The 144,179-nt window shown below is 49.0% G+C and overlaps 2 protein-coding genes and 1 long non-coding RNA gene across 9 annotated transcripts in view; 2 read left to right on the forward strand and 1 right to left on the reverse strand.

Moving 5' to 3' along the window:
* The first annotated feature begins 21,963 nt into the window (after positions 1 to 21,963).
* Positions 21,964 to 112,693, forward strand: eml3 (EMAP like 3). Of its 5 annotated transcripts, XM_059641638.1 has the most exons (26): positions 22,233 to 22,531; positions 46,029 to 46,156; positions 46,254 to 46,360; positions 58,933 to 59,112; positions 61,832 to 61,955; positions 62,686 to 63,822; positions 65,605 to 65,736; positions 74,516 to 74,544; positions 77,516 to 77,548; positions 78,307 to 78,430; positions 79,619 to 79,768; positions 80,378 to 80,447; positions 83,430 to 83,540; positions 84,536 to 84,631; positions 85,674 to 85,808; positions 92,509 to 92,647; positions 94,011 to 94,162; positions 94,388 to 94,513; positions 94,676 to 94,807; positions 97,101 to 97,168; positions 103,248 to 103,336; positions 103,763 to 103,860; positions 104,710 to 104,797; positions 105,332 to 105,430; positions 106,494 to 106,624; positions 111,230 to 112,693. In XM_059641638.1, the coding sequence occupies exons 3-26, from the start codon at positions 46,345 to 46,347 to the stop codon at positions 111,431 to 111,433; spliced, it is 3,663 nt and encodes a 1,220-aa protein (XP_059497621.1). In that variant the 5' UTR covers positions 22,233 to 22,531; positions 46,029 to 46,156; positions 46,254 to 46,344; the 3' UTR covers positions 111,434 to 112,693. The 5 variants fall into 5 exon arrangements, with proteins under 5 accessions (XP_059497622.1, XP_059497621.1, XP_059497620.1 ...); XM_059641639.1 differs by lacking the exon at positions 22,233 to 22,531 and adding an exon at positions 21,964 to 22,052 and having other exon boundaries at positions 46,029 to 46,360; XM_059641637.1 differs by having other exon boundaries at positions 46,029 to 46,360.
* Positions 112,694 to 117,526: 4,833 nt separating this feature from the next.
* LOC125449385 (uncharacterized) lies at positions 117,527 to 127,310 on the reverse strand. The gene is made up of 3 exons (XR_007246895.2): positions 127,254 to 127,310; positions 121,820 to 121,900; positions 117,527 to 118,163 (listed from the first exon to the last, which is right to left on the reverse strand). It is a non-coding gene; the product is annotated as an uncharacterized LOC125449385 (long non-coding RNA).
* Positions 127,311 to 135,131: 7,821 nt separating this feature from the next.
* mta2 (metastasis associated 1 family, member 2) overlaps positions 135,132 to 144,179 on the forward strand; it is a 69,960-nt gene continuing 60,912 nt past the window's right edge. For all 3 annotated transcript variants that reach the window (XM_059641642.1, XM_059641644.1, XM_059641643.1), the window contains exon 1: positions 135,132 to 135,243. In XM_059641642.1, coding sequence (XP_059497625.1) covers positions 135,216 to 135,243 — 28 coding nt within the window. In that variant the 5' untranslated portion in view covers positions 135,132 to 135,215. The remainder of the gene's footprint in view (positions 135,244 to 144,179) is intronic.

A 144,179-nucleotide genomic window follows, 5' to 3' on the forward strand; every position in this document is an offset into this window, starting at 1 on the left:
GACAGTGCGGCACTCCCTCAGGACTGACCCTCCGACAGTGCGGCGCTCCCTCAGCACTGACCCTCCGACAGTGCGGCGCTCCCTCAGCACTGACCCTCTGACAGTGCGGCGCTCCCTCAGCACTGACCCTCCGACAGTGCGGCACTCCCTCACCACTGACCCTCCGACAGTGCGGTGCTCCCTCAGCACTGACCCTCCGACAGTGCGGCGCTCCCTCAGCACTGACCCTCTGACAGTGCCCACTCCCTCAGCACTGACCCTCCGACAGTGTGGCACTCCCTCACCACTGACCCTCCGACAGTGCGGTGCTCCCTCACCACTGACCCTCCGACAGTGCGGTGCTCCCTCAGCACTGACCCTCTGACAGTGTGGCACTCCCTCAGCACTGACCTTGTGACAGTGCGGCGCTCCCTCAGCACTGACCCTCCGACAGTGTGGCGCTCCCTCAGCACTGACCCTCCGACAGTGTGGCGCTCCCGCAGCACTGACCCTCCGACAGTGTGGCGCTCCCTCAGCACTGACCCTCCGACAGTGTGGCGCTCCCGCAGCACTGACCCTCTGACAGTGCGGCGCTCCCTCAGCACTGAGCCTCCGACAGTGCGGCGCTCCTTCAGCACTGACCCTCCGACAGTGCCCGCTCCCTCAGCACTGACCCTCCGACAGTGCGGCTCTCCCTCAGCACTGACCCTCCGACAGTGCGGCGCTCCCTCAGCACTGAGCCTCCGACAGTGCGGCGCTCCCTCAGCACTGAGCCTCTGACAGTGCGGCGCTCCCTCAGCACTGATAGTATTGTGCCCCCTCTATATTTAGCCTTCCGAGTATGCAGGTCTTGCTGAGCTCTTCCTCGTGAGAGGCAGGCATTATGAAGTGATGACCAGTCTGGTGTGGGACCGAAGTGCATCATTTTATTTCAGTGGGAGAGTCAGAGAGAGAGAATTTCAGTCACTCCCTGATTGGTTTAAGGACAACCATTTGTTCTGTTGTCTCCCCTGATGACTAGGCACTGTGTTTTGACATGTTCTCTTTGCGTTTTGAAGCTCTTTGTGGTCCTGATTGAAGGCCGTGCTGTTTCTGATTGATTCACTCTCTGTGGTACATCACATCCGCTCATAGGGATTAGAGAACATCATCTGACTGGCACAGCTTGTCTGTGTGGCCAATCCAGTCTGCCAAGTCAGGAAAAGGCAGTCAGCAGTTTTAGCACAGGTTGACGTTATTCACTGCTGCAGGAAATCAGAGTTAATTATAGCAGGATTGGACAAACCGGATCAAAACAATCATCTTTCGTTTGGTTCCTTGGGCAGCACAGTGGCTCAGTGGTTAGCATTGCTGCCTCAGAACGTCAGGGACCAGCGTTCAATTCCAGCCTTGGGCAACTGCCTGTGTGGAGTCTGAATATTGTCCCTGTGCCTACATGGGTTTCTCTTGGGTGCTCCTGTTGTTCCCACAGTCCAGTGGTATGCAGGTTCAGTGGGTTAGCCCTGGGAAATGCAGGGATAAAGCCGGGGCTTGGGTCTGGGTGGGATGCTCATCGCTGGGTTGGTGTGGACTCAATGAGGTGAATGGCCTGTTTTCATACTGTAGGAATTCTATGATTCTGTGACCATAACCCCAGTCACTGCTCCCTTGCCGTAGCTGATGGGCTGGAAGTCTCAACTCCTCAAATCACTCAACCCCCAAGAATTCTCAGATACTGAACTAACCAGTATGAGGCATTGCTGTGACTCTGTGTCTAAGCCTGAGTTGCTGCTGTCCCTGAGAGTATCTGATGGGGGAACAGTGTAGAGGAAGCTTTACTCTGTATCTAACAATGAGCTGGCTCTACCCTGGGAATGGTTAACAGGGACAGTGTAGAGGGAGCTTTAATTTAGAGCATTTGACAGGCAGAGTGTTTTTTTTTATTTACAAAATGCGCTAGGGTGGAATATTTATTGCCCATCCCATGCTGCCCTTCTTGAACCGCTGCAGGGTGACCCACAATGCTGCTAGGAAGGGAATTCCAGGATTCTGACCCAGCAACACTGAAGAAACAGCAAAATCTTTCCAAGTCAGGATGGTGAGGGGCTCGGGGGGGAATGTGCAGGGGGTGGTGTTCCCTGTACCTGCTGCCCCTTGTCCTTCTGGATGAAAGTGGGTTGTGGGTTTGGAAGGTGCTGCCTGAGGATTTTTGGTGAGTTTCTGCAGAGCATCTTGTAGATGGTACACACTGCTGCTACTGAGCGTCGGTGAGCGAGGTAGTGGGATGTTTGTGGATGTGGTGCCAATCAAGCGGGGGCTGCTTTGTCCTGGATGGTGTTGAGCTTCTTGACTGAAGTTGGAGCTGCCCCCATCTAGGGGCAAGTGGGGGGTATTCCATCCCACTCGTGACTTGTGCCTTGTGGATGGTGGACAGGCTTTAGGGAGAGTCAGGAGGTGAGTTACTCACTGCAGGATTCCCAGCTTCTGACCTGCTCTTGTAGCCGCTGTGTTTATGTGATGAATCCAGGTGAGTTTCTGGTCAACAGTAACCTTCAGGATATTGATAGTAGGTGATTCAGTGATAGTAATGCCATTAAATGTCAAGCAGCAGTGGTTAGATTGTCTCTTGTTGGAGATGGTTATTGCTTGGCACTAGTGTGTTGCAAATGTTACCTGCCAGTTGTCAGTGAAAACCTGGATATTGCACAGGTCTTGCTGAATTTAGACACAGCCTGCTTCAGTATCCAAAGAGTTGTGAATCATAGAATCTCTACATTATGGAAGCAGGCCATTCAGCCCATCAAATCCACACGAACTCTCCGAAGGGCATCTTCACCCAGACATTCCCCCCCATGCCCTATCCCTGTAACCCTGTATTTCCCAAGGCTAACCCACCCAGCCAACACACCCCTGGACACTATGGGACAATTTCCCATGGCTAATCCACCTAACCTGCACATCTTTGGACTGTGGGAGGAAACTGGAGCACCCGGAGGAAACCCACGCAGACACAATGAAAATGTTCAAACTCCACCCAGACATCCACTTGAGGGTGGAAGTGAACCAGGGTCCCTGGTGCTGTGAAGCAGCAATGTTAACCACTGAGCCACCAAGGAGATCGATGAGGACAAGTAAACTTGGACTTTAGTAAAGCCTTTGACGAGGTTCCGCAAGGTAGACTAATTAGTGAAGTGAAATCACACGGGATTCAGGGTAAGCGTGCCACTTGGATACAAAATTGGCTTAACGCCAGAAGACATTGAGTGATGATGGAGGGTTTCTCAGACTAGAGACCTGTGACTAACGGTGTTCCACAGGGATCGGTGCTGGGCCCGCTTTTGTCATTTATATAAATGATTCAGGTGAGAATATAGAAAGCATGGTTAGTAGTTTGCGGATGACACCAAAATAGTTGACAGTGAAGAAGGTTATCTAAGATTACAAAGAGATCTTGATCAATTGGGTCAATGGGCTGAGGAGTGGCAGATGGAGTTTAATTTGGGTAAATGTGAGGTTGTATTTTGGTAAAAGAAACAAAGGCAGGACTTACATCATTATAAGTAGGGCCTTGCATAATATTGTAGAACAGAGACCTAGGGGATCAAGTATATTATCCTTTGAAGTGTGCACCACATGTAGACAGGGTAGTTAAGAAGACATTTAGCAAGCTTGCCTCCATTGCTCTGGCCTTTGAGTTTAGGAGTCGGTGGTGTCACATTGAGGTTGTCCAGGACATTAGTCAGGTCTCATCTGAAGCACTGTGTCCAGATCTGGTCGCCCTGTTATAGGAAGGATATAACTAAGCTGGAGAGGATTCAGAAAAACATTACCAGGATGTTGCTGGGAATGGAGGGCTTGAGTTATAGGGAGAGGCTGGATAGGCTGGGACTTTTTTCACTAGAGTGCGGGAGGTTGAGGGGTGACCTTACAGAGATTTATAAAATCATGAGGAGTGTAGGTAAGGTGAATGACTGATGTCTTTTCCCTCGGGTGGGGGATTTCAAGACTGCGGGGTATGTTTATAAGGTGAGAAGAAAATAATTTTAAAAAGACATGTAGGGAATTTTTTGACACAGAGAGTGGTTTGTGTGTGGAATAATCTTCCAGAGGAGGTGGTGCATGTGGGTACAGTTACAGCGCTTAAAAGACATTTAGATAAGTGTATGAATGAGAAATGTTTGGAGGGACAATAGGCCAAGCGCAGGCAGGTGGGACTGGTTTAGTTTGTGATTATGGTCGACAATGACTGGTTGAACTGAAGTGTCTGTTTCCATGCTGTATAACTCTATGATTATATCCAAAGATGGTTGGGCCTCAGGAACTCCTGCAGAGATGTCCCGGAGCTGAGATGACTGACCCCCAACAACCACAGCCATCTTCCCATGTGTCAGGTATAACTCCAACCACCAGAGCGTTTGCCCCCTGATACCCATTGATTCTAGCTTTGCTAGAGCTCCTTGGTGCCACACTGGTCGAATGCAACCCTGTTGTCAAGGGCCGTCACTCTCACCTCACCTCTGGAATTCAGCTCTTTTTTCTATGTTTGATAGCACTGTTAATGACACCTTCCATCATTACTGATGATCGAGAGTAGACTGATGGGACAGTAATTGGTCAGATTGGATTTGCCCTGCTTATGTACAGCACATACCTGGGAAATTTTCCACTTTGCCAGGTAGATGTCAGTGTTGTAATTGTACTGAAAGAGCTTAGTTAGGAGAGTGGCAAGTTCTGGAGCACAGGTCTTCATTGCCATTGCTGGGAATGTTGTCTGGGCCCACGGCATGTGAATCTACTCGGACTGGTGTGCCACAAGATTCTTCTCATGTACGTCAGTACCTTAATCAGAATCCACCCACTCCACTACCTTCCCACAACTATCACAGCATCCTCCCTTTGGGTGTGCTGGATCATCTTTCTGCCACTCCCAGTGGAGTCAGGAATCTGTGGTTGATGTGGTTCCACATCAATCAGGCAGCGAATGGCAATCTCTCTTTCGACTGCATTTTCAGTGCTAAGTTTCATCATTGTGCTGCTGTTCTGGATACAGTGTGGCTCCAGACAATACCCAAAGCACCACCAGAATGCAACATTGCCAACCAGATCACTTCCTGAAATCCAGTCACTGTCGTAGTCTAGGAAGCAGAGGAAAACAGCAAGATCCCACACATGGCTACATGAGAATGGCCATTATTTTTGAAATGACATTAAAGTTTGCTTTCTTTAAGGACCATTTCTTTTCATGTGTCTTGTTTTGCTTAAGGACTGAAATGAAAAAAGAGCTGTCTTAAAGCCAGTGGTTTAAAGTATGCTTGCATATTTGGAAAATAAATAGCCTGACACCCATTGCAGACATCATGTAAACAATTGCTTGAACAAGTGGAAATTGGTGTTTGAGTTGCAGAAGATTTGTCCTGCTTATGTACAGCACATACCTGGGAAATACATTTGGAACTGAAGGGCTGCACAGGTGCAGCTTTTGCTGGCAACAATTGGTCTATGGACTGGTGACCATTACCAAGGATAGCATCCTTTCTGCCTGTCAATAACCATGTGATTGGTTCTCAGGTAACTGAACTATTTGTAGCCAGGAAAACATTTTCTGAGAGAGAGAGAGAGGTGTGTTTGCCAGCTTGGAAGCTGTCTCTCTGTTCTCTGCAGTCAAAACTTACTGGATACCTGAAGAAAACTAGTTTGTCTTTTCTTCAACTGTTGTTGTAAACTGTGACTTTTAACTGATAAGTTAAAGTTTTTTTTTAACAAGTGAACTAGCCACCAATGGAGGAAAGGTGACTGAAGCAACATGCTGGCCAGCAAAAGAGTCTTAAAGGCCATGTAAACAACAGGACCTAGAAACAAAGACTGTATTATCTTTTCCAAAGCCTCCCCTCTGCCCTGTCCTATTTCCCCCAGTCTGTTTGTCTGGTTGTTCGTGTGAAAAAGGGCTTTACAAGGGAGTAGAGTTTTAATTAGTGGTGTTAAATGCTGATGGTTTATAACTGTATACTTGGAGCTAGAGTCTAATTACTGTATTAATAATGATTCTTATTCAGTGCAGAAACCTGCTCCATGCTTTCTGCCAATATGTGTCTGAAAAGTGAGTAAATCGAGGAACTTTGTGCACTTCATAAAATCATTAACATTGTGATGACACTGGACTCAATTTCCAGCATACTCCCCCATTGAGGTGTCACATTTCTGAAATATTTCTTCTGACTGTCGTTGACTACATGTTAAAGCTAGGCCTTGAGCTCACTGGAAAGAACATTTTGCAAATTCGATGGTCAGCAAGAAGGGAAAATGTCACCTTAGCAAAGCATCAAAGCTGCCTGATTCGAGTCACTCGGCCACAAGACACTGGAACCACTCCAATCTGTCCCACCAATCTGTAAAACCATGGGCTGATCTGCCCCAGGCCTCAACATTGCCCTCAATTCCTTGATATTTTAAAAATCTATCTGCCTCTTGTTTAAATATTTTCAGCGCTGTTGCCTCCACAGCTCTCTGGGCTAGAGAATTCTACACAGTCACTACGCTCTGTAAGACAATGTTCCCTCACATCTCCGTTTTCAATGAGTGTCCCAACATTCTGTAACTGTGTCCCCAGTTCACGATTCCTCAAGAGGAGAAGCATCTTCCCCCTCAGAATCTTACAAGTTTCCCATTACAGGCAACACACACCATCAAAAAGATGGAATTAGAGGGGGAAGCAGTACTGTATGCCCTTGGTGCTCACCTCTCCCTGAAGGCATCTCTTTTCCATTTTTAAAAACTTCCTTTTGATTGAGCACTCCCCAACACCAATTAGTTTAAAGTCCTAACTACAAGCCTAGTTATACAATTCATGAGGGCACTAGTCCCAGAATGACTCAGATGAAACTCGCCCCAATGAAACAGCTCTTTCCTTCCCCAGTATTGGTGCCTCTGCCCAATGAGTTGGAATCCATTTCTCCCATTACTAACCTTTTAGCCAGAAAATTACCTCACTAGTTTTATTTTCTGTACACCGTTTTGCATGTGGCTCATATAATCCTGAGATTATCATCTTTGTGGTTCTGCTTTTTAATTTAGCCCTGAAATGCTCATATTCCTTAGTTGAACATTTCCTAATCCTGTCTATGTTGCTGTTACCTATGTGACCCACAACTACCGGATCCTTCCCCTCCTATTCCAAGTCCTTCTCCAGCTCAGAGAGATGCCCAGAACCTTGACATAAATTAGGCGACAGAGTCCTTGGGACCCATTGCTGCAGTGAACAGCAACTGCCCGCTAACAATCTGTTTCCCATTACCAGATTATTTCTCTTTCTCCCCAACTTGAAATATGCTCTCAACTATGATGATGCGAGCAGTTTGCTGATCCTCCCTTCAGTCTGTACCCTTTCCACACCTGAAGCAGAAATATTGTACCTATTGGATACAGGCACTAGCTGAGACTCCGGCAAAGCTAAATTCTATGTCCCCATACCTGACTCACCCACCCACCCAGCCCTGCCTCTGGAACAGATTTTCTGCAATTAATCTAAGGGCTGTGACTGCCTGCTGAAACACAATGTCCACATAACTGTTCACCTGCCTCAAGTGCCTCAGTGTCTGCAGCTTGGACTCCAGCTCATCAACTGTGAGCAAAAGTTGTTTGAACAGGCGACACTAGTTGCAGATGCAGATTGTACCAGCATCCACCATCTCCAACATACTGCAGCTGCAATACGGTGCCTGCACACTCATCTCTAATCTGTGTCAGTACTTCATTTGGATTTTTTAATCTTTTAAAAGCATGTTTCTGAAATATACCCTTCAGCTGTAGTAACATCTGATTCAAATCACTTGGCCAATCAAAAGAGAGGCAGAATAAATCCTGCTTTTTAAGAAGCAACTGTCTTTATTTTCTTTTGCACTGTTTCAGGAGCACAGGGTCCTCGTCACTTTTTCTCAATTAGGTGCTGTTGATTGTCCCAGGGAGCTCCTCTCTGCCATTTGTTTAAGTGCTGGTGAATAGCTGTGGAAACTGCTCTCTCTCACACTTTTTGAGATAACTTGCCTCAGGAGCAACGCCTTTCTTGCTTTTCTCTCTTTCCCTGAAATGCCTCTCATCAAAGTTGAAAACTCACTGGAAAATCACATCTTCATAAATGGTCGGTTCCCAAAGGAGAATTCCAAATCTACACTACTGTCTGCAGAAACAGAATTCTGCCAATCCCAACTGATCCAGGAAGGCATCTCAGTACCAACAGACTGTGTGCAAAATTACTTTGGCTACAGTCCAACATTTGGGGCTTGTTTAGAATTTTATATTTTTACCCCAGGCTGGGGTCCTGTACACGTGCATGGTGGGACAAGCTCAGGAGCTGCATGGCTTACTCTCCTGTTCCTATATAAATATTGATGCAATATAAACTTTGTTAACAATCTTTACAACAAAATTGAGAAAGGTTTGCAGTTCTTTATTTGTCACTACGTATGTACATAATTGTCAACATTTCCCTTTTTAGTGTGACCAGTGGAGGCATGGGGCAAGAAAAGGTATCATTTCACCCCTCATAATCCTAACTCAGACAGTAACATTAGGTAAGGGACATCACATGGATTTTAGGTAAAAGTACTTTTCTTTTTAATCCATCAGCTGGGAACATGAATTGAACTTTTCAAAACAGACATTCAAAACAAAAATTCAAAAAGGAACATGGGTATGGCTCATTGGGGTCAGGGTAAGATTCTCACTTAAGATACTGTACAGTGGTGACATGTGAGAGGTTCTTGGTTCAACTCCAGGACCAGACCAGGTTTCTTGTTTCACTTTTGGGTCAGCACGGTGGCTCGATGGTCAGCACTGCAGCCTCACAGCACCAGGCACTAGGGTTCAATTCCAGCCTCGGGTAACTGTCTGTACGGAGTTTGCACATTCTCCCCGTGTCTGTGTGGGTTTCCTCCAGGTGCTCTGGTTTCCTTCCACAGACCAAAGATGTGCAGGTTAGGGTGGGTTAGCCATGGGGAATTACCTATAGTGCCCAGGGATTAGGTGGGTTATAGGGAGGATGTAGATTAGATGGGTTATAGGGGGATGGGTCTGGGTGGGATGTTCTGAGGGTTGGTATGGACTTGTTGGGCTGAAAGGCCTGTTTCCACACTTTAGGGACTCTTAAAAAAAATCACAGCCCAAGACATCTATCCAAATTGCATTTTGGTACATTCACTGTTTTTAATCCATTAAGCAGACAGGATTGAGCAGGACATTGAGACCCTGGGGAATGCATGGGACCCACATCTCGTGTACCATTAATAAAGCATTAAAAGAATCACCTGAGCCATTCAATTGTATGAGGTGAACCAAAAAACCTGAATCATTTGCCTGTATGGGGGCAGCTCTAACAACACTCAAGAAACTTGACACCATCCATCCCACTTGATCAGCACCACATCCACAAACTTTCACCCCCTCCACCACAGCACTCAGTGGACACTGCTGCTACAGTCCACAAGATGCACTGCCGAGATTCACCAAAGGTCCTTATTCAGCATCTTCCAAACCCATGACAACTTCTATCTAAAAGACAAGGGCAGCAGACACATGGGAACACCATCCTGTCTGAGATTCCTGCCAAGCCCCTTACCATCCTGATATAAATACATCAAGATCCTAGAATTCCCTCCCTAAGGGACATTGTGGATCAACCCACAGCACAGGGACTGCAGCGGTTCAAGAAGGCAGCTAACTCTGATTTTTCTTCACAGATGCTGCGAGACCTGCTCAGCTTTTCCAGCAATTTCTGTTTTTGTTCCTGATTTTCAGCATCTGCAGTTGTTTCAGTTTTTAATTTGGATTGCCAACTATTTTTATAATTCAAAGCAAAGATGTGCAATGATGCCACAAGAGCACATAACTTTCGCTGACACTGGATTTTGACATTGATGAGAGACTATCTGGCATCAGTTGCCTTTGGGCTGAAAATGGAAGAAACTGTACAAATGGGAATATGTCAATTGGTGCAGATTGGCAGTGGTGTCACAGAATGGAGAGAGGAGGTGGAATTTCCAGAAGCCTGCAAGCAAGTCAGATCTGCCTCTGCCTGTCTGTCCCTCAATCTCGATCTGAGATTGGAAAAGAAACAACATTCAAAGACTCTGCAAAGCCGAGCTAAGAGATAGTAAGAACCGCAGATGCTGGAGTCAGAGATAACACAGGGTGGAGCTGGAGGAACACAGCAGGCCAGGCAGCATCTGAGGGGCAGGAAAGCTGAAGAAGAGTCCCAACCCGAAATGTCAGCTTTCTTGTTGGTCTGATGCTGCCTGGCCTGCTGTGTTCCTCCAGCTCTACACTGTGTAACTCAAGCCAAGACCTAGTTGCAACTGACCAGCCCCTGAATCAAGGATCACCACGGTCAACAATGATGCAAGATCACTGTGAAAGAAAACTCAGAGGAATTTTGAGAAAGTCACCTCATTTCTCTTTGTGGTTTGGACTCTTAGTCCACAAACTTCATATTCCTGAAAAGCTATTCAACTCTTTTAGTCTAAGTGTTTATGAATGGATGTGTGCAGGTTTGGATTTTAAGGAGTATATAATCTAAGTTTGCATATGTGAGAGGATAAGGTTTACAAATAAGAAGCTGTTGACTTGTTTATTAATGAAACCTGTTGTGAGCTAATGAAATCTCACTGGGAAGTGCAGGCTAAGTCTCGTCCGACTATTCCCAGAGTCATAAGAACAGTTCAGTATCGTAAAAAAGTGAACAGAGTTACACAATTTCTGACTCTTCGGATGACAAAAAGTACATACCACGTTTCCGGAATGAACAAGAATCAATACATTCTAGTTGTCGTATAGCTCACCTAATTAAAATTCTCAAACTTTTATAAACTCATGTTACACACACAAATACACCTCCGACAGTGCGGTGCTCCCTCAGCACTGACCCTCCGACAGTGCCCGCTCCCTCAGTACTGACCCTGTAACAGTGCCCGCTCCCTCAGCACTGACCATCTAACAGTGCCCACTCCCTCAGCACTGACCCTCCGACAGTGCCCGCTCCCTCAGCACTGACCATCTAACAGTGCCCGCTCCCTCAGCACTGACTCTCTAACAGTGCCCGCTCCCTCAGCACTGACCCTCCGACAGCGCCCGCTCCCTCAGTACTGACCCTCCGACAGTGACCGCTCACTCAGCACTGACCCTCCGACAGTGCCCGCTCCCTCAGTGCTGACCCTCCGACAGTGCCCACTCCCTCAGCACTGACCATCTAACAGTGCCCGCTCCCTCAGCACTGACCCTCCAACAGTGCCCGCTCCCTCAGCACTGACCCTCCGACAGTGCCCGCTCCCTCAGTACTGATCCTCCGACAGTGACCGCTCCCTCAGTACTGACCCTCCGACAGTGCCCGCTCCCTCAGCACTGACCCTCCGACAGTGTGGTGCTTCCTCAACACTGACCCTCTGACAGAATAAAATCATAGAATCTCTGCAGTGTGGAAACAGGCTGTTCGGTCCAACAAGTCCAAACCGACCCACAGAGCATGCCATCCAGAGCCAACCCCCTATAACGTAACTAATCTATACATCGCTGAACACTACAAGCAATTTAGCATGGCCAATCCAGCTACCCAGCACATCTTTGGGGCGTGGGAGGAAACACACGCAAACACAGGGAGAACATGCAAACTTCACACAGACAGGCACACAAGGCTAGAATTGAACCCAGGTTCATGGCACTGTGAGGCAGCAGTGCAAAGCACGGAGCCACCGTGCTCGGCAATGACCACCAGACAGAACGATGCTCTATCTGTAATGACCCTCTGACAGAATGGTGCTCTATCTGTAATGACGCTCTGACAGAATGGTGGTCCATCTGCAATGTCCCTCTGGCAGAATGGTGCTCCATCTGCAATGACCCTCTGACAGGATGGTGCTCCATCGGCAATGTCCCTCTGACAGAATGGTGCTCCATCTGATATGAAACTCTGGCAGAATGGTGCTCCATCTGCAATGTCCCTCTGACAGAATGGTGCTCCATCTGCAATGACCCTCTGACAGAATGGGGCTCCATCTGCAATGACCCTCTGACAGAATGGTGCTCCTTCTGCATTGGCCCTGTGGCAGAATGGTGCTCCATCTGCAATGACACTCTGACACAATGGAGCTCCATCTGTAATGTCCCTCTGGCAGAATGGTGTTCCATCTGCAATGACGCTCTGACAGAATGCTGCTCCATCTACAATGACCCTCTGACAGAATGGTGCTCCATCTGCAATGTCCTTCTGAGAGAATGCTGCTCCATCTGCAATGCCCTTCTGAGAGAATGGTGCTCCATCTGCAATGTCGCTCTGACAGAATGGTGCTCCATCTGCAATGTCCCTCTGACAGAATGGTGCTCCATCTGCAATGACCCTCTGACAGAATGGGGCTCCATCTGCAATGACCCTCTGACAGAATGGTGCTCCTTCTGCATTGGCCCTGTGGCAGAATGGTGCTCCATCTGCAATGACACTCTGACACAATGGAGCTCCATCTGTAATGTCCCTCTGGCAGAATGGTGTTCCATCTGCAATGACGCTCTGACAGAATGCTGCTCCATCTACAATGACCCTCTGACAGAATGGTGCTCCATCTGCAATGTCCTTCTGAGAGAATGCTGCTCCATCTGCAATGCCCTTCTGAGAGAATGGTGCTCCATCTGCAATGATGGTCTGACAGAATGGTGCTCCATCTGCAATGACGGTCTGACAGAATTGTGCTCCATCTGCAATGACCCTCAGACAGAATGGTGCTCCATCTGCAATGACCCTCTGAGAGAATGGTGCTCCATCTGCAATGAGCCTCTGACAGAATGGTGCTCCATCTGCAATGTTCCTCTGACAGAATGGTGCTCCATCTGCAATGACTCTCTGGAAGAATGGTGCTTTATCTGCAATGAACGTCTTGACAGAATGGTGCTCCATCTGCAACAACGCTCTGGCAGAATGGTGCTCCATCTGCAATGAACCTCTGACAGAATGGTGCTCCCTCTGCAACGACGCTCTGGCAGAATGGTGCTCCATCTGCAATGTCCCTCTGACAGAATGGTGCTCCATCTGCAATGTCCCTCTGACAGAATTGTGCTCCATCTGCAATGACGCTCTGACAGAATGGTGCTCCATTTGCAATGTCCCTCTGGCAGAATGGTCCTCCATCTGCAATGAAGCTCCGAAAGAATGGTGCTCCATCTGCAATGTCCCGCTGGCAGAATGATGTTTCATCGGCAATGACACTCTGACAGAATGGTGCTCCATTTATAATGACCCTCTGGCAGAATGGTGCTCCATCTGCAATGACGCTCTGAGAGAATGGTGCCCCATCTGCAATGACGCTCTGACAGAATGGTGCCTCATCTGCAATGTCCCTCTGACAGAATGGTGCTCCATCTGCAATGACCATCTGGCAGAATGGTGCTCCATCTGCAATGGCCTTGTGGCAGAATCGTGCTCCATCTGCAATGACCCTCTGACAGAATGGTGCTCAATCTGCAGTGACGCTCTGACAGAATGGTGCTCCATCTGCAGTGACGCTCTGACAGAATGCTCCTCCATGTGCAATGACCCTCTGGCAGAATGGTGCTCCATCTGCTATGACCCTCTGACAGAATGGTGCTCCATTTATAATGACCCTCTGGCAGAATGGTTCTCCATCTGCAATGTCCCTCTGACAGAATGGTGCTCCATCTGCAATGACCCTCTGGCAGAATGGTGCTCCATCTGCAATGGCCCTGTGGCAGAATGGTGCTCCATGTGCAATGTCCCTCTGGCAGAATGGTGCTCCATCTGCAATGATGGTCTGACAGAATGGTGCTCCATCTGCAATGTTCCTCTGGCAGAATGGGCTCCATCTACAATGTCCCTCTGACAGAATGGTGCTCCATCTGCAATGACAACTCTGACAGAATGGTGCTCCGTCTGTAATGTTCCTCTGGCAGAATGGTGTTCCATCTGCAATGATGCTCTGACAGAATGGTGCTCCTTCTGCTATGACCCTCTGACAGAATCATGGTCCGTCTGCAATGACCCTCTGACAGAATGGTGCTCAATCTGCAGTGACGCTCTGACAGAATGGGGCTCCATCTGCAATGTCCGTCTGACAGAATGGTGCTCCATCTGCAGTGACTCTCTGACAGAATGGTGCTCCATCTGCAATGACGCTCTGACAGAATGGTGCTCCGTCTGTAATGTCGCTCTGGCAGAATTGTGTTCCATCTGCAATGACGTTCTAGCAGAATGGTGCTCCATCTGCTATGACCCTCTGACAAAATTATGCTCCATCTGCCATCACCCTCTGACAGAATCGTGCTCCATCTGCATTGGCCCTGTGCCAGTATGGTGCTCCATCTGCAATGAGACTCTGACACAATGGTGCTCCATCTGCAATGTCCCTCTGCCAGAATGGGGCTCCATCTGCAATGTCCCTCTGACAGAATGGGGCTCCATCTGCAATGTCCCTCTGACAGAATGGTGCTACATCTGCAATGAAGTTCTGACAGAATGGGGCTCCATCTGCAATGTCCCTCTGACAGAATGGTGCTGCATCGGCAATGTCTCTCTGACAGAATGGTGCTCCATCTGCAATGAAGTTCTGACAGAATGGGGCTCCATCTGCAATGCCCCTCTGACAGAATGGTGCTCCATCTGCAATGACCCTCTGGCAGAATGGTTCTCCATCTACAATGGCCCTGTGGCATAATGGTGCTCCATCTGCAATGACCCTCTGACAGAATGGTGCTCCATCTGCAATGACGCTCTGATAGAATGGTGCTCCATTGGCAATGTCCCTCTGACAGAATGGTGCTCCATCTGCTATGACCCTCTGACAGAATCGTGCTCCATCTGCAATGACCCTCTGACAGAATGCTGCTCCATCTGCAAGGACCCTCTGACAGAATGGTGCTCCATCTGCAATGACGCTCTGATAGAATGGTGCTCCGTCTGCAATGACCCTCTGACAGAATGCTGCTCCATCTGCAAGGACCCTCTGACAGAATGGTGCTACATCTGCAATGAAGTTCTGACAGAATGGTGCTCCACCTGCAATGTCCCTCTGGCAGAATGATGTTTCATCTGTAATGACACTCTGACAGAATCGTGCTCCATCTGCAATGACCCTCTGACAGAATGCTGCTCCATCTGCAAGGACCCTCTGACAGAATGGTGCTCCATCTGCTATGACCCTCTGACAGAATCGTGCTCCGTCTGCAATGACCCTCTGACAGAATGCTGCTCCATCTGCAAGGACCCTCTGACAGAATGGTGCTACATCTGCAATGAAGTTCTGACAGAATGGTGCTCCACCTGCAATGTCCCTCTGGCAGAATGATGTTTCATCTGTAATGACACTCTGACAGAATGCTGCTGCATCTGCAAGGACCCTCTCGCAGAACTGTCCTCCATCTGCAATGTCCCTCTGAGAGAATGGTGCTCCATCTGCAATGTCCCTCTGACAGAATGGTGCTCCATCTGTAATGTCCCTCTGGCAGAATGGTGCGCCATCTGCAATGTCCCTCTGACAGAATGGGGCTCCATCTGCAATGTCCCTCTGACAGAATCGGATTCCATCTGCAATGTCCCTCTGACGGAATGGGGCTACATCTGCAATGACCCTCTGACAGAATGGAGCTGCATCGGCAATGTCCATCTGACAGAATGGTGCTCCATCTGCAATGACCCTCTGACAGAATGGTGCTCCATCTGCAATGTCCCTCTGACCGAATGGTGCTCCATCTACAATGACCCTCTGACAGAATGGTGCTCCACCTGCAATGACCCTCTGGCAGAATGGTGCTCCATCTTCAATGACCCTCTGACAGAATGGTGCTCCATCTACAATGACCCTCTGACAGAATGGAGCTCCATCTGCAATGCCCCTCTGACAGAATGGTGCTCCATCTGCAATGTCCCTCTGACAGAATCGTGCTCCATCTGCAATGACCCTCTGACAGAATGGTGCTCCATCTGCAATGACGCTCTGACAGAATGGGGCTCCATCTGCAATGTCCGTCTGACAGAATGGTGCTCCATCTGCAATGACCCTCTGACAGAGTGGTGCTCCATCTGCAATGTCCCTCTGACAGAATGGTGTTTCATCTGCAATCTCCTCAGACAGAATGGGGCTCCATCTGCAATGTCCCTCTGACAGAATTGTGCTCCATCTGTAATGTCCCTCTGGCAGAATGGTGTTCCATCTGCAATGAAGCTCTGACAGAATGGGGCTCCATCTGCAATGTTCCTCTGACAGAATGGTGTTCCATCTACAATGTCCCTCTGACAGAATGGTGCTCCATCTGCAATGTCCCTCTGACAGAATGGTGCTCCATCTGCAATGACCCTCTGACAGAATGGTGCTCCAACTGCAAAGTCCCTCTGGCAGAATGGTGCTCCATCTTCAATGACCCTCTGACAGAATGGTCCTCCATCTAAAATGTCCCTCTGACAGAATCGTGCTCCATCTGCAATGACCCTCTGACAGAATGGGGCTCCATCTGCAATGTCCGTCTGACAGAATGGTGCTCCATCTGCAATGAAGTTCTGACAGAATGGGGCTCCATCTGCAATGAAGTTCTGACAGAATGGGGCTCCATCTGCAATGTCCGTCTGACAGAATGGTGCTCCATCTGCAATGAAGTTCTGACAGAATGGGGCTCCATCTGCAATGCCCCTCTGACAGAATGGTGCTCCATGTGCAATGTCCCTCTGACGGAATGGTGGTCCATCTGCAATGACCCTCTGGCAGAATGGTACTCCATCTGCAATAGCCCTGTGGCATAATGGTGCTCCATCTGCAATGACCCTCTGACAGAATGGTGCTCCATCTGCAATGTCCCTCTGACAGAATGGTGTTTCATCTGTAATGACGCTCTGGCAGAATGGTGCTCCATCTGTAATGACGCTCTGGCAGAATGGTCCTGCATCTGCAATGACCCTCTGACAGAATGGAGCTCCATCTGCTATGACCCTCTGACAGAATTATGCTCCATCTGCCATCACCCTCTGACAGAATGGTGCTCCATCTGCAATGACCCTCTGACAGAATGGTGCTCCATCTGCAATCACCCTCTGACCGAATGGTGCTCCATCTGCAATGATGCTCTGAACGAATGGTTCTCCATCGGCAATGACCCTCTGACAGAATAGTGCACCATATGCAATGTCCCTCTGAGAGAATGGTGCTCCATCTGCAATGACGCTCTGAAAGAATGGTGCTCCATCTGCAATGACCCTCTGACAGAATGGTAATCCATCTGCAATGGCCCTCTGACAGAATGGGGCTCCATCTGCAATGACTCTCTGACAGAATGGTGCTCCTTCTGCATTGGCCCTGTGGCAGAATGGTGCTCCATCTGCAATGACACTCTGACACAATGGTGCTCCATCTGTAATGTCCCTCTGGCAGAATGGTGTTCCATTTGCAATGACGGTCTGACAGAATGCTGCTCCATCTGCAATGGCGCTCTGACAGAATGGTGCTCCATCTGCAATGACCCTCTGTCTGACTGGTGCTCCATCTGCAATGACCCTCTGAGAGAATGGCGCTCCATCTACAATGACCCTCTGTCAGAATGGTGCTCCATCTGCAATGTCCTTCTGAGAGAATGGTGCTCCATCTGCAATGATGGTCTGACAGAATGGTGCTCCATCTGCAATGACGCTCTGACAGAATTGTGCTCCATCTGTAATGTCGCTCTGGCAGAATGGCGTTCCATCTGCAATGACGCTCTGACAGAATGGTGCTCCATCTGCTATGACCCTCTGACAGAATCGTGCTCCGTCTGCAATGACCCTCTGACAGAATGCTGCTCCATCTCCAAGAACCCTCTGGCAGAACTATCCTCCATCTGCAATGTCCCTCTGAGAGAATGGTGCTCCATCTGCAATGACCCTCTGGCAGAATGGTGCTCCATCTCCTATGACCCTCTGACAGAATGATGCTCCATCTGCAATGTCCATCTGAGAGAATGGTGCTCCATCTGCAATGACCTGTGACAGAATGGTGCTTCATCTGCAATGTTCCTCTGACAGAATGGTGCTCCATCTGCAATGTCCCACTGACAGAATGGTGCTCCATCTGTAATGTCCCTCCGGCAGAATGGTGTTCCATCTGCAATGAAGCTCTGACAGAATGGGGCTCCATCTGCAATGTCCCTCTGAGAGAATGGTGCTCCATCTGCAATGTCCCTCTGACAGAATGGGTCTCCATCTGCAATGTCCCTCTGGCAGAATGGTGTTCCATCTGCTATGACCCTCTGACAGAATGGTGCTCCATCTGCAATGTCCCTCTGACTGAATGGTCCTCCATCTGCAATGACCCTCTGGCAGAATGGTGCTCCATCTGCAATGTCCCTCTGGCAGAATGATGTTCCATCTGCAATGACCCTCTGACAGAATGGTGCTCCATGTGCAATGACCCTCTGACAGAATGGTGCTCCATCTGCAATGACGCTCTGACAGAATGGGGCTCCATCTGCAATGTCCGTCTGACAGAATGGTGCTCCATCTGCAATGACCCTCTGACAGAGTGGTGCTCCATCTGCAATGTCCCTCTGACAGAATGGTGTTTCATCTGCAATCTCCTCAGACAGAATGGGGCTCCATCTGCAATGTCCCTCTGACAGAATTGTGCTCCATCTGTAATGTCCCTCTGGCAGAATGGTGTTCCATCTGCAATGAAGCTCTGACAGAATGGGGCTCCATCTGCAATGTTCCTCTGACAGAATGGTGTTCCATCTACAATGTCCCTCTGACAGAATGGGGCTCCATCTGCAATGTCCCTCTGACAGAATGGTGCTCCATCTGCAATGACCCTCTGACAGAATGGTGCTCCAACTGCAAAGTCCCTCTGGCAGAATGGTGCTCCATCTTCAATGACCCTCTGACAGAATGGTGCTCCATCTGCAATGTCCGTCTGACAGAATTGTGCTCCATCTGCAATGTCCCTCTGACAGAATGGTTGTCCATCTGCAATGACGCTCTGACAGAATGGTGCTCCATCTGCAATGACCCGCTGGCAGAATGGTGCTCCATCTGCAATGTCCTTCTGAGAGAATGGTGCTCCATCTGCAATGTCGCTCTGGCAGAATGGTGCTCCATCTTCAATGACCCCCTGACAGAATGGTGCTCCATCTGCAATGACCCTCTGACAGAATGGTGCTCCATCTGCAATGTCCCTCTGTCAGAATCGTCTCTTGTTACATCTTAAAGCCACAGCTTACAACAACCGATGAGAAATAATAAACTGGCTCTCTTCAGGTTTTAAGTATTTTACTGGAGAGAACGACTCACCCACTTCCCTGCCTGATGCCCTGAAATTTCTGCTAGTATCATTCCCTCTGACAGAATTCTTCTAGTATCATACCTACAAGCTAATTCAAAGGACCACAATATATCGGAGGTCGAATTCGGTCATTCAGCCTACTGAATCTTCCATGGCATCCATTCATGGTTAATATGTTTCCCAAGCCCATTCTCCGAACTTCTCCCAATAACCCTTGATCACTTTACTAATCAAGAACCTATCTCTGCAGTAAAGACACTCAATGACTTGGCCTCCACAGCTCTCTGTGGTAGTGGGTTCCACAAATTCCCCACACTCAGGCTGAAGAAATTCCTTCTCATCTCAGTTCTAAAAGGTGGTCCGCTCACTCTGCGGCTGTGCCCCTGGGTGTCAGTCTATCCTGCTAATGGAAATATCTTCTCCATGTCCAGTCTATGCAGGCCTCTCGGTATTCTGTAAGTTTCAATTAGATCCCCCTCTCACCCTTCTAAACTCCATCAATTACGTGCTTAGAGTTGTGAACTGCTCCTTGCATGACAAACCTTTCAACCCGGGATCATTGTTGAAGCCTCCTCTTGCCACCTTCTCCAATGCCAGCACATCTTTCCTTAGATATGAGGCCCAAACTCCTCACAAGATTCCAAATGCAGTCTGACCAGAGACTTCTATGACTCAGCAGTCCATCTCTGCTCTTGTATTCTAGCCCTCTTGAAACAAATGTCAACATTGCATTTGCCTTCCCAACTGCCAACTGAACTTGTGTGTTAACCTTAACAGAATCCCAAACTAGGACTGCCGAGTCCATTTGCACTTCAGATTTCAGAGCCTTTCCCCATTTAGAAAGTAGTATACACTTGTATTCTTCCGACCAAAAGGTATAACTTCACACTTACCACATTGTATTCCATCTGCCACTTCTTTGTGCAATCTCCTAGTCTGTCCAGGTCCTTTTGCAGCCTCCCCACTTCCTCAACACTACCTGTCCCTTCACTTATCTTTGTGTCATCTAAAAATATAGCCACAATGCCATCAGTTCCTTTGATCAGATCATTAATGTATAACATGAATAGTTTTGATCCCAACACTGACCCTGCAGAATTCCAACAGTCACTGGCTGCTATCCTGAAAAAGACCCCTTTATCCCCACTCTGTTTTCTGCCAGTCAGCCAATCCTCCATACATCTCAAAACCTTGCCCCAATATCATGGGCTCTCATCTAGCAGCCTCCTGTGTAGCACCTTGTTAAAGGCCTTCTGAAATCCAAATAGATCATGGGAGGTCATGTTGCAGCTGTACAGGACATTGGTTCAGCCACTTTTGGAATATTGCATTCGGTTCTGGTCTCCCTGCTGTAGGAAAGATGTTGTGAAACTTGAAAGGGTTCAGAAAAGATTTACAAGGATGTTGCCAGGGTTGGAGTTATTTTCCCTGTGTGTTCAAGGTGGATGGTTTTTTAAAATCCATTAATGGGATGACGGCATTGCTGGCTGGGCAGCATTTATTGTCCCTCCGTAATTGCCCAGAGTCAACCACATTGTTGTGGGTCTGGAGTCACATGTAGGCCAGACAAAGTAAGAATGCCAGTTTCCTTCTCTAAAGGACATTCGTGACCCAGATCAGTTTTTCCTGACAATTGAAAATGGATTCACAGTCATCATTAGATTATTAATCTAAAAAATTTATTGAATGCAAATTCCACCATCTGCTGTGCTGCGATTTGAACCCAGGTCCCCAGAATGTTATTTGGGTCTCTGGGTTAACAATCCAACAATAATATCATGAGGCCATTGCCTTCTCCTTTAAGAAATTTAAGGTGATCTTATGGAAGTCTATAAATTCATGAGGGGCATGTATGTGGTGAATAACAAAGGTCTTTTCTGCATGGTTGGGGAGTCCAAAACTAGAGGGGCATAGGTTTAAAGTGAGAGGGAAAAGATTTAAAAGGGACCTGAGGGGCAACACTTACATGAAGACGATGCTGTGTGTGCGGAATGAGCTGCCAGAAGTGGTACAGGCTGGCACAATTACAACTTTTGAAGCGTCTGGATGGGTATATGAATAGGAAGGGTTTAGAGGGAAATGAGCTAAATGCTGTCAAACAGGACTAGATTAAATTAGGATATCTGGTCAGCATGGATGAGTTGAACCAAAGGGTCTGTTTACATACTGTACATCTGGCTCTCCCTTGGTTAACTTGCTTGTTATCTCCTCAAAGAATTCTAATAGATCTATCAGGTATGACCTCCCCTTGATGAAAGCATGCTGACTCAGTCCAATTCTAATGTGCATTTCCAAATACTCTATTATCTCACCTTTAATAATGGGCGGCACAATGGTTAGCACTGCTTTGTCACAGAGCCAATTCAACTTTCGCCTTCGGGGACTGTCTGTGTGGAGTTTGCATGTTTTCCCTGTGTCTGCGCGGGTTTCCTCCCATAGTCCACAAATGTGCAAGTTAGGATGGATTGGCCATGCTAGATTGCCTGTAGTGTTCCGGGATATGTAGATTCGGTGGGTTGTAGGGGGATGGGTCTGGGTGGGATGCTCTGAGGGCCGGTGTGGACCTTTTGGGCTAAAGGGCTGTTTCCATACTGTAGGGATTCTATGATTCTAAAATCTTATCAACAATAAGCTAACCAGCCTATCATTTCCTGTCTTCTGTGCTCCTCCCCTTAAACAGGGTGTTGTATTAACCATTTTCCAGTCATCTGATTGACTCTGAACCCTGGGGTGTAGTTCATCTGGTTTGAGTGATTTATCTGCCTTCAGACTTTTCGGGGGTGGGAAAAGAAGGAGGGTAGGGAATGTTAGGTGAGTGAAGGGGAGGACGAGTGAGGGGAGCCGAAGTGAAGGGAGGATGGGTGTGAGGGGAGCCGAAGTGAAGGGAGGATGGGTGTGAGGGGAGGAGAGGAAGGTGGGGGCGCATGAGGGAAGGGGGGCAGTGGATGAGGGATTGGGGAGTGAGGAACTGTGAGGAGGGATAAAAAGGCAATGAGTGAGGAACAGGGTGGGTGGAGAAGGAGGTTGGAGGCACGAAGAGCAGAAAGGAATGAGGGTAGGGTCGGCGCTGATCCCTTGTTGCAAAGTTTACTCTCTCTCTCCCTCACTCAGTGTTTGGGGCTGTCTCTATCACATGGGCTACGGGCCGGGCTGCTGATTGGGCGGCGGTACGGTGCTTTCGCTAAGTTTCACTGGGATCTTCCTGTTCCCCGGACTTGCCAATGAGGACGGGCAGTGAGCAGTGCCTAGCAGGGACACGGGAATCTCGGTGCTCGCCATGGACAGCCTGGGTGAGTGAGTGAGTGAGTGAGTGAGTGAGTGAGTGAGTGAGTGAGGGAGGGAGGGAGGGAGGGAGGGAGGAGAGAGAGAGAGAGAGAGAGAGAGTGAGAGGAGAGGCTCCGTGCCCCCAACTCCTGCCTACCCTGTTAGAGCCCCTGCCCCACGGCTCGGTGCTGCCCTGCCCGCCTCACGTCCCTGAGCTCGGGAACCCCTCAGCCTCAGTACTCGGTGCAGTGCCCACTCCTTCAGGTCACCGAGCCGCCGCGATTCCTATTCCCGGGCGGGTCGAAACAACTTCGACTTGAAGTCAATTACATTCTCCCCAGATCTGAATTGCTGCTGCTTCCTTCCTTTTCAGTGTGACACTCGCCCTCCTTTCTCCCCAAAACACTTCCCGGAACATTGCTGGCTCTCGGTATACCGAGCTGTCAAACCCCTATTTCAGTGCCTCTGCATGGGATCCTCACATTGGCACCATCAGCAATGCTTTAGCGCAGAGGGAGTGCCTCATTGTCGGAGGGTCAGTGCTGAGGGAGCGGGCACTGTCGGAGGGTCGGTGCTGAGGGAGCGGGCACTGTCGGAGGGTCAGTGCTGAGGGAGCGGGCACTGTCGGAGGGTCAGTGCTGAGGGAGCGGGCACTGTCGGAGGGTCAGTGCTGAGGGAGCGGGCACTGTCGGAGGGTCAGTGCTGAGGGAGCGGGCACTGTCGGAGGGTCGGTGCTGAGGGAGTGGGCACTGTCGGAGGGTCAGTGCTGAGGGAGCGGGCACTGTCTGATGGTCAGTGCTGAGGGAGCGGGCACTGTCGGAGGGTCAGGGATAGAGACGCTGTGTTATGGGTGAAGTGACTTTTTGAAGTTGTCTCTGCCCTGCCAGGTTAGAAACACATGATCCTACAGTTGGTACTCTGTGGGGCCTGGTATAGGTGTGGTAGTGTCTCTCTCAGCCCCTCTACTCCAACATGTAAACAGGAATGATAGTGGTGATTATCACTCTTTATTGGATCTTGTAGTTTCGTAACAGTGATTATTTGAGAAATAAGCTATTTGCCTACTAAGGTGCTTTGATGCTTCCTGTGGCGATGAACTTTGGCAAAGAACAAGATTTTTTTTCTCTCTGAAACTTTGCTTTATGTTGTGGAAAAACTGAATGTGAGACTTTGAAAACATCAATTTGACAGCGAGGTGGAAAGATAAAAGGGGGGGGTGGGCGCATTGGCCTGTGGAATATCCTGCGCATACAGCAGTTGATTTGGTGTTAACGGAGATGTCTATTTTTCAGTTCCATCAAGACAACTGTGCGTGTCTGGTCACTTTTGATGTACTTGTACTGACCACCCTTTCTGACCAACAGTACAAGGGCTTTATAGATAAACTTTCAGTAACTGAGATAACTTGCTGTGATAACTACAACATGTTCAAAGCCTTGCACTCACAACCTTGGCAATTTACATTCACCAAGTACACCCCTGTTCTCACAGACCCACTTTAACTCCAAACTTATAATCTTCATCATTCTGTTAAATCATTCAAGGCCCCTCCCTAATTGTCACCCCTCCTGGCCACTCCCTATCTCTGTAACCTCCTCCAACCCGTACACCCCTCCCTGTCTCTGCCACTTCCTCCAATCCCAGCCTCCCAAGCATTCCCCAATTTCCGTTGCTCCAACATTGGAGGCTTTGCCTCCCACTGACTGGGGCCCTCAGCTCAGGAATTCCCTTCCTAACACTGAGCTCTTCAACCATGCTTTCATGTCACCCATCCCTCGTGTGGCTGTGGGTCAGATCCACTCTGCTTGATGCGCCTGTGAAGTGCCTTGTAGAGTTTTATGACGTTGAAGTATTGGACAAATACAATCTGTTGTTATATAAAATAACGAATGCTGGTCAGTTCCAATTCAGTCAGACACCACTCAGCACTCTCTGGATTTGCCAGCTCTCCAGATGAAATTGGGTGCTTTACAATGTGATTCAATCAAACTATTGTGCTAGGGGCAGTGTTAACTGGCTCAGGGGTTTTAATTAATTTGGACAGCTATGGGGAGTTAGTAGTAGTGACGATTTGTGAGCTGTGGGGAATCAGACAAAATGTTGCTCCAGGTTTGCTGATTGCTGTTCGATGGAGGAATGTTACCCTCCCTCACTAACTAGGATACTCTTCTATGGCCTGAGTGAGGTACCAGACTTGCATGGGACCCCTCTGTCACAGGCTGCCCTCTTAAACCTGCCACGCAGACAACGTTTGTTCTCTAAATGCTGTTAGCCCAAGGCACTAGGTAAATGCAACTCATTGTAATCTGAAATAAGGAATGCAGATCAGTACAGTAAGTATGAGGCCACTGTGCTGGCCTGACCTCCGTTTTCCAGCTTGAAGCAGACTGGGTCAGGAATGCTGGCCAGGTTAGAGAGACAGGAGGTTTTCAAGTGGCACTGCCAACACACATTCATATTCTGACACACACACCTACACAGGCACATACTGACACAGATATACACACATGGACGCACACAGATACAGGGGCAGGAGCAGGAGGACGCCATGCGGCCCTTCAACACTGCTACGCCCTTCAGCACAATCATGGTTGATTGTCCAATTCAATAGCCTAAATGCTGTTTTCTCCCCATAACCATTGAGCCCATTCGCCCCAAGTGCTGTATCTAGCCACCTCTTGAATGCATTTAATGTTTTGACATCAACTACTTCCTGTGGTAATGAATTCCACAGGCTCACCGCTCTCTGGGTGAAGAAATGTCTCTTCATCTCTGACCTAAACTGACCCGAATCCACCTACTGTGATCAGAGATAATGGAAACTGCAGATGCTAGAGAATCCAAGTTAACAAAGTGTGAGGCTGGATGAACACAGCAGGCCAAGCATCATCTCAGGACCACAAAAGCTGACATTTCGGGCCTAGACCCTTCATCAGAGAGGGGGTGGGGCGAGGGTTCTGGAATAAATAGGGAGAGAGGGGGAGGTGGACCGAAGATGGAGAGAAAAGATGTTAGGTGGAGAGGAGTGTATAGGAGTAGAGAGGGGATAGGTCAGTCCAGGGAAGACGGACAGGTCAAGGAGGCGTGATGAGGTTAGTAGGTTGGAAATGGAGGTGCGGCTTGAGGTGGGAGGAAGGGATGGGTGAGAAGAAGAACAGGTTAGGGAGGTGGAGACAGGCTGGGCTAGTTTTGGGATGCAGTGGGGGCATCCCAAAACCAGCCCAGTTCGTCCCCTTCCCCCCCCCCCCCCCCCCCCGCTTCACACAACCAGCCCAGCTCATCCCCTCCTCCCACTGACTAAGAATGTGTGACTCGAGAGGAATCAAGTCGAGCATGTTTGGTGGGCTGGGGAGGAGCTCGATAAACATACGAGGGAGGGAGAAAGGAAGGATAGAGGGGATGGGGGGGTGATGATGAGGGAGGGTGGGAGAGGCTTGTTGCTAAATCGTGCTGTGGGAGGCCAGGCTGTGTGATACTTTGGGCAGTTTTGAGAGAACATCGGCCTTTAGCTGAGGAAGCCTCAATGTTAGGAGAATGGGTGTCCAAAGATTTTTGACCACGGGATCCATTGATGTTCTGAAGCAAAGAGAATGTGTCACAAAAACAGGAAGTTGGAAATGTTACTCACATTTCGAAACTCAATGAGAGCAGATGTTAGTCGCACACAGTATGAACAGGTGCAAACATTCAGAACAAGAGGAAAAATACACAACTCCCTCTGATTAGGTGAATCTCTCTGTGGCTCAATGGGTAGCACTGTCTCCTACTCTCTCTCTCTCACTCTCCTATCTAACTCAAAGTTTTAATTTAGAGCATACTTCAGAGATTTAATTCAGATTGACAGTCCCAGCATCACCCTGTTGAAGGGTCAGTACTGATGGAGCACCACACTGAGATTTTACACCTCACCAAGAGGCCCTTCTGCCTATTGTGTTTGTGCTGTCATTAAACATCTATCACTTCAAATCTCATTTCCCAGTACTTGGCCCATAGCTTGTAGGAAATGCCATTTCAAATGCTCATCTAAATACTTGTCATGGGGGTGTTCCTACCTCTATCACCCTTTTAGGCAGTGACTGCTGATATCAACCACCCTCTGAGCAAATAATCTACATCCAATCTCCTCTAAACCTCCTGTCTCTTAGCTTAATACTGTGCCCTGGTTACTGACCCTACTGTTAAGGGGGAAAGTTTCTCCATATTTACCCCGTCTATGCCTCTCAGAACTTTGTACATCTCAATAAGATGACCCCCCCCCCCAATGCCCCCGCCTTCTCTGTTCTAAGGAAAACAGCCTCAGCCTATCCAGTTTCTCTTCATCACCGAATCACTCCAGCTCAAGTAGCACCCTGGTGAATCTCCTTTGCACTCCCACACTGCAATCACATCCTTCCTATAATGTAGTGACCAAAACAATGGTAATGCAGTATTACCCGAGTTAACACCATAACCTCTATGCTTTTATATTCAATATCTTGATTAATAAAGTCAGAAATCACATGGCACCAGGTTATAGTCCAGCTTGTTTATTTGAAAACACAAGCTTTCAGAGTCTTAGTCCTTCAGCTGTTAATGAGAGAGGCAGTATCAGGCATAGAATTTATAAGTAAAAGAGCAAAGGGTCACACCATTGATGAGGATGTAACAAAAAAATGTAAATCTTTAATCAGTTCGAAGGTTTTAATTAACTAATATGTATATGTAAATCCCCAAATTTCTTTCAAGTCACTGTCCTGTGAGAACGAAAGGTTTGATCAATATAAAGAAGAGGTGACATTTTAGGTCAGACAATGCATGTTAGGTGTGAGGCCTTATCTAGAGTTTGTTTGAGCGTGCGCGCATGTGTGCACTTGACAGGATCTGTGTGTTTGTGTGAGCACGTATGTATGCATGTGTGTGTGAGTGTATAGTGTGGTGTATCACCTGTAGTGTGACATGAACCCAAGATCCCAGTTGAGGCTGCTCTCATTGGTGCAGAACTTGGCTATCAGCCTCTGCTTGGCAACTCTGCATTGTTGTGTATCTCAAAGTCTGCCTTAGAGGATAGTTACCCAAAGACCCAAGGCCGAATGTGTGAAGTGTTCCCCCACGGGGAGGGAGCATTCTGGTTTGACGATTGTTGTGCGATGTCCATTCACTCTCCGTTTCTCTCTTTCAATACACGCACGCGCACACACACAGCTATGGAGTGAATTTGTATTTGCAGATACGTTCTATTTTGTTCAAAATACACACAATTTATAGAGAGTCAGTCACTGACAGCCAGTCAGTGGCATTTTATGAATTCCTACTTTAGAAATTAAACCAATCTATCTTCAAACTAAAGCACAAACAGATTATAAAGAAGGTCTCACACCTAACATGCATTATCTAACCTAAAATGTCACCTCTTCTATACACCAATAAAGCCTTTAGTTTTCACAGGAAATGACTTGAAAGGAATTTGGGGATTTACATATATATTAGTCCATTAAAACCTTCTAACTGATTAAATATTTAACAGCATATTCCGTTTGTTTAGGACATCCTCATCAACGGTGTGGCCCTTTGATCTTTTACTTATAAATTCTGCAGCTGATACAAAAACAAAGTTGCAGGAAAAGCTCAGCAGGTCTGGCAGCATCCGTGGAGGAGAAAACAGAGGTAACATAGAACATAGAACATAGAACAGTACAGCACAGAACAGGCCCTTCAGCCCACGATGTTGTGCCATTAACCATTTCCCTCTCTTCCTTTCACCTCCCCAAGGTCCTTACTTTCTCCCCAAAACTGGCTTAACCCGCTTTCTCCCCAAAATTAGATTTATTTGCTCCTCTTCCAAACTCCTTTTCTTGAACTTCCACCAATGCTGATTTAACCCCATTTCCCCACAGGCTTGACCTTAACACTGTTTTCTCTACTTCCCCCTTTACTCCTTACTCAACCCAAAAAAGCCTTCATTTATCCTTCTCTCCCCGATAATCGCATTTACCCCTCCCCCTCATTTAGACACTGAGATACCTTCCTTCCCCCAATAACAATTTACCCCCTCTCTTTTGATAACCTGATTTACCCCTTCCGTCAGAACCTGATTTATTCCATTCACCCCCTCAATGATTAACCCCTCTCCCGACCCCAGAACCTGATTCGCTCTTTCTCCTCCTCCATGATTTACCACCTCTCCTTCCCTCAATAACGTGTACTCAATCTGCCCTAAAATATGAGTAACATACCCTCCATTACCCGATTTAATATCCCTTCCTCAATGACATGATTTAGCCTTTTTCCTTCAGACATACACCCCTCTCCCCTCAATTATTTACCCCCTCTCGATAACCTTATTAACTCCTCTCCTCGCCCCAGAAAGTGATTTATTTCCTCTCTGCCGGTATAACCCAATTTAATCTGTCTCCCTTTGAATCTGATTCGTGCCCCTCTCTCACTCAATAGAGACTTTGCCTCCTCAAAAACTTGACTGACCCCGTCCTTTGCCCCAGAACCTTATTTACTCCCTCCATGACCTGATTTTAGCCCCTCCATGACCTACTCTTCTCCCTCAATGATTTACCCCATTTCTTTCTCCCTCCCCTATTTATCCCTGTCCATCCCATTCTCTGATTTAACCCTCCCTCCTAACTCCACTCCCCCTCCCTCATTGACCCCTCTCCTTCCCCAATTTACCCCCACTCCCTCCCACCCACTGATTTGCCTCTCTCTTTGACCCCAAATTTACCCCACCCCCCGATTTGTCCCTCAGCGCCCCCCCAGCCCTCCCACTGGTTACCCCTCTTTTCCACTGATTTGCCCCCTCTCTCTCCTTCCTTCTCACCCCCAAACTTATCCCTCCGACCCTCATTGATGCCTCTCCCCTCACTCTCACCTTCCCCCCATCCCCCTCCCCTCACTCACCCCCCCTCTCCATCCCCCTCCCCTTACTCACCCCCTCCCCCCATCCCCCTCCCCCTCCCCCCCATCCCCCTCCCCCTCCCCTCACTCACCCCCCCTCCCCCTACTCACCCCCCCTCCCCCTCCCCATCCCCCTCCCCTCACTCACCCCCCCTCCCCCTCCCCTCACTCACCCCCCTGCCCCTCCCCCTCCCCTCACTCACCCCCCTCCCCCTCCCCATCCCCCTCCCCTCACTCACCCCCTCCCCCTCCGCATCCCCCTCCCCTCACTCACCCCCCTCCCCCTCCCCATCCCCCTCCCCTCACTCACCCCACCTCCCCCTCCCCATCCCCTCACTCACCCCCCTCCCCCTCCCCATCCCCCTCCCCTCACTCACCCCCCCTCCCCCTCCCCATCCCCCTCCCCTCACTCACCCCCCCTCCCCCTCCCCATCGCCCTCCCCTCACTCACCCCCCCTCCCCCTCCCCATCCCCCTCCCCTCACTCACCCCCCCTCCCCCTCCCCATCCCCCTCCCCTCACTCACCCCCCCTCCCCATCCCCCTCCCCTCACTCACCCCCCCTCCCCATCCCCCTCCCCTCACTCACCCCCCCCCTCCCCATCCCCCTCCCCTCACTCGCCCCCTCCTCCCCATCCCCCTCCCCTCACTCACCCCCCTCCCCATCCCCCTCCCCTCACTCACCCCCCCTCCCCATCCCCCTCCCCTCACTCACCCCCCCACCCCTCACTCACCCCCCCACCCCTCACTCACCCCCCCTCCCCATTCCCCTCCCCTCACTCACCCCCCCCTCCCCATCCCCCTCCCCTCACTCAGCCCCCTCCCCATCCCCCTCCCCTCACTCACCCCCCCCTCCCCATTCCCCTCCCCTCACTCACCCCCCCCTCCCCATCCCCCTCCCCTCACTCACCCCCCCTCCCCATCCCCCTCCCCTCACTCACCCCCCCTCCCCATCCCCTCACTCACCCCCCCTCCCCATCCCCTCACTCACCCTCCCCTCCCCATCCCCCTCCCCCTCCCCCTCCCCTCACTCACCCCACTTTACCCCTCACTCCCCCCTCCCCCCCCACTCACTCCCCCCCTTACCCCCCACTCCCCCCCCACTCACTCCCCCCCTTCCCCAAACCCTCTCCCCCCCTTCTCCCTCCCCCCTCCTCTCCCCCGCTTCCCCCCTCCTCCCCTCTCCTTCCCCCCCCACTCACTCCCCACCTTCCCACCCCCACTCACTCCCCCCACTTCCCCCCCGCTTCCCCCAACTCACTACTCCCCCCTTCCCCCGCCGCTCACTCCCCCCCTCCCCCCCGCTCACTCCCCCCCTTCCCCCTCCCCCCCGCTCACTCCCCCCCCTTCCCACTCCCCCCCTTCCCCCCCCTGCACACTCCCCCCCTTCCCCCCCCTGCACACTCCCCCCCCCTTCCCCCCCCTGCACACTCCCCCCCCTTCCCCCCCCTGCACACTCCCCCCCCTTCCCCCCCCTGCACACTCCCCCCCCTTCCCCCCCCTGCACACTCCCCCCCTTCCCCCCCCTGCACACTCCCCCCCCTTCCCCCCCCTGCACACTCCCCCCCCCTTCCCCCCCCTGCACACTCCCCCCCCTGCACACTCCCCCCCCTTCCCCCCCCGCACACTCCCCCCCCCTTCCCCCCCCTGCACACTCCCCCCCTTCCCCCCCCCCCCTGCACACTCCCCCCCTTCCCCCCCCCCTGCACACTCCCCCCCCCCTTCCCCCCCTGCACACTCCCCCCCCCTTCCCCCCCTGCACACTCCCCCCCCTTCCCCCCCCCCTGCATAACGTTTCGGGTCTGGTGACCCTTCCTCAGACCTGTGTCTGATATTACCTCTCTCGCTAATACCTGAAGAAGGAGTAAGACTCCAATAACTTCAAATAAACCTCGGACCGTAACCTGGTGTCGGGTGATTTCTGACCTTGTCCATGCTAGTCCAACAGTGGCACCTCCATATGTTGATTAATAAAGGCAAGTGTCCCAAATACCTTCCTAACTACCTTATCCACTTGTCCTGCTGCCCTCAAAGATCTGTGGGCACCAAGGGCTGTCTGATGCTTTGTACTTCCTATGGGGTCTGAAAGTTCAACATGTGCTGTCTCGTCTTCTTAATCCTTCCCAAAATGCATCACCTCACAGGTTACAGGATTAAATTCTATTTACCACTGTTCAGCCAATCTGAGCAGCCTGTCTATATCGTCTTGTAGTCTGAGGCTTTCATCGTTGCTATTTACCAGACCATTCATGTGAAAGGCACTTTTGAACATCCTAAACTCACTTTGTCTCATCGAGAACTGCATCCAAGTCTGTGAAATAGACTCTGTGTTTGCCAGGTTTCTGCAGACACTCTGGGGATTCTCTTTGTTCCCCCTTTTTCAGATTCTGGAGCAGATGAACTGAGACTGCAGCTGGCGACAGTCTGGAATCTGAAGCATTCGCAGTAATGTTCAGCCAGAATTGCCGAGTGGATGATCCATCTCGGCCTCCTCCAGTGGTCCCCTGCATTGCAGATACCACTGTTCAGCCAATTCCATTCACTCCACATGATATCAAGAAGCGGTTGGAGGCACTGGATACTGCAAAGTGTAGGCCTCCTGACATTCTGGTACTGACAAGAATATGCTGCTCCCCTTGTCAAGCTGTTCCAGTACAGCTACAATACTGGCATCTACCTGTCAACGTGGAAATTTGCCCAGGAATGTCCTGTAGACAAAAAGCAGGACAAATCTAACCCAGCCAATCGCTACCCCATCAGTCTCCTTTCGAACATCAGTGAAGTGATGGAAAGTGTCAGTAACAGGGCTATCAAGCAGCACCTGCTCAGTGACGCCCAGTTTGGGTTCCACCAGGACTGCTCAGCTACTGACCTCATTACAGCCTTGTTCAAACGCCAACCAAAGAGTTTAATTCCAGAGGTAAGTTACAGTGACAGCCCTCAACATCAAGGCTGCTTTTGACTAAGTGCAGCATCAAAGAACCTTAACAAAACTGGAATCAATGGGTATTGAGGGCAAACTCTCCGCTGGTTGAAGTTATATCTGACACATGGGAAGGTGGCTGTGGCTGTTGGAGGTCAGTCAACTCAGCTCCAGGACATCTCTGCAGGAGTCCCTCAGGGTAGTGTCCTTGGCCCAGCCACCTTCAGCTGCTTCGTCAACGATTCACCGTCTATCATAAAGTCTAACCATTTCCCTTTGATACTCAATGGCATTGCCATGACTGAGTCCCCACTACCAACATTCTGGGTGTTACCATTGATCAGAAACTCCACTGGACTCATCACATCAACACAGTGGCTAGAAGAACAAGTCAGAGGCCGGGACTGCTGCAGCGAGTAACTCACCTCCTGACTCTCCAAAGCCTGTTCCACCATCTACAAGGCACAAGTTAGGAGTGGGATGGAATACACCCGACTTGCCTGGATGGGGGCAGCTCCACCAACACTCAAGAAACGTGACACCATCCAGGAAAAAGCAGCCCCCACTTGATTGGCACCACATCCACAAACATCCCACTCCCTCCACCACCAAAGCTCAGCAACAGCAATGTGTACCATCTACATTATGCACTGCAGAAATTCACCAAAGATCCTCAGGCAGCACCTTTCAAACCCACAGCCACTATTGCTTAGAAGGATGAGTGTACAATGATGGGAGGAGGTTACAGAGATACGGAAGAGTGTAGGGGCTGGAGGAGGTTACAGGGACGGGGAAGTTACAGGGACAGGGAGAAGTGTGGGGCTTGAGAAGAGTACAGACATAAGGAGAGGTGCAGGGGCTGGATGATATTACAGAGATAGGAAGGAGTATAGGGGCTGGGGAGGTTACAAAGATAGTGAGAAATGTAGGGGCTGTATGAGGTTACAGAGATAGGGAGAGGTGTAGAGGTTAGGGGATGTTACAGAAATAGAGAGTTATGTAGGGGGGTGCTGAGGCGATTACAGAGATAGGGAATGGGTAATGAGGGGTTTGAAGACAGAATGTTAAAGTCGGGCACTCAGCCCCTTGACCTCTCTCTACAATCACCCGTCACCCTAAAACCATTGGCTCCCTTCTTAGAGAACCATTTCTGTTCCATGGCCTTAAATTACTGAATGATCCTGTCCCCACCTCTCGTTGGGGAAGTGAGTTCCACAAGTAACAACCCTCCAAGAGACTAAAACACTTCTTGGTCTCCATCTTGACTGGGAGACTACTCATTTTTAAAATCCTCGATTCTAGTCTCACCTAGAAGGGGAATATCCTCTTAGCATCCACCCTGTCATATCCGGGCAGCATCTTATACCTTTCAATAAGATCACATTTCATTATTTTTTACAAGCTCAACCTGCTCAAAAGTTCTGTCATAACACTACTGCCTATCTCTTGCTCATTCTCTACAAACTGTCTACTCTTTATCTGTCTTTAACAAATCCCTCACATAGTGCAAATCAAACTGCTAGAGGACTTTGTGATAAAACACACTCTGGAGTTCAGAGAGGCATTTGTTAAATGTTTGAACTCTGTTACAGTGAGTGGGATCCAGATGCACCAGAGTCATTCAACAGCATAGAACACTTTGTCAGGATATCTGAGAGAGTGCAAGGCCAGTCATCCCCAGAGCCAAGTTAACAGCCTCATTCAGGTCAGTGGAGGTTACTCCCCATTGTCCATTATTTAAGAAACTAAAGCCTTTAATGTGTGTCACTTTTAATGTCAGTGTCTCACTCCTTGTGCCCTCACATTCATTTCTCACTTGGACACCTTCCACAGCTGCCGCTGGATCCTCTTGTTACACAAGTGGGAGCTGGGCCAGGACCTAACAGCCGGCTGTTTGACCCTGGAAGGCATTGCTCGCCATCCAGCACCTACCCACGTTGCAGCTGGGCTTACCAGATAGCATGGAGGGGACAGGAATCCGGGCAGTGTTCCTACACATTTCATCCAGCACTGTACCCAACTAAAGGGGAACAGAAGCTCACTGAGGGTCAGCCTGACAGAGTATGAGCCAAACGCATAACATTCAGATCATTGTAACCAACGATTGACAAGTGAGAGGGGCAGGCACAGTGCCCCTGAAGAAAGAAGCTGTGTTTCTGGAGTCCTGAGACATTCCAACACTGTTTCTGGTAACTGGAGAGCTTTGCCATGAGGTCACTATTATACTGGCGGAATTGCAACTGCTTGCATGTGCACAGCAAGATCCCACAGCCAGCTCACATGCAACTTCGCAGGTCATCTATTTGCAGCCCAGGATACTGGGGAGAGCTCCCTCCTGCACTTCTTCCAGTTATTATTTTTTTTACCCACCACCAACCTCCTACCTCATTCCCCTGTCCGAGAGAGGCATTTGTCCTGCCTAGAAGAGGACCACCAAAGCAGCTGCTTCCATTCGTCTTTGCACCATTCTTTTTGGGACTGGGCTAATTTAGATCTAATCATCAATCCTGAAGCACTTCTCACAGGGTCAGTAAGAAGCTGAGTGTCAGTCATCCGAGACTTCAGCAGAATGCTTCTGAGCTGATTCTCGATGGAAGGGCAGATTGCCATGGCCTGGAGACTGCTCCACAAGCAGGCACTAAAGAAGGTGCAGCCTTCCCAGGTCAAATGGCTGGCTGGAAGAATGCTTTCTCTGTGTGTCTGGTCTGAAGCCACCGATTGAGGAGGAGAGAGGAATGAGAGATTTTCTGCTGGTTCAGGGGAAGCTGAGATGTTAGCAGGGAATTATGTGCAGTATTTCTCTGACTGGTTGCCTCTGTGTCTTTCTGCAACCTCGGGACACATCAGTTCCCTTCCTGCCTCACAACTCCTGCCCTGTCAATCTCCGCTGACCATTGGGCTATGTCTGGTCAAAAGGTTGTACAGTCAGCGATCTACAGCACTGAGAAAGGCCCTTCAGTCCATTGTGTCCATGCTGGTCAAGAACAGCCATCTAATTAGAACCAGGGCACAGCCTCAAAATAAGGAGGAGTAGATTTAGGACTGAGTTGAGGAGGAACTTCTTCACCTTAAGGGTTGTGAATCTGTGAAATTCCCTGCCCAGTGAAGCAGTTGAGACTACTTTTTAAGGCAGAGATGGATAGACTTTTGAACAGTAAATGAAATGAGAGTTAAGGTGAGTGGGCAGGTAAGTGGAGCTGAGTCCTCTAAAAGATCAGCCATGATCTTATTGAATGGCAGGGCGGGCGCTCGAGGGGCCAGATGGCCTACTCCTGCTTCTTTTTCTTATGTTCATTATTTCCAAACCCATTTGCCAGGACTTGGCCCATAGCCTTGTCTGTCTTATTATTGCAAGTGCACATCTAAATGCTTCTTTAACAGTGTGAAGGTTTCTGTGTCTACCACCCATACAGGCAGTAAGTTTAATATTCCTACCGCTCTCTGGATGAGAAGCTTTTCCTTGCATCTCCTCTAAGCCTTCTGCCCCGACCTCAAATATGTGCTACTGGTCATTGATCCCTTCTTCAAGGGGAAAAGTTTGTTCCTGTCTACTGTATCTGTGCCCCCTATAATTTTATCCATCTCAATCATGTCCCCTCCGCTGCTTTAAGGAAAACAATCCTGGTCTGCCCAATCTCTCTTCAGAACTGAAACTCTCCAGGCCAGGGGCAGCAGTCCCATGATAAATTGCCTCCTCACTCTCTCTGGGTGCTGTTCCCAACCACACAGCGTTTTCTGTCTCTCCAGCTCCCCTATGGAGTGACCTCGCTGTGATCAATCATTTTCACATTCCTCCTTTAATCATTTTAAGATGTCTTAATGTAAACTGGCTCCAGATCGTAGCAGAAGAAATGTGCCAAGTCTCAAAAAACTCTCCACATCAAAAAGGTCTCTCATATGGATTTTTGAATGTGATTTTGGTGCATGCCCAAGTACCTGTATGTGTGTGTGTGTGTACACAAGCGGGACAATGTGTTTGCCTGACATGTACGTGTACATGTGTGTGTACACGTGCCAAGGTATACATGTGTGATTGCATGCCTGAATCCATGTGTATGTATGCATGCACTTGCATGTATGCGTACACGTGACTCAGTGAACCTGTCTATGCACATGCCTGATGCACATGTGTCTATGTATGCATGCACTTGGGTGTGTGTGCGCCTGAGTCCAGGTGTGTGTCTGCACATGCCTGTGTGCATTTGCATATGCACATGCACTGTGTGTATGAGTTTCTGGGTAAAAATGTTTGTACACATGCCTGGGTGCATGTATGTACTTGTGCCAATCAAGTGGACTGTTTTCCCCCGGATGGTGTTGAGCTTCTTGAGTTTTGTTGAAAGCAAGTGGGGAATATTCCAACACAGTCCTGACTTGTGACCTGTTGATAGTGGACAGGCTTTCAGAAATCAGGAGGTGAGTTACTTGTTGCAGGATTCCCGGAGCCTGATCTGGTCTTGTAACCATTATATTTTTATGGCTAGTCCAGTTCAGTTTCAGGTGAATGGTAACTTCTAGAATATTGGTAGTGGGGGAATTCAGTGCCGGTGATTCCATTAAATTTCAAAGGGTGAAGGCTAGATTCCATCTTGTTGTAGATAATCATTGTCTCGCACTTGTCTGAATTTTCTTTGCCACTTACCATCCCCAGACTGGATATTGTCCAGGTCTTGATGCATTTGGTCATGGACTGCTTTGATATCAGCCAAGTCACAAAATGTGTTGTTTATTAATAGTTCCATAATTACAAGTCCGAGTGGGATGGAATTAAAGTGGATTAACATCGGTTGGGATACAGACAGTAACACAATGAGCTGGGAGGAGAAGGGTTACTGAGTGACAGTGTCAGAAGCTGGATTAAAATCAGTGGAGATACAGTCAGTAGCACAGGGTGCTGAGGGTAGAAGGGCTACAGACTGACAGTGTCAGGGAGCTGGATTAACATCAGTGGAGATACGGTCAGTAGCACACGGTGCTGAGGGTAGAATGGCTACAGACTGACAGTATCAGGGAGCTGGATTAACATCAGTGGAGATATGGTCAGTAGCACACGGTGCTGAGGGTAGAATGGCTACAGACTGACAGTGTCAGGGAGCTGGATTAACATCAGTGGAGATACAGTCAGTAGCACAGGGTGCTGAGGGTAGAAGGGCTACAGACTGACAGTGTCAGGGAGCTGGATTAACATCAGTGGAGATACGGTCAGTAGCACAGGGCGCTGAGGGTAGAAGGGCTACAGACTGACTGTGTCAGGGAGCTGGATTAACATCAGTGGAGATACAGTCAGTAGCACAGGGCGCTGGGGGTAGAAGGGCTACAGACTGACGGTGTCAGGGAGCTGGATTAACATCAGTGGAGATACGGTCAGTAGCACAGGGCGCTGAGGGTAGAAGGGCTGCAGACTGACAGTGTCAGGGAGCTGGATTAACATCAGTGGAGATACAGTCAGTAGCACAGGGCGCTGAGGGTAGAAGGGCTACAGACTGACAGTGTCAGGGAGCTGGTTTAACATCAGTGGAGATACAGTCAGTAGCACACGGTGCTGAGGGTAGAAGGGCTACAGACTGACAGTGTCAGGGAGCTGGTTTAACATCAGTGGAGATACAGTCAGTAGCACACGGTGCTGAGGGTAGAAGGGCTACAGACTGACAGTGTCAGGGAGCTGGATTAACATCAGTGGAGATACAGTCAGTAGCACAGGGTGCTGAGGGTAGAAGGGCTACAGACTGACGGTGTCAGGGAGCTGGATTAACATCAGTGGAGATACAGTCAGTAGCACACGGTGCTGGGGGTAGAAGGGCTACAGACTGACAGTGTCAGGGAGCTGGATTAACATCAGTGGAGATACAGTCAGTAGCACAGGGTGCTGAGGGTAGAAGGGCTACAGACTGACAGTGTCAGGGAGCTGGATTAACATCAGTGGAGATACAGTCAGTAGCACAGGGCGCTGAGGGTAGAAGGGCTGCAGACTGACAGTGTCAGGGAGCTGGATTAACATCAGTGGAGATACAGTCAGTAGCACAGGGCGCTGAGGGTAGAAGGGCTACAGACTGACAGTGTCAGGGAGCTGGTTTAACATCAGTGGAGATACGGTCAGTAGCACAGGGCGCTGAGGGTAGAAGGGCTACAGACTGACAGTGTCAGGGAGCTGGTTTAACATCAGTGGAGATACAGTCAGTAGCACACGGTGCTGAGGGTAGAAGGGCTACAGACTGACAGTGTCAGGGAGCTGGATTAACATCAGTGGAGATACAGTCAGTAGCACAGGGTGCTGAGGGTAGAAGGGCTACAGACTGACGGTGTCAGGGAGCTGGATTAACATCAGTGGAGATACAGTCAGTAGCACACGGTGCTGGGGGTAGAAGGGCTACAGACTGACAGTGTCAGGGAGCTGGATTAACATCAGTGGAGATACAGTCAGTAGCACAGGGTGCTGAGGGTAGAAGGGCTACAGACTGACAGTGTCAGGGAGCTGGATTAACATCAGTGGAGATACAGTCAGTAGCACACGGTGCTGAGGGTAGAAGGGCTACAGACTGACAGTGTCAGGGAGCTGGATTAACATCAGTGGAGATACAGTCAGTAGCACAGGGTGCTGAGGGTAGAAGGGCTACAGACTGACAGTGTCAGGGAGCTGGATTAACATCAGTGGAGATACGGTCAGTAGCACAGGGCGCTGGGGGTAGAAGGGCTACAGACTGACTGTGTCAGGGAGCTGGATTAACATCAGTGGAGATACAGTCAGTAGCACAGGGCGCTGAGGGTAGAAGGGCTACAGACTGACAGTGTCAGGGAGCTGGATTAACATCAGTGGAGATACAGTCAGTAGCACACGGTGTTGAGGGTAGAAGGGCTACAGACTGACAGTGTCAGGGAGCTGGATTAACATCAGTGGAGATACAGTCAGTAGCACAGGGTGCTGAGGGTAGAATGGCTACAGACTGACAGTGTCAGGGAGCTGGATTAACATCAGTGGAGATACAGTCAGTAGCACACGGTGCTGGGGGTAGAAGGGCTACAGACTGACAGTGTCAGGGAGCTGGTTTAACATCAGTGGAGATACAGTCAGTAGCACAGGGCGCTGAGGGTAGAAGGGCTACAGACTGACAGTGTCAGGGAGCTGGATTAACATCAGTGGAGATACAGTCAGTAGCACACGATGCTGAGGGTAGAAGGGCTACAGACTGACAGTGTCAGGGAGCTGGATTAACATCAGTGGAGATACAGTCAGTAGCACAGGGCGCTGGGGGTAGAAGGGCTACAGACTGACAGTGTCAGGGAGCTGGATAAACATCAGTGGAGATACAGTCAGTAGCACAAGGCGCTGGGGGTAGAAGGGCTGCAGACTGACCGTGTCAGGGAGCTGGATTAACATCAGTGGAGATACAGTCAGTAGCACAGGGTGCTGAGGGTAGAAGGGCTACAGACTGACAGTGTCAGGGAGCTGGATTAACATCAGTGGAGATACGGTCAGTAGCACACGGTGCTGAGGGTAGAAGGGCTACAGACTGACAGTGTCAGGGAGCTGGATTAACATCAGTGGAGATACAGTCAGTAGCACACGGTGCTGAGGGTAGAAGGGCTACAGACTGACAGTGTCAGGGAGCTGGATTAGCATCAGTGGAGATACGGTCAGTAGCACACGGTGCTGAGGGTAGAAGGGCTACAGACTGACGGTGTCAAGGAGCTGGATTAACATCAGTGGAGATACAGTCAGTAGCACAGGGCGCTGGGGGTAGAAGGGCTACAGACTGACTGTGTCAGGGAGCTGGATTAACATCAGTGGAGATACAGTCAGTAGCACAGGGCGCTGGGGGTAGAAGGGCTACAGACTGACGGTGTCAAGGAGCTGGATTAACATCAGTGGAGATACAGTCAGTAGCACAGGGCGCTGAGGGTAGAAGGGCTACAGACTGACAGTGTCAGGGAGCTGGATTAACATCAGTGGAGATACAGTCAGTAGCACAGGGCGCTGAGGGTAGAAGGGCTACAGACTGACAGTGTCAGGGAGCTGGATTAACATCAGTGGAGATACAGTCAGTAGCACAGGGCGCTGGGGGTAGAAGGGCTACAGACTGACAGTGTCAGGGAGCTGGATTAACATCAGTGGAGATACAGTCAGTAGCACACGGTGCTGAGGGTAGAAGGGCTACAGACTGACAGTGTCAGGGAGCTGGATTAACATCAGTGGAGATACAGTCAGTAGCACAGGGTGCTGAGGGTAGAAGGGCTACAGACTGACAGTGTCAGGGAGCTGGATTAACATCAGTGGAGATACAGTCAGTAGCACAGGGTGCTGAGGGTAGAATGGCTACAGACTGACAGTGTCAGGGAGCTGGATTAACATCAGTGGAGATACAGTCAGTAGCACACGGTGCTGGGGGTAGAAGGGCTACAGACTGACAGTGTCAGGGAGCTGGTTTAACATCAGTGGAGATACAGTCAGTAGCACAGGGCGCTGAGGGTAGAAGGGCTACAGACTGACAGTGTCAGGGAGCTGGATTAACATCAGTGGAGATACAGTCAGTAGCACACGATGCTGAGGGTAGAAGGGCTACAGACTGACTGTGTCAGGGAGCTGGATTAACATCACTGGAGATACAGTCAGTAGCACAGGGCACTGGGGGTAGAAGGGCTACAGTCTGACAGTGTCAGGGAGCTGGATTAACATCAGTGGAGATACAGTCAGTAGCACACGGTGCTGAGGGTAGAAGGGCTACAGACTGACAGTGTCAGGGAGCTGGATTAGCATCAGTGGAGATACGGTCAGTAGCACACGGTGCTGAGGGTAGAAGGGCTACAGACTGACGGTGTCAAGGAGCTGGATTAACATCAGTGGAGATACAGTCAGTAGCACAGGGCGCTGGGGGTAGAAGGGCTACAGACTGACAGTGTCAGGGAGCTGGATTAACATCAGTGGAGATACAGTCAGTAGCACAGGGCGCTGGGGGTAGAAGGGCTACAGACTGACGGTGTCAAGGAGCTGGATTAACATCAGTGGAGATACGGTCAGTAGCACAGGGCGCTGAGGGTAGAAGGGCTACAGACTGACTGTGTCAGGGAGCTGGATTAACATCAGTGGAGATACGGTCAGTAGCACAGGGCGCTGAGGGTAGAAGGGCTACAGACTGACGGTGTCAGGGAGCTGGATTAACATCAGTGGAGATACGGTCAGTAGCACAGGGCGCTGAGGGTAGAAGGGCTACAGACTGACGGTGTCAGGGAGCTGGATTAACATCAGTGGAGATACAGTCAGTAGCACACGGTGCTGAGGGTAGAAGGGCTACGGACTGACAGTGTCAGGGAGCTGGATTAACATCAGTGGAGATACAGTCAGTAGCACAGGGCGCTGGGGGTAGAAGGGCTACAGACTGACTGTGTCAGGGAGCTGGATTAGCATCAGTGGAGATACGGTCAGTAGCACAGGGTGCTGAGGGTAGAAGGGCTACAGACTGACGGTGTCAGGGAGCTGGATTAGCATCAGTGGAGATACGGTCAGTAGCACAGGGTGCTGAGGGTAGAAGGGCTACAGACTGACTGTGTCAGGGAGCTGGATTAACATCAGTGGAGATACAGTCAGTAGCACAGGGTGTTGAGGGTAGAATGGCTACAGACTGACAGTGTCAGGGAGCTGGATTCGCATCAGTGGAGATACGGTCAGTAGCACAGGGTGCTGAGGGTAGAAGGTCTACAGACTGACGGTGTCAAGGAGCTGGATTAGCATCAGTGGAGATACAGTCAGTAGCACAGGGCGCTGGGGGTAGAAGGGCTACAGACTGACAGTGTCAGGGAGCTGGATTAACATCAGTGGAGATACAGTCAGACGCACAGGGTGCTGAGGGTAGAAGGGCTACGGACTGACAGTGTCAGGGAGCTGGATTAACATCAGTGGAGATACAGTCAGTAGCACAGGGCGCTGAGCGTAGAAGGGCTACAGACTGACAGTGTCAGGGAGCTGGATTAACATCAGTGGAGATACGGTCAGTAGCACAGGGCGCTGAGGGTAGAAGGGCTACAGACTGACGGTGTCAGGGAGCTGGATTAACATCAGTGGAGATACGGTCAGTAGCACAGGGCGCTGAGGGTAGAAGGGCTACAGACTGACGGTGTCAGGGAGCTGGATTAACATCAGTGGAGATACAGTCAGTAGCACACGGTGCTGAGGGTAGAAGGGCTACGGACTGACAGTGTCAGGGAGCTGGATTAACATCAGTGGAGATACAGTCAGTAGCACAGGGCGCTGGGGGTAGAAGGGCTACAGACTGACTGTGTCAGGGAGCTGGATTAGCATCAGTGGAGATACGGTCAGTAGCACAGGGTGCTGAGGGTAGAAGGGCTACAGACTGACGGTGTCAGGGAGCTGGATTAGCATCAGTGGAGATACGGTCAGTAGCACAGGGTGCTGAGGGTAGAAGGGCTACAGACTGACTGTGTCAGGGAGCTGGATTAACATCAGTGGAGATACAGTCAGTAGCACAGGGTGTTGAGGGTAGAATGGCTACAGACTGACAGTGTCAGGGAGCTGGATTCGCATCAGTGGAGATACGGTCAGTAGCACAGGGTGCTGAGGGTAGAAGGTCTACAGACTGACGGTGTCAAGGAGCTGGATTAACATCAGTGGAGATACAGTCAATAACTCGGGGCACAGAACAGCCTGGCTGAAATTTCAAGTTTTTACCCTGCTGTTCTGCCCACACCCCCAAAGAAAACAGTTTCTCGCCATTGAGCGTATTGAATCCCTGAATCACTATAAATACTGGTGGAAAAATTGAAAAACTCAAAGCTGAGAGTGATTCGCTTGTTCTGGGATAGGGGTGGTAAAAGTCATGAGACTGAGACAGATGAACTGAAATACTTGTCAGGTGACCCATAATCTGACTGATGTGTAGGAATAGGCTTGATGGGCTGAATGGCCTGCTCCTGTTCCTAATCCCGGGAGTTTAAGGGGCTGAATGGCCTGTTCCTGTTGTAGTGATATCTGTAGCAACCTGTTGTCTGGGGTAGTAGTGCTGCCTGTATGAAATGTGCTGGTGATGGGGGACTGCAGCTGTCCTGGGCTCTGGACACATTGTCATGGTGCTGCTGTTTTACTGGGTACACAGGCTTGTTGCATCATGGCCTGCAGCAGTTTGACCTGCAGCCAGCTATTTGCTCAGATCCCAAGCGTGAAGATTCCAGGCAGAACTGTTCTTGGCAGCAATCACAGATGTTTCTCTCGAGTTGTGTTCATTCCTGCCTCATTTCACTATGCCGCGGGGCCAGATGCCAATAATCTCTCCCTCACTCTCTTTCCTCGGGTTTGTGACCAATTGGGTCTCGTGTGACTGATAGAGCTATTCAACACAGAAGCCTTCACAGTGACCTCTGATACTGGCTACTTTCAGCTTTGATTGTGTTGGAATTAGATTGATGTGCTCTGCCAGTATTTCTTCAGTTATTGCAAGAACCAGACAGGATCTGATCTGAGTCCTGAGAGTGAGAAATGAATCCTCTGGAGGTGGCTCCTGAAGACTTTGACTGTCTTGTTCCTTCTGCAATTTGTCCTGTTTTTGAGGGGATGGGGAATGCCCAGCTGAGATCACCATGGCATGTGTCACTGTTGTCGGTTAAATTGACAAATTCATCTCTAAATGAAGAATGTGCATTCTCGAGCACCTTTCCCAATCCCAGGCCCTTCCTGAGTGATTTGTGGTGAAGTCATCAGCCAGATTCTGGCAGCAAGTCAATCCAAAACAACATTCCACAAACAACCAACAGGCCAGGAAGAGAAGAAGTTGTTTTGGTGACAGCTGAGGGATAAGTATAGAACCAGGACACCAGGGAGAACTGCCCTATGCTCTTCTTGCAGTGGTGGCCGTGGAAAAGGATGGCACCTTCAACAGCGCGGTGCTCCCTCAGCGCTGACCCTCCGACAGCGCGGTGCTCCCTCAGCACTGACCCTCCGACAGCGCGGTGCTCCCTCAGCGCTGACCCTCCGACAGCGAGGCGCTCCCTCAGCACTGACCCTCCGACAGCGCGGTGCTCCCTCAGCGCTGACCCTCCGACAGTGCGGTGCTCCCTCAGCGCTGCCCCTCTGACAGTGTGACACAGTTAAGGGAGCTGATGACCTACTGTCATTATTGTTGGTCTGTTAATCCAGAGACTCAGATATTGTTCCAGAGACCTGTGTTCAAATCCCACCTCAGCAGATGGTGGAATTAGAATTCAATAAAAATATCTGGAATTGCGAGACTAATGATGACCATAAATTTATTGTCAGTTTATTGACAATTTATTGTCAATGGTCAGTAAAACCTATCTGGTTCACTAATGTTCTTTAGGGAAGAAAATGCCATCCTTACCTGGACTGGCCTACATGTGACTCCAGACCCACAGCAATGTGGCTGACAATTAACTGCTGTCTGGGCCATCAGGAATGGGCAATAAATGCTGTCTAGTCAGTGATGCCCTCATCTCATAAATGAATAAAATAAAAACTCCCTCAGCACTGACCTTACACCGCCTCCCTATCTCTGTAACCTCCTCCAGGCTCTACACCCCCATCTATCTTGGTAACCTCGTCCAATTCCAGCCTTTTGAGCAACACCTGATTGCCATCATTTGTGCCTGTGTCTTCAGCAGCCTGGGGCCCTAAGCTCTGGAATTTATTCTCTCCCTAAACCTCTCAACATGTCAAGATGCTCCATAGAACTGACCTCTTTGTGTCCTGTCCCTCATGTGTCTGAATGTCTAATTCTGGCCTGATTTACCTCCTGTGAGGCGTCTCTGGATGTTCCTGTATATTAATGGCAGTGTCAAGACATGAAGGTTTGTTGGGATAGTTGGAGATAGATACTGGCAATTTTCTTCAAGGACCAGTAGCACCCAGTGCCTGCGTGAGCTTGGTTGGCTTGTCTTAATTTGCCGTTTCACTGTGCACAGTGAGTGGGCTGAAGCAAATGTACTAAATATGAAATGCTCTTCATTCTCGGCTCTCCTCCTCCTGCAACCACATGTCGGCTGTTAACTGAATGCTGACCGGTTTCTGCAGACTGCCTGTCACTCCTTCACAGACCCCTCTTGCAACATCAGTCACTGCACAGAATGACCCTGCTGCATGAATCAGTTCACCATATGGTTTTTGCCCTGATTCTCTTCAATCTGTGACCCTCTGGTGACCAACCTTCCTACTGCTGGCAACAGTTACTCCCTCGTTGACTCGGCCCAACAGCCCCTTCCTGATACTGAACACCTTGAATCAATCTCCACCTGAACCTTGCCTGCTCCCCCAAGGGGAATGATCCCAGCATCCCCAGTAATCCACTGAACAATGGTGCCTGTCACCTCATTCACATGAGCAGTACAGGAGTATGACTAGAGCCCTGGTCTAAAGCACAGGATTTAAGGAATGTTGTAGACGGGAGAGTTTGGGGAAGAGAATTCCAGAGCTCAAGACCCCGGCAGATGAAGGCATTGCCAGTGGAGTAACAGATTGGGAACAGCACTGAGGTATTGTAGAGCTGGCTTTAAATGTTCCAGAGATAAGGAAGTAAAATACGGAATTGAGGGCTGTGCATTAAGTCAAGAGCTGAACAGAGAGTGAAGTGGTGCAGCTGCACGGTCAGCGGAACCAAGGTTCAGAATGTGGGTTAGAGTGAAGGATGGTTTCGCTTATCGTGGTGACTGGGGTGTTGTGGGGGAGCTGCTGCCGAGCTAACAGTTGCACGATATCTTTCAGCTTCCTGCCTACAGGCCTCTTATGATGTGCATGGTTTGCCTGAAGTTTTGTAGTGGCGTTGAAGACAGCAAGCACCAGCATTGCCCAACAAACAACATCAAGGACATCAAGTCTTGGAGCAGGGGCTGGTAAACAAAATTAACCAGCGGTCAAATATTTGTGATACAACGAAGCAATTCAGTAGAAATAAAAGCAAGCTGAATCATTCGTTCTGGTTTTGCACAGATCTGCAATAGGTCTGACTGCCTGAGGATCAAACCTACATGTGGGGCCCTGGGCGGTTGCTGAAGGAGGATTTGAAAACTGTGATTGGAATATGCATTTTTCAACAGGTAGGGCTTTATTGGGAATATTTTACTGTTCTGGCTAACACAAAGCAGTCAAGACACAGAACCTCTGCTCTTCATGCAATGGGTCACTTACTCTCACTCCCTCACCCTTCTCAATGCTCTGATCAGTACATCGTGGCTCTCAGCCACAATATCCAATCCACTACTACCAACACTGATACAGAGAGAGCACTGCACTTTCAGGTAGTCAGTACTGAGGGAGCACCGGACTGTGTCGGAGGGTCAGTACTGAGGGAGCACTGCACTGTGTCGGAGGGTCAGTACTGAGGGAGCACCGCACTGTGTCGGAGGGTCAGTACTGAGGGAGCACCGCACTGTGTCGGAGGGTCAGTACTGAGGGAGCACCACACTGTGTCGGAGGGTCAGTACTGAGGGAGCACCGCACTGTGTCGGAGGGTCAGTACTGAGGGAGCACCGCACTGTGTCGGAGGGTCAGTGCTGAGGGAGCACCGCACTGTGTCGGAGGGTCAGTACTGAGGGAGCACCGCACTGTGTCGGAGGGTCAGTACTGAGGGAGCACCGCACTGTGTCGGAGGGTCAGTACTGAGGGAGCACCGCACTGTGTTGGAGGGTCAGTGCTGAGGGAGCATCGCACTGTCTTGGAGGGTCAGTGCTGAGGGAGCATCGCACTGTGTTGGAGGGTCAGTGCTGAGGGAGCACCGCACTGTGTTGGAGGGTCAGTGCTGAGGGAGCACTGCACTGTCTTGGAGGGTCAGTGCTGAGGGAGCACCGCACTGTTTTGGAGGGTCAGTGCTGAGGGAGCACCGCACTGTGTCAGAGGGTCAGTGCTGAGGGAGCGCTGCACTGTGTTGGAGGGTCAGTGCTGAGGGAGCGCTGCACTGTGTTGGAGGGTCAGTGCTGAGGGAGCGCTGCACTGTGTTGGAGGGTCAGTGCTGAGGGGGCCCCACACTGTGTTGAAGGGTCAGTGCTGAGTGGGTGCCGCACTGTGTCGGATGGTCAGTGCTGAGGGAGTGCCGCACTGTGTCGGAGGGTCAGTGCTGAGGGAGCACCGCACTGTGTCGGAGGGTCAGTACTGAGGGAGCACCGCACTGTGTCGGAGGGTCAGTACTGAGGGAGCACCGCACTGTGTCGGAGGGTCAGTACTGAGGGAGCACCGCACTGTGTCGGAGGGTCAGTACTGAGGGAGCACCGCACTGTGTCGGAGGGTCAGTACTGAGGGAGCACCGCACTGTGTCGGAGGGTCAGTACTGAGGGAGCACCGCACTGTGTCGGAGGGTCAGTACTGAGGGAGCACCGCACTGTGTTGGAGGGTCATTGCTGAGGGAGCACCTCACTGTGTTGGAGGGTCAGTGCTGAGGGAGCACCGCACTGTGTTGGAGGGTCAGTGCTGAGGGAGCGCTGCACTGTGTTGGAGGGTCATTGCTGAGGGAGCACCACACTGTGTTGGAGGGTCATTGCTGAGGGAGCACCACACTGTGTTGGAGGGTCATTGCTGAGGGAGCACCACACTGTTGGAGGGTCATTGCTGAGGGAGCACCGCACTGTGTTGGAGGGTCAGTGCTGAGGGAGCACCGCACTGTGTTGGAGGGTCAGTACTGAGGGAGCACTGCACTATGTTGGAAGGTCAGTGCTGAGGGAGCACCGCACTGTGTTGGAGGGTCATTGCTGAGGAGGCCCCGCACTGTGTTGGAGGGTCAGTGCTGAGGGAGCGCTGCACTGTCTTGGAGGGTCAGTGCTGAGGGAGCATCGCACTGTGTTGGTGGGTCAGTGCTGAGGGAGCACCGCACTGTGTCAGAGGGTCAGTGCTGAGGGAGTGCTGCACTGTGTTGGAGGGTCAGTGCTGAGGGAGTGCTGCACTGTGTTGGAGGGTCAGTGCTGAGGGGGCCCCACACTGTGTTGAAGGGTCAGTGCTGAGTGGGTGCCGCACTGTGTCGGATGGTCAGTGCTGAGGGAGTGCCTCACTGTGCCGGAGGGTCAGTGCTGCGGGATGCCGCACTGTTGGAGACACTGTCTTTCAGATGAAACATTAAAGAGAGCTGTCTCCCACTCTCAGGGATTGTTGGGGTGGAGGTGGCGTAAAAGATCCCATGGCCATTATTAGGAGTGCCGTGGTGTTTTCTTGCCGGGGTCCTGAGGCCAATATTTATCCCTCAATCAACATCACTGAAAACAGATGATCGGGGTCATTCTCACATTGCTATGTGTTGAGCTTGCTGTGTGAAAATTGATTGCTTGCATTCCTGCATTACAACAGTGACCCCATTTCAAAAAGAATGTTTTTCATCTATTATGAAATTCCTGGGATGTCCTGAGGAAGTGAAAGGTGTTTTGTGTCAGATGCTTCCTGTCTACACTGACTGGTGCCTCGCCGTGGCTCCCCTGCCAACCTTTGTCATGTCGCAGGTGGGGGAATATACGGGGGAGTTTGAGAGCTGAGACAGCAAGGCATCAATGGGGTGTTAATATTTGGGCATGTTCAGACTGTCAATTTTGACTTTGACTCTGTCCAATCTTCACTGCAGAGGTGTACTGAGTGACTGCTAATTGGGAAAATGTGGTTCAGCTGGGGTACAGGGTGAAGGAAGGAGCTTGGATATCAGGCTGCATCAGAGACACACGATCCAAGCAATAGTGTCTCCATTCCTCAGCAACATGAGCTGCTTTTGAGAGCTGCCTGGACTTGTGCATCGTGTGTGTGGGTGTGGGAATGTTACTCTGAAATTTACTGATTCCAGGAAATGCATTCACTGTCCCCGTTTCAGCACATCCAGCTCTCCATAACAACCTCTTCGGAGACATTTCCGCAGGAGGAGACCACTGATCCCGTTGGGTCTTTTACACATGCACAAGAATGAGGCCATTCTGCCCATCCTTGAGCATGTTCCATAGGAACAGGGCAAGGTTATTCAGCCCCTCTTTGAGGCTGTTCCATAGCACAAGGCCATGCAGTCCCCATCAATCACTTAGATCATGGTTGATCTGTACCTTAACTCCAACTACCTGGTTTGGTCACTTGAGTCAATGACCACTGATCAATCTCAGTTTTAAAAATTTCAATTGGCCTCTGAGTTTTAAGAGTACTATGTCATGTGTGTTGGGGGGAAGAGAGTGTGTGATAGTGAGATCTGGATTTCTACTCCTCTCTGTGTCAAAAATGCCTCCTCATGTCACTCTGCAAAGACCTGACTGTGGATGTAGGTTTTGCTGCCTCATGCCGTGTTTTGGTTGAGACCTGAAATTTGAGCACCTGTCTGCCCTTTCAGGGGGTAGTGAGAACATAGAACATTACAGCACAGTACAGGCTCTTCGGCCCTTGATGTTGTGCCGACCTGTCATACCGATCTGAAGCCCATCTAACCTACACTATTCCATGTATGTCCATATGCTTGTCCAATGATGACTTAAATGTACTTAAACTTGGCGAATCTACTACCGTTGCAGGCAAAGCTTTCCATTTCCTTACTACTCTCTGAGTAAAGAAACCACCTCTGACATCTGTCCTATATCTTTCACCCCTTAATTTAAAGCTATGGCCCCTCGTGCTCGCCGTCACCATCTGAAGAAAAAGGATCTCCCTATCCACCCTATCTAACCCTACGATTATTTTATATGTCTCAATTAAGTCACCTCTCAACCTTCTTCTCTCTAATGAAAACAGCCTCAAGTCCCTCAGCCTTTCCTCGGAAGACCTTCCCTCCATACCAGGCAACATCCTAGTAAATTTCCTCTGCACCCTTTCCAAAGCTTCCACATCCTTCTTATAATTCGGTGACCAGAACTGTACACAATACTCCAAGTGCGTCCGCACCAGAGTTTTGTACAGCTTTACCATAACCTCTTGGTTCCGGAACTCGATCCCTCTGTTAATAAAAGCTAAAACACTGTATGCCTTCTTAACAGCCCTGTCAACCCAGGCGGCAACTTTCAAGGATCTATGTACGTGGACACCGAGATCTCTCTGCTCATCTACACTGCTAAGAACCTTACTATTAGCCCTGTACTTTGCCTTCCGGTTACTCCTACCAAGGTGAATCACCTCACACTTGTCTGCATTAAACTCCATTTGCCATCTCTCAGCCCAGCTCTGCAGCTTATCTATGTCTCTCTGTAACCTACAACATCCTTCGTCACTATCCACAAGTCCACCGACCTTCGTGTCGTCTGCACATTTATTAACCCAGCCTACGCCCTCATCCAAGATAATAAAATGTGAGGCTGGATGAACACAGCAGGCCAAGCAGCATCTCAGGAGCACAAAAGCTGACGTTTCGGGCCTGGACCCTTCATCAGAGAGGGGGATGGGGAGAGGGAACTGGAATAAATAGGGAGAGAGGGGGAGGCGGACCGAAGATGGAGAGTAAGGAAGATAGGTGGAGAGAGTATAGGTGGGGAGGTAGGGAGGGGATAGGTCAGTCCAGGGAAGACGGACAGGTCAAGGAGGTGGGCTGAGGTTGGTAGGTGGATGGGGGTGTGGCTTGGGGTGGGAGGAAGGGATGGGTGAGAGGAAGAACCAGTTAGGGAGGCAGAGACAGGTTGGACTGGTTTTGGGATGCAGTGGGTGGGGGGGAAGAGCTGGGCTGGTTGTGTGGTGCAATGGGGGGAGGGGACGAACTGGGCTGGTTTAGGGATGCAGTAGGGGAAGGGGATATTTTGAAACTGGTGAAGTCCACATTGAAACCATTAGGCTGCAGGGTTCCCAGGCGGAATATGAGTTGCTGTTCCTGCAACCTTCGGGTGGCATCATTGTGGCAGTGCAGGAGGCCCATGATGGATCTGTCATCTAGAAAATGGGAGGGGGAGTGGAAATGGTTTGTGACTGGGAGGTGCAGTTGTTTGTTGCGAACTCAGCGGAGGTGTTCTGCAAAGCGGTCTCCAAGCCTCCGCTTGGTTTCCCCAATGTAGAGGAAGCCGCACCGGGTACAGTGAATGCAGTATACCACATTGGCAGATGTGCAGGTGAACCTCTGCTTAATGTGGAATGTCATCTTGGGGCCTGGGATAGGGGTGAGGGAGGAGGTTTGGGGGCAAGTGTAGCATTTCCTGCGGTTGCAGGGGAAGGTGCCGGGTGTGGTGGGGTTGGAGGGCAGTGTGGAGCGAACAAGGGAGTCACGGAGAGAGTGGTCTCTCCGGAAGGCAGACAGGGGTGGGGATGGAAAAATGTCTTGGGTGGTGGGGTCGGATTGTAAATGGCGAAAGTGTCGGAGGATGATGCGTTGTATCCGGAGGTTGTTAGGGTGGTGTGTGAGAACGAGGGAGATCCTCTTAGGGCGGTTTTGGCGGGGGCGGGGTGTGAGGGATGTGTTGCGGGAAATACGGGAGACGCGGTCAAGGGCGTTCTCGATCACTGTGGGGGGAAAGTTGCGGTCCTTAAAGAACTTGGACATCTGGGATGTGCGGGAGTGGAATGTCTTATCGTGGGAGCAGATGCGGCGGAGGCGGAGGAATTGGGAATAGAACATAGAACATAGAACATTACAGCACAGTACAGGCCCTTCGGCCCTCGATGTTGTGCCGACCTGTCATACCGATCTCAAGCCCATTTAACCTACGCAATTCCACGTATGTCCATATGCTTATCCAATGACGACTTAAATGTACCTAAAGTTGGCGAATCTACTACCGTTGCAGGCAAAGAGTTCCATTCCCTTACTACTCTCTAAGTAAAGAAACTACTTCTGACATCTGTCCTATATGTTTCACCCCTCAATTTAAAGCTATGCCCCCTCGTGCTCGCCGTCACCATCCTAGGAAAAAGGGTCTCCCTATCCACCCTATCTAACCCTCTGATTATTTTATATGTTTCAATTAAGTTACCTCTCAACCTTCTTCTCTCGAATGAAAACAGCCTCAAGTCCCTCAGCCTTTCCTCGTAAGACCTTCCCTCCATACCAGGCAACATCCTAGTAAATCTCCTCTGCACCCTTTCCAAAGCTTCCACATCCTTCTTATAATGTGGTGACCAGAATTGTACACAATACTCCAAGTGCGGCCGCACCAGAGTTTTGTACAGCTGCAGCATAACCTCTTGGTTCCGGAACTCGATTCCTCTATTAATAAAAGCTAAAACACTGTATGTCTTCTTAACAGCCCTGTCAACCTGGGTGGCAATTTTCAAGGATCTGTGTACATGGACACCGAGATCTCTCTGCTCATCTACATGACTAAGAATCTTACCATTAGACCTGTACTTTGCTTTCTGGTTACTCCTACCAAAGTGCATCACCTCACACTTGTCTGCATTAAACTCCATTTGCCACCTCTCAGCCCAGCTCTGCAGCTTATCTATGTCTCTCTGCAACCTACAGCATCCTTCATCACTATCCACAACTCCACCGACCTTAGCGTCGTCTGCAAGTTTACTAACCCATCATTCTACGCCTTCATCCAGGTCATTTATAAAAATGACAAACAGCAGTGGACCCAACACCGACCCTTGCAGTACACCACTAGTAACTGGTCTCCAGGATGAACATTTCCCATCAACTACCACCCTCTGTCTTCTTTCAGCAAGCCAATTTCCGATCCAAATTGCTATATCTCCCACAATTCCATTCCTCCGCATTTTGTACAACAGCCTATTGTGGGGAACCTTATCGAACGCCTTGCTGAAATCCATATACACCACATCAACCGGTTTACTCTCATCTACCAGGGGATGGAATTTTTGCAGGAGGGTGGGTGGGAGGAGGTGTATTCTAGGTAGCTGTGGGAGTCGGTGGGCTTGAAATGGACATCAGTTACAAGCTGGTTGCCTGAGATGGAGACTGAGAGGTCCAGGAAGGTGAGGGATGTGCTGGAGATGGCCCAGGTGAACTGAAGGTTGGGGTGGAAGGTGTTGGTGAAGTGGATGAACTGTTCGAGCTCCTCTGGGGAGCAAGAGGCGGCGCCGATACAGTCATCAATGTACCGGAGGAAGAGGTGGGGTTTGGGGCCTGTGTAGGTGCGGAAGAGGGACTGTTCCACCTAACCTACAAAGAGGCAGGCATAGCTGGGGCCCATGCGGGTGCCCATGGCCACCCCCTTAGTCTGTAGGAAGTGGGAGGAGTCAAAAGAGAAGTTGTTGAGGGTGAGGACGAGTTCAGCTAGGTGGATGAGAGTGTCGGTGGAGGGGGACTGGTCGGGCCTGCGGGACAGGAAGAAGCGGAGGGCCTTGAGGCCATCTGCATGCGGAATGCAGGTGTATAGGGACTGGATGTCCATGGTGAATATGAGGTGTTGGGGGCCAGGGAATTGGAAGTCCTGGAGGAGGTGGAGGGCGTGGGTGGTGTCACGGACGTAGGTGGGGAGTTCCTGGACCAAAGGGGAGAAAATGGAGTCCAGATAGGTGGAGATGAGTTCGGTGGGGCAGGAGCAGGCTGAGACGATGGGTCGACCAGGGCAGGCAGGTTTGTGGATTTTGGGAAGGAGATAGAAACGGGCCGTGCGGGGTTGGGGAACAATGAGGTTGGAGGCTGTGGGTGGGAGGTCCCCTGAGGTGATGAGGTCGTGAATGGTGTTGGATCCAACACCATTCACGACCTCATCACCTCAGGGGACCTCCCACCCACAACACCATTCACAGACTAAGGGGGTGGCCATGGGCACCCGCATGGGCCCCAGCTATGCCTGCCTCTTTGTAGGTTAGGTGGAACAGTCCCACTTCCGCACCTACACAGGCCCCAAACCCCACCTCTCCCACAGCTACCTAGAATACACCGCCTCCCATTGATGACTGTATCGGCGCCGCCTCTTGCTTCCCAGAGGAGCTCGAACAGTTCATCCACTTCACCAACACCTTCCACCCCAACCTTCAGTTCACCTGGGCCATCTCCAGCACATCCCTCACCTTCCTGGACCTCTCAGTCTCCATCTCAGGCAACCAGCTTGTAACTGATGTCCATTTCAAGCCCACCGACTCCCACAGCTACCTAGAATACACCTCCTCCCACCCACCCTCCTGCAAAAATTCCATCCCCTATTCCCAATTCCTCCGCCTCCGCCGCATCTGCTCCCACGATAAGACATTCCACTCCCGCACATCCCAGATGTCCAAGTTCTTTAAGGACCGCAACTTTCCCCCCACAGTGATCGAGAACGCCCTTGACCGCGTCTCCCGTATTTCCCGCAACACATCCCTCACACCCCGCCCCCGCCAAAACCGCCCTAAGAGGATCTCCCTCGTTCTCACACACCACCCTAACAACCTCCGGATACAACGCATCATCCTCCGACACTTTCGCCATTTACAATCCGACCCCACCACCCAAGACATTTTTCCATCCCCACCCCTGTCTGCCTACCGGAGAGACCACTCTCTCTGTGACTCCCTTGTTCGCTCCACACTGCCCTCCAACCCCACCACACCCGGCACCTTCCCCTGCAACCGCAGGAAATGCTACACTTGCCCCCACACCACCTCCCTCACCCCTATCCCAGGCCCCAAGATGACATTCCACATTAAGCAGAGGTTCACCTGCACATCTGTCAATGTGGTATACTGCATTCACTGTACCCGGTGCGGCTTCCTCTACATTGGGGAAACCAAGCAGAGGCTTGGAGACCGCTTTGCAGAACACCTCCGCTGAGTTCGCAACAAACAACTGCACCTCCCAGTCGCAAACCATTTCCACTCCCACTCCCATTCTCTAGATGACATGTCCATCATGGGCCTCCTGCACTGCCACAATGATGCCACCCGAAGGTTGCAGGAACAGCAACTCATATTCCGCCTGGGAACCCTGCAGCCTAATGGTATCAATGTGGACTTCACCAGCTTCAAAATCTCCCCTTCCCCCACCCCATCCCTAAACCAGCCCAGTTCGTCCCCTCCCCCCATTGCACCACACAACCAGCCCAGCTCTTCCCCCCCACCCACTGCATCCCAAAACCAGTCCAAACTGTCTCTGCCTCCCTAACCGGCTCTTCCTGTCACCCATCCCTTCCTCCCACCCCAAGCCGCACCCCCATCCACCTACTAACCTCATCCCACCTCCTCGACCTGTCCGTCTTCCCTGGACTGACCTATCCCCTCCCTACCTCTCCACCTATACTCTCTCCACCTATCTTCTTTTCTCTCCATCTTCAGTCCGCCTCCCCCTCTCTCCCTATTTATTCCAGTTGCCTCTCCCCATCCCCCTCTCTGATGAAGGGTCCAGGCCCGAAACGTCAGCTTTTGTGCTCCTGAGATGCTGCTTGACCTGCTGTGTTCATCCAGCCTCACATTTTATTATCTTGGAATTCTCCAGCATCTGCAGTTCCCATTATCTCTACGCCCTCATCCAGGTCATTTATAAAAATGACAAACACCAGTGGACCCAACACCGACCCTTGTGGTACTTCACTAGTAACTGGCCTCCAGGATGAACATGTCCCATCAACTACCACCCTCTGTCTTCTTTCAGCAAGCCACTTTCTGATCCAAACTGCTATATCTCCCACAATTCCATTCCTCCGCATTTTGTACAATAGTCTATTGTGGGGAACCTTATCGAACGCCTTGCTGAAATCCATATACACCACATCAACCGGTTTACTCTCATCTACCTGTTTGGTCACCTTCTTGAAGAACTCAATAAGGTTTGTGAGGCATGACCTACCCTTCACAAAACCGTGCTGACTATCCTTAATCAAATTATTCTTTTCTAGATGATTATAAATCCTATCCCTTATAACCTTTTCCAACACTTTACCATCAACTGAGGTAAGGCTCACTGGTCTATAATTACCAGGGTTGTCTCTACTCCCCTTCTTGAACAGGGGAACCACATTTGCTATCCTCCAGTCATCTGGCACTATTCCTGTAGACAATGACGAGTTAAAGATCAATGCCAAAGGCTTGGCAATCTCCTCCCTGGCTTCCCAGAGGATCCTAGGATAAATCTCATCCAGCCCAGGGGACTTATCTATCTTCACACTCTGTAGGATTTCTAATACCTCTTCCTTGTGACCCTCAATCCCACCTAGTCTGGTAGCCTGTATCTCAGTATTCTCCTCGACAACATTGTCGTTTTCTAGAGTGAATACTGTTGAAAAATATTCATTTAGTGCTTCCCCTATCTCCTCTGACTCCACACACAACTTCCCACTACTATCCTTGATTGGCCCTAATCTTACTTTCGTCATTCTTTTATTCCTTAAATACCTATAGAAAGCCTTAGGGTTTACCCTGATCCTATCCGCCAACAACTTCTCATATCTCCTTCTGGCTCTTCTGAGCTCTCTCTTTAGGTCTTTCCTGGCTACCTTGTAGCCCTCAAGTTCCCTAACTGAGCCTTCACATCTCATCCTAACATAAGCCTTCTTCTTCCTCTTGACCAGAGATTCCACTTCCTTCGTAAACCACGGCTCCCGCGCTCTATAGCTTCCTCCCTGCCTGACAGGTACATACTTATCTAGGATACACAGGAGCTTTTCCTTGAATAAGCTCCACATTTCTAATGTGCCCATCCCCTGCAGTGTCCTTCCCCATCCTGTGCTCCCTAAATCTTGCCTAATCTCATCCTAATTGCCTTTCCCCCAGCTATAACTCTTGCCCAGTGGTATACACCTATCCCTTTCCATCACTGAAGTAAACATAACAGAATTGTGATCGCTATCACCAAAGTGCTCACCTACTTCCAAATCTAACACCTGGCCGGGCTCATCACCCACTACCAAATCTAATGTGGCTTCGCCCCTTTTTGGCCGATCTACATACTGTGTCAGGAAGCCCTCCTGCACACACTGGACAAAAACTGACCCATCTATAGTACTCGAACTATAGTGTTCCCAGTCAATATCTGGAAATTTGAAGTCCCCCATGACAACTACCCTGTCTCTCTCACTCAAATCGAGAATCATCTTTGCTATCCTTACCTCTACATATCTGGAACTGTTCGGAGGCCTATAGAAAACTCCCAACAGGGTGACCTCTCCTTTCCTGTTTCTAACCTCAGCCCATACTACCTCAGTTGACGAGTCCCCAAACATCCTTTCTGCAACTGTAATACTGTCCTTGACTAACAATTCCACACCTCCCCGCCTCTTACCATCTTCTCTGTTCTTACTGAAACATCTAAATCCCGGAACCTGCAGCAACCATTCCTGTCCCTGCTCTATCCATGTCTCTGAAATGGCCATAACATCGAAGTCCCAGGTACTAACCCATGCTGCAAGTTCACCCACCTTATTCCGGATGCTCCTGGCGTTGAAGTAGACACACTTCAATCCAACTTCTTGGTTGCCGGTGCCATCTTGTGTCCCTGAAACTTTATTTCGGACCTCCCTACTCTCAACCTTTTCTATACTCGAACTACAATTTTGGTTCACATCCCCCTGCTGAATTAGTTTAAACCCACCCGAATAGCCTTAGCAAATTTCCCCCCCAGGATATCGGTACCCGTCTGGTTCAGGTAAAGACCATCCTGCTTGTAGAGGTCCCACCTGCCCCAGAAAGAGCCCCAATTATCCAAGAATCCAAAACCCTCCCTCCTGCACCATCCCTGTAGTCACGTGTTCAACTCCTCTCTCTCCCTATTCCTCGCCTCATAGCATGTGGCACAGGCAACAAACCAGAGACAACAACTCTGTTCGTTCTAGCTCTCAGCTTCCATCCTAGCTCCCTGAATTTCTGCCTTAAACCCCCATCTCTCTTCCTACCTATGTCGTTGGTGCCAATGTGGGCCACAACTTAGGGCTGCTCCCCCCTCCCCCTTAAGGATCCCAAAAACACAATCAGAGACATCACGCACCCTGGCACCTGGGAGGCAACACACCAACCATGAGTCTCTCTTGTCCCCACAGAACCTCCTATCTGTCCCCCTAACTGTGGGGTTTCCAATGACTACTGCTCTGCTCCTCTTCCCCCTTCCCTTCTGAGGAGCAGGGACAGACTCTGTGCCAGAGAGCTGTTCCCCACTGCTTTCCCCAGGTAAGTCATCCCCCCCAACAGTATCCAAAACGGTATACTTATTGTTGAGGGGAATGGCCACAGGGGATCCCTGCACTGCCTGCCAGTTCCTCTTCCGTCCCCTGACCGTAACCCATCTGCCTTTTTCTCGTTAATAAAATGTGAGGCTGGATGAACACAGCAGGCCAAGCAGCATCTCAGGAGCACAAAAGCTGACGTTTCGGGCCTAGACCCTTCATCAGATGAAGGGTCTAGGCCCGAAACGTCAGCTTTTGTGCTCCTGAGATGCTGCTTGGCCTGCTGTGTTCATCCAGCCTCACATTTTATTATCTTGGAATTCTCCAGCATCTGCAGTTCCCATTATCTCTGTCTTTTTCTTGTACCTGAGGAGTGACTACCTCCCTGTAACTCCTCTCAATAACCCCTGCTGCCTCCCGGTAGTGAGGTGGTGTAAAAGATTCTATGCCATTATCAGAAGAACAGCAGTGGGATCTTTCCCCGGCCCCCTGGAGCCATTATTGATCCCTCAACCAACATCACGAGAAACACATGATCTAGGTCATTGTCACATAGCTGCATGCGGGAGCTTGCTGTGTAAATTTGCTGCTGTCTCCCCTACACTATCACAGTGACCAGGCAAAGTATAATGTATTTCATTGGCCGCAGAGAGACTTCAGGCTGGGTGAGATAGTGTGATGGTTAGTCTCTGATCCTCTCCCCATAACAGAGGACAATGTATCTGGAGTGAGTGAGTGGGATCACCAGGACCATCGGCTTTCAGTGCTCGAGCAGAGAGTCCAGCAGCAAGATGACGAGATTACACTGCTTAAATCTGCACTCGCCGATGCCCTCCGTCGCATCTGCTTCTACGACCAGCACTTCTCACTGCTGGAAGCCAGCCACCCCGGTATGTTTCCAATTCCTAATCAACTCGCAATATATTCTGTTATACTGCTCACTCCCCACGCTCACCTCACCACACTCAGCCCCCTGTACTCATTCTCTGCTCTAGCTCCCTGTACTTATCCCCGAGACTCACTCCATGCATTTGCCACCTGGGCTCACTCTGGGGGCATGCTCCCCATACTCACTCCACACACTCGCTCTCTGCTGTAGCTCCCTGTACTTATCCCTGGGGCCCACTCCCTGCACTTGCCACCTGGGCTTGCTCCCCGCACCCACTCCCTGTACTTATCCCTGGGCTCGCTGTCCATCTTCACTCTCCGCGCTCACTCCCCACACTTGCTCCCTGTACTTATCCCCGGGCCCCCTCCCTGCACTCGCTCCCTGGGTCCCCTCCCCATACTCGCTCCCCGTACTTATCCCCAGGCCCCCTCCGTGCACTCACACCCTGCATCTATCCCCGGGCCCACTCCCCGCACTCACTCCCTGTACTTGTCTCCGGGCCCACTCCCCGTAATTGTCCCCGGGCCCACTCCCCGTACTGATCCCCGGGCCTCCTGCCCGCACTCACTCCCTGTACTTATCCCCAGGCCCCCTCCCCGGACTCGCTCCCTGCACCTATCCCCGGGCCCCCTCCCTGCACTCGCTCCCTCTACTTATCCCTGGGCCTCCTCCCCGCACTCGCTCCCTGTACTTATCCCCAGGCCCCCTCCCCGGACTCGATCCCCGTACTTGTCCCCGGGCCCCCTGCCTGCACTCAATCCCTGTACTTATCCCTGGGCTCGCTGTCCATCTTCACTCTCCGCGCTCACTCCCCACACTTGCTCCCTGTACTTATCCCCGGGCCCCCTCCCTGCACTCGCTCCCTGGGTCCCCTCCCCATACTCGCTCCCCGTACTTATCCCCAGGCCCCCTCCGTGCACTCACACCCTGCACCTATCCCCGGGCCCCCTCCCTGCACTCGCTCCCTCTACTTATCCCTGGGCCTCCTCCCCGCACTCGCTCCCTGTACTTATCCCCAGGCCCCCTCCCCGGACTCGATCCCCGTACTTGTCCCCGGGCCCCCTGCCTGCACTCAATCCCTGTACTTATCCCCGGGCCTGGACCCTGTACTTATGCCCGGGCCTGGACCCTGTACTTATCCCCGGGCCCGCTCCCCGTACTTGTCCCCGGGCCTGGACCCTGTACTTATCCCCGGGCCCGCTCCCCGGACTCGCTCCCTGTACTTATCCCCGGGCCCCCTCCCTGCACTCACTCCCTCTACTTATCCCCAGGCCCACTCCCCGCACTCGCTCCCCGGGCCCCCTCCCCGCACTCACTCCTTGTATTTATCCCCGGGCCCAATCCCCGCACCTGCCCCCGCACTCACTCCCTGTACTTATCCCCGGGCCTGCTCCCCGTACTTATCGTCAGCCCCCATCCACGCGCTCGCCCCCCACACTCACTCCCTGTACTTATCCCCGGCCCACTCCAGGCAGTCACTCCCCCTACTTATCCCCGGCCCACTCCCCGTACTCATCCCCGGGCCCCCCATCCCGCACTTGTCTCCGCACTCACTCCTTGTACTTATCCCCGGGCCTGCTCCCCATACTTATCCCCGGGCCCCCCTCCCCGCACTCACTCCCACTACTTATCCCCAGGCCCATTCCCCGCACACACTCCCTGTACTTATCCCCAGGCCCACTCCCCTCGCTCACTCCCCGTACTTATCCCCGGGCCCACTCCCCGCACTCGGTGCCTGTACTTATCCCCAGGCCCACTCCCCACACTCACTCCCTGTATTTATCCCCGGGCCCGCTCCCCGCACTCACTCCCTGTACTTATGCCCGCACTCACTCTCTGTGCTCGCTCCCCACCTCACTCCCTATACTTATCCGCGGGTCCCCTCCTCACACTCACTTCCCGTACTTATCCCCAGGCCCACTGCCCGCACTCGCCCCTGCTCTCACTCCCAAGCTCTCTTGTTCCATGCACTTGTTCCCTGTGCTCGCCTCTTGCTCCGCACCTTGCAACCTCCCCACTTGTTCTCAGTCTGCTTCCCACACACATTGTCCTCCTCACTCCCTGTGTGCTCCCCCTGGCTCTCTCCCATCAGGAAGGACAGGATGGAGGAAGAGGAGCAGGAAGAGGAAGAGGAGGGTATGTGGGAGACAAAGGAAGGTATGAGGAGGAGGGTCAGTGGGAGAGAAAGAGGAGATACAGCAGCGGTGCCTGGAGAGGGAGCAGGAATGGGGGTGCAGGAGTAGGAGGAGGAGAGGGTGGTGGAAGGGGGAGGGAGGAGCAGGGGAGATGGGAGCAGAAGGGAAGGGAGGTGAAAGTAGAGCTGAAGTAGGCAGAGGGGGAAACTGGAGGACATGGGAAAAGACAGGATGGTGGACGGACAAGGAGGATGAGGGGTTGCAGTCAAAGGTGCCGATTGTTGTCAGGGAAAGGGTTGGGAGTGAGGTGCCATCAGTTTGGACATTGACTCCAGACAGGGAGGTGAGGTGAGGGGTGGGCTGTTTTGGGATGGCGTTGGAACATTTGTGTGATAATTCATTTGGAGATTTGAATGTAGTTTCAGAACTGGGAAAAGAGATGAGGGATGTTCAGGTGGCGAGCACGTCTTCAGGTATGTGTGTGAGAGAATTGTGTAATAATCTTTTTGCTTCCCTCTCTGTCTCTCTCTCTGTCTCTCCATCTGCCTGTCTCTGTTTTGCTCCCTCTTTGTCTGCCTCTTTCAGGAAATCACACTTTACAAAGTGCTTTCCCTACTGTGGGTCCATCTGGGCGGTCCAGTGCGACAAGGAGCCAGTCTTTGAGTTCAGCCTACGATTTATTGCGTCATACTGGAGATACTAGTACAAGGTACAAACTGACTCCTGCTCCATTGCTCTCTGTAACCTGTGTCCTCAATTCAGCAAGGGCTGATTGCCAATTAGTCCAGTCCACACGGACCCAACTTTTTCCAGCTCACCTCCTGACTTCCACAAAGCCTGTCCCACCATCTACAGGGCACAAGTCAGGAGTGGGATGGAATACTCTCCACTTGCCTGGATAAGTGCAGCTCCAACAACACTCGAGAAGCTCGACACCATCCAGGACAAAGCAGCCCCCACTCAATCAACACCACATCTACAAGCATTCACTCCACCCACCACGGACGCTCAGTAGCAGCAGTGTGTACCATCTATAGGATGCACTGCAGCTACTCTCCAGGGCTCCTCTGAAAACATCTTCCAAATCCATGACTAGGAACATCACTGAAGTCACAGGACATTGGAACACATCCCCTGCTAGTTCCACTCCAGTAAATGAGTTTATTAGATGTGGATCTTGGGTTGTCGAGAAGTGTCAATGCCTTTATCCCTAAATCCTGATCAGTAATCCCTGTGGATGGTGTTGCATTGTGCTGTTTGTCTGTCTCCAGCACCCAGGAAATTCTGGTCTATGAAATGCGCCCAGTGACCTACAGATAAAAGGGGTTTCACTATCAGATGTGGTGGTGGGGAGAGGGATAGGGTGGCGTTATGAGATAGCTGTGAATTGTGACTGATTTGTGTGTTTAATTTCTTTCTTTATCATGTACCATCTGCAGTTGTAAACACACAAAGGAGAGGAAAGTCCAGGGGATTGAGGCGTTATACCAAGCGCGTGTACAACAATCCAGGGGTCAGGCTGCACTGGCAGTGCATTCAGGGCCCCAGGACTCAGAATCCACAGTCAGGCATTCACTAGCTCCACAGTGCCTGTCCCACTGTGAACTTCATCCCTACCTGATCCAACCGCATGCATCAGTCCAACAACCTGCTGGAGACCACAAGCAACCGCTGTGCTGCCAGGAGAGTGCAAAGAGCCCAGGATCCTGGCCTGCTGCCCAGGCCACTCAACTTCCAAACAATGGTGAACCCAGCTGGCAGCTTTGTGAAGGTGCCACCCTCCCAAACCACTCAGGAGAGCCTGGAGGCCGATCTCAGTTTGAGCCAAGTGCCCAATGGCCTGCCAAGTTGTCCACGTGCTACCTGAAGGACGAGTCGAGGCTCCAATCTGCGGAAATACATTTGTATACGCAAGGACAAGATACATTTCCAAAAGCAGGGACCAACACTGACCTGGAAACAGCTCTCGAGAATGCCCATCCTATCTCCCTACTCCTATCTCACAGTCCTACCTCCCAGAATATCATTCAGCAATATTCTCAGTGCCCACCCAAACCTCAATCAAACAAGAGTCTAGACCAGCAGGATAAGCATTCAAGTCAGAGCCCAGATGAGCAAGATCTGTCTCCTGTGGCTTCTCTGGATTTGTATCAGAGCCAGCCTATGGCAGAGGCTCTTTCTCAATCTCGGGCCAGTCCAGAAGCAGTCCCTCCAGATGCATCTCTGAGCCAACCAAGCAATGAAGTCCATGCTGTGGCCATCAATGCAGAGATTTCTCACTGTCTACAACAGGAACACTCAGCACCTCTCACAGCCAGACCTGAGTCTGCTCAGGATGAACAAACAACTGAAGGATCTCCCTCAGTAGCCAGTCTCGATGTCTCTCAGACTCCGTCTCAAACACAGTCTGAACTGGTGACCAAAATCCTGCCATGTCTCCAGGAAAGTCAGGACGAGCTGACTTCTCAACCTCAGGGCCCTCGCAGTGTCAGCCAAGCTGCCCAACAGAGTCCCAGGAACTGCATCTCTTCATCATCACCTGTCGTGACCAACTCTGGCCTCAACAAGAAAGTTCTGTGCGTTGGATATTAGCTCTAGTGTTATCTGTGTGGGTCAACTCTTTGGTACTGCTGGGTGATTGGAGGACTCCCACCAAGTCCCAACACCTTTGCCCAAGCACCCTTTAACACACCCCCAAAAAAAAGGTCACTGTCACTCAGCAGTTTCAAATCTCCTAGCATTCCTCTTTGCCTGACAATTTTCCTTTCATCTGTCAATATGACTGAACGTTTTGCACAGGTCACTAACAACCATTTGTGATCTGATATTGAGGGAGCTAAGATGGACCTGGAGTAATCCAATTGTAGTGTCTCCTCGATTGATTACAGATCTGACGCAGTGGGTTTATGTAATCAAGTGTCATCCTCTGGTAATCAAGGCATATTGGTGCTGAGGATAACACTTCTTCATCTGTCATCATCTGGCCTGGGTGTAATGTGGAGGCAAAATCCCAATCCAGCTGCTAGCTCCATGTAAAGGGCACAGAATAGCTCAATTAGTCAGTCTCCAGCAAGAAAACTCATTGCATATGCAGAGAGAGTGTTTTTTTGTTTCTGGCGACAAGATATGTATACATACAGGTCAGCCTTTGGAGGTATGAGAATACCACCACTTCACTCTACCTTTAAGCTCCTATGTTTAGTCAGGGTTTGCATTTGTTCAAGGGATCTGGGGTTCGGTGGCCAGGCCCAGCATTTATTACCCATCCCTAGCCGCCAAGATGTGTCAACCACATTGCTGAGTCACAGGTAGGCCAGACCGAGTAGGTACAGCAGCTTTCCCATCACTAAATGATGTTAGTGACCCAAGTGGGGCTTTATTGACAACCATCTCCATGAAGCTAGATTTTAATTTATCTCTTGGAGGGGAGAGGGGGGGGGAATTGAGGCAGACTGGGAGAATGGGGACATTTCACCATTGTCAGTAGAGTTTGAGACAGGAGTTATGGATATTGAGGTATGATTGACAGCACATCCTTGGACTGACAGGTGTTGACAGACTGAGAAGGGAGAGAGGTCCCTGATCTACAACACTGATATCCCTCTTTTCCTTGATTGGGTTGGGACTCCGGCTAAAACTTTAATCATCTAAACAGTCCCTGAAACTGGAGAATTGGAAATAGGAATGAATATACTCGGAGCAGAGTACGCAGAACTCTGGCCTGGACAACAGTTGGCTAATTTTGGGATGTTGGGATTTCTCACACAGCTATGAACATTGTTTCTTACTAACTTCTTTCTAACCCATTAAAACAGATGCATGACTAATGCATGTCAAATTCCAATCACTCCTCAATGAAAATCTAATCAAATCCTGTCTGTGTTTGGGGAAAATGGAGTGACCTTAGCCTGAACTAACAGGGTCTGGTTTTCTGCTGCTTACTTCAGGAGAGACTCAGCCAGCATCAGAGATTATTGCCACTTTGTGCAGAGGGCAGCTCCCTGCTGTGTCTGAGCAAGCAGCAGGATGGGAGCCTGGTTTCATTTGGGCCAGGGCTGCTGGGAATGACTGACACCTGAAAGATCTTGGAGGGAGTGCAGAGATTGCTGAAACCTCCATTCTCTACAAACCAATGCAATTCACTAACACGCCGGAAAAACTCCAGCTCCACATGCCATGAGATGGACCATCCCTCATGTTGTGTTGAGCTAGTTTATCTGTATCCTAACCTTGGTAACAGCTTCTCTGTAACCTGATTCTGGGTATTTGGCTTGGAATGCATGCCTCCCCTCCTGATTAACATCTTTCCTTACCTTGCCTTTGATTTTAACCACATTTTTCTAAAATATGTTCTTTAGTTTAAGACGCTGCAGCACTTCAGATAAACTTGGAACACCACGAGACAGGGCCACGGAGAATGGAAAACCCAAACTTGTAAGAAAATCTGCTTCCTCTCTGAATCTGATGACAAAATCCAGGAATGTGGACAGGTCAGTAGATTAGATCATTTCCCTTTTCTCTCTCACTTCCCATGTCTCTTAACTCCCGCTGCTGCCCCTCTCTGTGTCTCTCTTTCTATCACTCACTCCCACACCCAATCTGTATCCCTCTCTCCTGCCTCTATCTCTCCCTCCTCCTCTGAGCTGCCGACCATCTGTCTCATTCATAAATGCTCTAACCCCTTCTGGCCTGGCTCCACACCACCTTCCCCACCTCCCCCTCTCGCCTGCCTGCCACATCTCTGGCCTCCCTCTGATGGGAGTTGTAAGTTTCGATGATGATATTGTTCGGAAAGGGTCAGATTCTAACCATCGCCGCCTCTGAAACAAATAAAAGGGTTTTTAAAAAAGTGATAAATGGTGCTTGGTTTGAGAAAGAAAGCCACCATTATTTCCTCACAGCTGCTAGTGAAATAAATTCTTCAGCTCTTGGGAAGTGAATGTGGACACAGAATGTGAAGACTGTCAAGCTGTGGGGGTTTCTTTGGACAAGTGAATCAATTTTGCAGAATAAATACCCTATTCAAAATTGACCTTTCAACAAATATGTTACTGAATTATTTAAGTTTTAATCTTCTGATTTCTTATCTCAGACAGCAGCACGTTGTCCTGAGCTGGATTCCCACAGTACTGAATGTCTTCTGGTTAATACTCATGTTAGCCAATACAGTGGAAAGTTGTTTGACCCTTGGGCCATCACACAAACCCAATCCTGCCCCAGATACAGTACTCACATCAGCTTGGGACCTACATGGGGTAGGCTGGATTATGATCTAAAGCCACAACCCTAGCTGGTTTCCCGCTCCAGCACCATGCTCTAGCCCCTGTCCCTCTTACCCACTACCAACAATTGCTAGTCCAAGGGTACTAATCCTCATTGCTGCCCAGTGAGTGCCAGCTGTGCCTCAATGAATCAGATTTATATGCAGTTCAAAAAAAACCGTTTCTCTGAATTTTCTGTCCATTAACAAATCCTCCATCCATGCTAATACAAAACCCCAACTCCATAAACTTGTGTGTTAACCTTATAGAATCACAGAATTTTTCCATGAAGAAAGCAACCCAGTTAGTCCTAGCTTCCAGCCCTATTTCCGCAACCCTCTAACTACATCATTTCAAATTTATATCCAGTTCCCTTTTGAAACCACCTATGGAATCTGCTTCCATCACTCTGCTGGGGAGCACATTCCAAATCCTGAGGAAGTTTCAGTTCTGAGGAAGGGTCACCGGATCCGAAACGTTAACTCTGTTTTCTCCTCCACAGATGCTGCCAGATCTGCTGAGCTTTTCCAACAACTTTGTTTTTGTTCCAAATCCTAACAACTCTCTGAGTAAAGGAGGTTCTCCTCATCTCACTCCTAGCTCCCTTGTTGACAGTCATAAAATTGTGACTCCTAGTTACTGAAATACTAACTATTGGAAACAGAATATCATTTTCTAGTCTGTCAAATTGTTCATAATTTTGAACACCTTAATAAGGTCACCTCTTAATATTCTCTGCTCCATGGAGAATAAGCACAATCTTCTCTTGTATCTAAAATCCTTCATTCTTGGCATCATTCTAGTAAATTTCGATTGCAGTCTTTCCTGGGCTTAACATCCTTCCTTAAATAAAGTGCCCTGAACTGAATACAAAACTCAAAATGTGGTCTGACCGATGATTGTAGAGATGTAGCATCACTTCCTTGCTGTTATACCCTATGCCTCTCTTTATAAAACCAAAGAACCTATCAGTCTTTTTAACAACTGTTTCAATTTTCTTGGCCAACTTCAAAAAGATTATGCACTTGGACCCTGAGGTCACTCTATTCCCGAATGCCCTTCAAAGTTGAGCCTGTATCATGCCTCTATGCTTCTTCTACCAAAATGCATTACCTCACATTTCTCTGCATGAAAGTTCATCAGCTAGGTGTATGCCCATTTGGCGAACTTGTCAGTGTCCCTCTGAAGTTGCTCAGCGTCATCCTCACAATTCACTATTCTCCTGAGCTTAGTATCATCTATAAATTTAGAGATCTTGCGCTCAACAGTCATCTCCAAATTGTTTATGTAAATCAGAAAAAGCAAGGGCCCGAACACCGATCCCTTGGAACGCCACTTTCAACTTGTCCATTTGCCCATTTCTTAAACAGCAGTGTGACGTTTGCGATAGTCAGTTACTGTGTTCAGCAAAGCCTTGAAAATTTCTGTCAATGGCTCTGTGATTTCCTCCCTTACTTCTCTCAGCAATCTAGAATGCATCCCATCCATGCCTGGCAACTCCTCTACCTGGGGTGCCCTTTTCTCCTAATTCATTCACGGGCTGTTGCTGGCTAGATCCGCATTTATTGTCACATGTACGCCAATCCAGTAAAGGATGTCCATTTCCTTCCCTAAAGGAGACAGGTTTCTCTGACGATCAGCAATGGTTAGGCTACCCCCGTGTTTATTTCCCATGGATAAAAGTCTCTCAAGTATCTGACTCCACTACCACTGCCGGCAGCGCATCCCACACGCCCACCACTCTCTGTGTGAAGAACCTACCTCTGACATCTCCCCTGTACCTTCCTCCAATCACCTTAAAAATATGCCATCTCGTAATAGTCATTTCCGCCCTGGGAAAAAGTCTCTGGCTGTCCACTCTATCTATGCCTCTCATTATCTTGTACACCTCTATCAGGTCACCTCTCATCCTCCTTCGCTCCAATGAGAAAAGCACTAGCTCCCTCAACCTTTCCTCATAAGACCTACCCTCCAGTCCAGGCAGCATCCTGGTAAATCTGCTCTAAAACTTCCACTTCCTCCTATAGTGAGGCTACCAGAACTGAACACAATATTTCAAGTGTGGTCTAACCAGAGTTTTATACAGCTACAGCTGCAACCTCACGGCTCTTAAACTCAATCCCCTTGCCAATGAAAGCCAACACGCCATATGCCTTCTTTACAACCCTATCAACTTGGGTTGCAACTTTGAGAGATCTATGGACGTGGACCCCGAGATCCCTCTATTCCTCCACACTGCCTAGAATCCTGCCATTGATCCTAAATTCTGCATTCAAATTCGACCTTTCAAAATGAATCACTTCATACTTTTCTGGATTGAATTCCATCTGCCACTTCTTTGCCCAGCTCTGCATCCTGTCAATGTCAAACATTCTAGCCCTTCCACTTTCTCATCCACAAAGAGATCACAAAGAGCAGAGGTCGCAGAATGTGGAACACCACTGGTCACCGAGCCCCAAGCTGAATACTTTCCATCTCCTACCACCCTCTGTCTTCTACTGGGGACAGCCATTTCTGTACCAAACAGCCAAATTTCCCTGAATCCCATGCCTCCTTACATTCTGAATGAGCCTACCAGGTGGAACCTTATTGAATGCCTTGCTAAAATCCATATCCACCACATCCGCTGCTCTGCCTTCATCAACGTATTTTGTCACGTCTTCAAAGAATTCAGTAAGGCTTGTGAGGCATGACCTACCCCTCACAAAGCCATGCTGACTATTTCTAATCAAACTGTGCTTTTCCAAATAATCATAAATACCATCTCTCAGAATCCTCTCCAATAATTTGCCCATCAATTGATATGAATTAGGAGCAAGAGAAAGCCGCTGAGTCTTCAAGCCTGAACCCCATTCAATAAAATCATGGCTACTAACCCCTGATAACATCACACTACCTTGCTTATCATGAATCTCTCCACCTCTGCCTTAAAAATATTGAAACATTCTGCTTCTACTGCCTTTTGAGCAAGAGAGTTCCACAGCCAAATGACAGAAAATATTTCTCTTCATTTTTGTTTTAAATGAGTGACTCCTGGATTTTAAATGGCGATCTCTAGTTCTAGATTCTCCCACAAGAGGAAACATCATCTCCACATTCACCCCGTTAGGATCACTTGGGATCTCACAAGTCTCAAATAGTTGCCTCTTTCTCTCCTAAACTCCAGTGGATACAAACCCAGCCTGTCCAACCTTTCCTCATAAGACAATCTGCCCATTCCTGTTATCAGACATAATGGGAACTGCAGATGCTGGAGAATCTGAGACAACATGGTGTAGAGCTGGATGAACACAGCAGGCCAAGCAGCATCAGAGGAGCAGGAAAGCTGACCTTTCTGGCCTAGACCCTTCTTTAGAAATGGGGGAGGGGAAGAGGGGTCTGAAATAAATAGGGAGATGGTGAAGGCGGATTGAAGATGGATAGAGGAGAAGATAGGTGGAGAGGAGTCAGACAAGTTAAAGAGGCGGGGATGGAGCCTGTAGAGGTGAGTGTAGGTGGGGAGATAGGGAAGTGATAGGTCAGTCCAGGGAGGATGGACAGGTCAAGGTGCAGGATGAAGTTAGGTAGAAAATGGGGGTGCAGCTTGTGGGAGGAGGGGATAGCTGAGAGGAAGAATGGGTTAGGGAGGCAGGGATGAGCTGGGCTGGTTTTGGAATGTGGTAGGGGGAGGGGAGATTTTGAAGCTTGTGAAATCCACATTGATACCATTGGGCTGCAGAATTCCCAAGCGGAATATGAGTTGCTGTTCCTGCAACCTTCGGGTGGCATCATTGTGGCACTGCAGGAGGCCCATGATGGACATGTCGTCTAAGGAATGGGAGGGGGTGTTGAAATGGTTCGCGACTGGGAGGTGCAGATGTTTATTGCGAACTGAGCGGAGGTGTTCTGCAAAGCGGACCCCAAGCCTCCGCTTGGTTTCCCCGACGTAGAAGAGACCACAACGGGTACAGCAGATGCAGTATACCACATTGGCAGATGTATAGGTGAACATCTGCTTGATGTGGAAAGTCTTCTTGGGCCTGGGATGGGGGTGAGGGAGGAGGTGTAAGGACAGGTGTAGCACTTCCTGCGTTTGCAGGGAAAAGTGCCAGGTGTGGTGGGGCTAGAGGGGAGTTTGGACCAGACTGGGGAGTCACAGAGAGAGGGGTCTCTTCGGAAAGCAGACAAGGTGATGGGAAAATGTCTTTGGTGGTGGGGTCGGGTTGCAGATGGCGGAAGTGTCGGAGGATGATGCATTGCATCCAGAGATTTGTGGGGTGGTAGGTGAGGACAAGGGGGGATTCCTTTTTGGTTGTTATTGCGGGGAAGGGATGTGAGGGATGAGTTGTAGGAAATGCAGGAGACACGGTCGAGGGTGTTTTCGACCACTGTGGGGTGGGATGTTACGGTCCTTGAAAAACGAGGACATCTTTGATGTATGGGAGTGGAATGTCTCATCCTGAGAGCAGATGCAGCAGTGGCGAAGGATTTGGGAATAGGGGATGGCATTTTTGCAGGAAGGTGGGTGGGAAGAGGTGTATTCTAGGTAGCTGTGGGAGTTGGCGGGCTTGAAACGGATATCAGTTTTTGGGTGATTATAAAGTGTGAAGCTGGATGAACACAGCAGGCCAAGCAGCATCTCAGGAGCACAGATCTCAGGTGCTCCTGAGATGCTGCTTGGCCTGCTGTGTTCATCCAGCTTCACACTTTATTATCTTGGATTCTCCAGCATCTGCAGTTCCCATTATCAGTTTTTGGGTGGTTGCCTGAGGTGGAGACAGAGAGGTCCAGGAAGGGGAGGGAGGTGTTGGAGGTGTTAGAGGTAGTCCAGGTGAACTCTTCCCCTCCCCCATTTCTGATGAAGGGTCTAGGCCCAAAACGTCAGCTTCCCTGCTCCTAAGATGTTGCTTGGCCTGCTGTGTTCAACCATTCCTGTTATCAGTTTGGTAAACCTTCTCTCAGCTGCCTTCAACAATTTACATCCTCCCCTCAATCAAGAGTCCAATACTGTACACTCCACTCCAGATGTGGTCTCACCCTGTTTAACTAAAGCATAACTTCCCTGACTTTGTATTCAATTCAAGAAAGGAGGGAGAGAGAAAAAGGAAATTATAGACCGGTTAGCCTGACGTCGTCAGTGGTGGGAAAGATGCTGGAGTCAATTATAAAAGATGAAATTACGACTCATTTGGATAGCAGTAACAGAATAGGTCAGAGTCAGCATGGATTTACGAAGGGGAAACCGTGCTTGACGAATCTACTGGAATTTTTTGAGGATGTATCTATGAAGATGGATAAGGGAGAACCCGTGGATATAGTGTACCTGGACTTTCAGAAAGCCTTTGATAAAGTCCCGCATAGGAGATTGGTGAACAAACTTAGGGCACATGGTATTGGGGGCAAAATACTGAGTTGGATTGAAAATTGGCTGGCTGACAGGAAGCAAAGAGTAGTGATAAACGGGTCCCTTTCAGAATGGCAGGCAGTGACCAGTGGAGTACCACAAGGTTTTGTGCTGGGACCGCAGCTGTTTACGATATATATTAACGATATAGACAAAGGCATTAAAAGTAATATCAGCAAATTTGCTGATGACACAAAGCTGGGTGGCAGTGTGAAATGTGAGGAGGATGTTATGAGAATACAGGGTGACTTGGACAGGCTAGGTGAGTGGACGGATGCATGGCAGATGCAGTTTAATGTGGATAAACGTGTGGTTATACACTTTGGTGGCAAGAACAGGAAGGCAGATTACTATCTCAATGGAGTCAAGTTAGGTAAAGGGGAAGCACAACGAGATCTAGGTGTTCTTGTACATCAGTCAATGAAAACAAGCATGCAGGTACAGCAGGCAGTGAAGAAAGCTAACAGCATGCTGGCCTTCATAACAAGAGGAATTGAGTATAGGAGCAAAGAGGTCCTTCTGCAGCTGTACAGGGCCCTGGTGAGACCGCACCTGGAGTATTGTGTGCAGTTTTTGTCTCCAAATTTGAGGAAGGACATTCTTGCTATTGAGGGAGTGGAGCGTAGGTTCACGAGGTCAATTCCCGGAATGGCAGGACTATCATATGTTGAAAGATTGGAGCGACTGGGCTTGTATACGCTTGAGTTTAGAAGGACGAGAGGGGATCTGATTGAGATGTATAAGATTATTAAGGGATTGGACACTGTGGAGGCATGAAGCATGTTTCCGCTGATGGGGGAGTCCAGAACCAGAGGACACAGTTTAAAAATAAGGGGTAGGCCATTTAGAACAGAGTTGAGGAGAAACGTCTTCACCCAGAGAGTGGTGGATATATGGAATGCTCTGCCCCAGAAGGCCGTGGAGGCCAACTCTCTGGATACTTTCAAAAAAGAGATAGACAGAGCTCTTAAAGATAGTGGAATCAAGGGTTATGGGGATAAGGCAGGAACAGGATACCAATTGTGGATGATCAGCCATGATCATAATGAATGGTGGTGCTGGCTTGAAGGGCCGAATGGCCTACTCCAGCACCTATTGTCTATTGTCCATTCCCCTCGCAAAAAGACATAACATCTGATTAAAAGATAACCAGATGTGGAGCTGGATGAACACATCAAGCCAAGCAGCATCAGAGGAGCAGGAAATAACATCTGATTAGTTTTCCTGATTACTTGCTGTATCTGCAGACTAACCTTTTGTGATTCATGCAAAAGGCCACACAGATCCCTCTACATCTCAGAGCTCTGAAATCTCTCACCATTTAGCTAATATACTTATTTTTATTCTTCCTGTCAAAACAGACATTTTCACATTGTTCCATACTATGCATTCCATTTGATAGATCATTGCCCAGTCACTGAACCAATCAATATTCTCTTTTATGTCCTTATGTCAGCCTCACAATGTACTTTGCTAACTTCCTTTGTGTAATCATCAAACTTAGCATCATATCTTCCAACCCTTCATCCAAATCATTTGTATGAATTCTAAATAGTTGTGGTCCCAGCACTCATCTCTGTGATGCATTACTCATTCTTGCTGACCTGAAAGTGATCCATTTATAACTACTCCGTTTTCTTGTAGCTGTCAGGTCTTTTATCCATCCCAATATGTTACCACTGGCACCATCAACTTTTATTTTTCACAATAACCTTTGAAATGGCACCTTACCAAAAGCCCAGAAGTAATTTCCTGATAACATGCTATCAGGTTAACTGCCCTATCAGTCCCTGTTTTCTCTCCTCCTTTCTTTCTGAATAGTTATGTTACATCTGCTAAACTCCAGTCACTGGGACTGCTGAGGAATCTGAGAAACTTTGGAAAACAAGAAGCAGTATCTCTCTGCAGCTCCGTCTTTTTGAACCTTAGGATGTAGGCTTTTACTCCTTACATTTTTCTACTGTATCGAATGTCAATGATTTAAAGTTCCTGCCTCTTTTCGTCCCTTGGTCACCCCTACATTTGTTGTGTCACAGAATCACACAGAATGGAAACAGAGCCTTCAGTCCAACCAGTTTATGCTGACCATAATCCCAAACTAAACCAGTCCCACCTGTCTGCACGTGCCCCATTATCCCTCCAACATTTCTTATTCACATACTTAACCAAATGTGTTTTAAATGGTGTAACTGTACCAACATCCAACACTTCCTCTGGCAGCTCATTCCATACACAAGCCACTCTGTGTAAACAAAAAATAGATTGCCTCACATGTCTTTTCTAAATCTTTCTGCTCTTACCTCAAAAGTATATCCTCCAGTTTTGAAATTCCCCCACCCTAGGGAAAAAAAAACCTGCCATTTCCTTATCGATACGCCACATGATTTTATAAACCTCTAAGGTCACCTCTCACCCTCCTATGCTCCCGTGTAATATGTCCCAGCCTATCCAGCCTCTGTTTTTAACTCAAACCCTCCATCATGTCATTTGTGATTTTAATTGTGAGTATAGACACAAGTTATTTGTTCAACCTCTCTGCTATTCCCTCATTCCCCGGAATGACTTCTCCTGCCTAAATGATTTGCTCACTAATTTGCTAAAAGATGTCACTCTCCTTTTCTGCAGCCGAACCAAGGAGCTGATACAGAGTCCAGGTAATGGATCGGAAAACGTCAGAGTACAGAGACATCCTGCAACTACATCAGAATCTGTAGAAGCCCTCAGGATGTAGAGGGGACAGGGAAGTGAATAACTGCAGAGGAGAGTGATGGGATTCATTAGATGTGTAGTGGGGTTCAGACAGGGTGACAGGAATGATGGGAGGTGTTGGGTCTGGATGGTGCTGGGGAGGTGTCGGGCCTGGACGGTGACGGGGAGCTGTCGGGCCTGGACGGTGACGGGGAGGTGTCGGGCCTGGATGGTAACGGGGAGGTGTCGGGCCTGGACGGTAACGGGGAGATGTCAGGGCTGGACGTGATGGGGAGGTGTTGGGCCTGAACGGTGACGAGGAGGTGTCGGGCCTGGACGCTGTCGGGTCTGGACAGTGAAGGGGAGGTGACAGGCCTGGATGGTGACGGGGAGGTGTCGGGCCTGGACAGTGTCGGGCCTGGCCGGTGACGGGGAGGTGTCGGGCCTGGACAGTGAGGGGGAGGTGTCAGGACTAGACGGTGACAGGGAGGTGTTGGGTTTGGACGGTGAGGGGGAGGTGTCGGGCCTGGACGGTGTCGGGGAGGTGTCGGGACTGGACGTTATCGGGTCTGGACAGTGAGGGGGAGGTGACGGGCCTGGATGGTGACGGGGAGGTGTCGGGTCTGGACAGTGAGGGGGAGGTGTCAGGACTAGACGGTGACGGGGAGGTGTCGGGCCTGGACGGTGTCGGGCCTAGACAGTGAGGGGGAGGTGTCAGGACTGGACGGTGACAGGGAGGTGTCGGGCCTGGACGGTGTCGGGCCTAGACAGTGAGGGGGAGGTGTCAGGACTGGACGGTGACAGGGAGGTGTCGGGCCTGGACGGTGTCGGGGAGGTGTCGGGCCTGGACAGTGCCGGGGAGGTGTCGGGCCTGGACGGTTTCAGGGAGGTGTTGGGCCTCGACGGTGTCGGGGAGGTGTTGGGCCTGGACGGTGTCGGGGAGGTATCGGGACTGGATGGTGTCGGGCCTGATCGGTGACGGGGAGGTGTCGGGCCTGGACGGTGACGGGGAGATGTGGGGCCTGGACGGTGTCGGGCCTGGACGGTGTCAGGGAGGTGTCGGGTCTGGACGGTGTTGGGGAGGTGTTGGGTCTGAACGGTGTTGGGCCTGGACGGTGAGGGGGAGGTGTTGGGTCTGGACGGTGTCGGGCCTGGACGGTGAGGGGGAGGTGTCGGTTCTGGATGGCGTCGGGCCTGGACGGTGAGGGGGAGGTGTCGGGTTTGGACAGTGAGGGGGCGGTGTCGGGTCTGGACGGTGAGGGGGAGGTGTCGGTTCTGGATGGCGTCGGGCCTGGACGGTGAGGGGGAAGTGTCGGGTTTGGACAGTGAGGGGGCGGTGTCGGGTCTGGATGGTGAGGGGGAGGTGTCGGGTGTGGACGGTGACGGGGAGGTGTCGGGCCTGGACGGTGCCGGGGAGGTGTCGGGTCTGGACGGTGAGGGGGAGGTGACGGGTCTGGACGGTGTCGGGCCTGAATGGTGTCGGGCCTGGACGGTGACGGGGAGGTGTCGGGCCTGGACGGTGAGGGGGAGGTGACGGGTCTGGACGGTGTCGGGGAGGTGTCGGGCCTGGACAGTGTCGGGCCTGGACGGTGATGGGGAAGTGTCGGGTCTGGACGGTGTCGGGCCTGGACGGTGACGGGGAGGTGTCGGGCCTGGACGGTGTCGGGGAGTAGTCGGGCCTAGATGGTGTCGGGGAGGTGTCGGGCCTGGACGGTGACGGGGAGGTGTTGGGCCTGGACAGTGTTGGGGTGGTTTCTGACCTGGATGGTGTCGGGCCTGGACGGTGACGGGGAGGTGTCGGGCCTGGACGGTGACGGGCCGGGATGGTGTCGGGTCTGGACGGTGACGGGGAGGTGTCGGGCCTGGACAGTGTCGGGGAGGTGTCAGGCCCGAATGCTGTCGGGCCTGGACGGTGAGGGGGAGGTCTCAGGTCTGGATGGTGACGGGGACGTGTCGGGCCAGGACGGTGAGGGGGAGGTGTCGGGTGTGGACGGTGTCGGGGAGGTGTCGGGCCTGGACGGTGAGGTGGAGGTGTCAGGTCTGGACAGTGTCGGGACTGGACGGTGAGGGGGAGGTGTCGGTTCTGGATGGCGTCGGGCCTGGACGGTGAGGGGGAGGTGTCGGGTTTGGACAGTGAGTGGGAGGTGTCGGGCCTGGACAGTGAAGGGGAGGTGTCGGGTGTGGACGGTGACGGGGAGGTGTCGGATCTGGACGGTGTCGGATCTGGACGGTGTCGGGGAGGTGTCGGGTCTGGACGGTGACGGGGAGGTGTCGGGCCTGGACGGTGACGGGGAGGTGTCGGTTCTGGATGGCGTCGGGCCTGGACGGTGAGGGGGAGGTGTCGAGTTTGGACAGTGAGGGGGCGGTGTCGGGTCTGGACAGTGAGGGGGCGGTGTCGGGTCTGGACGGTGAGGGGGAGGTGTCGGGTGTGGACGGTGATGGGGAGGTGTCGGATCTGGACGGTGTCGGGCCTGGACGGTGACGGGGAGGTGTCGGGCCTGGACGGTGTCGGGGAGGTGTCAGGCCTGGACGGTGTCGGGGAGGTGTCGGGTCTGGACGGTGACGGGGAGGTGATGGGTCTGGACGGTGTCGGGGAGGTGTCGGGCCTGAATGGTGTCGGGCCTGTACGGTGACGGGGAGGTGTCGGGCCTGGACGGTGACGGGGAGGTGTCGGGCCTGGACGGTGACGGGGAGGTGTCGGGCCTGGACGGTGTTGGGGAGGTGTCGGGCCTGGACGGTGTCGGGGAGGTGTCGGGCCTGGACGGTGTCGGGGAGGTGTCGGGTCTGGACGGTGTCGGGGAGGTGACAGAACTGGACGGTGCCAGATCTAGCTGAAAATTGTTGTGAATGCTTTCGCCTTGTCTTTTGCTTTGAATTGCCTTTGACTTTTCATAAAGCTGTGAAATACACTGAAAGCCTAACACTTTTTCCTTTCAGGTGCCGTTTCCCGGCGTGGAGTCTACAATCAGGGTGAGCTCCTATCTTTCCTCATCGACCAAACAGTGAAACAGTGACAGAGACAACAGCAACCCTCATTACGACCAAACACCACTCCTCAACCCTCACAATTCTGAGAACTAATCTCAAAATACTCACTATCCCTGATAACAGCCCTCAAAACACTTACAACACCCAAGAATTGTCCTCAAAACCCTCACTACCCAAGAAACCCTCAAAACACTCACAACCATGAGAACCTACCTTGAAACACTCACTACCCCCAAGAGTTACCCTCTAAGCATTCATAATCTCCAAGACCTATCCTCAGAATCCTGACTACCGCTGAGAACTACCCTTGAAGCACTCACTACCGCCAAGAACTACCATCAAAACACTCACCACCCCAAGAACTACCCTCAAAACTCATAATCCTGAGAACTACCCTCAAAACCCCCGAATCCCGAGAACTACCCTCGAAGCACACAACCAGCTAAGCCCTTACTACTCCAGAACTGCTCTTGAAATACTCACCAATACCAAGGACTACACTCAACATGCATTGATTTCAAAACAGGCTACCACTAAGCTATACCCTCCAAATCGTCACTACCTGGGTTTTACCAGTTCCAACCTAATATCCAATGTTCATTGTTCCCACAACTCTTGTACCCAGTAATCTGCCTGCAGCACCACAGGCCCATTGAAATAAGGGAGGGAGGTGCGGAGGTGTCCAGATATTCATTCTCCTTCTGCTTTATAATCTGAGCTCCTCCTGTTCACTGTTCCAGAGGGAATATCCATAAAAATGTTCCTCCGAGGGCGTCCAATCACCATGTACGTCCCATCCAAACTCCAGAATACTGAGGACCTCAAGGCTGAGCTGCCAGTGGAGAAACTGAAACTGGACTGGGTGTATCCTCTGATCTGGAATAGAGAGTCAATGGTGTCTCATCCTTTCCCTTTCCCATTTTCTCTGCCCATCCATTCTAAACTTTGGATATTGAACTCAGTCAGTTATAACAACAAAGCTCAGAATAAGTTCCAAGCTTCCACATTCCTGAATCAGACAAATGCTGGGAACTCCAGCTGCGTCTCAGCCACTCAGTAACTCTCGCACATTTACTGTTTAGGCATTGTCACTCCATCTAGACCAAGACAGTGGGACAGCCAGCTAACATTGTCGAGGGATTGTCACTCCGGCTAAACCAAGACAGTGGGACAGCCAGTTAACATTGTCTAGGGAATGTCACTCTGTCTAGACCAAGAGAGCGGGACAGCCAGCTAACATTGTCTAGGGATTGTCACTCCGGCTAGACCAAGACAGTGGGACAGCCAGCTAACATTGTCTAGGGAATGTCACTCTGTCTAGACCAAGAGAGCGGGATAGCCAGCTAACATTGTCCAGGGATTGTCACTCTGTCTAGACCAAGACAGTGGGACAGCCAGCTAACATTGTCTAGGGATTGTCACTCTGTCTAGACCAAGACAGTGGGACAGCCAGCTAACATTGTCTGGAGAGTGTCACTCTGTCTAGACCAAGACAGTGGGACAGCCAGCTAACATTGTCTAGGGATTGTCACTCTGTCTAGACCATGAGAGCGGGACAGCCAGCTAACATTGTCTAGGTATTGTCACTCTGTCTAGACCAAGACAGTGGGACAGCCAGCTAACATTGACTTGGCATTGTCACTCTGAAGAACCTAGAGGGTGGGGCCTTGTCACACTGTCCAGACCAAGGAGACCGAGACAGTCAGCTGACAATCTCTGGACACTGTCAGTCTGTCTAGACCAAGGTTACAGGGATATCTAACCACACTGTCTAGATAGAAGTTAGTGGCACAGCTGGCTGACGCTCAGTATAGACTTTGTCACTTTGTCCAGACAGACTCTTTAGTAGGGCAGCCAGCTGTCTAGACACCATCAGTAAATGTAAATGGAGGTTAGTGGGAAAGTTGGTGAACACTGTTTAGATACTTTTAGAATCCATAGGGTGGAGTGTCCTGGCCAAGTGACATAACTTGGGAAGATTTATAAACTGCACAGGTTAGGTTTTATTTATTAGCTTGCCCCTCCCATCCACCATTCCTTAACCAGATCTAGCTATGGTTACAGAGGACGGGACTCTCGCTACAACCTGCACTTGCTGTCTTCGGGTGAGATTGTCTATTTTATTGCCTGCGTTGTGGTTTTGTTCAACATCGAGGAGAGGGCACAGCGTCACTACCTCAAACACACCGACTGTGTACGCTGGTAAGATGGGGAGCTGTTGGAGGGAATGGACTGGACTGGGTGACAGGGCAGGTAGAGGTGACTGTAATCCTGCAAAATGGTTCTGATGTACAGTGTGAAGTCTATGGAGTGACACAATCACGGACCAGGAGTTAGTCAGTGATTGGAGTGGTGGCTTGTGTGGCAGAGGTCTGTGGCTCAAGGTCGGAATTGGACTGAAGAGATTGGAGAGTCAACAGGGGTGAGTGGATGGGTGTATAGATAGTCTCGTGGGACTAGGTAGGGGTTTGGGTGTGTCTGAGAGGGGAGGGGCGAATAGGTCTGTCTCTCTACTCTGAGAGAGGAACTTGGGGAAATTCAAAAGGCTGAGAGTAGCAATGGGGGCAGGGGAGACTGAAGGGAGTTTGGGCTATCTGTAATCCAGGAGGAGACTTGGTATTCTTGACGATGTCTCTACAATCTGGAGGATGGTTGGAAGTGAGAGGGAGGAGGATGGAACTGAGGGATTTGAGAGCCATGATGAGAGGGATGGAGTTTGGAGGGCTGGGGGGGGGGTAGTGTGTGGAATATCAGCAGGATTTTGAGGATTTATTGGATTCAGGATTAATAGACCATGCTGTTTTTCACTAGTTTGGCTGTCCACCCGGATAAAGTGCGGATCGCATCGGGACAGGCAGCTGGAGTCGATAAGGATGGCAAGGTAATGAGTGAAGTTCCAGTAGCCACTGAGGCTATGGGAGACACGGTTTGTATTTAGTCAGTGTGGGTTGTTCAGTTACTGTGAGTAGACAGTATGAATGTGTTTACATCTCTCACCACCACCTCCGAATTGAAAATGGACATTATATTCTCTGCCTTCCCCCAGCCATGGGACTCAATCAGAGTGACTACACCACCATCTCTAAACAATCACTTCATTAAAATGGCCTGCAACATCTCAATCATCTCTGATCCTAACATACACATAGTGATGATGGATCATGTTACAGTTCATACTTTGACAATTATTCTGGTGAGAGAGCCACTGGAGATCAAGGAGGACAGAAGTATAGAGAACGTGGAGAGAGAAACAGAATGGGAAATAGAGAGTTAGGTAGTGAGTAACAGATACAGTGGCAACTAGGAGAAGACAGCGCTGGTGGATTACTGCATGCCCCCATAGCTGTTCTGTAGGACAGAGAATAAATCAGAAGATGGTATAGATGCACAAAATTGGCAGTACTTTAATTGTGGGTGACTTTAATCTTTACATAGATTGGGAAAATCAAATTAGCACAAGTAGCCATGAGGAAGAAATCATAGTGTGTATTCAGGACAGGTGCCTTGAGCAATCTGTTGTGCATCCAACCACGATCAGACTGGATTAGGAATGTGTAATGAGGCTAGTTTAATAAATGATCTAACAGCAAAGATCCCCTAAGGGAACAATGACCATAACATGGTAAAATTTAGTTTCAGTTTCAGCATGAGAAACATAGGTCAGAAACAACTACGCCAAAGAAGGGTAATTACAAAAGAATAAAGTCAGAGTTGGCTGCTGTAGACTGAGAGAAAAGTTTAGCAACAAGGACTGTTTAGGAACATTGACAGACCTTTAAGAAAATAGTTCATGATTCATAACAAAGATATATCTCATTGAGGAAGAAGGGTTCTAAGAAGGGAATAATCTGACCGTGGTTAACCCAGGAAATTAAAGATGGCATCAGATTGAAAGAAAACAAACAAATAATATGGCAAAGATTGTTAGTAAGCCAGAGAATTGGAATTTTTTTAAAGTTGACAAAAGATGATCAAAAATATAAGGAAGAGGAAGAACATAACCTTTAAGGGCAAACCAGCAAATAATATGAGAAAGGATAGTAGTTTCTTCCTTCAAAAGGAAGGGAGTGGCTAAAGTAAAGAGGTCCTTGAGAGAATGGGGCTGGAAAAACAATAATGGATACCAGGAAATGGTAGAGAGGTTGATGAATTACTTTGCTTCCATCTTCATGGTAAAAGACACTGACAGCAATGTAAATATACTAAATAATCTAGGGGCACAATATGGAGAGTAAATAGACAAAATAACTATCACAACAGGAAAAAGCCTAGGGAAACTAACAGAATTAAAGGCTGATAAGTTCTCTAGACCGATGGGTTGCATGCTAGAATTTTAAAATGAAGACAACAAATGCCCTGGTTGTAATTTTCAAGGATTCCTTATATTCTGGAAAAGTCCCAGATGATTGGCCAAGTATCAATGTGATGTCCTTAGAGAGAGAGAGAGAGAGAGAGAGAGAGACAAAAAATCAATTAATTATATGAACCAGTTAACCTAACATCTATCAATTGGGAAAATGTTAGAGTCAATTGTAAAGGAAAAGGGGAGTATTTTCAAGCTGGAAATCTGCCACTATGGATCAGTACTGGTTCCACAACGATTTACAGAAAATCCTTTGTATCTGAAATCATGCACTTGTCTATTAGCACCAAAATATAAGTAGCAACAAAGCTCAACATTCGTGGGCAAAGTTCGTGATTTTTAAACTTACTTTTAATGAGCTCTGCACTTGCGAATTTCGTCAATTATGGAGATCCTCAGGAACGGAAATCTTGTGGATACAGAGGAGTGACTATACATTAATTACTTGGATGAAGAAAGTGAGTGTATTATTCCAAAGTTTACAGATGACACAACAATAGATGGGAGGGGAGCGGTGAGGATGATGCAAAGATCTTCAGAGGGATATAGACAGGTTGAGCAAGTTGGCACATACTTGGTAGATGGAATATAGTGTGGGAAAATGGGAGATTCTGCACTTTTGGTCGAAAGAATAGAGGAGATAAACGTTATTTAAATGGAGAAAGACTGCAGAAAACTACAGAACAGAATGATTTGGGAGTCCTTGCCCACAAATCACAAAAAGCTGGTATCTAAGTTTATTGGGTAATAGGAAAGACAAATGGAATGTTAGCCTTTATTTTAAAGGGAATGGAGTATAAACGTAGATAGGTTTTTAGTGAAAACTATACAAGACACTAGTCAGACCATAGCTGGAATACTGTGAACAGTTTTGGATCCTGTATCTGAGGAAAGATATACTGGCATTGGATGCAGTCCAGAGAAGGCTCTCAAGGTAACACCAGGAATGGAGGGGCTGTCTTATTAGGAGAGGCTGACTAGATTGGGCGTGTACTCATTGGACTTTAGAATAAAGTGACTCTTTTGAAATGTGTAAGATTCTTGGGGGACTTGACAGGGTAGATTGCTTCCTGTTGAGAGATTGTCCAGGACCAAAAGGCATAGAACAAGGTATCACACATAAGACAGATGAGGAGGAATTTCTTTTCTGAGGCTCGTGAATGTGTGAAATTCTTCACTGCAGAGGGATTTTGAGGTTGGGTCATTAAATATATTCAAGGTTGAAATAGTCAGATTTTTAATCAAGAAGGGAATTGGGGCTATGGGGAAAAGACAGGAAAATGGAGTTGAATATTATGGTAGCAACAATGGAATGTGGGATGGCAGAGCAGATTTGATGAGCTGTATGGCGTTCTTTTGTTCCTGTGTGTTACGTGAGTGAGAGAATGAGTGAGGTGAGAGGATGGGGAATGAATTATTGGGGCAAGAGAGGGAAGAAGTGTGAGGCAGCTCTATGGGCCATGTTAAGATTGATTCTGGTTTTTGTGTTCCTCTTTGCAGCTTCTGTTGCCTTGTGTCCACATATGGGACTCAGTGACTTTACAAACACTACAACATATTGGCCTAGGCAGCTTTGAGAGAGGAGTCGCTACACTCGCTTTCTCCAAGGCTGTAAGTCCATCGTCCTTCTATTCCCTCCCCTGCTGCTCAACTCCCTCATATTTCCTCCTGTCCTCTCCTGTTCCATTCCATCATATTCCCTCACTTCCTCCTCTATTCCTTCCCCTCCTCTCTCTCGCTCTCTCTCAGTTCCCTTCTCCTGTCCTCTCCTCTCTGGAAGGTGCCGACTCTTTTGTAAGTGCTTGCTGCTCCTCTTCACAATCTACCTGTGATACTTGGGTCTAATGCAGGACCTTTCACGCATACAGGTTATGTGGTCCCAACAATGAGGAAAGTAGTATTCCTCACCAAATTCCCCATTTGGGGCAACACCCTTCAGTTGGACTGGGAATGATATGTGGTCCTAGCTGATCGATGTACAGTATGGTGGCTGGAAAAGGACTCTCTCTGAAGATTTCTCATTGTGACTGGTGTGAAACTGAGTGATGCTGTATCCTACAGTTTCCCTACTGTCTCACTTTGGATCAGACATGAAACTGAGAATCCATTTGCATTCTTGAGACGTTGGGAGGGTGTGGGTGTAAAAGATCCAACGCCACTATCGGAAGAGCAGAGGGGAGTTTTCCCTGGGGGTCCTAGGGCCGGTATTTATCCCTCAGTGAATATCACTGTAAAGTGTTGATCTGGGTCATTCTCCATTGCTATGTGGGAGCTTGCAGTGTGTAAATCAGCTGCCGTGTTCCTACGTTACACCAGTATATTTCAAAAATACCTCAATAACTGAAAAGTACTTGGGACATATCCTGAAGTCACAAAGATCATAATAGCAGTTTCCTCCTCTTCTCTTGCCTTCCCTCAGACCTCCCCTCTTCTTTCCCTCATCACTCCTTTACCTATGTGACCCCTTGTCACTCCCTCCCCTCCCTATCCCCTCATCACTCCTTCTCCTCTATGTCCCCTCGTTACTCCCTCCCTTGGGCATCTTTCGTCTCAGAGGTTTCCAGGTGACCAGTCAGGGAGGTTCATGCTATTGTTTGATATTGCAGGATTCTGGTGCTTTTCTCTGTGTGGTTGATGATTCCACTGAGCATATCATGTCCATCTGGGACTGTGCCAAGGGCACCAAGCAGGTGGAGATTAAGGTAGGTATTTTAAACTCGACAGAATGATGGGCAGGGAAGCTGGGATGGGTTCTTGTTGGGCTGAGGAATAACAGGTGAACTCCTTTGAGGCAGTGACTTTGTAGTGGAATGAACTCTGCATGCAGGGTTGGTGTATGTCTAGTATTAACCACAGTGGGACATGGGGGACCTGGAGCATATCTGTGTTAGTAAGCTGCTGCTTTGTGGAGCTGGAAGGTGCTCCAGCCTTGATCACTTTCTGTGAGTCAGGGGTTTTGTAAAGTGATCAGCCCCAACCTAAACAACAGCCAGTGGAAAGCCTGCTGGGTGAGTGCACTGGTTAGAGTGCTAGCCTGCATGGCCCTGGTTACTCACCAAGTAATGCTGAAGGGTAGACAGGCCTATAGGAAACCTAGCATTTGGGGACCATGACTTAAAATACCGTCTTCTACAAAACTCACCATGAGGACTCTGTTTGAGCTGTTCTGGCTCCAGCAGATTCTGACTGCTACCTCCCTTTACAGAACAGTAATAACAGTTCCTGTAGCCAGGTTGTTCCCAGAGAGAGATGAAGATGGACATGGAAGTTAGGCCATGTTCCTTTTCAAGATGTGAGGGAGCTATTTGCCATCTGCAGTGTGAATGGGGAAGGGTCTGGGATATTGAAGTTGGAGTCAGTCTGGTTGCTGATAATACAGTTCATACTGAGTGAATGAGAAACCATTTCCACTAAACTAACGACATTGATTATACAGAATCGACAGAGGGACCAGAGCAGGGAAAGAGAATTGCCTTTTTTTTTGACACATTGTGTTGTTGTGATTTGGAATGCTGTGGAAGTGGTTTCATTAGGAATTTTCAAAAAGGGAATTACAGAAATAATGGAAAGTGTATGTTTTCATTGCTATTGGGAAATATTAGAGGAGAGTTGGGCCTATTTGGGCAGATCTAATAAAGAGCTGGCATAGACCCAATGGGAAGAATGGCCTCCAGTACTGTAGAATGCAATGTTTGTCTCTGAACTGATGTCAGATGTTAATCCCTGACATTCTCACCCTGACAGACCACCAATGAGGCTGTGTTTGAGGTTGAGTTTCACCCAGCAGACAGCTCAAGTGTTGTAACCTGTGGCAAGTCACATGTCTACTTCTGGACTTGGACTGGCTCCTGTCTCACCAAGAAGCAGGGCATCTTTGGGGTGAGTGATGCAAGACTACTGTCTGACTAACAGTTAGTTACTCTCTATTGTGTCAGTGCCATCAAACTGAACTCTCCCAATTATTTTTATTATATATATTATTATCCCCATTGTTTTTTTGACTGGAGACCTATTATCAGCAGTGCTCCACAAAGATCGGTGCTGGGTCTACTTTTGTTGGTCATTTAACATAAATGATTTAGATGAGAATACAGGAGGTACAGTTAGTACGCTTGGGGATAACACCAAAATAGTGGACAGTGAAGAAAGTTATCTAAGATTACAAAAATCTTGATTATTTGGGTGAATGGGCTGAGGAGTGGCAGATGGAGTTTAATTTGGATAAATGTGAGCCATTGCATTTTGGTAAAACAAACAAGGGGAAAACTTATATAATTAAAACTAGGGCCTTGGACAGCGTTGTAGAACAGAGAAACCTAGGGCTCAGGTACATAATTTTTTGAAATTTGCATCACATATAGATAGGGTGGTGAAGAAGGCATTTAGTATGCATGTCTTCATTGCTGAGACAGTTGAGAAAAGGAGTTGAAACATCATGTTGAGGTTGTATAGGATGTTGGTGAGGCCTCTTCTAGAGTACTGCATCCAGTTCTGGTTGCCCTGTTATAGGAAGGATATTATTACGTTGGAGAGGATTCAGAAGACATTTACCACTATGTTGCTGGGAGAGGTGAGTTTGAATTATAAGGAGAGGCTGGATAGGTTGGGACTCTTTTTGCTGGAGCGTAGGAGGTTGAGAGGTGACCTTATGGATGTTTATAAAATCATGAGGGGTATATATAAGGTGCATGATAGATGTCTTTTCTTTAGGGTGGAAGATTTCAAGACTAGGAGGTATATTTTTAAGATAAGAAGTGAAAGATTTAAAAAAGATGTGGGCAATTTTTTTTCACAGAGAATGGTTCGTGTGTGGAGTGAACTTCCAGAGGAAGTGGTGGATGTGGGTACAGTTAAAACATTGAAAAGACATTTGGATAAGTACATGAATAAGAAATGTTTGAAGGGATATGGACCAAGTGCAGGCAGGAGGGGCTAGTTTAGTTTGTGGTTATGGTTGGCATGGACTGGTTAGACCAAAGGTTCTGTTTCCGTTCTGTATGACTCTATGACTATAATTAGCCACCGTTCTGGTGAGTTCAGTCTGAGCTTTCTGAACAATCATTTTGTACTAAGCAGCTGGTGTGCTTGTGAGCTCAAACTGTACTTTCTAAACAGTCACCGTATTAACAAGGAGCTCTGTGCCAGTGAGCTCGTACTAACAGGCTATTCTGTACTGGTGTGTTCATATTGTACTGTCTAAACAGTCATTGTACTAACAACGAGCTCTGTGCCAGAGAATTCAAACTGTACTATCTAACCAGTCACTGCCTACTAACTGGCACTTTGTACTGGCGAGTTCAGCCTATACTCTAAAAAACTCTGTAGCAGATCCCAAGAAAAGGAATTTATGGAATGTCTACCAGATTTTTTAGAGCAAATTGTGGTAGGGCCCACTAGGGAACAGGCAGTTCTGGATTTGTTAATGCGTAATGAGGCAGATTTGATTAGGGAGCTGAAGGTGAAGTAACCCCCAGGGTTCAGTGACTATAATATGGTAGAATTCACCCTGCAGTTTGAGAGGGAGAAGCTGGAATCGATAGAATGATATTACAATTGAGTGAAGGTAACCGCATTGTCATGAGACGGAGGAGGTGGCCAGAGTTGGTTGGAAGGGGAGCCTAGCAGGGAAAACGGTGAGGCAGAAGTTTGAGTAATTTGGGAGGCACAGCAGAAATTCATTCCAAGGAAGAAGAAACTTACTGAAGAGATGATGGGGAAACCATGACTGACAAGGGAAGTCAGGGGCAGCCTAAAAGCAAAAAAAAAAGTGTGGTGTAGATTAGTGGGAAGCCAGTGGTTTGGGAAGCCTTTTAAAAAGCAGCAGTGGATAACTAAAAAGCAGTAAGATGAAATATGAGACTAAATTACATAATAATATAGAAGAAGATTGCAAGAGTCTTTTTTAGATATATAAAAGAAAGTGTAAGGGTGGGTATTGGCCCACTGGAAAATGACACTGGAGAAGAAATAATGGGAAGCAAAGCTGAGGAACTGAGTAGGTAGTTTGTATCAGTTTTCGCAGCGGAAGACACCAGTAGCATACCAGAACCTGATGAGAATGGGTGGGGACAGAGTAAGTGTAGTGGCCATCACTAAGGAGAAACTGCTGGGGAAGCTGAAAGGTCTGAGACAGATAAATCACCTAATCTAGATGGACTACACCCCAGAGTTCTAAAGGGGATTCTGAAAACATTGGTGGTGATCTTTCAGGATCACTAGAATCAGGGAGGGTTCTAGAGGACTGGAACATGGCTAAAGTAACAGCCCTAGTTAAGAAGGGAGGGAGGCAAAGACAAGAATCGGTAGACCAGTTAGCCTGATGTTGGTGATTGGTAAGATTTTAGAGTCCGTTTTTAAGGATGAGGTGGTGGAATACTTGGAAGCGCATGGTAAAATAGTTGAGTCAGCATGGCTTCATCAAGGGGAGGTGATGCCTGGCAAATCGTTTCAAATTCTTCCAGGAGGTAATAAGCAAGTTTTAAAAAAAAGGAAATCCAATGGACATGATCTATTTGGATTTCCAGAATGCCTTTGACAAACTGCTGCACAGGAGGCTGCTAATAAAATAAGAGCCCATGCTATCAGGGACAAGGTATTAGCACGGAGAGAGGATTGACTCACTGGCAGAAAGCAGACAGTAGCAATAAAGGTAATAAAATGTGAGGCTCGATGAACACAGCAGGCCCAGCAACATCCCACGAGCACAAAAGCTGACGTTTCGGGCCTAGACCCTTCATCAGAAAGGGGGATGGGGCGAGGGTTCTGGAATAAATAGGGAGAGAGGGGGAGGCGGACCGAAGATGAAGAGAAAAGAAGATAGGTGGCGAGGAGAGTATAGGTGGGGAGGTGGGGAGGGGATAGGTCAGTCCAGGGAAGACGGACAGGTCAAGGAGGTGGGATGAGGTTAGTAGGTAGGAGATGGAGGTGCGGCTTGGGGTGGGAGAAAGGGATGGGTGAGAGGAAGAAAGGTTAGGGAGGCAGAGACAGGTTGGACTGGTTTTGGGATGTAGTGGGGGGAGGGGAGATTTTGAAGCTTGTGAAATCCACATTGATACCATTGGGCTGCAGGGTTCCCAAGCGGAATATGAGTTGCGGTTCCTGCAACCTTCGGGTGGCATCATTGTGGCACTGCAGGAGGCCCATGATGGACATGTCATCTAAAGAATGGGAAGGGGAGTGGAAATGTATTCCGCATGCAGATGGCCTCAAGGCCGTCCGCTTCTTCCTGTCCCACAGGCCCGACCAGTCCCCCTCCACCGACACCCTCATCCGCTTAGCCGAACTCGTCCTCACCCTCAACAACTTCTCTTTCGATTCCTCCCACTTCCTACAGACTAAGGGGGTGGCCATGGGCACCCGCATGGGCCCCAGCTATGCCTGCCTCTTTGTAGGTTCCGTGGAACAGTCCCTCTTCCGCACCTACACAGGCCCCAAACCCCACCTCTTCCTCCGTTACATTGATGACTGTATCAGCGCCGCCTCTTGTTCCCCAGAGGAGCTCGAACAGTTCATCCACTTCACCAACACCTTCCACCCCAACCTTCAGATCACCTGGGCCATCTCCAGCACATTCCACACCTTCATAGGCCTCTCAGTCTCTATCTCAGGCAACCAGCTTGTAACTGATGTCCATTTCAAGCCCACCGACTCACACAGCTACCTAGAACACACCTCCTCCCACCCACCCTCCTGCAAAAATTCCATCCCCTATTCCCAATTCCTCCGCCTCCGCCGCATCTGCTCCCACGATGAGGCATTCCACTCCTTCACATCCCAGATGTCCAAGTTCTTCAAGGACCGCAACTTTCCCCCCACAGTGGTCGAGAACGCCCTTGACCGCATTTCCCACAACACATCCCTCACACCCCGCCCCCGCCACAACTGCCCAAAGAGGAGCCCCCTCGTTCTCACACACCACCCCACCAACCTATGGATACAACGCATCATCCTCCGACACTTCCACCATCTACAATCCGACCCCACCACCCAAGACATTTTTCTATCCCCACCCTTGTCTGCTTTCCAGAGAGACCACTCTCTCCGTGACTCCCTTGTTCGCTCCACACTGCCCTCCAACCCCACCACACCCGGCACCTTCCCCTGCAACCACAGGAAATGCTACACTTGCCCCCACACCTCCTCCCTCACCCCTATCCCAGGTCCCAAGATGACTTTCCATATTAAGTAGAGGTTCACCTGCACATCTGCCAATGTGATATACTGTATCCACTGTACCCAGTGTGGCTTCCTCTACATTGGGGAAACCAAGCGGAGGCTTGGGGACCGCTTTGCAGAACACCTCCGCTTGGTTCGCAATAAACAACTGCACATCCCAGTCGCAAACCATTTCCACTCCCCCTCCTATTCTTTAGATGACATGTCCATCATGGGCCTCCTGCAGTGACACAATGATGCCACCCGAAGGTTGCAGGAACAGCAACTCATATTCCGCTTGGGAACCCTGCAGGCCAATGGTATCAATGTGGACTTCACCAGCTTCAAAATCTCCGCTCCCCCCACTGCATCCCAATACCAGCCCAGTTCGTCCCCTCCCCCCACTGCACCACACAACCAGCCCAGCTCTTCCCCTCCACCCACTGCATCCCAAAACCAGTCCAACCTGTCTCTGCCTCCCTAACCTGTTCTTCCTCTCACCCATCCCTTCCTCCCACCCCAAGCCGCACCTCCATCTCCTACCTACTAACCTCATCCCATCTCCTTGACCTGTCCGTCTTCCCTGGACTGACCTATCCCCTCCCTACCTCCCCACCTGTACTCTCCTCTCCACCTATCTTCTTTTCTCTTCATCTTCGGTCCGCCTCCCCCCTCTCCCTATTTATTCCAGAACCCTTGCCCCATCCCCCTCTCTGATGAAGGGTCTAGGCCCAAAACGTCAGCTTTTGTGCTCCTGAGATGCTGCTGGGCCTGCTGTGTTCATCCAGCCTCACATTTTATTATCCTGGATTCTCCAGCATCTGCAGTTCCCATTATCACAGTAGCAATAAAGGGGTCTTTTTCAGGATGGCAGCTGGTGACTAGTGGAATTCCGCAGGAATCAGTGATGCGACCACAACTATTCACATAATACGTTAAAGATCTGGACAAAGGAATTGATGGCATTGTTGCTAAGTTTGCAGGTGGCACAAAGATGGATGGCGAGGCAGATAGTGTTGAGGAAATGGTGAGGCTGCAGAAGGACTTGGATGTATGAGGAGAGCTGACAAAATGGCAGATGGTATACAATGTGGGAAAATGTGAGGTTATGCACTTTGGTAGGAAGAATAGAGGCATAGACCATATTCTAAATGACAAAATGCTTTGGAAATCTGAAATACCAACAGACTTGGGAGTCCTAGTTTGGGATTCTCTAAAAGTTAACGTACGGGTTCAGATGGCGGTTAGGAAGTCAAATACACTATTAGCATTCTTCTCAAAAGGGCTAGAATACAAGAACAGAGGTGTACTGCTGAGGCTGTAAAAGGCTCTGGTCAGACCGTATTTGGAATATTTTGAGCAGTTTAGGGCCTCGTATCTAAGGATGGATGTGCTGGCATTGGAAGGGGTGGCATAGAGGAGGTTTATAAGAATGATCCTGTGGGTGAAGGACTTGTCATTTTGGAGTGGTTGAGGAGTCTGGGTCTGTACTCGGTGAGGTTTAGAAGAATGAGGGGTATCTGACTGAAACTTAGAGGCATGGATAGAGTGGACATGGAGGTATTTCCATCAGTATGAGAGACTATGACCCAAGAGCACAGCCTCAGAGTGAAGGGACAACCCTTTAGAACTGAGATGAGGAGGAATTTCTTCAGCCAGAGGATGGTCAATCTGTGGAATTCATTACCACAAAGGCTGTGGAGGCCAAATTATTGAGTGTATTTAAGACACATTGATAGGTTCTTGATTAATAAGGGGATCAAGGGTTACATGGAGAAGGCAGAAGAATGGAGCTGAGAAACGTATCAGCCATGATTTAATAGCAGAGCAGATTCACTAAATTGAATGGCCTAATTCTGCTCTTATCTTATGGCCTTATGGGAGAGACTGAGACCAAAAGGCAAAATCTCAGAGTAAGAGGTCACCAAGTAAGGACAGAGATGAGGGGGACTTTTTCTTTCCCACTGAGTATGGTATTGGAATTCTTTACTACAGAGGGCTGTTGAGGCTGGATCCTTAAAGATATTCAAGGCTGAGATAAACAGATGTTTAATCAGTAAGAGAATCAAAGGTTATGGTGGTCAGGCAGGAAAACGGGTGTTGAGGATTTTCAGATCAGTCATGATCTTATTGAATAACAGAACATAATAACCTACTTTTTCCAATATGTCTTATCCTCTTATTTACTTTTTTCTTCTCTGTCTTATCCTATTGCTGTGACCATGCTGCAAATTATTCTGGTCCATATCACCCTCGTAGTTGAATAGTTCCTGTAACCCATGCGCTGTCCTGGCTTAACTGTGAGGAACTGGAAAGCTGGTAAAGCGACAAGGTGATATAGTGAGGGGAACTGACCTGTTGGTGATAATGCAGTGGCAGGAAGCACGAGTTAGCAGCTGAATTTGTTTCCTCTTTCATTTTACAGAAATACAAGAAACCCAAATTTATTCAGTGTTTTGTGTTCCTGAGAAATGGGGATGTGCTGACTGGTGACTCAGAGGGAAATATCCTCCTGTGGGGTAAAGCAGCTGCAGACGTCAAGACACTGGGCAAAGGAGCCAAAGGTACTTGGCAGCAGTCTCCACCATTGGGGTTTGCCCTGGTTTCTGTGAGGGACATGGACATAAACTGAATTATCAGAGAAGAGGCAGGCACACTTCCCAGAAATAATGTCAGGAACATGTGTTTTACATAGAGCAGGGCTTCAAGCAGCAGGACGCAGTGAGTAGTTTGCTTATGACTGTGGGAGGCATCTCTCACTTGGTGTGGAATCAGCTGGTGTGGTTAAGATGTTAATTTTTTAATAATTACCTCAGTCAGCTTTTACCCTCACCTCTGAGATGGAATGAATCATAAAATCCGTACAGTGTAGAAGCAGGCCATTAGGCCTACCACATCCACACCTTCCCTCCAAATAGTGTCCCACCCCACCATGTTATCACTGTAACCCTGCATTTCCTATGGCAAATCCATCTAGCCTGCACAATCCTTAACACTGCGGACAATTTAGCACAGTCAATCCATCTAAACTGCACATCTTTGGACTGCAGCAAGAAACTGGAGCACCTAGAGGAAAACCACGCAAACATGGGGAGAACTTGCAAACTCCACACACAGTCGTCTGAGGGTGGAATCAAACCTACGTGCCTGGCTCTGTGAGGCAGCAGTGCTAAACATTGAGTCACTGAGCTGCCACCCCTGCCCCCACCCCCACACTCCGACCCCCACCAAACCTCAAAGGTTGTGGGTTAAAGGTTTACTGTGGAGACATGGACACAGAATCTGGACTGACAATCCCAGAGCCATACTAACAGATCCCCACACTGTCAGAGGGTCAGTGCTGAGGGAGCGCTGCACTGTCGGCGGGTTAGTGCTGTGGGCGCTGTCACTGTTGGAGGGTGAGTGCTGAGAGCGCGGGCACTGTTGGAGGGTCAGTGCTGAGGGAGTGGGCACTGTCGGAGGGTCAGTGCTGAGAGAGTGGGCACTGTCGGACGGTCAGTGCTGAGAGAGCGCCGCACTGTTGGAGGGTCAGTAATATGGGAACTCCACACAGTCAGAGGGTCACTATCGTACCATCAGAAGTGGTGTGTTTCAGCTGAAACATCAATCTGAGACCCTGTTGTCCTCTAAGCTTGGGATAAAAGGTCCCACTCTTACCGTTGGAGGAAGAGCAGGGGGTATCTGTGGAGCATCCTGGGGCTAATATTTTTATGTTCTAGCCAACATCACCAAATGTGCAGACCATCTGATCTGTTACATGGCTGATTGTGGAGCTTGCTGTGTTCTAGCAGTAACTCCACTTCCAAATAAATCACTGCTTGTAAAGTGCTTTTGTTTGTTCAGAAAGGTTGAGGAGTGTTGTAAGAAATCGAAGTCTCAGTGAGCATGTTGCAGGAGTCTCACTCAAGTTTTCTGGTACTGTTTCAGAAACCTATCAGATTGCCAAGCAAACAAAGGCCCACGAAGGTAGTATCTTCACCCTCTGCGTCATGAGAGATGGCACACTACTCAGTGGAGGAGGGAAAGACCGCAAAATCATCCACTGGAACCTGAGCCTTACAGCAGATCGAGAGACTGAGGTGAGGCAGACACACAGTATTAAAACGTGAGGGAGACAGAATAGCAACAAGTGGAGGGAGGTAGGGAGTGGGTGAAGGAAGGGGCGAGCAAGGGTACAAACAGGAGAAGCAAAGTTGATTTGGTGAAATTAGTGATTACATTGGAGAAATACTTTATTATTGGTGATGTTACTATTTGGGTTGTCTCAAGTCTTGAAAGAAAAGCAGTGTTGCTTTGTATTGCAGATCCCAGAGCGATTTGGAGCTGTGCGTACTATTGTGGAAGGACGAGGAGATGATCTTCTGATTGGAACCACACGGAATGCCATCCTGAGGGGCAGTTTTACTGAGCCCTTTACTCCTATTGTGCAGGTCAGTGCAGAACACCAAGATTCTGGCTCATCCCACCCCTTCACAGCTCTGGGTGATCCATTGTCTGAAGGATATTAACCAGGGTGAGATACAGATTGGCTCGTGAATTAACCGTTATGGAGAGGTGTTTCTGTTTGGTTATGCTTTGCGGTTCACTTGCAGGGACACACAGATGAACTGTGGGGATTAGCCACACACCCATTCCGAGATCTCTTCCTGACCTGTGCGCACGACAGGCAGGTGTGTCTGTGGGATCAGGAGCAGCACATGCTGGAGTGGCGTAAAACATTGGAGGTGAGAGGGAAGACCATGCATTCACACTCTGCCTTAGAGGAACAGGACTGAGCGATCCTGAACCTTCAATGAGGTGAAGGGGAAGCTGTCTTCACACGAAACTCTGACTGTTGCCCCCGTCTGGAAAACCCTTCCTGGGAACTATTGGTCCCGTCTACCCAATTCAAGGGCAGTTGGGGACGAGCAACAAAAGCTGACCCGGTCAGTGATGTCCATGTCCCAGGAGTGAATAAAGGAAAAGGTTTATATCATAGTCATACAGCACAGAAACAGAGCTTTCAACCCAACCAATTCACACCAACTAGTCCCACTTGTCTGCGCTTGGCCCATACCACTCCACAACTTTCTTATTCATGAGCTTATATAAATGTCTTTTAAACACTGTAACTGTACCTACATCCACCACTTTCTCTAGCAGTTCATTCCACTCACGAACCACTTTCTGTGTAAATATGTTGCTCCTTTTGCTTTTCAGAGCTTTCTCCTTTCACCTTAAAAAAATGCCCCTTAGTTTTGAAGTCCCATATTCTCAGGAAAAGACCCTCGTCCATTCACCTTGTCTGTGTCCCCCATGATTCTAGAAACCTGTGTCAGGTCACTACTTAACCTCCTACATTCCAGTAAAAACAAGTCCTAATCTTTCAGCCTATTTTTATATTTCAAACTTTCCATTCCTGGCAACATCCTGGTAAATGTTTTCTGAACGCCTCCAGTTTAATAATAATCTTCCTATATCAGGGCGACTACAACTACACACACTGTGTTTCTATATTTCACTACTACCTGCCACCCTATCACAAGAATGATCCTTTTATTCTTTCCCCAATCCTGAGCCTACACATTCTGAGTCTGTAATTGCTTGACCCTGATTAAATCTCCAATCTGTCCAAGTTCTGATCAGAGGTTACAAGACTAAAACATTAACTCTGTTCTTCCCCTCTCAGATTCCCCTTATGCTCTCTCTCTCTCTCTCTCTCTCTATCCCTTCCCACCTACCCCAACCCCCCCCCCCCCCCCCCCACCTCCCTACCATACTCCCTTCTGTCTCTCTCTCTCTCTCTCTCTGATTTTCTCCATTAACACAAGCAGGAATCCCAGGACTCAGTTTCTCACAGTGCTCATCCGAAAACTGAGAGGCAATTTAAGGAGGAGTTGTGTTAGTGTCAGCACTTGAATAATAGCAAATTACTGTGGATGCTGGAAATCCAAAATAAAAACAGAAAGAGTTGGAGAAACTCAGCAGGTCTGGCAGCATCTATGGGGAGAGAAACAGACTTAATGTTTCAAGTCTATTATGACTCTTCCTTAGAACGGTTCTGAAGAGTCCTATCAACTCAAAATGTGAACTTCTCTCTCCATGGACACTGCCAGACCAGTTAAGTTTCTCCAGCATTCTCTGTGTTCCTTCAGCATTCTGGCACAACTGAGCTGGCATTGAACCTGCTCTCTGATGTGTGTCCTTCTCCAGGTTATATCAATTGCCTGACTGATCAGACAGTGGGACTGCTGATAGTGCTGAGAAAAGCGCTGCCAAACCTGCGTGGCCACAGCTTCTGTGTGTCGTCTCACAACAGGATGTGAGCTCCTTCTTGTGGCAGAAGTGAGCAGCTTAGAAACAGTAGAATTGTTACAGCACAGAGGGAGGCCATTCAATTTGAGAAAATCAGAGAGAGAGAGAGAGACAGAAGGGAGTATGGTAGGGAGGTGGGGGGGTTCGGGTAGGTGGGAAGGGTGGGGGAGAGAGAAAGAGAGAGAGAGCTTAAGGGGAATCTGAGAGGGGAAGATCAGAGTTAATTCGTCCCTGTTCTTCTCCTCATACTGCTTCAAGTCTCCCTTTTCAGACATTTAGAAAATCTAGAATGCTTGCAGAAACAGGCCATTCTGCCTATCATTGGATGAGCTGGCCAAGAAAAAGCCATTCAGCCTGATCCTATTTGCTGGTCATTGGTTCATATCCTGGATGCTGCAGAGCTTCAGGTGCAGATCCAGACATGATTTCAATGAGTCGAGAGTTTCTGCCTCTACTTCCCCTTTCAGGCACTGAGTTCCTAACAACATTAAAATTACATGGGGTACCAAGTGAATTTTTCCCTGAAAGCTGCCCAAATGCTGGCAAAATTCATTGGCGTGAGCAATTGAGGAAATGGACAAAATCAACAAAGAGCTGCTCCACCAATTAAAGGTTGGTTCTCACTGCCTTTTGAAAGTGTTTAACTGTGTGTCAAGTATTTAGTGACATGGTGAGGCTCCTGCTGTATGGCCTGTATTTTTAACGATTCCACTAATTTCACAGGAGACTGGACTGTGTGCTGATTTCCACTGCAGTGGTGCAGTAGTGGCTGTCGGACTGCAGACAGGCAGGTAACTCCCACATTTTACTATCTGCTTATTTTCAGTTCATCTCTCTGCATTTTAACTGTGCCAACTGACATCAAAAGGTCATGCATCCTGATGATTGACTTCAGTATGCAGGAGACAATTTCAAACTTTGTGGATGGCCTGAAACCTGAAGCATTGTAAACAGTGCGGCGGACAGTGTAGAACTCCAGAAGGATGTTGATCAGTTGCTGGAGTGGGAAGATGCATTACAGCTGAAGTTCAATGTCGAGAAGTGTGGGGTGATGCATTTTATGTACAATACAATTCAGCACAGGAATAGCCCTTCAGGCCACCAAGCCTGTGCTGATTCCTCCTTATTTAGACCTGCTACTTATTGCTCATGCGCAGTGTCCATCCCTCTGTTTGCCTCCCATTCATGTCTGCATCAAGATATACTTTAAACATTCCTAATGTGCCTGCTTCCACCACTTCTACTGGTAGTGCATTCCAGGCACCCTCCACCCTCTGGATGAAAAGTTTTTCCGGCACTTTTCCCCAAAACTTTCCCCTTCTCGCCTTGAACCCATGCCCTCTCGTAGTTGACCTTTCCACCCTAGGGAAAAAAGCCTCTGTCAAAGCTTCTCATAATTTTGTAGACCTCTATCAAGTCACTACTCAGCCCCTGGATAATGAAATGTGAGGCTGTATGAACACAGCAGGCCCAGCAGCATCTCAGGAGCACAAAAGCTGATGTTTCGGGCCTAGACCCTTCATCAGAGAGGGGGATGGGGTGAGGGTTCTGGAATAAATAGGGAGAGAGGGGGAGGCGGACCGAAGATGGAGAGAAAAGAAGATAGGTGGAGAGGAGAGTATAGGTGGGGAGATAGGGAGGGGATAGGTCAGTCCAGGAAAGACGGACAGGTCAAGGAGATGGGATGAGGTTGGTAGGTAGGAGATGGAGGTGCGGCTTGGGGTGGGAGGAAGGGATGGGTGAGAGGAAGAACAGGTTAGGGAGGCTGAGACAGGTTGGACTGGTTTTGAGATGCAGTGGGTGGAGGGGAAGAGCTGGGCTGGTTGTGTGGTGTAGTGGGGGGAGGGGACGAACTGGGCTCGTTTTGGGATGCGGTGGGGGAAGGGGAGATTTCGAAGCTGGTGAAGTCCACATTGATACCATTGGGCTGCAGGGTTCCCAAGCGGAATATGAGTTGCTGTTCCTGCAACCTGCGGGTGGCATCATTGTGGCACTGCAGGAGGCCCATGACGGACATGTCATCTAAAGAATGGGAGGGGGAGTGGAAATGGTTTGCGACTGGGAGGTGCAGTTGTTTATTGCGAACTGAGCGGAGATGTTCTGCAAAGCGGTCCTCGAGCCTCCGCTTGGTTTCCCCAATGTGTGGCTTCCTCTACATTGGGGAAACCAAGCGGAGGCTTGGGGACCGCTTTGCAGAATACCTCTGCTCGGTTCGCAATAAACAACTGCACCTCCCAGTCGCAAACCATTTCCACTCCCCCTCCCGTTCTTTAGATGACATGTCCATCATGGGCCTCCTGCAGTGCCACAATGAGGCCACCCGCAGGTTGCAGGAACAGCAACTCATATTGCGCTTGGGAACCCTGCAGCCCAATGGTATCAATGTGGACTTCACCAGCTTCAAAATCTCCCCTTCCCCCACCGCATCCCAAAACGAGCCCAGTTCGTCCCCTCCCCCCACTGCACCACACAACCAGCCCAGCTCTTCCCCTCCACCCACTGCATCCCAAAACCAGTCCAACCTGTCTCTGCCTCCCTAACCTGTTCTTCCTCTCACCCATCGTTTCCTCCCACCCCAAGCCGCACCCCCATCTACCTACTAACCTCATCCCACCTCCTTGACCTGTCCGTCTTCCCTGGACTGACCTATCCCCTCCCTACCTCCCCACCTATACTGTCCTCTCCACCTATCTTCTTTTCTCTCCATCTTCGGTCCGCCTCCCCCTCTCTCCCTATTTATTCCAGAACCCTCACCCCATCCCCCTCTCTGAAGAAGGGTCTAGGCCCAAAACGTCAGCTTTTGTGCTCCTGAGATGCTGCTGGGCCTGCTGTGTTCATCCAGCCTCACATTTCATTATCTTGGATTCTCACAGCATCTGCAGTTCCCATTATCACTACTCAGCCCCTGTTTTCCAGTGAAAACAATTCAAGTTTATCCAAACTCTCCTCGTAACTAAAACTCTCCAGACCAGGCAATATCCTGGGAAATTTTCTCTGCACCCTTTCCAAAGCATCCATGTCCTTCTGGTAATGTGACGACCAGAACTGCACACAATATCCAAATGTGGCCTAAAAGAAGTTTTGTATAGCTGTAACATAACTTCTTACCAACTTTTATATGCAATGCCCCAGCCAACAAAGGCAAGCCTGCTGTATGCTTTCTTGACCAATTCATCTATCTGTGCTGCCACTTTCAGGGATCTGTGGACCTGTAAGCCCAGGTCCCTCATATGCCAATGCTCCTAAATGTTCTGCCATTTATTGAATAATTCACATGTGAATTTGATCTTCCAAAATGCATCACCTCACAATTGTCCACATTAAACTCCATGTGCCATTTTTCTGCACAAATCTGCAATCTATCTAAAAACTGAAAGGACTGCAGATGCTGTAAATCATAAACAAAAGCAGAAATTGCTGGAAAACCTCAGCAGGTCTGGCAGCATCTGTGGCACGAAATCAGAGTTAACATTCCGGGTCCAGTGACCCTTCTTCAGAATTGAGGAAGTTCTGAGTAAGGATCACCGGACCTGAAACGTTAACACTGATTTCTCGTCACAGATGCTGCCGGACTTGCTGTGCTTTTCCAGCAATTTCTGCTTTTGTTTCTGCAATCTCTGTATATGCTACTGTATCCTTTGGCAATCTTCCTAAGTATTTTCAACTCCACCAATTTTGGTGTCATCTGTAAACTTACTAATCAGACTATCTACATTTTCCTCCAGATCATTTATACATATTACAAACAGCAAAGGTCCCAGCAATGATCCCTATGGGATACCATTAGTTCCTTATCTCCATTCCGAAATGCACCCTTCAACCTCTACTCTCTGTGTTCTTTGCCCAAGCCAGTTTTGTATCCATCTGGTCATTACCTTGTCCAACAGCTTCCCAACACACTGATGTCAGGCTCACTGGCCTATAATTACTTCGATTTTCTCTATTTCCCTTCTTAAACAAAGGAACAACATTGGCCATTCTCGGGTCCTCCGTGCACTGATATCTGTTAAGGCCCCGGTTATTTCTTGCCTTGCCTCTCACAGTATGCTGGAATAGATCCTGTCTGGCCTGGGGGACTTATCTACCTTAATGTCTTTCAAGATAACCAATACTTCCTCATTCATTGTGTTGACCTGATTTTGTTAGAAAAAACTTTGAAATACATTAGGAGATGCAATTCTAAAAGTGGTGCAGGAGCAGAGGGACACAGCTGTACATGTGCACACATCAAAGGTAGCAGAACAGATAGAGAGAGAAGTTAATAATACAGTATGCTCAGCATTACTAAGAGGAGCATATTGTACAACAGGAGGTGATACTGAACTTGGTAAGAATTATGGAATAGATATGAGTGCATTGGAGAAAGAGCAGGGGAGATTTACAAGATTGAAGAAGGCTAAGAGAAGATCTGAGAGAGGTTTATGAAGGGCCTGAACACAGTAGGTGGGGAAAAACTGTTCCTGTTGGAAAAAGGAACAGGAACCAGACAGAACAGATTTTAAATGACTTGAAAAAGAAGCAAATGTGCTCTGAGGGAAAAAAAATGTGATTCCAGTCTGAATGCACTGCTTGCAAATGTGGTGAGGATAAGGGGGTGGCCATGGGCACCCGCATGGGCCCCAGCTATGCCTGCCTCTTTGTAGGTTACGTGGAACAGTCCCTCTTCTGCACCTACACAGGCCCCAAACCCCACCTCTTCCTCCGTTACATTGATGACCGTATCGGCGCTGCTTCTTGCTCCACAGAGGAGCTTGAACAGTTCATCCACTTCACCAACACCTTCCACCCCAACCTTCAGTTCACCTGGGCCATCTCCAGCACATCCCTCACCTTCCTGGATCTCTGTCTCCATCTCAGGCAACCAGATTGTAACTGATGTCCATTTCAAGCCCACCGACTCCCACAGCTACCTAGAATACACCTCCTCCCACCCACCCTCCTGCAAAAATTCCATCCCCTATTCCCAATTCCTCCGCCTCCGCCACATCTGCTCCCACGATGAGGCATTCCACTCCCGCACATCCCAGATGTCCAAATTCTTCAAGGACCGCAACGTTCCGCCCACAGTGGTCGAGAACGCCCTTGACCGCATTTCCCGCAACACATCCCTCACACCCCGCCCCCGCCACAACCGCCCAAAGAGGATCCCCCTTGTTCTCACACACCACCCCACCAACCTCCGGATACAACGCATCATCCTCCAACACTTCCGCCATCTACAATCCGACCCCACCACCCAAGACATTTTTCCATCCCCACCCCTGTCTGCATTCCGGAGAGACCACTCTCTCCGTGACTCCCTTGTTCGCTCCACACTGCCTTCCACCCCCACCACACCCGGCACCTTCCCCTGTAACCGCAGGAAATGCTACACTTGCCCCCACACCTCCTCCCTCACCCCTATCCCAGGCCCCAAGATGACTTTCCACATTAAGCAGAGGTTCACCTGCACATCTGCCAATGTGGTATACTGCATCCACTGTACCCGGTGTGGCTTCCTCTACATTGGGGAAACCAAGCGGAGGCTTGGGGACCGCTTTGCAGAACACCTCCGCTCGCTTCGCAATAAACAACTGCACATCCCAGTCGCAAACAATTTCCACTCCCACTCCCATTCTTTAGATGACATGTCCATAATGGGCCTCCTGCAGTGCCACAATGATGCCACCCGAAGGTTGCAGAACAGCAACTCATATTCCGCTTGGGAACCCTGCAGCCCAATGGTATCAATGTCGACTTCACCAGCTTCAAAATCTCCCCTTCCCCCACCGCATCCCAAAACGAGCCCAGTTCGTCCCCTCCCCCTACTGCACCACACAACCAGCCTAGCTCATCCTCTCCCCCCCACTGCATCCCAAAACCAGTCCAACCTGTCTCTGCCTCCCTAACCTGTTCTTCCTCTCACCCATCCCTTCCTCCCACCCCAAGCCGCACCTCCATCTCCTACCTACTAACCTCATCCCATCTCCTTGACCTGTCCATCTTCCCTGGACTGACCTATCCCCTCCCTACCTCCCCACCTATACTCTCCTCTCCACCTATCTTCTTTTCTCTCCATCTTCGGTCTGCCTCCCCCTCTCTCCCTATTTATTCCAGAACCCTCACCCCATCCCCCTCTCTGATGAAGGGTCTAGGCCCGAAACGTCAGCTTTTGTGCTCCTGAGATGCTGCTGGGCCTGCTGTGTTCATCCAGCCTCACATTTTACTATCTTGGATTCTCCAGCATCTGCAGTTCCCATTATCACTGAGGATAGGTACAGTTGAGGCACTCAAGACGGGCATTGGACACTTACTTAAGTAGAAACAACGTGCAAAGAATAGGGGAAAGGTAGAAGAATGGCACTAAGTCATGATCAATAAAACCCGAAAGCACTGCAGATTCTGTTAATCAGATACAAAAACAGAAGTTGCTGGGAAAGCTCAACAGGTCTGGGAGCATCTGTGAAGAAAAAGATCAGAGTTAATGTTTTGGGTGCAGTGGCCCTTCTGCCAAACCTGTTGAGCTTTTCTAGCAACTTCTGTTTTGTAAGTCACGATGTTCATTTGATGGACAGCCAGTGCAAACACAATGGGCCGAATGGCAGCCTTCTGCGCCTTAACACTTGTGTAATTCTGAGTAGGGGAGTGATGGCTTTCATGGACATGAACTGTCCAATCACGGGAAAACTTGGAGATGTATTCTCAGCACAATTCCCTGTGTCCCTGCATCTGAAAAGTTTCAATGCTCAATCAATGTATTCATTGTGGGATGAACCTCATTAAATCTCATTACACTGTAACAAGAAATTGGGACACATGTCTTTCCTCTGTCTCCTCCCCTTTCTCACTTCACCCCCTGCAAATGTTACTTTTTTTTCTTCTCCCCCACAGGTGGGTGGTTCTGGATTGTGAAACACAGGCTTTGGTTTCCAGTACTGTCGACGGAAATGAGCAGCTCTCGGTGGTGCGCTATTCCCCAGGTAATCACATGTTGTGAACTGTCACTGATACCAACTGGCATTCTCAGAAGTCACAAGCTTGCTGAGTGGTAAGACACATGCCTAGCAGCAACCCTGCCCTCCCCATGACCCTAATAGCTTCTAACAGTCTTGGTGGGTTGATTCCCGGGTAACAGACAGCAATAGGCTCACTGATGGGGAGATCAGGAGGATTTAGCATGGTTAATCAGTATCCCTCAGGATCATCTCTAGTCAGTCTACCAAGCATTCCAGATGAACCTCTGCAGCCTGCGTGTTTTGCCAGGGCAGGTGGTAGTGTGGATATTGCAGCCAAGCTTATACTAAGCTGGATGCAGCTGTGACGAGCAGGAACCCAGCAGACCACCATCAACAAGTTTTTCCAAAAACCGGTTGTTGCATGTGTATTAATATTTTATATTCCAACAGATGGTAATTTCTTGGCAATAGGATCACATGACAACTACATTTACCTCTACACTGTCAGTGAGAATGGTCGGAAGTATAGCCGGTTTGGCAGGTGCATGGTAAGACTCATGGTGGCTAATATCAATTTATATTAAATTTGAACTGTTCTGAACCCTCCTTTCCCTAATTTTTTATTTTTTTGCTCTTTTCTGTCCTCTGTTTGGGAGACAATGGGTCCACTCAGAGCTACCAAGCCATTTCTAATGTCTTCCTGTGACAAGCCCAGGAACCGTGCTCTAATCTTTTGGTTCCCTCACCAATAGTGGGGAGGGAAACATCCAATCTGATGTTTCCCTCCCCACTATTGCCACTTCTTGGATTGGGATCTGATCTGCTTCTTCAATTCACCACTCCATCTCCACTATGTGCATTCCTCACCATGTCCCTCTCACTGCCCTCCGCAGGCAGTAATAACTGCTCAGGATACCATTCTATGGGCGCACTTGAGTGTCTGGTATCTTGCCCTGGAGATCATCCTTCCCCATCTAAGGCTAGGTGGGAAAGTGAAGACAACCAGGTTCATGACAGGCAGGAGAAGATGACCTACTACTCAAAAAAAGTAATTCACAATAACATGTCTTCACACAGAATGTACAAACAGTGCATTTCGTGTAGGGGAATGTCCCAAGCCTCTTTGTTGTCAAAGTTTCATTGACAAAGCTGCGATAAATCACGCAAAGAGGTTTCAGGATAGATAATCAAAAACTTAACAAAATAGGTAGGTTTTGAGGGCCATCTTAAGGTCTTAAGCCCTGATGTGGGCCTGGCTCCTGAACTAACATTTGTGAAGCATGGCCCACACAGACTATGTTGAAGTGTTAAGTTCTGCATTAAATAAATGTGCGATGGTTGGTGTTTGTCGTGACAGTGACTCACTATAACTCCATTCCTCTCTTGCTTATATTTAGGGTCATTCTAGCTTCATCACTCACCTGGACTGGTCTCAAGACAGCCACTTCATCATGTCCAATTCTGGAGACTACGAGATCCTCTACTGTAAGTACAGAAGCTTCCAGATTACCTAGGCTTCTCCTAAAAGCAGTACTGCCATGCCCTCAAACACATGTTATTAAAGAGGGCAGGATTTGCTGGCGGCAGTAATGGTGCCAGGCTGGGCCTCAGTAGCTCTAGTTGGGGTGTGGAGGAAGATTTGATGAGGCATTCTGCTTTTGGTCTGGCATATATGTTACAGATATGAGATGTGGAGGTGATTGTCATATCTTTGAGAAGTCAATATAAACAAGGGAGATGCAAACACTTACTATATTGGGGAGGATCCCTTGTAGATGAAGCCTGTGCCTCAGCGAGTCAGTGGACTGTCTGTGTGGTACGTATTGAAGACTCCTTGATTATTACCCAGTCTGTTGAGTTTGTAAGTTACAATTGATGAAGGGACTTCAATTGTCCTCAGTCTCTATGATATCAGCAGATTCCCAACAGACCTGAATGGAAAGAAAAAGGGAAACGATGTCTATTTGAACAGGTAATAACTGAGTAATTTATTCCAGGTTTTGGCATCCTGTTTTACAGGGGACATCGGGTCAGGATGTAAATTACTCAGGAATCGTTACGAGTGCAAGGATCTGGAGTGGGTCTCATATACCTGTGTCCTGGGATTCCATGTTTTTGGTAAGGATTATGGCTTTGGGCAGTGGTGTGAGCTATGGGGAGAGTGCTTGATGGAATACTTGAGAATTCTATAATCAGTGGACAGCTGAGGAATGTGTGAGGGCTATTGGAGCACCTCCCCCTTGAAGAAGGGATATAACTCTGAGCTGGGGTGAATCTAACACAAAGTTAACCAACTCTGACTTTACACTGCTCTAGTCATAGGGGCTTCCAAACCAAACAGCCATCAAGATGGGCTTCTAAAGGTAATGCTCTGCAATGAAGGTGAATTCACAATAAACCGTTACAGTCAGCTACTTAGGACATGGGACCTTGAAGTGGAAATAGGCCATTTGACCTCACCAGCCTGCTCCCAATTCAATAAAATTGTGGCTGATCTGGTTGTGGTCTCAACCCGACTTTCTTGTCTATCCATCCATCCATCCATCATCTTCAGGATTTTACTGTTTCAATAAGATCATCTTTTGTTCTTCTAAACTCTAACGCCCATCCCACTTAAAGTTTCATCTGAAAAGTAGCCCTTCATCAGAGGAATGAATCAAGTGAACATTTGCTGAACTGCTTCTGGTGCAGTTATGTCCTTTTTCAAATAAGGAAACCAAAACTATGTACGGTACTCCAGATGTGGTCTCACCAACACTTTTGACAGCTGCTCTAAGCTTCCCTTTTACATTCATTTCCCCAGCAATAAACATAACTAGTGCAGATACACTTTCCCCCTGCACTGGCAAATATAAACCTGCCTAAGAAAAGGGACAGAGGATATTTACTGGGCAAACTAGGGATGAGCAACTTTAAGTAATGTGGAGAGACTGGAAAGTGAGACCACAACCAGCGGGGTAGGAGACTTCATGAGCCACATAGCCTGCCCATGCTCCTATAACTATGGGAAAAGGAATGGGGGGTGAAGAGAAGAGTGGGAATCATTGGAGAGATCTTTTGAAGAGCTGGCACAGGTGCAAAAATTTTATGAATTCCAACAGCCTTGGTCCATACTGCTAACTTTCAAGCAGTTTGAAAAGCACTGGGAGCTATTTCGTTTTTACTTTTTGTCTTGCCTCAGGGGTCTGGCCAGATGGTTCTGATGGAACGGACATCAATGCACTGTGCCGCTCTCACAATGAACGCACAGTGGCTGTGGCTGATGATTTCTGCAAAGTTCATCTCTTTCAATATCCATGTGCTAAACCTAAGGTCAGTCCGAGTCAGTTGATGAGAGACACAAAAAGATAAAATGCTGGAAAAAACCAAACGGGTCTGATAGCATCTGCGGAGAGAAATCAGAGCAAATGTTTTGGGTCCAGTGACTCATATTCAGAATGTGGGTTCTGAAGAAGGGTCACTGGACCCAAAACATTAACTCTGATTTCTCTGCACAGATGCTGCCAAACCTGTTGAGTTTTTCAAGCAATTTTCTGATTCTGTTTCTGATTTCCAGCATCCTCGGTTCTTTCGGTTTTGTTTTGTTCAGTTGTGTTGAGTGTACCTTCGCAGTTTCAACATCATAAAAAGTGACTGTGTGGATTCCCTCCCCCAACCACACACTGCCTCAGTCCATCAGAAATCTGTCGATCTCAGTGATGAAAATACCAAAGCTTTTTGAAGTTTGGCGGTTCTAGACTTCCAAAACTATTAATGTGAGAAAGGTTTGTTCTGTGATTCCTCTGGAATGCTAATGGATGAGGAAGGGCATCCAGCATGCTGCTTTTATCCTGTCTCTGCCCTGTCAAGGTGAAAGCAGACAGACCATTCCGAGGATGGGACAGACAAGCACAGAAGGGCTTAGTGGACTAATGTCACAACATTACTGAGTATTAGAATCCCCCCACCACCCGTCTCTCTTTCTCTCTGTCTGCACACAGACAGTCCATGTGGGAAGAAGCCAGTCGGCAGTGTTATCCGTGCAAGCTGCTGCCCAGCACCAGTGCCTGCCACACACAGATTTGAGAAAGAGCCGGAAAGGGAAATGTTTGGATGACCACAGAAGATACCTTTCCTGTTTTGCTTATGTGGCAGAGACAGATTTTAATCCAGTTGCTGTGAGGAGATGCCTGCGCTGTCCTTCCACATATTAACCAAAGCAGCTTTGTAAAGGAAAGTGGGTATCCACTTTGTATTCACCCACATATTCCACTGTTCCCCCTCCCCCTCAGCCACCATTGGATACTAGTATTATGTAACAAACAGCAGGGACAGATGACACTGCAATCGGGCTGGACTGTGATGCCTTCCAATGTTGAACGAGTTCCTGGCACTGAGGGTCTGGGTCTGTATATATCATATGGTACTGGATATTAAAGGTACCGTGGGTGGCCAGTTCCTGTGCAACTGTGCCAGGGTCAGAACGGAGCCTTTGAGAAGCAGAATAAAAAGCTGCATTGAAGCATTACAAACCACTTCTCTTCTGTGGCTGGATGCACTATAATGATCACTGTGATCACTTCTGAGTTGCTTGGGCAAAGGCATACAGGAGTCTGGGCTTTTTAAATACAGGCATAGAGTGGAAAAGCCAGAATTTATGCTGAGCCTTTCTAAATCACTGGGTTAGACTTCAGTGGGAGTATTGTGTATAAAATTTTGTTCATTATTCATTTAGAGTGTCTATGACTAGGCCCACCCCTTAAGAATGACCACAATGATGTCAGTCTGGAGTCACATGTAGACTAGACTGGATAAGGACAGCAGATTTCATTCCCTATAGGGCTTTCATTACAGCAGGATTTTACATCAGTTCACTCCGATTACATGGTAACCATTAGCCTTTTTCAAATGTTCCAGATTTTTCTTGAATTCAAATTTTACCAACTGGGATTGAATCACAGAATCCCTACAGTGTGGACACAGGCCCTTTGGCCCAACAAGTCCACACCTACCCTCAGAGCATACCACCCAGACCCATCCCCCTTTAACCCCCCCTAATTTAGGCATTCCTTGAACACTACAGGACAATTTCCCATGGCTAATCCACCTAACCTGTACATCTTTGGACTGTGGGAGGAAGCCAGAGCACCCGGAGGAAATCCGTGCAAACACTACACAGACAGTCACTGTACGGAATCAAACCCAGGTCCCTGGCGCTGCAAGGCAGCAGTGCTAACCCCTGTCAAGGTGAACGCAGACAGACCATTCCGAGGATGGGACAGACAAGCACAGAAGGGCTTAGTGGACTAATGTCACAACATTACTGAGTATTAGGATCCCCCCACCACCCGTCTCTCTTTCTCTCTGTCTGCACACAGACAGTCCATGTGGGAAGAAGCCAGTCGGCAGTGTTATCATGTTAGCATGGCCACCATGCCACCCTAGAATGAACCCCTTAAGAGCCCAGAGTGTAGTCAATTGACGTTTTTAGGTGTGATTCAAAATACTGTTACATCATGAACTATCCCAAACCAACTGATGGGGGTTTAACCTGGTGGTCACCACACCTCCAGTAAGGGGAGAGGTTGAGAAGACAAGTTCTTCATGGTAATGTCAGCTGGTGTGGGAATCACTCTGCATTGCAAACCAGCCTTTCAACCAACTACGCGAAGCAACAGAGTTGGAATCTCTGTCCCCCAGAACATAACCTAGGCCTCTGGATTACTAGTCCAGTGACATTAATACTACACCACTACTCCTCAATTCTGGGGTCCCACACTTTTGGAAGGATTTTGAAGCCTAACAGAGGGAACGGAGGAAATCTATTAGAACAGGACCAGGGCTGAGAGACAGTTACGTTGGAGTGTTGACCAATGCTACAGTGTAATATAGTTCCAAGTTCTAAGAACAGGTTGATTTGGTTTTAATATAGCTACACTTGGTGCCTGCGAGGGACACTGCTGAGCTTCCTTCTTGTTCCTAACATTGCCCACGCAGACAGTCTGTGTTATTACAGTGCTTTGGCCTGGTTACCAAATGTCTTGACTTCCTTGACAGATAGACAGTTGCAATAATCCACAGTTTAGATGCCATCATTTTATGTCACATCGGGAAATTATTGGGAGTAAAATGTGGCTCATCCAGAACTACTTGCATTGATATGGCACCTGATAATGCAGCTTGATGTCCCCAGTGCTGTAAATAAGGGAAGCATAGGTGTAGTGATGTCACTGACTGATCCTCTGGAGACATGGCAGATGATGAAAATTGAATTCAGAAAATAGAAAATCTGGTCAAAAATCCATCTGTGTCACTAATGTCCTTGAGGGAAAGAGATTGCCATTCTTACGTGGTCTAGCCTAGATGAGACTCCAGGCCCTTTGCAATGTAGTTGACTCTTAACTGCACTCTGAAATGGCCTAGTGAGACAATCAGTTATGTCTAAACACCACAAATGTTCAATAAAAGCAATGGAACTAAACTAACCACCATGCCTCAACCAAGGCACTGGAAATAACACTGCCTTGTCAACCCTGTGTAAAGAACATATACAGCATATATAACACTGAACCCATTTCAACAGCCATTCTCTGGTTTATTTCTAAGGGTATGCCTTGACAATGAAAGTCAAGGTGCCTTGTTTAGAATTTAAACGAAGAGTGGAACTTAACTGGCAATCATCATTAACTAGTGCGACATCTCAAAGCAATATCCTTACCAACCAGAGTCCACTTTACCAACCAATCAGCAGTCACCACTTATACAACTTCTTGTTTTACAATTACATTGGTTTTCTTCAGATTTGTCCTGATGAGCACGAGACAAAAAGCTTTAAGAAAAGTATATTTTTCAGCAAAGCTCACATTCTGTTCTACCAAACAGCTATTTGAGTAACCTGCTCAGTGATCCTCTGATTGGTGATAATGGGAACTGCAGATGCTGGAGAATCCAAGATAATAAAATGTGAGGCTGGATGAACACAGCAGGCCCAGCAGCATCAAAAGCAGTAGATTTTGTGCTCCTCAGATGCTGCTGGGCCTGCTGTGTTCATCCAGCCTCACATTTTATTATGTTGGATCCTCTGATTGGGTTCTGTCAGAGGCACACACCTCATTTTTAGCCTTAGCTGAAACATGAACATTGGAGCTAACCTTTAGATGAGGTGACAGTGACTCTCCTTCACATCAAGGTAGCTTTTGACTGAGTGTGGCATCAAGGAACCCTAGAAAAACTGGAGTCAATAGGAAAATTTTTTGCTGGCTGTATTCATGCTTGGTATGAAAGAAGATGGTTGTGGTTATTTGGAGGTGAGCAATCTCAACTCCGGGGCATCTCTGCACAAGTTCCTCAGGGTAGTGTCCTACACCCAACCATCTTCAGTCACTTCATCAATGCCTTCCCTCCATCGTAAGGTCAGAAATGAGGATGTTCACTGATGATTGCTAATAATTGGCAAGTAACGTGTGTGCTATGCAAGTGCCAGGCAATGACTGGTTAGCTTAGTTGGCAGGATGGCTGGTTTGCAATGCAGAGTGATGCCAACAGAGTGGATTCAATTCCTGCACTGACTGAGGTTACCATGAAGGTACGCTTTTTCAATCTTGTCCCTTGCCTGAGGCATGGTGACCCTCAGGGTAAAATCACCACCAGTCATTTCTCTTTAAATATACTTGCATAGCAAGAAACATTCTAGGAGGTTGTAATCAGTGCTACTTGACTATTGAATGACCTCAATGAGGCAAAATCAATGATCCCAAGGAGCCCCGAGTATTATATATTCTTTACAGGTCCTTTGAACAAATCTGTGCAATAACATCCAACTGTCTGAAATAATGAGAATCAGGAAGTATCAGTTAAGGTCCTACACTCTCAACTGTTACCTGGAAAATTCCCAAACATGTGAAGACTCAAAGTTTCTTAATTTTTCTTTGCTTGTAGGCACCCAGCCATGTGTATGGTGGACATGGCAGTCATGTGACTAATGTCCGTTTCACACACAATGACACCCACTTGATTTCAACAGGGGGCAAGGACACGACTGTGATGCAATGGCAAGTGATGAACAGCAGCCTTGAACGCAGCACTTCCATCTCATCCACCTCTGTTTCCTCACTGGAAATTCCTTCAGGAGGCAATGCTTGAAATGTTTATTGGGCAGACACTCTCTCTGTGTTATTTGCCCCTGCCCCTGCCCTTTCTGAAAGTCAAAGGTAATCAGACTGACAGGTTCACAGTATAGATACAAGTTGAGATGAGGTGTTTCTTCATGAGGGCCATCCTGAGATTATGTAAATACCGTGCACATTTTTCTCAGTTGTCCCATTCTTTACATTCTCATCTTGCCCCTATTACTCAGCGATGATGGGAGTGGGAATAACCTTGATACTGGATCTAAATGTAAAAGAATTTTAAAAATGGATTTGTTTTGAATAGATAAGGTAGGTTGAAGTTTAGTGGGACTGTGAATGTTCAATTGTAGAATTGCTGGTAAGTGTACAAAGACACCCTACAGTAAAATGGGAGACTTGGGATTGCTGAGTCTTTATTGATGTGAGTACGAATTGGAGATTTATTGTGCAGGAGTGGAAGTAGCTCAGCCTGAAGACAGTGGAATTATAAAATGATGAGAAAAAAAATTTGATTGTGTGCCAGGTGGGTTTGATGTATAAACAATATTGCAGAGAATGGGAAACTGGCTTTTTTGTAGAGTTGGGGAGGTAAGCCTATGTGTTTGCATTTCTTATTGAACAACTCTTATTAATGTCACATTAAGAAGCAGGGTTGAGCATGAAGATCACAGTGTCACAGTGATGGACGGGAAGGTTGATTCAGTGCAGGTCAGCAGTCAGTTGTCAGGGCAGAGATGAACTTTAGTAAGTAACCATGTCAATGACTCTGTATTTGCTCAGTCAACAAAATGGGGGGGAAATCAATCTTTTGCAGATTTTGTCCTCGTGAAAGTTTTCCTTTTAAAGTCTGTGAAGTAACTGGGCAAGTGGACAAGTAAGCAAGAAAGTTGCTGCTAGTCTTCTGCCACTCACTGGGTGCTATAGTTAGGGCAAGGCGAGTCCAGCCCAATCCTCCCCAACTCACTGACTTTGCCGTGCGGGTCATTGGCAGCTCTGTGGGGAGATTCATCTTTACATTCCAACAGTCACTTGCACTGCAACTCTACCTGATAATGTTCCTGCATTTCGTCTTCAAAAGTGGTAGTTTTCATTTGTCTTTTATAAATGTTGTCTTCTTGGGAAGACTTGAACTTTATGGAAATTAAATAGTTGGAGCCAAATATTTTCACAAGGACCAAAGCACCTTACTCACAGACTAGATGATTGTAAACAATTTTAAACTGTAGAGAAAATGTATTTTTTTCTTTGAAATAAAGCCCGAATTTAACAATCATGTTCAACTGTTTGCCTGTCTTTAAAAATTAGCTGTGCAACAGAATTGCCGATTTGGTTTCTTTAATTTTCACTTACCTTCTAATCATTTAGCTGCAAAACCATTCGCGGTGGAAACAAGAGGAGACATTCAACTTCCATAATCCATTCCACTGTTCAATCAATTCATGGCAGAAGTTCTTCTTCCCTTATCCTGTTACCATCTCTTTTTGACCTGCACCATCATTGCTTTTGTCATTTAATTTCTCCTGCTTTCCACACAATCCACAGACCTTCCCTGTCACCCACCACCTCTACTCCACAACACCACTACCATCACCTCCCAATCACCCTGGGTCCCACAAATACCTTTCACAACTCTGTCAGAGATAGTAGGAACTGCTAAATGCTGGAGTCTGAGATAACAGGGTGTAGAGCTGGATGAACACAGCAGGCTAAACAGCATCAGAGGAGCAGGAAAGCTGACATTTTAGGTCTGGAATTTAGTAAGTAACCATGTCAATGACTGTATATTTGTTAAGTCAACAAAATGGGCGAAAAAAATCAATCTTTTGCAGATTTTGTCCTTGTGATTGTTTTCCTTTGAATGCATTTCCGAAGAAGGGCCCAGACTTGAAACATCTTAATAGCACAAAAGCTGACCTTCCGGGCCTAGACCCTTCATCAGAAATGGGGGAGGGGGAGAGGGTGCTGAAATAAATAGGAAGAGAGGGGGAGGCGGATCGAAGATGGATAGAGGAGAAGATAGTTGGAAAGGAGACAGACAAGTTAAAGAGGCAGGGATGGAGCCAGTAGAGGTGAGTGTAGGTGGCGAGGTAGGGAGGGGATGGGTCAGTCCGTGAAGGATGGACAGGTCAAGGGGGCGGGATGAGGTTAGTAGGAAGGAAATGGGGGTGTGGCTTGAGGTGGCAGGAGGGGACAGGTGAGAGGAAGAACAGGTTAGGGAGGCGGGGATGAGCTGGACTGGTTTTGGGATGCGGTAGGGGTAAGGGAGATTTTGAAACTTGTGAAATCCACGTTGATGCCATTGGGCTGCAGGGTTCCCAAGTGGAATATGAGTTGCTGTTCCTGCAACCTTCGGGTGGCATCATTGTGGCACTGCAGGAGGCCCAGGCTGGACTGGTTGTCTGAGGAATGGGAGGAGGAGTTGAAATGGTTCGCGATTGGGAGGTGCAGTTGTTTATTGCGAACCAAGCATGTTTGGAGAACACCTACACACGGTTCGCAATAAACGACTGCACCTCCCAGTCGCGAACCATTTCAACTCCCCCTCCCATTCCTCAGACGACATGACCATCCTGAGCCTCCTGCAGTGCCACAACGATGCCACCTGAAGGTTGCAAGAACAGCAACTCATATGTCGCTTGGGAACCCTGCAGCCCAATGGTATCAATGTAGATTTCACAAGTTTCAAAATCTCCCTTTCCCCTACTGCATCCCAAAACCTGCCCAGCTGGTCCCCACCTCCCTAACCTGTTCTTCCTCTCACCTATCCCCTCCTCGCACCTCAAGCCGCACCCCTATTTCCTTCCTGCTAACCTCATCTCGCACCCCCCCCCAACCTGTCCGTCCTCTACGGACTGACCTATCCCCTCCCTACCTACACTCACTTCTACTGGCTCCAACCCTGCCTCTTTAACTTGTTTGTCTCCTCTCCAACTATCTTCTCCACTATCCATCTTCGATCCGCCTCCCCCTCTTTCCATATTTATTTCAGCACCCTCTCCCTCATTTCTGAAGAAGGGTCTAGGCCTGAAACGTCAGCTTTTGTGCTCCTAAGATGCTGCTTGGCCTACTGTGTTCTTCCAGCTCCACACTTTGTTATCTCAGATTCTCCAGCATCTGCAGTTCCTATTATCTCTCCAGATTTGAAACGTCAGCTTTCCTGCTCCCCCATGCTGTCTGGCCTACTGTGTTCATCCAGCTCTACACCATGTTGTTTCACAACTCTGTACATGCCGAAAGCCTACTTACATCTCTAAACTTTCCCACTGCAAATCAAAGGTGAACAGTCTTAAACAATACCTTCCACCCCAACCTCAAGTTCACCTGGGCCATCTGCAACACATCACTCACCTTCCTGGACCTCTCAGTCTCCATCTCAGGCAACCAGCTTGTAACTGATATCCATTTCAAGCCCAATGACTCCCACAGCTACCTAGACTACACCTCCTCCCACCCACCCTCCTGCAAAAATTCCATCCCCTATTCCCAAGTCCTCTGCCTCCGGCGCATCTGCTCCAAGGATGAGGCATTCCACTCCCGCACATCCCAGATGTCCAAGTTCTTCAAGGACCGCAACTTTCCCCCCACAGTGGTCGAGAACGCCCTTGACCACGTCTCCCACATTTCCCGCAACACATCCCTCACACCCCGCCTCCACCACAACCGCCCAAAGAGGAGCCCCCTTGTTCTCACACACCACCCCACGAACCTCCGGATACAACGCATCATCTTCCGACACTTCCGCCATCTACAATCCGACCCCACCACCCAAGACGTTTTTCCGTCCCCACCCTTATCTGCTTTCCGGAGAGTCCACTCTCTCCATGACTCCCTTGTTCGCTCCACGCTGCCCTCCAACCCCACCACACCTGGCACCTTTCCCTGCAACCGCAGGAAGTGCTACACTTGCCCCCACACCTCCTCCCTCACCCCTATCCCAGGCCCCAAGATGACTTTCCATATTAAGTAGAGGTTCACCTGCACATCTGCCAATGTGGTATACTGTATCCACTGTACCCGGTGTGGCTTCCTCTACATTGGGGAAACCAAGCGGAGGCTTGGGGACCGCTTTGCAGAACACCTTCGCTCGGTTCGCAATAAACAACTGCACCTCCCAGTCGCAAACCATTTCCACTCCCCCTCCCATTCTTTAGATGACATGTCCATCATGGGTCTCCTGCAGTGCCACAATGATGCCGAAGGTTGCAGGAACAGTAACTCATATTCCGCTTGGGAACCCTGCAGCCCAATGGTATCAATGTGGACTTCACCAGCTTCAAAATTTCCCTTTCCCCCACCGCATCCCAAAACCAGCCCAGTTCGTCCCCTCCCCCCAATGCATCACACAACCAGCCCAGCTCATCCCCTCCACCCACTGCATCCCAAAACCAGTCCAACCTGTCTCTGCCTCCCTAACCTGTTCTTCCTCTCACCCCAAGCCGCACTTCCATTTCCTACCTACTAAACTCATCCCACCTCCTTGACCTGTCCGTCTTCCCTGGACTGACCTATCCCCTCCCTACCTCCCCACCTATACTCTCCTCTCCACCTATCTTCTTTTCTCTCCATCTTCGGTCCGCCTCCCCCTCTCTCCCTATTTATTCCAGAACCCTCACCCATCCCCCTCTCTGATGAAGGGTCTAGGCCCGAAACGTCAGTTTTTGTGCTCCTGAGATGCTGCTTGGCCTGCTGTGTTCATCCAGCTTCACACTTTATTATCTGGTCTTAAACAATAACTCTGTTTCTTTCTTCACAGATCCTGCCTGACCTGCTGAGTTTCTCCAGCACTTTCTACGTTTACTTCATACTTCTAACAGCTGTAGTATTTTACGTTTGTCTCTGAGAAGCATCAACCTGCCACCATTCCTTAAACTCTATACATAACTACTAGTCTGGGTTCTAAAAGCTCCAATCCTGATGTTACCCTTGAACTATCTGACTCTAAATTCAAGGCTCTTTTCCCTTGTTCTGGGCTCTTCCCACCACACTCACCACCACAGCTAATAAATCACCCTGAAAAATAATGCTATTAGCTGTTGACACAAGTAAAATACAGTGAACAACTTCAATTATTGCCACAGAATCTAGGCCTACCACAACCAGAAGCTGCTGCCAATGCCTCACCAATAACCAGGAGTCCCCAGCTCCAGGCCTACCCCAACCAGAAGCTACCACTGCCTCACCAATAACTAGGAGTCCCAGGCTGTGCGCCTACCATATTCAAAGGTTGCTACCACCACTTCACCAACAACTAGGAGACCCTGGTTCCAGGCCTACCACAACCAGGAGGTGTCACTATTGCCTCACCGTTTACTAACTCTTTCCACTCCAGGCCTGCCACAACCAGAAGCTGCTGCCACGGCCTCACCGATAACCAGGAATCGCCAACTCCCAGCCTACTGCTAACTGGAGTCCCTGGTTCCGCTGCAGCTGTCACCTCATTCCAGGGCACGATGGTGCACTTAGACTGTGATCTGGGCACATACAGTTGCTCTCTGACCTATTTTGCCAAATGTTTTCAGTGATGGAATACCAAATCTTTATGTCTCCAATATCTCTTTTGAAAATTACTAATAAATCTGCTTTGTCTGCCTTTTCAGGCAACATATCCTCCAGAATACAACAACTCACCGAGTAGGAAAATATTTATGTTTTCCCTCTGCATTTTACACTCCAGATTTTTCTCAGTCAGTGGGAGAGACATTTCCAGAAGTCCTGGCATGAAAGAGCCAAAACATAAGTAACACTGGAGTGAGGAGCTTCACATAGCAGATATATGCAGTATTACATGAATGCATAAAAATATGTATATAGACTGTTATTAGCTCAGTTCTTCAAAGAGCTGTACAGGGGATTCTGTTATAATGCGATAGTTGTGTTCGTACAAAATCACGCTGAGAAATAACAGGGCCTATGGGAAAAGCAGGGTTGGGGCAAGCCATCAAAATTATCACTCAAAAGCCTAACACGAAGGACAGCACAGTTTGAATAAACGTTTAATTCATATCTAATAATGAAATAGAAGTAAATTTAACACATTATCTTGAAAAAATGTCAAAATGACTTGATGGGGGAGAAGGTTTTGAGGTTGCTGTGTTGTTAGTGCAGGGGCTGAGGGTCATCATCATCAACATCACCTTCAGATGCGGAGGTAACATGGTGTACAGCTGGATGAATGCAGCAGCCCAGGCAGCATCAGAGGAGCAGGAAGGCTGATGCTTCGGGTCTGGACCCTTCTTCAGAAAAATCCCTTCACCTTCAAATGCAGTTGTGGTTGCAGGGTTAGGGTGAAAAATAGTTAATCCAGAAGTGGATGGCTGTGGTTCATTGTCTTCTGACTGTTTCTTGGGGGTTGGCTTAAAAAAGACATCCATTTTTTGCTGATTTGCCGTTTTCCTTTTTCATGAAGAAGCTGTTCATAGGGTGCCAAATAAGATCTTATTCCATGAACTGCTACCTTGCTGCATTCTGCATTGTAATCCATGTCCTCTTAGAGCTGCAGCTACTTCTTAATTTCCCTCAGGATTGAAGACAGAAATGGAAAACACTCATGGTACTGCATCCTGGACAACTACTTTTTCATCTCCAGCTTCCACTTCCCACCTACTCAGCGACAAGTAGATCAACTGTAGACGGGTCTTCACAATGGGATTCAAGCAGGTCTTCAACATCTTCACTCTCTACTTCTTCAAATCCAAATTGCTTTGCAAGATCAACACAATGTACTTTGATTGTTGGGAACTCCTCTGATGGATCATAGGTTTTAAAGTCTTTTTAAAAAACTGGGAAAGGCTTCTGCCACAATGCATGCAAACAATCCTTACTGACATCATCCACAATAATGTCAATTGCATTCCTGATATTAAAGCTCTTCCAAAATTGAAGAACACTGTCCTTATCCCCCTCAGTGGCTGCAATAAACCTCTTAAATGTGCGCCTTAAATAATAAGCTTTAAGAGCTGCTATTGCACCCTGGCCCATGGGTAGAAGGAAAGAGTTTGTGTTTGGGGGTAGAAATAGCTCTTTGATATTTTCAGAAAGCTCACCAATGGTGGGAGGATGGCTTGGCGCATTATCCAGGATGAGAAGAATCTTGAAATCCAAAATTAATTTTCTGCAATAATTTCTAAAAACATCTTCCAAAACATTAATAAGGATTAGCAAATGCAGTTCAATGCAGATAAATGTGAGGTATTGCACTTTAGAAAGTCACACCAAGGTAGGACTTGTACAGTAATTGGTAGGGTCTTGAGGAGTGTATTGGAACAGAAAGACCTAAGAATACAAGTACATAGTTCATTGAAAGCAGCGTCACAAGTGGACAGTGAAGAAGGCATTTAGCATGCTGGCTTTCATCGGTCAAGGCATTGTGTATAGGAGTTGGGGCATTATACTACTGTAACATAAGTTGTTGGTGAGGCTGCACTTGGAGTATTGTGTACAGTTTTGGTCACCTTTTATTGGAAAGAAATAGTTAAATTGGGAAGTATGCAAAGAAGATTTAAAAGGATGTTGTCAGCACTATTTGGCTTGAGTTATAGGGAGTGGTTTTCCAGGATAGGACTTTATTCCTTGGAACGCAAAATAATGAGGGGTGACCTTATTGAGGTGTATAAAATCATGAGGGGCACAGATAGGATGAATGCAATATAGTCTTTTTCCCAGGGATGGGGAATTGAAAACTGGAGTGCATAGGTTTAAGGTGAGAAGGGATAGATTTAAGAAGGACCTGAGGGGCAACTTTTTCAAGCAGACGGTGGTGCCAGAGAAAGTGGTTGAGGCAGTTACAATAACAACATTTAAAAAACATTTGGATTGGTACATGGATGGGAAGGGTTTAGAGGGATATAGACCAAATGCGGGCAATTGGAACTAGCTGAGTGGACACCACGGTCAGCATGGATCAGTTGGGCCAAAGGGCCTGTTTCCATACTGTACTACCCTATGACTCTTTAGGTAACCGATGGAATTGTGTCATAGCCAACACAAGTTTGTGTTATTATTCAGACAGTCAGCTGATTCATCCATAAAGTACACTGTGGCCAACCACAAGCTATCTTCTACATAGTTGTTATTTTCAGGAAGGGAATGAGAATAGGAATGAAGAAGAGACAGAACCCCAGTAATCTCTATCTATACACCACCTTTCAGTTCGGATGAAATGAGCTGATTTTTCAGTACAGTTCAAATTAGCTTGCCTCAGTTAAAGTCAAATAATAGAATGACAAGGGCAATTAACAGAAGTTTGAAATGTACCAGATAAAGACCTGTTACTGATGTAATTTGTTATCTTATACTAGATTCCAGTGTCAATTGATACAGTCAAAGGCAGCAACTTATGTTTCAAAAGCAGTCTGTATTTGTAATGTATAAGGGGGCAAAGCTCTGGAAATCTGAAAGCCGTGACAGCTGTTCCTAAGTGGCATGATCACAGTTTGCTCGGACCACTTTCTGAATCAGAATAATGGCTAATGTAGCATAAGTTGACATTTTGGTGCATAGTTAGTACCTACTCTCTTTCTGGAGTCAGAAAGACATTGCTTCATGCCTCAGACCAAGGTCAAACAGGTCAAACCAACACTCTAAACCCCTGAGATGAGCAAGCTGCAAACTATCAAAAGGTCAGCACTGACTGCATGCCATATCATCAGAGGGTTCAGCACCGAGCAAGTGCCATAAAGTCGGATGGACAGCATTGAGGGAGCACCACACTGTCAGAGGATCAGTGATGAGGGAGCACCGTACTGTTGAAGAGTTTGCAATGAGGGACAGCCACACTGTCAGAGGATTAGTGATGTGGGAGCATTGCACTGTCAGAGGATCAGTACAGAGGGAGCACTGCACTGTCACGGGGTAAGTACTGAGGGAGCACATCATGGTTGAAAGCTCAGCACTGAGGGAATGCCACACTGTTGGAGAGTCAATGAGGAAGGGCAGACACTGAAAGAAGGCAAGGCAATGCCTCAGCATCGGTGGGTCAGTGGTGAGGGCGCACTGCACTATCAAAGGGTCTTGCCAAGAAACTCCTGCACTATTGGAGCCCAGTACTCAAGGTGTGCCGCACTGTTGGAGGGTCAGTACTGAGGGAGCGCTGCATTGTCAGGGTATCCCTTTCAACAAGGTGCTTGAAGGGCAAACCTTGAGTGGTCAACAGGTGAAGCAGAGGCTTAGAAGGCGGAGAGAAGGGTATTATATTGGAACTAATCAGTGGCTAGATGTTGGGGACTGAAGAGAGAGTATGGACATGTACACATATGTTTTTGCAAGATTTCTGATGTGAAGTAATACAGTTCCAAACCTTGTACATCAAGCGATTTTCTCTGTACCAGATCCTCTCCATCTGTCCACCCGCATTTGCAGCAGAGGACCAGTGTGTTCACAACATAGGAAGGGGAAAGTCATTCAGCATCTCGAGTCTGTTTCATCAATGTGAGCATGATTCAGGGTGAGGGCTTCATTTGTGTGCCTTTCGATGTGTCAGTTTAAGTCTGAGCATATTTCAGGGAAGAAGATTCTGTGAGATGGTGTGTTTCAGAGTGTGAGATTCAGTGTGACTGTGTTTCAGGGTGAGAATTGGTGAGAGTGTTTCGGATTCTGTGTGAGCATCCTTCAGCAGGTGTGATTGTGAGTAAGCTTCAGGATGAAAAATTCAGGGACTCTGTTTCAGGATAAATTTCAGTTTGAACACATTTCAGAGTGTGAGATTCAGGATATGTGTTTCAGGGTGTGACAGTCAGTGCATGTCTGTTTTCAGGGTCAGAGGTTCATTGTGTGTTTCAGGGTCTGAGGTTCATTGTGTATATTTCCGAGTGTGAGAGATTGGGTGTGAGCAAGGTTGCCACAATAATTTTCTGGCTGGAAAGGTATTAGCAAGTTATTTTAGTGAGCTAAAGAAATATCAACGTTTCTAAATAGTGTATAGAGTTTACCAATGCAACATCATGCTGTTTGTGATGAAAATGCACGAGCAATGATAGAAAGGTGACTTAAACCCACTGACATGTTAGGTACAGGGATACTGGTGTGAATATTATATGAATGGTGTTTTTGGGAACTGGTCCAAAGCCTGATACAAAGCTTTGTTATTTTCAATTTAGAAAAACCATTTTTGGGATTAATGGGATTATATTTTCACTGTGTATTTAAAACATTTGAATTGTCCTGTAGGTATGTAGTTTGGTTCATTCTATTTAATGCCACTTCTTTTGTAATAAACCTCCGTTTTGCTGTTCAAGCAAAATTTGCAGCATTGTGTGCTTATGTCTCTTATGTGACCACTTTGTTTAAACTAAAACAAATTAAATTATGATCTATCAAGCTGGGTTCCTGTCTAGGATCTGATTTATCTAGTAATAACATTAAATAGGATAATTTCTTACCATCTCATACCAAAGTGACCTACCCTCTGTCCTAAGACTGTGACCCTTTGTTCTGGATACCCTTGCCACGGGGTGCATCATCTTTGCATCCAGTCTGTCCAGCCCTGTCAGAATTTAAAACGTTTCAATGAGATTCCCTCGCATTCTTCTAAGCAGTGAATACAGGACCAGTCAAACTAATCTCTCCTCTTACAACAAACCTGCTGTTCCAGGATTCAGTCCTTTTCCTTTAACTGCTGTCTCCTTGACTTCACTTAGCCTTTAACCCATTACTGGAGAAGCTCCAACATTTGCTGCTGCCAAATCATTCCTTAAGATTTAAGGTAACTCCATATATGGGTAAATTATGGACAATGCAACAGCTGCCATTTCAGATATTACCGCACACTCTTAACCCTGTACCCGATAACAAAGTATTGATACATATGCCCCATGAATAGCTGTTCCTAAAACTTTGGCAAGCACATCATTCTCCAGTGAAACGGTCATGCCTTTCCCCAGCAAAACAGTTTGTGTGGCTTCTGTATCTTTATGTAACATCATATGTTTATTACATAATTATTCCTCAAATGAGGCACTTTACATGTTGACAAGAATTTCCTATAAATCTTTGATAATTTAGTCACCTTGTTTAGTTGCCTGCACTCATAAGGTGTTTCTACCTGGTCTCACACCCGCAGTCAGAGCTATAACTTGTTCTGTAGTATTCTTAGTTTCGGATCCTTTCTCTGCTAACCTTGCACACCCTGATAAATCCCATGGATTCACCCAACAATTTCCAGCAATCCGCACAACAGAAACACCTAGGTCTTTGGGAATCACTTCCACCATCAGCACCCTCTTGTACAGCCTGAGAACAAGATCCTGGGGCATTCCCAGATGTCCCTCCTTGTCCCTGATTGCTTGCCTTCCTTTCACCTTCCCAACTTCTGTCCTTCTCAGTTTATGGAAGTGACAGAAAAGAGGCTTAATTTTGTGGATCAACTTAATCATCAGGCGTCTTAGCTGCTTGTCTTGCTGTTACAACTTTTTAGCTTTAAATGAATACTTTCAATGCATGTTTGCAAGAACAGAGAGAATAATATTTTAAATTCTTCAAGTAAATTACTTCCTCAAGGGTCTCATACACAGTTTCTACATTTCATGCATGCATCCAACAATCAAACTTTTTGCTTTACCCTCTCAAATTAAGTCAACTTAGGCTTCCTAAGAATATTTTAATATTTCTGCTGTAACTCCTATGCAGCAAGATTACTTTTTTTAAACTAACTCATGATCTATAAAAAGCCTCCTCAGAAAGCAAGTAATTTCATCATCCAACTAAAGCTGATATTTCGGGCCTAGACCCTTCATCAGATAAAGGCTCTTTTGTTTGGCTGAGGCTTGGTTTTGTTTTACGGTTTTGCTGTGGGCTGATCTTGAGTCCTTCTGTTCAGGATATGCCCTGAGTGAGGCTATGCAGTTTACTTCACTCAAGTGGTGTTCCCCAAACTCAGTAAGACTGGTGAGGGTGTCCACTTCCATCAGAATACCCTGCAACTCATATGTTCCACTTCTGCATTTTCCAATGATAAAGCTAGTTGTAGTGCCTATTTGAGTTCCAGTTAAGCTTCAGTGAGTAGGTGCTTTTACAAGGTTACATCATTAATCCCACATATCAGACAGTCTCTCAGCATCTTGTTAAGGGTTAAACCAAAGTCACATACCTCTGCCAGTCATCTTAACCTCATCAAAACCTTGGATTCCCCTGGTTCTTGAATTGCCAAGTAAATAGATAGCATCTCAGAATTACAGGAGGTTTGAATTACAGGAGGATTTAATATTCCTTAATTAAATCCATCAACTCTTGAAAGGTTTTAGCATCTGTGCCTCAGGAAAAGAGGCTCCTAATAACCGAAAAAGTTGTGGGTCCGCAAGCTATTAGGAGAATTGCTTGTTGCTTTTCATCTGTCCCAATGTCATTTGCCCAGGAAATAGGACTTATTCTTTCCCAATGCTGAACCTAGTCATTGATGGCAGGATTGACCAAGTCGAGTTTCCCAAATAACGACATGATGGCAGAAATGCTTACCCCAACTCAAAGACTACTGTTGCGAGTGAACTTCTTTAGGAGCATGCTTTTGTCTCATCACCACCGAAAAAGCTGCACTGAGGCTGGTATCGAGGCACCAACTCACCCTTTATTTACAAATGGAAGGTCCTTGACAACTGATCCAGCTTCCTCAGGGCGAGCTCGGAGTGATCAGAACCTCTGACACTCCTGTTTATATCTGTCAGCTAGGGATCCTTGATTGGACCAGATCAACAAACACGGTCAGGGAACTCATATTCTATGCAATCACTACAATAGAACATAGAACATTACAGCACAGTACAGGCCCTTCGGCCCTCGATGGTGTGCCGAACTGTCATATCAATCTCAAGCCCATCTAACCTACACTATTCCATGTGCGTCCATATGCTTATCCAATGATGACTTAAATGTACCTAAAGTTGGCGAATCTACTACTGTTGCAGGCAAAGCATTCCATTCCCTTCCTACTCTCTGAGTAAAGAAACCACCTCTGACATCTGTCCTATATCTTTCACCCCTCAATTTAAAGCTATGCCCCCTTGTGCTCGCCGTCACCATCTTAGGAAAAAGGCTCTCCCTATCCACCCTATCCAACCCTCTGATTATTTCATATGTTTCAATTAAGGCACCTCTCAACCTTCTTCTCTCTAACGAAAACAGCCTCAAGTCCCTCAGCCTTTCCTCGTAAGACCTTCCCTCCATACCAGGCAACATCCTAGTAAATCTCCTCTGCACCCTTTCCAAAGCTTCCACATCCTTCTTATAATGCGGTGACCAGAACTATACGCAATACTCCAAGTGCGGCCGCACCAGAGTTTTGTACAGCTTCACCATAACCTCTTGGTTCCGGAACTCGATCCCTCTATTAATAAAAGCTAAAACACTGTATGCCTTCTTAACAGCCCTGTCAACTCGGGTGGCAACTTTCAAGGATCTTTGTAAATGGACAGCGAGATCTCTCTGCTCATCTACACTACCAAGAACCTTACCATTAGCCCAGTACTTTGCCTTCTGGTTACTCCTACCAAAGTGCATAACCTCACACTTGTCCGCATTAAACTCCATTTGCCACCTCTCAGCCCAGCTCTGCAGCTTATCTATGTCTCTCTGTAACCTACAACATCCTTCGTCACTATCCACAAGTCCACCGACCTTAGTGTCGTCTGCAAATTTACTAACCCATCCTTCTACGCCTTCATGCAGGTCATTTATAAAAATGACAAACAGCAGTGGACCCAACACCGACCCTTGCAGTACACCACTAGTAACTGGTCTCCAGGATGAACATTTCTCATCAACTACCACCCTCTGTCTTCTTTCAGCAAGCCACTTTCTGATCCAAACTGCTATATCTCCCACAATCCCATTCTTCCACATTTTGTACAATAGCCTATTGTGGGGAACCTTATCGAACGCCTTGCTGAAATCCATATACACCACATCAACCGGTTTACTCTCATCTACCTGTTTGGTCACCTTCTCAAAGAACTCAATAAGATTTGTGAGGCACGACCTACGCTTCACAAAACCCTGCTGACTATCCCTAATCAATTTATTCTTTTCCAGATGTTTATAAATCCTATGTCTTATAACCTTTTCCAAGATTTTACAAACAACTGAGATAAGGCTCACTGGTCTATAATTCCCAGGGTTGTCTCTACTCCCCTTCTTGAACAGGGGAACCACATTTGCTATCCTCCAGTCATCTGGCACTATTCCTGTAGACAATGACGAGTTAAAGATCAATGACAAAGCCTCCCTGGCTTCCCAGAGGATCCTAGGATAAATCCCATCCGGCCCAGGGGACTTATCTATCTTCACCCTCTGTAGGATTTCTAATACCTCTTCCTTGTGAACCTCAATCCCACCTAGTCTAGTAGCCTGTATCTCAGTATTCTCCTCGACAACATTGTTGTTTTCTAGAGGGAATACTGTTGAAAAATATTCGTTTAGTGCTTCCCCTATCTCCTCTGACTCCACACACAACTTACTACTACTATTCTTCATTGGCCCTAATCTTACTTTTGTCATTCTTTTATTCCTTAAATACCTATAGAAAGCCTTAGGGTTTACCCTGATCCTATCCGCCAACAAATTCTCATGTCTCCTCCAGGCTCTTCTGAGCTCTCTCTTTAGGTCTTTCCTGGCTACCTCGTAGCTCTCAAGCGCCCTAGCTGAGCCTTCACATCTCATCCTAACATAGGCCTTCTTCTTCCTCTTGACCAGAGATTCCACCTCCTTCGTAAACCATGGCTCCTGTGCTCTACAGCTTCCTCCTTGCCTGACAGGTACATACTTATCTCGGACACACAGGAGCTTTTCCTTGAATAAGCTCCACATTTCTAATGTGCCCATCCCCTGCAGTTTCCTTCCCCATCCTGTGCTCCCTAAATCTTGCCTGATCTCTTCGTAATTGCCTTTCCCCCAGCTATAACTCTTGCCCAGTGGTATACACTTATCCCTTTCCATCACTGAAGTAAACATAACAGAATTGTGATCGCTATCACCAAAGTGCTCACCTACTTCCAAATCTAACACCTGGCCGGGCTCATCACCCACTACCAAATCTAATGTGGCTTCGCCCCTTGTTGGCCTATCTACATACTGTGTCAGGAAGCCCTCCTGCACACACTGGACAAAAATGGACCCATCTATAGTACTCGAACTATAGTGTTCCCAGTCAATATTTGGAAAGTTGAAGTCCCCCATGACAACTATTTTGTCTCTCTCACTCCTATCGAGAATCATCTTTGGCCCCTTCTTCGGCTAAACTCCAGTGAATATAATTTAACCAATCCAATCTCTCTTCATATGTTAATCCTGCCATCCCAGGAATCAGAATGGTGAACCTTAGTTATACTCCCTCTATAGCAAAAAAATCCTTCCTCAGATATGGAGACCAAGACAGCACATAATATTCCAGGTCTGGTCTACCAGGGCACCATACTATTGCAGCAAGACATCTATACTCTGTACTCAAATCCTCTTGCCATGAAGTCCAACATACCATTCTTTACAGCTTGCATTGCTTTCATCAGATTTTGAAGGCCTGCACAGATTTAAATAGTTCCAGAGATAATGGGAACTGCAGATGCTGGAGAATCCAAGATAACAAAGTGTGGAGCTGGATGAACACAGCAGGGCAAGCAGCATCTTAGGAGCATTGCTCCTTGACATGCCGTGTTCATCCAGGTCCATACTTTGTTATCTTTAAATTGTTCCAGTTGGGTTTTGGATGAGAGTCGGGTCTTTAACAAGAGTCAGAGCCTTCTTTTTAACTACCAGCCTTTTAATATTAGTTATTGTTAAAACAAATTTCTACAATGAAGGAGCAATAATTGATTAATGTGCACAGTAGCGATGTACAAAGCCTAAATACCTACCCATCCAGATATCTCCAAAAGACCTATGCAAACACATGCCCTCTTTCTCTCCCTCCTAAAGAAAAAAATGGAAAAAAGATTTCTGTATGGAAATGGGCTTTCTGAAAAATGTGAGATAACAAGGTGTAGAGCTGGATGAACACAGCAGGCCAAGCAGCATCAGAGGAGCAGGAAGGCTGACATTTCGGGCCGAGTCCCTTCTTCAGAAATGGCGGAGGGTAAGGGTGTTCTGAAATAAACAGGGAGAGAGGGGGAGTCTAGCTACAGGAGAAGATAGATGGAGAGGAGACAAACAGGCCAAAGAGGCGGGAATGGAGCTAGTCAAGGTGGGTGTAGGTGGGAAGGTAGGGAGGAGAAAAGTCAGACCAGAGAGGACGGACAGGTCAAGGGGGTGGGATGATGTTAGTAGGTAGGAGATGGGGGTGGGGCTTGAGGTGGGAGGAGGGGATAGGTGGGAGGAAGCACTTGGGTTTTTCATGAAGACAAAAGAATAAATGTAGAATGTTCTTTAATGTTCAGGTACGAGCGATGAAGTCACTAATATTGTCTCTGAAGTCTTGCAGAAACAGTTTGTTCAAGAATAAGCAGCATTATATACGTCGACAGTTCATGGTTGCTTACCTGTGGTTTGAATCTATTTATTTGTAATAAGTAGTAATTTCTGTCAAGTACAGAAACTTTGTTCATGTTCTTTGTTAACTTGAATCTGAGTTAACTTTCAGAAAATGCTTAACTTTTCTTTTATGATGGCTCCAGGAATAGCAGATTTATTTCCAGCGCACTACCCCAGCAAGGCATAACAGGAGATATCAGGGGTCTTTGGCCACAGGTGGGGTTTTAGAGGACTACAGGGGAAATATGAAAGGACCAGGCAGGGAGGGGGAGGGTGAATGTCAGAGAGGGCTGCGAGGAAAGAGACAATAACATACTCACTGTGCAAAGCAGCCCAACTTCTAACTTGAATGGAATTCCAATCTGATGGCAGGCGATGGGCAAGGGGTGAGTGGGAGGAAGGCCAGTTCTGCTTGCAACATGCAAGGAGGTAGGAAAATAGAGAAGGGGGTGGCTGGGAGAGAAGGGATTGGAGAGAAAAAAGGGAGTGGCGGAGAGAAAAGGATGGGGTAAGAAATGGGGATAGGGAAGAGAAGACGATGGGGAGTGTTTCCATGAGTAGGACCTGAGAGTACAGCATCAATGTGAAAGGACAACCCTTTAGAACTAATATGAGGAGGAATTTCTTCAGCCAGCAAATGGTGATTTTGTGGAAGTCATTGTTGCAGAGAGCCATGGAAGCCAAGTCATTTGGTGTACTTAAAACAGAGATAAATAGATTCTGAGTAGTAAGGGGAATCAAGGATTACAGAGAGAAAGCAGGCGAATGGATTTGAGAAACATAGCAGCCATGATCGAACGGTGGGGCAGAAGGTATAAGGGGTTGTGAGGGAGATAGAGGTGGAGGTATTGGTTGGGGAGATGGAGATGGAGATGGGAGTGTGTGGGGGAAATGGGGATGTGTAGGGGCGATAGTGTGTGGTAAGATGTAGTTGAGTGGGGGGAAGTTATGCGAAGGGGTGGGGACAGGGTCCTACACGGGAGGATATAGGGCTATGGAGGGAGATGAACGGGTGTAGGGAAAATAGAGATGGGGCTGTAGAGGGATGATGAAGAGGTGTGAGAGATGGAGATGAGAGTATGAGTTAAAATGTAGTTGGGTGTGGGGGGGGGGGACTTCGCACAGTGTTAAGGATAGGATGGTTGGTGGGGTATAGGGGAGGCAATAGAAACGAGGCTGTCTGGGGATATGGAGATGAGCTTGTGTGGACAGGTAGAGATGAGGTGGGGGGAGATGAGGATGGGGTTGGGACCGATGGCGGGAAGATGGAGATGAGGGTGTCGGGGAGATGGAGAGGAAATGGAGTAAGGCCCGGGGGCTGGGGGACAGATGGAGGTAGGGTTGGGGCTGGTGATGTGGGGGTAGATGGAGATGGGAGTGTGGGTGGGAAATGATGATGGTAGTGTTGGGGAGATGGAGATGGCAATGTGGGGGCTGGGGTAGGTTGGGTTGTTGGGGAAATGGTGATGGGGATGGGGCTGGGGCTGGGGGTGTGGTGGATGATAGAGATGGGGTTGTGGGGGGAGATGGAGAGGGGAACGTGGGCAAGATGGATGTGGGGGAAGATGGAGAAGAGGCTGGAGGGAGATGGGGGTCTGAGCAGGAGTACAGTGTGGCAAAGATAGCGTTATGGACGGTGATGGAGATGCGAGTGTGGGGGGAGATGGAGTTGGGGCCGGTGGGGGGGGGTATGGTGGAGGAGGTGAGTTTGCCGTTGGGCAGCATGTGGTAGTGAGGTGGAATTGGGGTGTGGCGTGGAGTTGGTATTGGTGCTGGGTTGGGTGTGGAGGTGGAGGATGATGGAGTTGGGGTTGAGAGGAGATTGGCTGCAGGGGTCAGGTGGCATTGAGGCAGGATGGGTGTGGGGAGGAAGGTGGTATTAAGGCTGGGTGAGGTATGGTGGGGAAGTGGAGTTGAGGCTAGGGGAGATGGGGATGAGGTGGAGTTGGGAGGGATGGTGGCATTGGGACTTGGTGGGGTGTAGGGGAGATGGAGTTGGGGCAGGGTCGGGCGTGGTAGGGAGGTGGAGTTGGGGCTGGGTGGGTGGGAGATGCAGTTAGGGCTGGGTGGGGTGTAGGGGTAGATGGAGTTGGGGCTGGGTGGGTGTGGGGGTGTGGTTGGGAAGGTGGCATTGGGGCTGGGTGGGGGTGTGGGTGGGAGGTGCTGTTGGGACTGGGTGGGTGTGGGGGGGGAGATAGAGTTGTGACTGGGTCAGGGTGTGGGGGAGAGGGGTAAAGGTGGCATTGGGCTAGGTGGGGGATAGGAGGTGTAGTTGGGGCTGGGTGGGTGTGGGGTCAGGAGGTGGAGTTAGGGCTGGGTGGGTGGTAGGGGGGAGATGGAGTTGGGGGAGGTGAAAGGTGGGGGAGGTGGTAGAGTTGGAGCTGGGGGGCAGTGTGAGAGGGATATGTTGGCTTGGGACTGACTGGTGGTGGGGGTGGGGAGATGTGGAGTTGGGAGTAGGTTAGGGTGTGGGGTGGAGTTGGGACTGTGTGAGGCTGTGGGGTGGGGAGTGGACTTGGCACTGGGTGAGGGTGTGGGGGTGGAATCAGGACTGGATGGGGTGGGGGTTCGGGTGGAGTTGGGACTGGGTGGGGATATGGGGTAGAGTTGGGACTGGGTGGGGGTGGGAGTAGGACTGAGTGGAGATGTGGGGGTTAATTTGGAACTGGGTGGGGTTGGAGTTGGGATGGGATGGGGATGTGGGATGGGGTTTGGGACTGGATGGAATGGGGGTGAAGTTGGGACTGGGCTGGGTGAGGGGTGTGAGGTGTGAGGTGGGGGTAGAGTTGGGACTGGACCGGGAGATGGGGTGCGGGTGGAGTTGGGACTGGGCTGGGTGAGGGGTGTGAGGTGGGGGTGGAGTTGGCATTGGGTGGGGGTGAGGATGTGGGGTGGAGTTGTGACTGGGTGGGGGTGGGGGTGGGGGTGTGGGGTGGAGTTGGGACCAGGTTGGGATGGGGATGGAGTTGGGACTGAGCTGCGTAAGGGGTGTGAGGTGGGGGTGGAGTGGAACGAGGTGGGGGTGGAGTGGAACTGGGTGGGTGGTGGGGGGTGGAGGTGTGGGGTGGCATTGGGACCAGGTTGGGGTGGGGGTGGAGTTGGGACTGGGTGCGGATTTGGGGTGGGGGTGGAGTTGGGACTGGTTGGGAGTGGGGGTGTGGGGTGGTGTTGGGACTGGTGGGGGTGGGGGTGTGGGGTGGTGTTGGGACTGGTGGGGGTGGGGGTGTGGGGTGGAGTTGGGACCAGGTTGAGGTAGGTGTGGAGTTGGGACTGGTAGGGTGGATGAGGGGTGTGAGGTGGGGGTGGAGTTGGGACTGGGTGGAGGTGTGGGGTGGAGTTGGGACCAGGTTGAGGCAGGGGTAGAGTTGGGACTGGGTGGGGTGGATGAGGGGCATGGGGTGGGTTGGAGTTGGGACTGGCTGAGGTGGATGAGAGGTACGGGGTGAGGGTGGAGTAAGGACTGGGTGGGGGTTGTAGTTGGGGTGACTGGGTGCGGGTGTGGGGTGGCATTGGAACCAGGTTGAGGCGGGGGTAGAGGTGGGACTGGGTGGGGATGGAGTTGGGACTGGGTGGGGGTGGGGTTGTGGGTGGAGTTGGGACCCAGTAGGGGTGGGGGTGGAGTTGGGACAGGGTGGGGGTGAGAGCGTGGGGTGGAGTTGGGACCAGGTAGGGGTGGGGGTGGAGTTGGGACTGGGTGGCGGTGGTAGGTGGGGAGGAGTTGTGACTGGGTGGAGTTGGGCTGGATGGGGATTTGGGGTGGGGATGGAGTTGGGACTCGGTGGGGTGGATGAGGGGTATGGGGTGGGGGTGGAGTTGGGACCAGGGTAGGGTGGATGAGGGGTGTGGGGTGGAGTTTGAACTGGGTGGGGTGGTGGTGGAGTTGGGAGTGGCGTGCGGGTGGAGCTGGGACTGGGTGGGGTGGTGGTGGGGGATATGGTGGGGACAGAATTAGGACTGGGTATGGGTGAGGGTGTGGGGTGGTGTTCGGACGAGGTAGGGTCAGGGTGGAGTTGGGACTGGGTAGGGTGGATGATAGGTGTGGGTGGAGTTGAGACTGGGTGGGGTGGATAAGGTATGTGGGGTGGGGGTGGAGTTGGGACCAGGGTAGGGTGGATGAGGGGTGTGGGTGGAGTTGGGACCAGGGTAGGGTGGATGAGGGGTGTGGGTGGAGTTGGGACTGGGTGGGGTGGATGAGGGGTGTGGAGTGGGGGTGGAGTTGGGACCAGGGTGGGATGGATGAGGGGTGGGGGTGGAGTTGGGACTGGGTGGGGTGGTGAGGTATGTGGGGTGGGGGTGGAGTTGGGATGAGGGGTCTGGGGTGTGGGTGGAGTTGGGACCAGGGTAGGGTGGATGAGGGGTGTGGGGTGGGGGTGGAGTTGGGACTGGGTGGGGTGGATGAGCGGTGTGGAGTGTGGGTGGAGTTGGGACTGGGTGGGGTGGTGAGGGGTGTGGGGTGGGGGTGGAGTTGGGACTGAGTGGGCTGGTTGAGGGATGTGGGGTGGGGGTGGAGTTGGGACTGTGTGGGGTGGATGAGCGGTGGGGGTGTGGGCGGAGTTGGGTCTGGGTGGGGTGGATGAGGGGTGTGGGGTGGGAGGGAGTGGGGACTGGGTGGGGTGGTGAGGGGTGGGGGTGGATTTGGGACTGGGTGGGGTGGAAGAGGGGTGAGGGTGGAGTTGGGACTGGGTGGGGTGGTGAGGGGTGTGGGGTCGGGGTGGAGTTGGGACTGGGTGGGGTGGTGAGGGGTGTGGGGTCGGGGTGGAGTTGGGAGTGGGTGGGTTGGTGAGGGGTGTGGGGTGGGGGTGGAGTTGGGACTGGGTGGGGTGGATGAGGGGTGTGCGGTGGGGCTGGATTTGTGACTGGGTGCAGTTGTGGTGGTGGGGTGGCGTTGGGACTGGGCAGGGTTGATGAGGGGTCTGGGGTGGGGGTGGAGTTGGGACTGAGTGGGCTGGTTGAGGGACGTGGGGAGGGGGTGGAGTTGGGACTGGGTGGGGTGGATGTAGGGTCGGGGTGGAGTTGGGACTAGGTGGGGTGGATGAGGGGCGGGGGTGGAGTTGGGACTGGGTGGGGTGGTGGGGTGGTGAGGGGTGTGGGGTGGGGGTGGAGTTGGGACTGGGTGGGGTGGATGAGGGGCGGGGGTGGAGTTGGGACTGGGTGGGGTGGTGAGGGGTGTGGGGTGGGGGTGGAGTTGGGACTGGGTGGGGTGGATGAGGGGTGTGTCGTGGGGGCGGAGTTGGGACTGGGTGTGGTGGATGAGGGGCGGGGGGTGGAGTTTGGACTGGGTGGGGTGGATGAGGGGTGTGGGGTGGGGGTGGAGTTTGGACTGGGTGGGGTGATGAGAGGTGTGGGGTGGGGGTGGAGTTGGGACTGGGTGGGGTGGATGAGGGGTGTGGGGTGGGGGTGGAGTTAGGACTGGGTGGGGTGGATGAGGGGTGTGTGGTGGGGGTGGAGTTGGGACTGGGTGGGGTGGTGAGGGGTGTGGGTGGAGTTGGAACCAGGGTAGGGTGGATGAGGGGTCTGGGTGGAGTTGCGACTGGGTGCGGTGGTGGTGGTGGGGTGTGTTGGGACTGGGTGGGGTGGATGAGATGTGTGGGGTGGGGGTGGAGTTGCAACTGGGTGGGGTGGATTAGGGATGTGGGGTGGGGGTGGAGTTGGGACTGGGTGGGGTGGATGAGGGGTGTGGGGTGAGGGTGGAGTTGCGACTGGGTGGGGTGGTGGTGGTGGGTTGGAGTTGGGACTTGTGGGGTTGATGAGGGGTCTGGGGGGGTGGAGATGAGACTGGGTGGGGTGGTTGAGGGATGTGGGGTGGGGGTGGTGTTGCGACTGGGTGGGGTGGATGAGGGGTGTGGGGTGGGGGTGGAGTTGGGACTGCGTGGGGTGGATGAGGGGTTTGTGGTGGGGGTGGAGATGGGACTGGGTGGGGTGGATGAGGGGTGTGGGTGGAGTTGGGACTGGGTGGGGTGGATGAGGGGTGTGGGGTGGGGGTGGAGTTGGGACTGCGTGGGGTGGATGAGGGGTGTGGGTGGAGTTGGGACTGGGTGGGGTGGATGAGGGGTGTGGGTGGAGATGGGACTGGGTGGGGTGGATGAGGGGTGTGGGTGGAGATGGGACTGGGTGGGGTAGTGAGGGGTGTGGGGTGGGGGTGGAGTTGGGACTGGGTGGGGTGGGTGAGGGATGTGGGGTGGGGGTGGAGTTAGGACTGGGTGGGGTGGGTGAGGGATGTGAGGTGGGGGTGGAGTTGGGACTGGGTGGGGTCGATGAGGGGTGGGGGTGTAGTTAGGACTGGGTGGGGTGGATGAAGGATGTGGGGTGGGGTGGGTGAGAGGTGGGGTGGAGTTGGGACTGGGTGGGGTCGATGAGGGGTGGGGGTGTAGTTAGGACTGGGTGGGGTGGATGAAGGATGTGGGGTGGGGTGGGTGAGAGGTGGGGTGGAGTTGGGACAGGGTGGGATTGGGAGCCTGGGGTGGAGTTGGGACCAAATAGGGGTGGGGCTGGAGTTGGGACTGAGTGGGGTGGATGAGGGGTGTGGGGTGGGGGTGGTGTTGGGACTGGGACTGGGTGGGGTGGTGAGGGGTGGGGGTGGAGTTGGAACCAGGGTAGGGTGGATGAGGGTGTGTGAGTGGAGTTGCGACTGGGTGCGGTGGTGGTGGGGTGAGTTGGGACTGGGTGGGGTGGATGAGGGGTGTGGGGTGTGGGGTGGGGGTGGAGTTGGGACTGGGTGGGGTGGATGAGGGGTGTGGGTGGAGTTGGGACTGGGTGGGGTAGTTAGGGGTGTGGGGTGGGGGTGGGGTTGGGACTGGGTGGGGTGGAGGGTGGGGAAGAGTGACTCCCGTCGCCGGCCCCGCGCGTGCGTCCTGGTGACAACCGCCAAACGTCCCTCGCGCACATTCCCGCCTCCGCGCCGGCTGCCGCGCGCTCCCCCGACTGCGCGCCGGGCAACGTCACGCCGCCGCGTGCCTGCGCTCACTCCGAGTGCGCACCATCGCGTCACTCTGTCGGGCGCTCGCGCTCACCCCAAGTGCGCACGCTCGCTTCACTCAGGCGCGTGCCCGCGCTTATTCCGTCCGAGCACGTTGCCGCGTGACTGCGCGTTACCTCCCCTCTTCGTCCCCCGCCGCGTGCCCGCGCACTGCCCTCCTCCCCCCCTCCTTCCCTCCCCCGGTAGGGGCTGGCCCGGGAGGGGGAGGGAGGGTTCGCTCTTTCCCCTCGACAGAGAAGGAGGGCCCGGAGTAAGAGGAGGAAGAGACCTCCCTCTCCCTCCGCCCGTCTGCCCGTGTCTGCTCCGGGAGGGAGGGACGGCGATCCGCCAGGGAGAGGAGCTCGGCCTCAGGGAGAGAGACCGGGAGGGCGACATGGCAGCCAACATGTACAGAGTGGGAGGTGAGTGAGTTGAGTGAGTGAGTGAGGGTGGCCGGCCCGGCGCTCAGCCATCGCTGCCTCTCTCTGTGTGTGTCTCACCGGAGGAGGGAGGCTGGGACTGGGGACAGAGAGCCTGAGAAACAACAAAGTGCCAGGCAGCAGCTATAAGCCAAACTTTACAACAAGAGGCAGACATGGAAGAGGAAGACAGCAGCTCGAATCAGTGCACCAAGGTGGCGGGGTGGTGGTTTGGGCTCAGACTACAGCCGGCAAGTAGGGGAGAGGGGCTGAGAGGCCGAGGGGGCATGGGCGGGTGGAGGCAGTTGGGGGAAATGTGGTGGCCAGGGACTTGGGCATGTGGGTTATTGGGAGCCAGGGGCCATGGGGGATGGGCTAGGGGGCCCAAACAGGACCCATGGATAGGGCAATGTGGTGGGTTGGGGGCAATGGCCAGATTGAGGTAGTTGGGGTGAAGGGTCATACAGGGGCTGTGGATGGGCGGGGGTTCGGCAATGGGACAAACAAGGGCAAGGTACAAGCAGGGTAAACAGAAACCAGGGCTAAAAAGCCCACTGGGGCAGAGGCTAGGGTGAGTGGCCAAAATCTGGGGTGAACTGCAAACCGAGGCCCAAAACAGGGGCCAGGTGTTAACAGAGCTTTGGGGGTACAGGTTAGCATGGGATTTGGGGATCAAGGCAATTGGCAAACTGGCACCAGAAATAAGATTACAAGCAACTAGGATTTGGGGGTTGGGATGTTAATTGAATCAGAATTTTAGATTTTGGGTAGTTGGGTGTGAAGGGCAAGCCAGGTCTGAACTGGGACAGGATGGGGCGGGGGAGCTCAGGTAGGGTTTTGGGATCAGGCCAAGGGATAAGTGGTGGCTTAGTGGGTCAAGGATTGGGACACGTGCGGAATTCTTGTTTAGAGATCAGACAAGTGAATGGAGAGGCAATGGACAAGTGGTATTGTCACTGGACTGTTAATCCAGAGACCCTGGATAACATTCCTGGGACCTGGGTTCGAATCCTGCCATGGCAGATGGTGGAATTTGAATTCAGTTAAAAATATCTGGAATTAAGAATCTAACGACCATGAATCCATTGTTGATTGTTGGGAAAACCCATCTAATTCACTAATTTTCTTAAAAGAAGTAAACTGCCAGCCTTACCCGGTCTGGCCTAAATGTGACTCCAGACCCACAACAATGTGGTTGACTCTTAACTGCCCACTGAGCATTTAGGGATAGGCAATAAATACTGCCTGGTCAGTGACACCCTCATCCCATTAACTAATGATAAGAAAAAAGAGTAAAATGTCCAGTGATTATGAGACGGACAAGTCAGTGTTTGGGAATGGGGGCGAGAAGTGATTTCGGAGCTTTGGGATCACAATAAAGGGTGAACATTTGGGGACTGAGGTGAGGGACAAACTGAGGCCAGAGACCAGGGCGAGGGCAGTCCAAGATGAGAGGTGCACTCAAGTTTGGAGGTGGAGGTGATGATTAAGTTGTGGGCTTATGATTAAAGTTAGGAGTAAGTCAGTGTTTAGGGATCAGTGGAGGGCTCTGTGGTCAGGAAACATTAAAAAGAGGGTCAGCATGTAAAGGTGCTGAACAAATATTTGAAATTGAAATAAGGATGGCATAATGACAAAATTTGTATGATAAGCTAAAGAAGGATTTCAAACACAAGAATACTTGCCAAATAAAATTAGGTAATAGTCAAAAAGGGGTTTGGAGGTGGGGGTATGTTGTCAGATTTTTGTAGATTTTGGCAGAAGTTCAGGTTGGGGGAGGGGGTTTGGTGGGCATGTTTAGTTGTATACCTCATTGGGATAGACCTGGCACAAGGAGAGTTGGGTTCTCAGTGATAAGCAGCAATCAGGAAATATGAAATAAAAGCCAGAGATTAGAGGCTAAAACTGACAAATGTATACGTGAAATTCTTACAACATGCGGGCAAGCTGAGGAAAGAGGTGAAACTGCTGGAATGAAAGTCGAGATGAGTCAGGATAGAGGCAACAGCAGTCATTTTGGGGTGGGAATAATAACATACAGTCAGGGATAAAATGGAAGGAAGGAACATTTCAAGGTTTAAAGATCAGTGGATCAAAAAGGCTCTGATGTTGTGTGGAGTAAGAGCTAAAAAGAATCAAGGATGTATCAAGCCAGAGCCATACAACTCCATGACCACTGTGTTTGGGGGTTGGGGAGCATGTGGAGGTGTAGTTTGTAAGTTTTGTGAACTGAGGTTGACTTTTGAAAGGTTCCTGTCTAAAATCCCAGTCAGAAAAACAAGATGCAAATTCTCTGTTCAGAGCAGCTGTGGCCCTAATAATGTACCAAAAATCTCTCTCAACCAACTTGAATCCTGACCAAGTACAAGAGACTGCTGAAGGACCAGGGACAAATCATAGTTGGGGAACTTAAAAATTCACCTGGTATGGACAACTTGTCAAGAAAACTTGTGGTTGGGTCGCGGGTGCTTCTGAGTCGAGGGGATGTTTGTGGTTTTACAGAGTGAAGAAGATACAAAATTTTGATGGCCTCACTGCCCATGAGAGGGAATCGGAAAATTAAGGAGCGACTGGCTTTTGACTGTGACAGGATGCCAAAGGTGGGGGCATGTATAGAGTCTCGAACAGCTGTGTGTCTTTGCAGTCTATTAGCCTTGATGTGGGCTGGGGGTGTTTCTTTCAGTACATGCTGGCGACGTGCTCTGCATGTTCACGGACCCGGCTGACTTACGGAGGATGCGCAAGTGCCAGAGGTCTACCCTGTGGCATCGTCCTCGGCAAGTATCAACTGGAGTAAATTTTAGGGACCTTTGGTCGCTCACTGGCAGGTGGACTCCCTCTAAAGGAGCTCTGGTACTTCGTGTGCGATACCATTCAGCCTCTCTACCTGGGAGTCCATCTTTGCCCTACCAAGGAATCCTGGCCAGCTAATTGGCAAGAGTTGACCTGGAAGGGTAAAATGATTGTCCTCAAATTGAGAGTCAATGAGAGAGAGAGAGAGAAAACGGGTAGTCTCAAGCTGCTGTAGCCCCCTCTTTCACGTACTACATTTATGGACTGCTATGAACGATGCGTAATACTGTGATTCTTTCTCCTTATCCCCTTCTTAACCCAAAGTGCTGTGTCGTTTCGTATCACTCCTAGGGTAGAAGTTGTGTCCTTTCACCCATGCATGTACGTATTCACTACATACTGTCCTGGGAGAAGTGAGAAAATCCAAGGTCAACACAGGGAAATAAATAAACTAGAACTTTCTCTTCCACTTACAGCACCAACCCAAACCAGGGATTAAACATCCATCCAGGGGCTCACCTGGACGACAAAGTGCCTGCCAGGGATTCTGCACAATGGACTGAGTGTTACATGTGAAGAAATTTGCCTTTTGTCTGAAGCAGTCTTGGACTGACGTGAGAATGTCATGGTGAAGGCAAAATAGTTTTCACTTGTTTAATTTTGCTCTCCTATATGACTTACTTGTCTCTAAATCGTGCAGCTGCACACCCAACTGTCCTGTGCCCTGACTGACTGCAGTGCTTGATCAGCTTAAGTTGCTATTGTTAACATGTCACATTGGGGCTATGTTATGAACTTCACCAGCAGGACTGGGTATTTACAGACTCCTGAAGGGCAGATTTGTGTTCACAGGGAATCTGCCCAGGAGCACGTCCGTGTTTAGAGGGAATTTGACTGGGACGAGGTCTGTGTTTACAGGGAGACTGTCCAGGAGTAGGCCTGTGTTTCTAGGCATTGCTCCCAGAAGCAGAGCAGTGTTTGTCAGGAAGTTTATAGTGTCTATAGTGAAGCTTCCTGGTGGCGGGTCACTGTTTAGAGGGAAGCTGCCTGGTAGCAGGTCAGAGTTTATAGGGAATCCACCTTGGAGCAGGCTTGCATTTGCAGGGGGGTTGCCAGGGCATGCAGCTGCCTGGGAGCGGGTCTGCGTTTGCAGTGGTATTGCCCTGGAGCGGTCCTGTGTTGTAAAAAGGTTGAGGGTTATATTTGCTAATTGTTTGAGTGATCTTTAACATAATTATGATTGGAGCCCACTGCTGTAGGTGGGTTGCTGGACTTTTGTACGTCCTTAATTTCTTCTCTTAGCAATGATCCTTTATCACCAGCCCAGCACTGGCTTTTTAAAATACATTTTTTCTCAGGATTTGCAGAATGTCTTTCTGGACATAGCCTTGTCAAATTTGTCCATCACACAATTCGTTTGTGTGTATCTGAAGTGTCAGGGACTGGAAGGGCTCTAGCTTGGTGCTTTTTTTGTTCGTTAGACAACCACAACCAAGACAGCAGTGAGGTTTGGCCTTTTCTTTGCCAGCTGTAGAATCACACTGAGAGAAGCGCTATTCAGCCCATCATACCTGGGGAGGCAATGGCCTAGTGGTATTATCGCTGGACTGTTAACCCAGAGATTCTGATAACATTCTAAGGCTCTGGGTTCAAACCCCATTGTGGCGGATGGTAGGATTTAAATTTAGTAAAAGAAAAAATCTGGAATTAGGAATCTAATGATGACCATGACTCCATTGTTGATAGTTGGAAAAAACCTACCTGGTTCACTGATGTCCTTTAGGGACGGAAACTGGCATCCTTACCTGGTCTGGCCTACGTGTGACTCCAGACCCACAGACTCTGAACTGCCCTCTGGGCAATTAGGGGTGGGCTATAAATGCTGCCTAACCTGCGACGCCCTCATCCGTTAATGAATATAGAAAAACAAAACCCTTTGAAAGAGCTCTCTTATACTCCCACTTCCCTTGCCCCATCTCCATCGTTCTGCATATTTGTTTCCTTCTCAAAATGATAAAAGATTTTGACAGAGTAGATTTTGAAAACCTGTTCCTTTTGGTGTTCAGGTCGGTGGTGCAAAATCTTTGGTTAAAAAATCTACAGGGGAAATGAGAATCCTCTCGGAGTCATTAAGATTTGGAATAGTTGACCTTAAATGACAACTGATTCTGTAAATAATTTAAAGGGGAATTGGATAGAACATTGAGGATGAAGATCTTACAGTGTTACAGAGAAAAAGCCACAGTTTGTAGTAATTATAATCATAGCCCAAGCGGGATAAGTTGAATGGCCTTTGTGATTCTAATTTTATATCCAATTCCCAGTCAGATACCATCAGAGATAGCAGGAACTGCAGATGCTGGAGAATCTGAGATAACAAGGTGTAGAGCTGGATGAACACAGCAGGCCGAGCCGCATCAGACGACCAGGAAGGCTGACATTTTGGGCCTAGATCCTTTCGAAACGTCAGCCTTCCTGCTCCTCTGATGCTGCTTGGCCTGCTGTGTTCATCCAGCTCTACACCTTATTATCCCATTCAAATACTTTTGCTTCCACAACCCTTTCAGACAGCACACTCCAAATCACAACAACTCGCATTATCAAATAAACATTCTCCATTCCCTGACAGGATCTTTCGACAATTATCTTTAATCTGTGTCCCTCTGGCTTCGGCCCTACTGCCTTTGAAAATAGTTTCTCACTAATCTTTGATTTAGTCCCTACATGAGTTTGAACACGTCAGTTCAATTTTCTCCTTATTCCTCTCTGCTCCAAGGAGAACAGTCCCAACGTTCCTAGTCTCCACATTCACTGAATCTCCTCATCCCTAATCCAGTTCCAGTAAATCTCCCTCCATGCTCAGGCCAAGGCCTTGACATCCTTCCTGAAACATGGGGATGCTATACCCCAGCTGGGACCTAACTTAGTGATGTAGGAAGGTTCAAATTAAATTTGAATGAGTTGGCCTGATGAGTGAATTGCAGGAATGGGGTGCGCTGTGACTGTGTTGATGCACACATTTAACACTCGTGCATTGACTACCCCAGGCACGCATACTAGAATGGTCACTTGGAGGAGAATGGGTGTTGCCCAAGGAACTGTGAGTCACTTCCTTGAGAGAGAGGGAGGAAATTGTGGCAGGGGCAGGGGCAGGGGAATACCTTTGTGACCCGCATCAAATTATATGCAATATAGAAGCACTTCAGTTCAAATTGTTGCCTTGCCCACGTAGCAGTCAATGAGCCGATTGTGCATGGGAGTGGTTGGCTTGTGATAGAGCTGTTGGTGGTAGTGGTGGCCAGTGGTGATAACAGGCAATGCTGTCTTACTGTTTCAATAGGGGGTGGGTGTATTGATTTCAACCCGTGGAGTGGTGAAATCTAACAGAGGGCTTCCTGTCATTGTGCTGCAGCACGTGAAATGGTTGCCCTGTTAGTTGTGTGTGTGCGCGCATGTGTGTATTTTGTGTGTATGATGCTGTGTATCTGGGTATATTGGAATGCCTGTTTCCCCAGTTGGGGGTTAGAATAGTGGATGACTGTCCTGCTGATCCATCCTCATTGACTCCAGCGAGCTGTTGGCTTTCATTTCTCTTTTTATTAAAAAAAAGACTTATTGAGAGTTTCTTTTTTGCACTCTGTATTGTCAGCTGTTATTGACCATCCAGATGAGAAATAAGTTGTTGTGAAATTTTTTCTTCCTTTTTTTCATTGCTTTTATTTTCTCTCTTCTCCTAAGATTTCAATACTTGTTAGACTATCCCATTGGCCCTGAACCTCCTGTTTGTGTGCAGACCAGTTCATTGAGAGTGAGCAGGCTGATCACATCGTAAGGGCATTGGAGATGAGCTTGCAGTCATCTGCAAATCTACAAATCTACACTACTATAGGGCCACTGAATTCGGATGAGCAGCCAGACTCGAACCTTGCACTTTGACGTTAACAATTACTTGTGGGTTTTTGTCAGCCATATCTCCGTGGTTGAGGGATTTGAACCATCTGCGTGCTTCCAGGACCAGGCTGGGGGAAGGCCTTGCTGCAAGAGGGTCAGACCTGAGGGAGTGTTGCTCTGTCAAAATATCACTTCTGCACGGTCAGAGGGTCAGTGCTGAGGAAATGCCGCACAGTCAGAGGGTCAGCGCTGAGGGAAATGCTGTGCCATCTGGAGATTGGGGGTGGTTGGGGGGGAACTCAGCACTGACTGCGTACCGTGCAATCCGAGGGGTGGGCTCAGGGCTGAGGGGACACTGCTGTTCAGGGAGGCGCTGTGTTGCACTATTGGGAGGGCCAGCGCTGAGGAGGCACAGTGCTGTCGCAGGGGGTCCACACTGAGGGGGCGCTGGGCCGCCCCAGAAGGGCCAACGCAGGAGGGCCAGCACTTGCGGTGGAGTGGGGGATTGCGGTGGGTGCTGTGCTGTCCCAGGAGAGCCAGCACTGGAGGGGCGTAGTGCTGTCGGTGGTGCCAATATCTAAAGAATGACGTGCTGCCAGGGGTTAGGTACTGTTATAAGATTAGTAGTGAAGCAGCCCTGTACTGCCACAGGTGCAGTCTTTTGACATGAGATGGTAAACCAAGGCTTAGTTAACCTAAATAGATCCTTTGGTTGCAGTATGTCTTATCCTGTTGTCCTGGCCATTGTTTAGCCCTTGCAACAAAATCTCAAGCAGTAGTTCACCCAAACTGTTGCTTCTCCTTTTGGATTGTAATCCGAGTTAGTGTTTCCCAGATGACTCACCTTTCCAGCTTGTTTATCCTCCTTACTCATTGCTCCTGAAAAATGGCTAGATCCTGGCTGCAAGGAGTGGAAAATCATGGAGTGAACTCTTATGATACAAAGGCAATGTACTGTATATCTGAAAGAAGACTCGATGTGGAAATGCCTTCATTAAGAATCTGCATGTGTGTGTGTAATAGAATTGACAACTGAACTAACGCCGTCTCCCTGCTTTGCACATTTAGACTGAGAATCAGACGTACACAGCCAGAGAGATTGTTCAACCCATTGTGCCTGTGCAAGCACTTTTCATCCAATTAGTCCCACACATTCATTCCCCACAGCCTTTTCAAGTATTTCTCCAATTTCCTAACACCTTTTTGCTCAGCGTACTGTATCATTCATCAAGATCAGTCAATCTTTCTGTTGATATAAGTACATGGCACAAACCACATTTATGTACTTGTAAAAACTACTTTTATACTAATTTATCAATATCTTAAACCATTGCTGACATGAACAGTGGTGTTCCAATTTGTGGTTTAGTTAGACGTAAAGACATACGGCAGCTATTTTCTTATTTTTGGATTGACAGATTGAGGAACATATGAAGTGCTGGGATGTTTAGAGCAATGGCCAATGACTGTCACCTTCAATCTGTGTCCCTTTGGTTACTGACCCTCCTGCCACTGGGAATAGTTTCTCAATTATTGCGTCAACACCAGAATGCTTGAGCATCCATAACTTTGTGTGCTCTTAAAGAATCATTTGGCTTCTCCAGTCTTTCTCAGTAATTCATCCCTGGCACTGTTCAACATTTGCAACACACAGTTTAACATTTCTTTAAGCTGATGTACCATAACGCTCCTCATGGGGAATGATTTAGATTGTGATGTGACGTGCTAAGAGAGAGATTGATTGCTAACCTGGTCTGTCACTTTAGGGTCAATGATAGCCTCAGTTCAACCAATAAGATGCACAGATATGTGAGAGAATAGGATGTGTCAGGCATGAGTTTACAAAGGGATCAAGTGGGTTAAGTGAGTGGGCAAAAAATTAACAGGTTAAGTATAAAGTGAGGAAATGTGACTTTTGTAGGGAGAACAAAATATCAATGTACTTCTTAAATGGAGAGAATGCAGAATTGTGAGATAGAGAGGGAAATGTATATTGTGTGACACGGGTCACGAAAGGTTAGTATGCAAATGCAGCAAGTGATTCGGAAGGTAAATAGAATAGTAGTATTTATTGCAAGGGGAATGGAATATGAAAGTAGGATGTACACTGCATTAGTGAGACCACACTTGAAGCACTGTTTACAAATTTGTCCTCCTTATTTAAGGATGTAATTGCACTGGAAGCAGTTCAGAGATGGTTCTTTCGATTGATTCCTAGGATGGCAATGGGAAGTTATCTTAAGAAGAATACATGG

Source organism: Stegostoma tigrinum, chromosome 42 (genome assembly GCF_030684315.1).
Source record: "Stegostoma tigrinum isolate sSteTig4 chromosome 42, sSteTig4.hap1, whole genome shotgun sequence".
Classification (NCBI taxonomy): domain Eukaryota; kingdom Metazoa; phylum Chordata; class Chondrichthyes; order Orectolobiformes; family Stegostomatidae; genus Stegostoma; species Stegostoma tigrinum.

Bases quoted from the DNA above. Each gene is read 5' to 3' on its own strand.
- eml3 (XM_059641639.1), top strand. The intron at 84,632-85,673 runs GTAGGTATTTTA...TCACCCTGACAG, and splicing joins CCAAGCAGGTGGAGATTAAG to ACCACCAATGAGGCTGTGTT. The intron at 94,514-94,675 runs GTCAGTGCAGAA...GTTCACTTGCAG, and splicing joins CCTTTACTCCTATTGTGCAG to GGACACACAGATGAACTGTG.